Below are 144,179 nucleotides of genomic sequence, written 5' to 3'. Positions count from 1 at the left end.
TGAATATGGAATCGGAACATTCAAAACATCTTCCAATGCAGGGGTGTCAAACTAATTTTTGTCGCGAGCCGCATAGTTTCCTTCGGAGGGCATTATGACCATCAACAAACTGATGAATTAAGTTTGAAACTAGTAAAAACTGTTCAAATATTTTTAAAAGATCATTGGTAACAAAAATTCTATTTTTGAAAAGCGAAGACAATTTGTAACTTTAGTATTGCCACGTGAAGTTGATGTACAATTTGTCTTTGTGTCATGGAAGGAATGGAGCTGGGGGACCAAATGCAGCTTGGACCAGGGTTTATTGAAGGAACTCAAAAGACAAAACTATACATGCTAGCGACGTGAATAACTGAACAGAAAGACAAGATAAAGACAAGATAAAGAGAAGAAAGACGATGACAGAGGAGAACAATCCGACAGGGAGTGACACGCAGACAGGACTTAAATACATGACAGGTAACGGCGATTACAGGAGGGGAGGGGCGAGCACACAGACACGCAAACCAAAACTATGACATTAAAACAAGGAAACAAAATGTGACAGATCTTGAAGGCCACATAAAATGATATGGCTAGCCCTATCTGGCCCCCGAGCCTTGAGTTTAACACCTATGCTCTAATAGCTATGACTTTAAAATACAACTAACTTACCAGAGAGAGAAAGAAAAAAAAACATCATAAAATCTACATCTTCCATTATTCATTTTCTCATGTGCTTAGTTTTGTAATTTGCTTCTAGTAAAGTTTACAATCCAGTATTAATTCCCTCAGGTATTGCCTTCATGACCTGCATCAGCCTGGATCGCTATCTGGCTGTGGTACACCCTCAGCGGCTGCACTGCCCGCGTCGGGTCAAGATGGTCCGCCGGATCTGTTGCTTGGTTTGGGCTCTAGTGTCCGCTCAGGTTGCTCCTCTGCTGTTCCGCAACATGCTGCAGCATCACGATGGCAGACGGACCTGCATGGAGTACTTCAACCTCAATAGCTCCCGGTGGATGCCGTATTTCCTGATCTTGGGATGTGTCATCTCCTTCTGCTGCCCGCTTGCTGCCATCCTGACCTCCTACGTCAGCGTCCACCTGAAGTTGCGGGCGGCAGCCGAGCGGAACCCCGCCTCGAGAAAGAACCAACGAACCAACGTCATCATCCTCCTCATCCTGCTCACCTTCATTGTGTGCTTCAGCCCGTACCACCTCAACGTGATGCAGTTCATGTGCCGAAGTATTCACCATGAGGTCTCGTGTGAGGAGCAGAGGGGCTTTAAGTTGTCTTCCCAAGTAAGACATCAACTGATTGGCCATCTTTTTTCACGCATATAAGATCAGTTTTTCCGATACAAACTCACCACTAGTAATAATAATGATCATCTTGTTACAGATTACTGTCTTGCTCATGAATTTCAACTGCTGCTTGGACCCGATCATCTACTTCTTCGCCATTAAGACCCACAAGGAAATGTTGAGCCTTCTTAAGGGCCGCCTGTGCCCTTCCTCCAACGCTACCTCATCCGAAAGAGCCAAAAGCACCAGCAGCAACAGCTGAGAAATCAACACAGCGTAATCCAGGGGTGTCAAACTCATCTTTTTGGCGGGCCCCATTGTAGTCATAGCTTCTTTCGGAGGGCCAACCCAAATAAATGTATGAGCACCTCATATTCATATATATATATATATCCAGTAAAAGCTACAAAATAAACTGACAAATAACTCGTTTTCAAATCAGACAAGTGAAAACTGGTCAAATATTAAAAAAAAAAAAAGTGAAGACAATTTGCAATTCTAATAATGACACGAATTTGGTGCACAATTTGTCTTCGCGGGGCCACATAAAATAATGTGGAGGGCCATATCTGGCCCCCGTGCCTTGAGTTTGACACCTGTGGCGTAATCCATCAAGCTTTTATCACTACTGTTGTTTTGGTGCAACCTAATATTTGATAAATATTTTTAATACCTTCCCTGTATATTTGGCAGAACACTCTTGTCAAAGACGCTTTTGGTACATTTGTGACAAAATTGAGCCAATTAAATTCAACTCGACAACATCAGTCACCTTCTTTACCTGTTTAAAACACATCACAACCTCAGAACGGAAACACTTTCCTGGAAGAGAGCGTGGGAGGATTTGATGCCACATCCTTATTTAACGTTCCTCTACACCCCTCACACACAAGCGCGTGTGTGTGGAGTACATGTTGGCACAAGTCTAACTTGTGGTTTATATAGTATATACGTATACTTTCTGTAACTCTTATTCATTTTGCTTCTCAAACATCACTGTTTTTGTCTGCTTAATAATATATTTAACTGAAATTCCTGATCCGAACAACCAATGATTTATAAAAGGAAAATCTTGAAAATGATCAGGGGTGCCTAAACTTTTGCATATGACTGCACATGCATATGTAGATAATGCCCTCTATTATTTCTCAACAGACATTTTAGTCCCTGCCATTTGATATTTTGCTGTCCTCCTGTGTCTTCTTGCAGTAAGTGCAAGCTTCTTGCTCGCTGAGCCCGTTAACATCCACCAAAGCGGTAACGCCTCTCTACTGCCAGAGCATGGCATTGTTTCCCCAAATACTGCCTCAAAGTCCAACAGGAACTGCACAATCATGCAGATTCATCCATTCTCTGTACCAATTGTCTTCATAGGGTTGCGGGTGAGCCGGAATCTATCCCAGGCGATTTTGAACTGGTCGCCAGCTAATTGTTGGGCACATACAGACAACAAACATTCGCACTACGATTCACACCGAGGAACAATTCACGAGCCTTCAATGAGTGATGGTTTTTGAAAAAAAAAAAAGAGGAAGCCAAAGAGCCAGTAGAATACTCTCGCACGCACGGGGAGAGCATGCACAGTCGACACAGGAAAGATTCAAACCCCAAAAGTCAAATTTGTCAACTACAATATACTTGCATCACACCATCATACCAACCAAATACCTGTAACATGTCCTACCACTATATTGGAAGAACATTTGCCTCACCATACTATAATAATGGTACAGCGGAACCCCGATTTAACGGACACGGAACCAGGAGCCCCCAGATTCAAATTGTCCAATTGACTTTGTTACCAACCAACCAATAGGTCCTATGACAAACTGCACAAAAGTTTAAACCACCATCAGGAGTGACATCACAGAAAACGTCATCATACCTCAAGAAAACTTTTAAAACAAATCAGGAGAGGATTCAGTTTTTCATTAGATGAAAAAGCATCCTCACATTCAAAGCAGTAGCACCTGCCACACACTGGGCAGGAGCTGTTGATTGACGGTCACACACACATAGCAGCTAGCTGCAAATGAAAAACTCCCGGTGTTCACACCAGCGTACAACTGATGATGCCATTTTATTGAACCACAAACAAGGCACAATGATCAAGAAGGAAGCGTATTTCCCTAGCTGCTGTACTTTTATTATAATAAAGTCAAAGTCTGTTTTATTATCAATTTCTTCACATGCCAAGACACACAAAGAGATCTACTACAAATAGAATAAAAGTTTCTTCAATTGGAATAAATCTGGAAGGATTTAAGATAAATTCCCCCCTGTCATCTGAGAGTTTTGAGGTGCTGTTTTGTTCGAAACAAGGAGCAAGCCACAGTCGCTTCCTGTGCAAATACTGCAATCAACCGCATCTTAAACTAATCAGCTCAGTGTCACGCTTGTCGCTTGTTTATCTGTGCATTGCACTCACTAACGTCAGTCATATGTCGTTAATACTGATAAGTGTCACAATGAGATGAGATTGTGATGAACATTTGCTCTAACTGCATTCAGTCAGGATAAACATGACATACTAACTATATATATATGTATGTATATATATATATATATATATACACACACACACATACACATATACCCACACATACATACATACATACACGCATGTACCGTAATTTTCGGACTATAAGTCGCACCGGAGTATAAGTCGCACCAGCCATACAATGCCCAAAAAAGTGAAAAAAAACATATATATGTATATAAGTCGCTCCTGAGTATAAGTCGCCCCCCCCCACCCAAACTATGAAAAAAAACGCGATTTATAGTCCGAAAATGACGGTATACCACAAAAGACGCATTAAAATGGAGATATTTCAACAGAGGATTTCCTTTGACATGTGTCTCTTTCACAACAGGATGTGCGCCGTCATGATGGGCTGGAGATGCTCGGACGCATGACCTCCCATTCACTTTGTCATCACTAGCATCATAACTTGTTGCATGTTGAAAATCCAAAAAGTGGTGTGAGAACATACTTTTCCTAGGGCATTGTTGTGTAAAAATAGATCAGGCGGCACAGCGGGGCCATGCGCGGCCTGTCAGCGAGGGGTAGGACCGTCGGAGAGGCCCCCAGTGAGTCACAAGCACACGTCTCGGCCATGAGGAAGTCAGAGCGCTTCCTCTGCCTCTCCGCCGGACTTGTTTTGAACAAACGATGGTTGGGGTCATTAACGCAGAAAATACAACCGCGACAATTGTAAGCACTTAAGAAAACAGTCCCTCCCACTTCCCAAACTGTACCATGTCAAATTATCTTGATTTTGGGCCGGATGGCATCATGGTATCCAGAGATTTTTAAGAACAACACCCACTCACACTAAGTATATTTGGTGCACTTACTCAATGTACAAAAAAATAATAAACTCACTGCAAAAAGTGTACCAAAAAAAGTCAAGACTTGACAGACACATTAACACATTTTTGCTCCTCTTATTTATTATGTTATTTGTTGATTTATTATTTATTCACCACTCTTATTTATTCATTGTTTGTGCCTTCTTGTTTTTATTTTTTTGTGTGTTGTTTACTTGTATGTATATTGTGTACTATGTCTCGTCACCGTGGGATAGTGGGAACGTAATTTTGATTTCTTTGTGTGTCTTGGCATGTGAAGAAATTGACAATAAAGCAGACTTTGACTTTGATTATCACTTCAATCATCTCGAGTGATGTTGAGGGAGTATTTGTAGTTCTCAGCAAAAACATGTATACTGTTAAAGTTGGACATCACAAATGACATCCTTTGTGCGTGGTGAATATCAGTTGCAAGGGAAGTGATTCACAGATGTGAAAATCACAGCTAGTAAACAACAGGTCCATACTTGATCAAAAATACAAATTAATGCTTAAAAGCAGTTGAAACGTATCCATATATTGTGTTTTGGTGAAATCTGGTTTTGTTTCAAAATAAAGTGTCTCAATGTGTTTTGTTGCTTGGACTTTCTTGACACTTAACAGTATTGGAACTTTAGATTTGAAAATGATTAGCACAATTTTAAAATGAAAATAGCTTAAGTAACGGATGCCTTGTCGACAGGCAAACATACACACTGCTCCGTCTGACACTTTTAAAGGAAACGTGGAACTGGTAATGTGGAATACAATTTTTTGACTGGGCTACATCATTCGATACATACTGTGCAAAGTCATAGTTTTTTTTTTTCTCTAATCTATAACCTGTAAACTCAAGTACTGTACCATAATCAGTGACTTTTTAAAGGAACAACCTGAAATCAGTTTACTTTTTCAAAGATAACTCATAGAATGAATAGATTTGTTTTGTCTTCGTCTGTGATAAATACACAACATTTAACCTCACAAGTGCAGTTATTTTTGTGATTGTATTTCTTGAGGCATTAAAAATGTGGGGAGAAAATGGATCTTGGTCAATCAAAATATTCAATCTTTGCACATCATTAAAGTGGATTTGAAACTGAAAATTACAGAGAATTTGATTGTTGAGTAGTGATTTGAGTAGCGTGGCACAGATTTGATCCAGCTGTAACCGCAAAGTGCACAAACAAATTGTAATGAACCACTAGTTCTTCACTAACTTGCAGGATTAGTTCTAATTATGGTAAGCACAAGTAAGGATGGAGTTGGAGGGTGGTAGTGAAGTAGTGGATGGGGTGGTGCTGGGTGGGTGTGTGCAACAACAGGATATTTTGTCACCATGGTCACTGGCAGCAAATCAGCATGTCTTGTTTTGTGCATGTGGCGCGCAGGAGGGCCAAGCGAAAGGGAAGCCCTCTCGTTGGGTGCCATGTGCGGTGGAGCCAAAGAAGAAACCGCTCAACTTTGAGGTAAGCTCACTTCTCCTGCTTAGATATTAAATTCTACATAGTCAGTTATGGAAGGTACTATAATGACATTCGTGGTATGACCAAACTTGTTTGATACGTTTTGTGAAAAAAGAACAGATTAACTCGAAGTGCAGTTTCACATCACTTTGGCCAGAAATTTAAAAGTTTGAGAAATAAATGTGATTTGTCAAAAAACATTAAAGGTGTCTTTCACAATTGGAAAGTTAAGATGTTAAGTTGAACTCTTAAAATAAGTTACAATGCTCTGAATGTGCCAGCCAGCACAAAGAAACAGCAAGAATGCAAGCTCACTTCCTCGAGTGCAAGGCAATCTTTGTTTTGCTGCCCCACTGCACCAGGATTCTGCTGCCACGTCAAAGTTTGCTCAATATATATATATATATATATATATATATATATTTTTTATTTTTTATTTTTTTTTCCAATTGAATGAATGAACGTGAAAAAGTAACAAAACCGAATGTATTTCTTATATAAATACATAAAATGAGAAATGATGGATATTGTTTTTATGATAAATTATAACTGCATTCAATTTGGATATACGTTTAACAGTCATCAAATATGCTCTGGACTCACCTAGGTGAATATCTGTGATATCATTTTTAACTTTTACCATTTTTAACACACACTAACATTTTAACACAAATGTATTAGAACACAAAAAATGAAAGCATAAAATGCAGAGAAAAATAAATAAATGTATTGTCTGCATCTTGTATGTGTCTTTAAAAAGCCTGGTGGGGTGGCACGTGACATCGGTGGGTTTTTGAGAGTCTGGGTGTAAGCTGTGGTCCACCACAGGTGTATGGACATTTTGTTTGTGTTTTACTGTTCTTTTTGTGTGCAAAGATAGCTGAAGTGGCTGTGGCTCAGTTTATTACACGCAAGGGAATTTCAGTATGCAAGTATACTGTAAACTCCCCTAAAACAAAAAACAGATTGCCACGATAGAGGGGATTTTCACAATGAACAAGTAGTTACTGTACATTCCATAAAATAATCTGCAATCAACCCGGTGAGCACCAGTGAATTTTGAAAGTGAGGAATCAATGTTTGAATACAAGAGTGCTGAATTCCAAGGCCACTATTAGCTATTTTCACCAAGTACAACATTTCACTAGAATGTCCTCCACCAAAACCTAGAAAACAGATGAACATCTGCCTCTGAGTTCTGAAGTATGGGCTTTGAATCTCTACTTTGGCATTCATGTGTGGAGTTGTTGTTCCATTTTTTATCCGATACTCCAGGTATCCTCCACATTCCAAAAAAATGCTTGGTAGATTTACTGAAGATTCGTATTTGTCCATAAATTGGGAGCGCGACAGGTTGTGTATTTGTGCCCTTTGCTTGACTGGCAACCAGTTCAGGGTGTGCTCTTCTTCTTGCTCAAAGTAATCCCCAGCAACTCTAAGCGGTCCACGAGAAAGGAAGAACGGATATGTGTTGTGTCTTCATATTTGTCGAATTGTTACAGTCCAACGTCTACTGTTATGTCACAAAAATAAACTTTAACGGAAGCAGCTGTAGTCACGGAAAGGAGCAATAATTATGCATACTTCCTCTTTGAAAAAATTCTTTAGATCATGTGGATCCATTTTGTTTTCCAAGACAAAGGGTCAAACACATGACTTTTTATGACCTTTAACAAACACTGTTTTATTCTGTTTCACTTTCAAAGAATCACAACCCCAAGATGGGATCCCCCGCTTCTCCTGTGATGGATGACCACAACGGCTCCACTTGCGATACCCTGTACGCCCACAGGAGCTACGCGCGTGTTTTCATGCCACTCGTCTACTGTGTGGTCTTCCTGGTGGGCCTGCTAGGCAACGCCTTAGCACTGCACGTCATCCGCCCCAACTTGAAAAAGATGAACTCCACCACCTTGTATTCGCTCAACCTGGTGATTTCGGACATCCTCTTCACGCTGTCACTTCCTGTGAGGATCACATATTACGCGCTGGGCTTCCACTGGCCCATGAGTGAGGCTCTGTGCAAAATCTCAGGCCTCATCTTCTACATAAACACCTACGCAGGTGTCAACTTCATGACCTGCCTGAGCATTGACCGCTTCATCGCCGTCGTCCTCCCCCTGCGCTTTTCCCGGCTGCGCAATGTTCGCAACGTGCGCTACATCTGTGTCGCCGTGTGGCTGTTGGTCCTGGTCCAGACCCTCCCGCTTCTCGGTATGCCAATGACCAACGACGAACCGGACGGCTTCATCACCTGTATGGAATACCCGAATTTTGAGAAGGTAGACCACATTGCCACCATCCTAATCGGCGGCGTCTTCCTCGGTTACGTCATCCCCGTAATAACCATCTTGGTGTGCTATTCCATCCTTTGCTCCAAACTCCACTCCACGGCGAAGGCCAACCACTTGACCGAAAAGTCAGGGCGCAGCCGTAAGGCCATTGGTGTCATCTGTTGCGTGTCCCTGGTCTTCGTAGTCTGCTACAGTCCCTATCACATCAACATCCTGCAGTACATGGTCCGAAAACTCGTGTCCAGCCCGGACTGCGCCGACCTCACCGCTTTTCAGGTGTCGCTGCACATCACGGTGTGTCTGATGAACCTCAACGCCTGCTTGGACCCCTTTGTTTACTTCTTCGCCTGCAAAGGTTACAAGAGGAAACTCCTGAAGCTGCTGAAGCTGGATGTCAGCATATCTATCTCTAGCGTTGCCAGAACTTCACCCGAAATCTCTTCCAAGGACATTATTGAAGGCAACAAGATCCCGCTCAGCGGTTCCGCTTTGGGCTCAACCAAAGAGCGTCTGATGGAGAGGAGACCGCAGCTGTACGTGTAAACAAGAATAATGGCGGGATCCGAGCAAAGACTTTTCAGGCCATAGTCGTCCGATATCCACGAGGAGTTTTTAAGGTGTCATCATGGGCAACAGATGTTTTGTGAACAGCTTAGAACTTTGATGGTTTACCTCTCAAGAACATCCCTGTGAAAAGTTGTGCAATGACAGCAACGAGTAAACATTGTAAGAACATCGACCAACTTCAGGCTGTGAACTCTTTGCCAGTATTACCGTATTTTCCGCACTATGAGGCGCACCGGATTATAAGGCGCACCTTCATTGAATGGCCCATTTTAAAACTTTGCCCATATATAAAGATATATACATTTGGCCCGCGGGCCAGACTTTGGACACGCCTGCTGTAGTGGCTAAATATTGGTGCATATATAAGGCGCACCTGATTGTAAGGCGCACTGTTGGCTTTTGAGAAAATTGGAGGTTTTTAGGTGCGCCTTATAGTGGGGAAAATACGGTACTTAATTTTTGAATTTTTACCTGCAACTTCCAGAAGTATGAACATTTAAAACTGTAATTAGCAATTTTCACGTAGTATGATCATATTCACCGCCACACAGTATTAGCTGACCATGTAGTACATTCCATAGCAACAGACTGGAGAAAAATGGTGAAGAAGAGATCAAATGCATTACAGACGTAAAAATCGGAGGATTGACAATCTTGGTGATGGTGATACGTTTTCATTGACAAAGCGGACCGGGGAAAACCTTTGGACATATTTCACGCTCTATATACGACTAGATGGAATATGAAGCCAAGATATGATATAATATTGACGATTTAAAGAGAAAGTTGACACGACAAATGTTTTGAGTATGCGGGATTACTATCGTCTTTCGATAGTTTCGAAGTGAATTTAGTGAGATGTTGCTTTCTAATTGAGAGAGTGGATGTGGTTATCGCGACATAATTTTACTGTAGGTGTTAGCACGCAGCTAGAGCCAAAACACTCTCTTCATGTATATTTGCTATTGTGAATTGAAAAAAAGCCTGTTCAACAACTTTGGAAATAAAGTTATGACAAGCCTGTGTCAGTTGAAGATTTTTGAGCAATTTATAATATGATGTGTTGGTGTTTTTCATTATGTGGGATATTAACATTTTCTTTACAAGCTCTCATAATTGTTATTTTTGCAATCAGAAACTTCCTTGGTTTATTTTAGTCAGAAAATGATCATTGTTCTGGTTTTGAAAGTGATCTAAAAGTATCCACAATGTGTGACAGAAAGGCATGTGAGTCACATGATGATGTTGAATTACCCAACGTTACATCATTCAAGTGTGACTAAATTGTATGTTGGGCATCATCTTTGGGGATTACAAGAGGTATAAAGCCCACACACAAATGATTTGATGTGAATATTTGTGGCTGTCTCTCACTCATAATTGTGTGATAATTTAAGTCAGTCATGAGCAATAAACAAGAGTTGGGAAGCCACAGCTGGGCCCTCCAGGGGCAGTTTTAAAAGTTGCGTGACTCGGTCAAGGTCACATCAGCCATGATGAGTGCTGAGGGATGTCCCAATGTTTTTCCTGTTGGTCTGCACAGGATCTACTCTTTCATCAGCAACCCCGCTTCTCTCCACCCGCTTTGGGGCCAAGGCTAGCTCGAATCATTAATTTAAATAAAGAGTGTTTGTATGCGCTACAATGACGACTGACAACCTTAACCTTACTTAAAGATGCAGGTGAAGGTCCAAACGTTTGGATACTATTTTTTTTCCTGAATATTCTAGCTGATATATATATTTTTTTTGCATACTGAAGTATATGTGTGTGCGTGTACATATATTTAACTTTAAACAAATAAAATACCTACATTTATATAATTTGATTTACTGTATAGTTACATATGAATTTAATTATATAAATTGATAAAGTTAAGATACATATATTTTGAAATGTAACCATTATATTTCAACAAAATAGTTCACTTAATTGTTTGATTTCCTTTTTACGTTTTGTCTCATCATCTCATCATTAGATGCAAAGTATCCCAATTATTACCTATGAATACATACATTTATGCACTTTTAAAAATATAATTTGTCTTCCTTGTAGACGCTATAGTAATACATATTTTAAAATGCAACCATGTTTTTGCTGGTTGCGTTGCAGTAATTACACTGAGCCTTTAGAGAGCAGTATATACTAGAGGATGGAGGGAATTTCACCCATGCATGTCATTTGGTTGATTGTTGTGGCTTGTGTTAGTCAAAGTAATCATCTTTTAGAATAAAAGAAAAAGTGGAATAATGGAAATAGTAGTAGATTGATAAACAGCAATTTATTTGTGGAGTGGAATACTTAGTAAAAGAAGACAACATGACAAGTATCAAGGGGAAAAAAAAAAAAAAAAAAGAGCTGACAGGTTGTTGTCATAACAACATATTGCTGTGAACACAAAGCACCATCTGCTTGGGACCTTTTTAAAACTCATTGAGGGGAGAAGTCGATAGATAATTAGGAATTAGATTGAGGAGCTCCCATATAAATAACAAGGATGATGAAAGTACGTTGGCATTTAAATGAAGCTGGAGCATCAAAACAAGCTGTGTGCAGAACATCTGTGTGGCCACCGTTCCGAATTTAACTCACATTTTAGGGAAAAGCACAAACATTATCAGGGGTCCCCATTTTTTCTTGCGCGGTACACCACTTTAATGTCATATTCTGATGAACGGCATATAAGCAAATCAAAAGAAATGATTGAGTATCTGATTGACCATTTGTTATAGTATTAAAGATAATAAAAAATATTTTGTGGAAAAGAAAACATTTTCCAGTTTTCGTTGCATTAGTTTACTGTGCTTTAGTAAAACCTTACTGGTTGAAGCCTTCCAAATGGCCACGATTATCCCCCATTGTGAAAATGTTTCTTAGAGCCATCCATCCATTATCCAAACAGCTTTAGGCAATTGCCTACGGGCAATTTGGAGTGCTCATTCAGCCTAACGTTAATGTTTTTGGAACGTGGGAGGAAACTGGAGTACCCGGAGAAAACCCACACAAGCACATGCAAATTCCGGTGAAAGGTCGGTGCCGGATTCGAACCAACAACCTCTGCACGTGGACGTGCTAACCAGTCGACCACCATGCTTCTTAGATGAATATCTAAATTTTATTGCAAGTTACAAACATGACCAGAGAGGTAAACCGTTCATATTCTAAAGAAATTTAAAAAATCTATTTGAGTAAATAGTCCAAGAACATTAACAGGTGGAGCTTATTGATACTCCAGTCTTTATTTGGCCTCCATTGCCCATCTCTACTCTCAATTACAATGTGCATTAAACGGGCTGACCTTGAAGTTTCACCTCAGGTAGACTCTGTGCATTCATTAAGTTGCCACTGTGCAAAAAGAAAAAAACAAAACATTTTGTAGCACCGGCTTGAAGTGTCTATTACAGCCGTCTTATTTCTTGTTTATATGGCAACTGCCTGAACATCCTGTTTTTAATTACTTCTCTGCTGCAGCAGATGCTTCTCGCCGGCAACCTGCTGCGGATGACTCCCCCGAGAGCTAATAGGCTGTGACAGACCCCACTTTTCCAATCAATAACTCGCCCTAAATCTGCCAAGGCTCTGCCTGCCAAACACAGCGCCCCTGCTTCTTATGGCGCATCATTTTCTTTAAAGGGGAGCAATTGCGGATGGCGACAACAGACACCGCAGAGGGAGAAAGTACACGCAGAGGATGTGACATCACTAAACTAGCGCTTCCTTATATTGACTGCTGGATGCTCAGTGGTGCAACAGAGCATTTGGGTGATTGTTGTGGTAAGCTGCAGCTTTTTGTGATCATTTGTGGCATTTATTATTCTTTATAAGATCTAGTACTTGGTGTTTTTTTTTTTTTAATTAATTGAATTGAATTTTTGACCCACAATTCTAATATCTTTTGGGCTTTGCAATGGTGTGTTACCTCATATATCTGTCAGCGCACAGTACAGAAGATAGTAGCAGCGATGCCATCACATGATTTCTTATGAAGGCCCGGTCTACAAAGAAACAATGTCACTTCCACATTTTGCACCACCACACTACTTTTATTTGAGTTATTTATTCTTTTTAACTTGTACAGTATGCAGACAAGAAAATATTTTTGTAGATTTATCATAAGAATATACACGTCTTCTCACTGTCATTACTTTGTTCTATATTTAAGCGTGAATGATGCACTGTTTCGATGTGAGGTGGAAGATTTTTTTTTTTTTTCTATTTAAATGACTTTCAGTTTTATGTGGAGTTCCACAGCAAGACATCTTCCTGTATTTTGTGGGCAGAAACCCCCACTTCATTATACAGCGACATAGAGAAGTAACTTTTTATACGTGTGCGTGCGTGTATTTATACACACTACCGTTCAAAAGTTTGGGGTCACAAAATTGTTTGGGTGACCCCAAACTTTTGAACGGTAGTGTATACATTTATTTAGATAATTCTTTACAGATTATATATATAATTTTCTGTGTAAAAAATCTTATAATACATATGTATACTTATATTCATAGATTATATATATAATCTTATACAAATATAAGATATAATTTATAATATTTAATTCATAATATTTTATTATAATAATATTTACACTACCGTTCAAAAGTTTGGGGTCACCCAAACAATTTTGTGACCCCAAACTTTTGAACGGTAGTGTCTATATATATATATTTGATCATTTACACGTGTCATGAATAAGTGGGGCAGGGCGACCAAATGCAGCTTGGACCAGGGTCTATTGGAGGGAAGGGAAGTGGGCAAGAAAAGAGACAGAGACTTACGGACAGCAGACAGGCAAACAGAAGTCCACTCGGACGCGGAACAGAATCTGACCGTGAGCCTCCACACAAGACCAGGACAGGAACACTAGGCCCAGACACAGATCGGAGACAACAGTAGACACCAACAAGGAGGAACACACATGCAGGGTTTAAATACATGAGGGAACAGGTGACAGATATTACGGTAATGGAGGGGTGCGGCTGAGGGAAGTCGCCGGCCGAGCGTGCTCTGGCACGGACGGGCGTGACAACATGTCCATTTGTTTTTTTCTCGATATTTTTTGGGGTCAGGTTGACATGATCCGGACGTCGTGGCCAACTGGCTGAGCTTTACCAAAACTCATTGCAAATATTTTAAGCTAGATAAACTCAATACATTACATATTAGGGATGTTACAATTCACTCAAGCCTGAAATTTGATTTTCAGTTTGCGATTTCGATTCATTTTTTGGGGATGAAATCAATGACTCATTTCATAACCAAAAGATGTTTTTATATTAACAAACGCATTTTGTCCTTATTAAAACAGTAACCTTTTTCCTTTTATTGTATTTGACATGTTATTTCCCTATCAAATATTAAAATCAAGTTCGAACCCTTTGGACTTTTTATCCATTATGTAGTTTTGATCTGACCAAAAAAGAAACTGCATTTTCTTTTTTATTCTTATTGGAATGAAATTACAAACAAAAAAGCTATGAGTCACTTTTTAATTAGTCAATTGAATATAGGGAGTATTTATGATTGTTTTGTGTTTATTTTTCACTGTAGAATACACTCTTCAGTATGACACTGCTTCCAAACTCTTCCCAGGCGTGGCTTTTGGTTGAGCACCGTACATTAGGCCTGGTCATCTACAGCTTCATTTTCCTCATTGGACTCGTCGTCAACACGACAGCTTTGTGGGTGTTTGTCTTGACCACCAAGAGGCGAAGCTCCGTAAACATCTACATGATAAACATTGCACTAGTGGACCTGACTTTCATCCTGATGCTCCCCTTTCGCATGGTCTACCTCCAATGGGACTTCTGGCCCTTCGCCGACTTCTTCTGCCGTGTCTGCGCCACTCTCAATATCTTCTACCCATGTATCGCTCTGTGGCTTTTTGCTCTGATCAGCGCCGATCGCTACGCAGCCATCGTGCAACCCAAGCACAGTAAGGAGCTAAGGAACGTCACCAAGACAGTAGTGGCGTGCCTCGGGGCCTGGCTCATGACCTTGGGCGGCACCGCATCCTTGCTCTTCTCAGATGACGATCCCGATGTCATTGGCAACTTCACCACCTGCCTCAAAATGGTAGATTTTGTCTACCTGCACCACAACGATCCGGTCAATTTCACGCGAATGGCATTTTTCTTTCTTTTGCCTATCTGCATTATGATAGGCTGTTACGTAGTCATCGTGTACAAACTGATCTGCGGGAACGCTTCCAAACTCAAACCCAAAGTGAAACGGAAGTCCATCCGCATCATCATCACGCTAATCGTGCAGATTCTGGTGTGTTTTGTGCCGTTTCACGTATGCTTGCTGCTCCATTTAGTAGGGCTGGACAAAGATGAGGCATTCAGGACGTGGGCCGTGGTTTCTACGTTCCTCATGAACACGAGCACTGTTTGGGACATCATTCTCTACTATATTGTCTCCAAGCAGTTCCAGGATAGGGTTTTTAGTGTGATCCTGTACCGTAACTACCTGCGAAGCGTCCGCAGAAAGAGCATGCGCACAGGGAGCATGCAATCTATGAGCAACGTGACGAGCGCCATGCTTTGAAACAACAATGAAATACGAAATGTGAATTTTCAAACAAGTCAGCAAGATTCAGCACTTCTGCTGCACAGTTCTGAGTTTCAATGAAGACTCTAGATCACAGGTGTCAAACTCAAGGCCCAGGGGCCAGATACGGCCCGCCACATCATTTTATTGGGTTTCCCCAATTTAAATCAGTGAATTATGGGCACAATTTCCAGTTTGAACCTGAATTGACATTTTACTTTATTTACATAATAACAGTTACAAACTGTTCAGAAACATTACCTGACTAAAAGCTTGTGTCCGTCATACATGAAATTATACCTGATTTTTTTGTGACACTCTAATGGTTGTTGTGATGCAAGCACAAAGTTCAATACGCTTTGTGGGCTTTCAGTCCACAAAATGAAAGGTGACCTTTTCAAAATAAATAAATTCATTTTTCTGGTTTCTTATCTGTGGGTAGGCTCTGGAAAGTGTACCATTTCTCACACCTGCACCCGGGGTGCATGTTCAACATAAATAATCTTTGTTGACACAGGTTCAACTTTTTTGTTACAACCACCAACAGTGCAAAAACTTCCCAAACTGTGCACATCTTTGAATACTATGGATATTAAATTGTTTTGTAATGTAAACTTTTTTTTTTTTGTTAAAAAAAAAAAAAAAGGTTGACTTTTTTTTTTTAATTAACTTAACAAACTACCTCATAAAAACTTTGATCTTACATTTTGGACAATTTCGATTTAAATTTGACAATAATTAAGTGATATGAAATTGGTCATTGTCACAGCAAGATTTATGTAGTAAATATAATAGCCAGGTGATGGCAGCACAGCACAGATAGTTGTACATCAAGACAAAGAAAACTTTCTTCATATCCAATTGGAAAAAGTGGAAGGGTTGATGTATGTATTTATTTTACTACGACAAATGGAGGTTGTTAACCTCTACGGCCATCACAACAATGCTGCAGCAAGCATGTTATTGATTGCATGTTAAATGATTCAGACGCTCAAAGTGCATTTACAGTAACATCATCAGGAGAGGTCAGTGAGGCTAAGAGACAACGACATGAGAACTGCCAACTGGATTGGATGCTTTTCATGTGGGAATGCAATCATTGTGCTCCTTGTAGGTGAAGGGAAGAAGTGGTTGCATCGCAGGTAAAAAAAGAACAATGAAAAAAAAAATCTCTATCCACCAATTTTCACGTTTTGTTGTATAGTATTCATCCAATCAATTTTGAATATTGCGAGTGTACCAAAAAAGCACCCATTCTGATTCAAATTTCTTTTTTTTAAACCTGATTTGGAGGTAAGTGGTTTAGAATGCTTTCACAAACTAAATGGGTCACGGGTGAGCTGGAGCCTTTCCCAGTTGACTGGTCGACAATCGCATGCCGGTTACGACATACAATATTTCAAAACAAGCTGGCCAGTTTCTGTCAAAGGAGTGGCCTTATCTTATAGCTCCATGTTGGTTTAAAAAGACATCACACTCATAATTTCTGAGCAAGTGTCAAAGATTGGAATATTGTTTTCAATCAGGGATCACCAAAGTGGTGCCAGTGGGGATCTTGGCCCTCACAAGGACCACATGAGTAACCCATGGGCCTATTATAAAAATAGCTCACCAGAAATGGGACAGTGTGATTTCCTAGGAATGTGGTAATGATTTCAAAATGTCAACATTGACAGAGATTTATAGAAATAAAGTGTTACATGTTGATTTATGTCCTCATTATTGAGAAATCACATGATCAGTGACTATTTGTCATTCTCAATAACGTAAAATAATAATAAAAATAATAACATTAAAGTTATCAAATTATTTGAGCAAATTTATTACCTTGAGAAGTAATCAATATTCAAAGAAACTCTCAGCTTCAAAGAGGTTGCTGTTATCTTAAATCAGAGAAAGAATTCCTTCACTTGTTAGGTGAGGACACACGAGATCTATAAACGTGTATTTTAATTTTCGTGATCATTTGTGATACATTTCCAAAACAAACATACAATAGCAAACTAATAAGATAACCACTGTGAAGTCACTTCAAGTGGGTTTCCAAAATATCCATTCTGGTAGATTTACATTGTTTAATAAAAAGGAAGCCTACAAGCCATTCATCTTTAACACAAAGAATTCAGGGAAGTGCGGCCAATCACAACATGTGATGATAGGTTTACTGCCTGATGAATGACATGCAGATTTATTACCAAGTGGTCAAAGGTAACATGAAACATCTGAGGATCGTCTATCTGTCCCACCTGCTCGGCATCAACCCTGAAAGCTGTGATGAATGAGCCCAAGCACTCTTTCTTTTTCCATGGCAAATCCTCAAAATGATTATCAAACGTTGACACCATGCAGATGCAACAAAGCTTGACAATTGAGTTCCACTTATGGTGGACGTGTCTACCAAATTTCATGTCAAGTCATGTGATTAATATTGGGAGTCAACTTCTATCTTTCTAAGGTGTGCAAACGTTGAGGTTCACCGAAAGGCAATTCAATCGTCGGAATAATAATGAACACAACACCTTCCGCGAAGGAGGGGAAAGGGCACGTCAAGAGCAGAGTTATTGCATTTATACGTTTCTGCGAGTAAGGTGCACCTAAAATGTTTTTGTCTCACTCAATCAAGCTGACCTTGTGGCATTTTATGGCAAGTCTTAAATCTTCACTACTATGCCCCCCCGGCTGGAAGTAATGACCAAAACTCAAAATCTTACCAATTTAGCCTCACCAATCTGTTTCGAATGCTCACGGTGCCATATGTACATTCACAGGGGATAGGGATTGAGTCAAATTCACAAATAATTGAATGCATCTCCAGAATTTGGTGACTTTTGGAGTATTGAGCCCAAAAAGAATTTCAAGAATAATATCAAAGCAATTTCAGAAGTCCCGGGGCCCTAAAATGGCCATGCAGCTTGCAGGAACTGGCATTTTAAAACAATTAATTTTCCTGTCAAATGGTTGTGATAAATTATCCGGAAGCTTTAGCCACTGTAATTCTAAATCTTCCTCAACAAGTCCCTTTGTTGTCAAGAAATTAATGGAAACAAGATTGTCTTTCATGAGAGCTGATCTGACAAACACGACAGCCAGCTGCTTTCTCATACATGCCTAAAAACACTCAACGTTAAGATGAAAAAAAAAAAAAAAAAACACAGGCAGAATACTTGTATTTTTTTCTTCTTTCCTACCACTCGTGTGGAGAAAACAAATCAGGCGACGAGCGCGCTCGGCCATCTGTTTTGTTATTTGATATGTGTGAATACGCGTTGTAATGACTTTGTTTGCGAATCAGCGCACGAGAGCTCTCTCGACGTGGCGGAGTGTTCAAAGCTAATCATATAATTGGAGACAATAGTCGATGACAAATGGAGACGCTCCAGGCCGCCAGCTGGGGAAGTGGATTTGTAATCATTGTCAAATCATATCGTTGTTGTTTTTGTGTGTGTGCGTACGCATGTGAAGACGACTTAATAGAGTGTACCGTGATGATCGCAGACGGAGCATTTGTTTCCCAAATGTCGGCAAGCTTATGTGTATATTCATTAAATGTGTTTTCTTTCTTTTAACATGCTCATACATACAGTAGTGCTTGGTTAGGCATGAAGAGTAGTCGGGATAATGTGGAAGGAGTCCCTAAGGTCCCTGTAAAGTCACTGTTGACTTGTCTGCTGAATGTTTGAAACCATGACCTATTGAAAAAAAGATGCAATTTTGTCTAGCAACTTTTTTGATGCTCACACAAGTTTAAGATGCAAACATGTATGATGGCTGGAATACATCCCTCCAAATCGTTTTGGGGCTTTCCACACCATGAAAATAGGCAGGTCGCGAGTTAACAGGTGCCGGGCTCCTCTTAGGCGATGGACGGGCAGCTGGGAGTAAATAACGGCGATTTTTTATATACCGTATTTTCCGCACTATGAGGCGCACCGGATTATAAGGCGCACCTTCAATGAATGGCTCATTTTAAAACTTTGTCCATATATAAGGCACACCGGATTATAAGGCGCATAGAATAAATAACTCAACGTTGCTCAAACGTTAATGCGATCACAATATAGTAACACTCGAAACAGTGAAAACAATAACAACATATCAATAACTCAACGCAAACGTTAATATCACACAACACACAAAATAAACACGTAAAGCTTACTTTAATAAGTTAGTTCTCATCCACGAATCCATATTGGTCCATATATAAGGCGCACTTTTGAGAAAATTTGAGGTTTTTAGGTGCGCCTTATAGTGCGGAAAATACGGTATATATTTTTATTTCTACTTTCTATAAAAGCCAGCCTATGTACGTATATGTACATTTTATTGTATTGTATTGCATTGAACATGGCACATGAAAAGTGAGCTCATACTGTAGACAGGGTCTCGTTCTAAAGTCTGAGACTTGCTTGGTCTACTGTACAAACATTTAGCAAGAACAGCTGCCAGCATTTACATACTTTAGCTTTCCTCTCCGGGCACTTTAATACACTCTAGCGCTCCCCTGGTAAACTTTACAATGTTGAAGGATGCTTGTCGACTGCCATCGGAAATGAGAGGCACATGTGGCGCCCACCCCCCGCCCCAGTTTTCGCTGGCCAGGAACCCCCGTCAGTGCGATGCTGTGCTTCGTGATGAGACTAATGGATTCCTTTTGTTGAACAAAACGATGTTAAGCGCAAGATGTATTGTGGCCACGTGCACTAGATAAACAATAATATCTCGGGGCGCAGCGGGAAATGTCAGGGGCGCTTCGCTGGGGCAATCTTTTACTTTCTGCTCCCCGCCGCCGCCGATGTTGCTTTTTGTCGTCTCCATTAAAAGGACATAATGTAGCGACGGAGTTTCAAATGTTGCTAAAGTGACTCCAATTGACCCCGACGAGGAGGAGCCAACGTCCTTGATTACTGCTGTGCGTCTATTTTATCTGATTGTACACATCGTTCACATTTGCTGCCAAACACCATTAGCACATATAAATAATGTAAGGCCCATCCCCCTTCTTGCTTTTATTTTTTCCTACTCAGCTAAGTGCCTGCATAGGAACCTTGGCCTCCACTTGTCACTCTTCTCCATAGATTAGTATAAGATTTATTTTAATGCTGTAAAGCACCATGTTCTTGAACGTGCAAGAGATCTTTTTTAATTGTATCAAGTGAGATGAAAGTGGGGGTCCACGTCAGGTCTTGTTAATATTTAATCTAGTCAAACTTCAGTTTCAGAATGTGCAAGGAGGCAAGGAATGCCGCCGTACGTCGAGATCATGAAGAAGAGCTCGTCATTACACCCAAGTTGTCTCTTTTACCGATTCATTATTAAGCCTTTTTGACCATTTAACATTAGCATTCTTTTCACTTGAGGCAAATAAATCATAGACTATGTTCTTGTGGACCAGTAGTATTACCGTATTTTCGGGACTATAAGGCGCACCTAAAAACCTAACATTTTCTCAAAAGCCAACAGTGCACCTTATAGTCTCTTATATATGGACCAAATTCCTAAATTTAAACTGGCCCGAAGCATTGTGTCATGAAATCAATCATATGTGGCTCGCTGAAGATCATGAATCCTGAATCAAAAGGACTTTGGATCATTATTTTGTGATTATAAAGTAATTTGTTGCGTCTGAAGTTGAAATAAAAAAGATAAAATGGAGAATGATTTGATTTGGATTAAAAATCTGACATGATGCATTGAAGGTGCGCCTTATAGTCCGGTGCGCCTTATATAAGGACAACGTTTTAAAATGGGCCATTTATTGAAGGTGCGCCTTATAGTTCGGAAAATACGGTATAGTAGTCTTCCACCCAAGGACGTACTAGGACCAAATTCGAATCGAAGACTTTTCTTTACATGTGTCTGTGCATAGACATTGGAAAGTGAGCGCCTTGGGAGAGGTTGGGTGTGTTTCACTCGCTCAGTTCTCCCCTCAGTGTGCGCATCACGTCTCCGCTCCCCGAGCTCAATTACTGAATTGAGACTAACAGAGGAAACTTGATCATGTCGTACAGATGTCTTCACTGCTGCACAAAGAGAGACGACGTGTGCTCTCATTTAATGTGACACGCCATGCGCTATACATTTGAAAGAATTGTCCGACTTTAATACCACCAGATGTTTTGTCCGATGGAATAAAGAAATGCTTCTCTCAAGAAGACACCTCTATTTTCACAATCACAAGAAAGTGGATAAATGCTGAGCTACACAGTACCTACTGATAGACATGAACTGTTTCGTGGTAGCTATACAGAATATGACTTTCTTGCAAAGTATAAAAGATGATCTGCTACTTAACCCAGCTAACCCTTCAACCTGGTGCAACCAACCTTAAAAGACCTTTTTACTCTTTAGATTCTACACGTGCAGTCACTCAGTCATGTTGGAAATGACTTTCTACCATGCTTAAAAACAATGACAAAAGAATACAAAGCAGTCCCAGAGCCGTTTAGCTCCATCATAGTAAATATTGTGAACAAGGCAGGCAGCTCTATAAAGTGCTGTGGGCATCACTGGGCACAGCCGTCATTAGCGTGTAAAACCCCAATAAGACCACACGTAAATGCATCGTATCCATGTTTGCGTGCGTTCACAACACAAACACTCTCTCACCGACAATGGTGGCGTTTTGCTTTAATACGATTACGCTTTTTTCGTCTCAGCCGAAGCCAAGTGCTGTTTCGCCTGGAGAACGCGTCTCGTCTTCATCGTGTTCCACAAATGCTGCCTCTTTTGCGGAGAGCTCACAACCGTGGCTCATGCCCAACTTTACATGGCTGAAAGGTAAGCATGCACACACACGCACACACACACAACAGCAGCAGCAGGCGTGTTCATGCACTTGCAACAAGAGGGAATACAAAAGCGCAGCTCTCATCCCTGCCATATAAAGTGATGTTTTGTGTTTAGTTGAGTGTGTGTGTGAAGCCTACATGTGTGTTGTTTGCTTTTTGCTTCTCCATTAAGAGAGCTGTAAAGGAGAGGGAACAGATGGCGGCGGGCCCGCTCTGTCCTGCATCTCCTCGCGCAACCCCCGCCGTACTTCCCGCGCGTCCATTAATCTTCCCGCTCACCGCACAACTTTATTAAAACAACTCAAGAGAGAGGGCCAACAACGAGCGGCGCAGCTGTCAGGAACACCGTGCAAAACCATTCGTCCACACCGTGACGACGAGTCCTACATGTTTAGCTTTTACGTGTGCGGAGGAGACAATAGATGCTTCGGGAATCAATTTGTTCCTCTTTTACTCCTTGTGGCTAATGCTAAATGCTAACAAAAAAAACACAATGTTACATTTTTATATATACCGTAATTTTCGGACTATAAGTCGCTCCGGAGTATAAGTCGCACCAGCCATAAAATGCCCAAAAAAGTGAAAAAAAGACAAACATATATGTATATAAGTCGCCCCCCCCACCCAAACTATGAAAAAAACCCACGACTTATAGTCCGAAAATTACGGTACATCTGTGTCTATCTATCTATCTATCTATCTATCTATCTATCTATCTATCTATCTATCTATCTATCTATCTATCTATCTATCTATCTATCTATCTATCTATCTATCTATCTATCTATCTATCTATCTATCTATCTATCTATCTATCTATCTATCTATCTATCTATCTATCTATCTATCTATCTATCTATCTATCTATCTATCTATCTATCTATCTATCTATCTATCTATCTATCTATCTATCTATCTATCTATCTATCTATCTATCTATCTATCTATCTATCTATCTATCTATCCATCTATCTATCCATCTATCCATCTATCCATCTATACATATGATTTTTTTTGTTGATCATGCCATACATAATAAAATCAAAAATGCTTCCACCAGCATGCTTCTTTGTAAAGTGTTCTTTTGCATCCCACTTGCATTGGGGACATTTCAAGTGTGTTTTTGCGCAATGTAATGTTTTGCTATGTAAGATTTCTGTCTGAGCAAAGTCATAACACATAATATATGAAGATGGGTGGTTGTTAAGCAGCCACTACCTGCCAAAAATCCTTGCAGCTCCTTCAGTGTTGCTGCCAGCCTCTTGGCACGCCCTGACCACTTTTCTTCTTGTCCTTTCAATTTTCTACGCTTGTACAGTTACTGTTGTTGCATATTTTCTCCACTTGATGAAGACTCTGTTGTGTGACATACAGTATAATGCCTTAGAATTTCATTTGAATCATTTCTTCTGATTGATACCTTTGAACAGTGTCATCCCTCTGATACTGTGTAAGTTTTCTGCAGGACCATGGCTTTTGTTGTAAGATGTGACGACCAAAAAAATCAGGAAAAGCCTATTTGAACATCTGAACTTTAATGGGGCGTTAATCAGAGGCCTTCAAATTGTGGCAGGTGTTAACAGAGTTTGAATGTTAATTCCTTAACAAAACATCCCCAATTATCAGTGGGTGCGCACAATTTTAATTTGACTTCCCCTTCCCCTCATGTTTTTGTTTTCTTCAATTGAGTTCTACTAATTATTGGGTCACATTAATGAAAAAAAAATCTATATGATTCATTAAGGTCACGAAAATGTGACAGTTGAACAGGGGTGTATACACTTTTGGATGGATGGATTCTTAAAAATATTTCACACACATATATACGTATATATATCAAATCGACGATATACCATTTACCGTAATTTTCGGACTATAAGTCGCGGTTTTTTTTCATAGTTTGGGTGGGGGGGGCGACTTATACTCAGGAGCGACTTATATACATATATATGTTTTTTTTTCACTTTTTTGGGCATTTTATGGCTGGTGCGACTTATACTCCGGTGCGACTTATTGTCCGAAAATTACGGTACTCAACATAAAGCTCTGTAGAAATGTACTAATCATAAACAGCACCTAGTAGCTGTATTGAAAAGTACCAAATGAATCCTTTAGGTTAACTGTACACTTGATTATAACAAAGTAGACAAATCGCAAATGGTCTTACTGTCTCACTGACAGCCCGTTGATATTAAGGACACATTATGCCGGAATATTCCCTCAGTTGTTGACGCACTTATTAGAGAGCGTAATGGAGATGTTCGAGGGTTCCGATCACAAAAGGAGGAGTCGCGTCAATGATATAGACAGAAAAAAAAGGATTCTCTCGAGAGCAAGCGAAGAAGACGAGAAAGACGCGGCCGTCTCCATTTCCGCAGAGTTAAAAGGTGGCCCCTGTACAAATGAAACTCAATTTCACGCCACATTATCCCTCCCTGTTCTCTTGCCTGCCTTTCATTTTCATTAAGACCAGAGACAATCATAAATTAATAATTACTGCCGAATGTCTAAGCGCAGGCCACAGTGCTCCAACCATCACCCCCCCCCCACCCTGGCGGACCCCCTTCGCCTCCTCCCGCACTCGTCGGCTCCATGTTCATGCTTGCAAAATGTTAATTTAGGTAATGTGGCCGTGGCCCTTGTCAGATGAAAGTGTTTTGTACCTCGCCTAATACATAATGGTCCATCTGATTAGATGACACCGGGCCTATCAGACCGTCCTAATGTGCACACGTGCAACCTCACCGCCTCCACATTAATAGCGTTGAACAGAGAATTACCTCTTGTGAGGCTAAAGCGTGGATTATAAATGAAACATGGGGATCTTTTAAAGCCTGAAACAAACGTGGCGTTTTAATAGTCATGTAAACAAAATATTTTCTTTGTCATTGTATATGTAGAACTAATTGGGTGGTAGGCTTTGAAATTTACATGTGGTATAAGTGTTACGTCAAAACCATGCTAGCCGATATTAAATACAATATTTAACTCATGAAAGCATTTCAAATGTATATTACTTTAATTTAATGATTGTTAGTTTTTATTGTTTTGACAAATGAGTTAATTGTAAGTTTTTAAATCTAATTGTAATTTTATGATTTACTTTTTCATTTCTAATTTTGTTTTAGATATATTTTTCCCTCTGATTCCTCTTCTGTCAAATTTAGTATTATATTTAAAAAAAAATTAAAACACTGCATAATATTTTAACCTATCCGTTATTTTTTGTTATTTGTTTTTACTTATTTTCTCAATATTATTATTACTACGACTACTGCAGAACAATAATACTAAAGGATACCGGTATAGAAATGTATTTGACCACAGATATCTTGCCTGAAATTTGGAAAGACCAAAACAGATAAATACGATCTTTAGGATTTACTCAATTGTAATTTGTAATGTTGCACATGATCAAAATGTGTTTAACAGTTTCTTTCTTTGAGGACGAGAGGAAAACATCATATCATTCCAAACATTTTAATCTTGTGCAACCCCCTGAAACTTGTTTTTTTTCCCAGTGCGTCGTGTCAATCACCTGATCATCGTGGTGATGCAAATCCATTCAAACCGATTGGGATCTTGCCTTGGTCGCAGCAAATCAACCGTGAAAGTTTTTAGGAAATCCGATGACTTACTGCAGCTTTATTTTATGCCATGTCATAACACTTCAAAGATCTAAAGTGGACATTTTCCCAATTTAGCATCGTCTTCTAGGTGAAGCTCAACTTTGCTAGAAATTGGATAAAAACTGTTGGGACAATTTTGCCTTTTAAGGACCCCAAGAAACGGTCACAAAATTGTGTTGTCACACAAGGTGACATGGATGTAGATGATGTCTCAATGAGAAAACCAAATAAACAATGGGTTGCATGCTTTGAATATGCAATGAGTTGCATGTCCCTAAAAACTAAAAAAAAAAAGGAACAAAAATGCACATTTGGTATTTAAAGTGTTTGTGCCTCGTGGTCAAATTTGGAGCGAGTCGCGTTATTACAAAATGTGCACTGATATGAAACATGTAGCTGCGGGGCCCCCTGAGTGCATTCACCACGTAGAGAGAAATAAATATAATATCACAGCACACAGGACGTGAGTACAAAAAGCAAGTGAAGCACTGAGTCATTAAATGGATGACTTTTTTTTCACTTGGGGGGGGGGGGGGTCATTCATGACTGACCGCCCGTTGTGTGTCATATTGCTCTTTCAAGGTTGGTTGAAACTTAAACCTTATTTTGCTTCAAAAAAAATAAGAAGGTTGAACTAGTGCAGTCCTTGAATGTGAACAATGCACCGTTGAATTATGCAACAATCAGTCAATTATTCATTCGGGCGGCTGTGTTAAAGCCGTGTTTTAAAAAGCATGCAAAATGGGAATGGGCCCCAGCATGCTGCGTCGACACTTTTCACTCAGAAATGCTTACAGGAGAAATTTGTCTCTCCATGTCGATTTTATATTTCGTGTGCATTTTAAGAGCGGGGAACTGTCCCCGTGGACTTTGAATAATTAGTCATGATGAGAAACATAGTCATTGGGAAAACAAATACAACAAAAGGGGATGTAAAATAACACTGGCCAAAAGGAAAAAAAAAAAGCATAATCGGCTTTTTTTGTGGTCAATTAATATCTTTTTCATGCTGATTTAAAAATGTCTATTTTTTTCCTGCACGTCAGATTTTTTTTTTGTATATTCCCTTTTTCTTGTTTTTAAGTTTGACCTTTGAAAGCCTGCAAAATACAGATTTGACCATGTGTTGAAATTGATAGCTATGATGTTCTAGAAGAAAATTCCACCTGTTGCTAAACCCTTAAGTCATAGATATTACGAAATATCGTACTATAGTACAGATTAAAGTTATTATATTACTATTATTTTTAATTTTGTTAAGCACATGTGCATGAAATGCCATTAATAAAGCCGCCTTTTCGTGCCAATGCTGACACAAGTCATTACAATTAATACTTGAATAGAAAAACACAGAGCGTGAATCAACTTTGAAATGTCGTATATCAGGAACCTTGTAGTTTGATGCGGCTTTTACCAATTCAAATGAAACAGAACCGTACCTACGATGAGCGTATGAAACGTGGGTGATGCATTTTGGCCAATCAGCGTCATACACTTGAAAGAACACAGGGAATAATTTATTTACAGTCAGCTTGGTCACACCCTCATTGACATACCGTGTGGGTCGCCAATTAGCCTAAAAAAAACACAGACGGAAGTCAAAGGTGCGCATCTCTGAAACACTCCGAAAGGATAAAGGATCATTTGTATACATTTTCTTTCACTGCTATACATAGAACAATATGCTCAGTTATTTTCTACAGCACAGCATACCTGTATTTTTTTTTTCTTTTAAAACAACCTTCCCACCCTCTCCCACCCCGTACATACATAGAAAAAAGAGAGGGCGCACCCCCTTTCTCACGCTCACATGGTTTTATTGTCAACATTATTGGAAGTACAATGAAGAGATGATTTTGAGAGGGAGAAACAAGAAGCTATATAAGTTATCAGTGATAAAACACACACACGGGTAGCTTCTTTGTCTGATTGGAACACATACGCTCAAAAGTGACATCGGGTTATTTCTATAAGAATATACACACATGTTTGAAAGTCTTTCAGGGACAAAAGTTCACTTTTTTTTTATCCATTGGGATACCAGGAAAGTCATGGGGGGGAAAGGTCTGCACAGACATTGACGGACTGTTCTTGAGTTTCATATTTCTCTTTTTAAAAATGAGAAAGGAAAAAAAGGTGCAGATTTTGAGGACTCAAAATCATCCAAAATGTACAGCAAAATTCCAAGAAATATCACCTCTGTTACAAAGATTACGGTACGAGCGTACAAGAGGAAAAGTCTCCAATTTGAAACTTTTTTTTTTCGTGTGGTGGTGAGGAAAACCCTACGTTTGTTCAGCACAATATAGGATTTATTATTAAATATCATAATTCCGGGACAAACATTTACATCATGCCTGCATGCTTTCTCAACAAAGTGGCAGCTATTGGAAAGATTGATGGCTCAGGAATACAACAGAAAACAAACCCCCAAAAAAGAGAAGTTTATATAAACGGTGGTATTGTTTGTCTATTAGTTCTACTGCATGACATTATATATACACACATATCATATCAATCTGCTCCAGTTGTCCTATGACTGTTAGCATCGTATGTACAACAATGGTAGAAAGGAAACTTGATTGTATTCTGTAGTCATCTAAGAAAAAGCATTTTCATCTGGATATTTTTTTTCACCATTTTTCCCGACTTCGCTGTCTCAAAATTCAAATTTGAAATATAAAAACAGGCGAATTCATGTCACTGGTATTAAAAACAGCGGTTGGATGAGTTGGTGCCAACGTTTGACTGTGCTCAACATCTATGACCCGAAGCTGCTTTTATTCCCGGTCGAATCTAGCTCAAATCCCCGGTTTAAAAAAAAACTTGGTCTTATTCTACATTCAGACACACCTTCCTCCAGAATTCCCTTCAAGCAGCAGCTCCACGTTGTCCCAAAAATGAAATCACTCAGGAAATGGACTCTGGAGAATCTTTTCGATCCTTTGTTTCCATTTTTTTTAATTGCCCTTTTCCCACCAAGTTTCCTTAGCTCTTAGTACATCACTGCGGTTTTCAGGAAGAGTCTTCCATCTGCAACACAAAGATGCCACCGGTGATGAAGGATGAGATGGGTCACAGACTTCAACACTCTCCAAATCTCCAGTGTAGCAGTTTTCAAACTTTTTACACTTAAAATCATCTACGTAAAAATTTAGTCCCGTGTTCACTGGCAACAGACAAGAGGGTAGAAAAAAAAAAAAAGAAGAAAAGACAAAAAACAGAAAAAAAGAAAAAAACATATATATATAGATATAGATATAATATATTATAAATATATAATAATAATAACGATCATAATAACTTTTGTTATTTGTGTTGCATCCACCATAGACAAGGATCTGCACCCAAATTGACACGTGCAGTTTGACTGCTTGGTGATGAAGTTCTGCCTCCAGAGGCGAAAACATCCGATAGTTACCTTCAGACAGCGCTAACCTAACGCACTTTGTCCATTTCCTACGAGAACGTGCTCATCTCGGAAATGTCGCGGCGGTAAAAGCGTCTGTCAGGAGGCATGTCAGATGTTTATTACCTTTCCTCTGGCGGAGCAGCGCTACGTTAATGCCTTTAAAGTGACGTCCGACTCTACGGCGGCGCGGCTAAATAATTCAATACTCAAGACAAAACGCCTACAAAGACATTTAGCGACGTCGGATGTTAGACTTGACGGAGGACATGACAACAAAGTCATATAGGAGCTTCAAATTATCTTTAAATTAGAAAATAAATTTTTACTGTATACCAATATGTTATTTGACAAGAGTTTCAGTTAGATTCAGATTACAGGCGTAATTCTCGTGGTAAATATTAGCTTATTTGCTAATGTCTGCACAAATATTGAAAAATCACATGACAATTTGTTCTTACGAAATAGCCTCATTAAAACGCGTTAAAACTTTGGTATTTCTACGTTCAAATTGAGATTGAAAAAAAAGTTCATTAAAAAGAATACATATTTCATTAGACGCTAAATAAAACAAAGGGATTTTTTTCGGCCTCTCTCAGCATTAAAAAAATCCGTTGAAAGATTAATTAATACATGTAAATTATGCAAATTATGCCCGTGCAAATATTTTATGAAGACAATTAAGGGATTCATTAATTACAGCCGTTTTTTTCCCTCCCTATTGTTTGCTTCAGTGAGATTCATTCATTTAATTTTTAATTTCACTTGAACTGTTTTGATGTTGAATCTCGTAACAACAACAATGACGGCACCAACATAAAAATAATTTTGGAGATGGCAAACAGCGAAAATATTCATGACGGTGTTGGTGGTGGGGCTGCCCCACCTGCCAAAAGAGCCTTGCTCCCTCTTGGAAGCCATTCAAAACACAGCAAAAAGCAATTATTAAACACCGACTGTGTTCATATTGCAGAATTAAAGAAGTGTGACAAAAGACAAATAGAAATAATTAGTTTGCTAAAAATTACGCACTCATTACCCCCCTGCTCCCACCTCCTTGAATCCCTGAGTTAGGAGAATATACCAACACATTCACTCTGCTGATACGTCGCTCTCCCCCTTCCTCTTTATTTAGTTATTTATTTTCCTCTATGTAATTTATCAACCTCATTTTTCTTTTTTGTTTGCCATTGGAGGTTAATTATACAGCCCGGCTGGCAGAGTAGACCGCAGGAGGAGACACGGCTGGGAGACAAATGGTTCTAATTGAACACAAAGCACAAAAATGATCCATTTTATTTAGTTATTTATTTGCAATGGAACCTGACTTTACTGTGCAAGTGATTTTTTTTATTTTTGCATGCGTATTTTTTTTTTTGAAAAATTTTGAAGAAATTCACATATAAGTTGCTCCTCAGTATTAGTCGCCCCCCACCCAAACTATGAAAAAAAAGGGACTTATAGTCTGAAAATTACGGTATTTGCTGTTTTTATGGTAATTTTGAAATGTCACAAAAGAATGCCCTGTCTAATAGAAAAATGGAAAGGAAGTAGTTGAAATGACAGAAATCTTGACTGAGAGACAGCTATGTATTTTAGGGAGGAGAGTTCATCAATTTAAGTTTAATCTAAAAATTGAAAGTGATCTGGTTGGTCAGCACAAAACAAGAAACATAATTTGTATAATATAAATTGAATAACATAATGGTTGAAAGCATAATGGCTAATAACTATACATAAAAAAGGAAACATTTGAAATAGTTTTGATTTATCTTGGTTTTATTATTCCGTCTGAACACTTACTGCACAGTTGAAGCAAGTTGATTTGATGATATTTTTTTAAAGAAAAAATGCTTTGAGATGAGAACTTACTTCAGCTTAAGACAGTTTACAAATTTGCTATAAGGTTCTATAATGAATTTTGGATGTATGCGTTACCTTTGCATTTAACGCGTAAATCCTGACATCAAACAATGAATGAATGACATTTCATTAAAAGAGGAGTCGTGGTTTCTTTCCATTGTGTTTGCCCTTTTCACAAATCAAACTTTTTGTTCTGCGGAGACGAACAATTTGCACGTCAAATTCCGATTAAAGGTGCACCCCCGCGCCCCGAGGCATCTTAAAGCGACTTGTCTTCGGCGTGATAATTGAGGATGTTTTAGCGTGGTGCTTTGTGTGTGCGTAAACACAGATAGCAGACGGCCCACTGAGGTTATCACCGGTGTGCGCCCTTCCCCCCCCCAAAAAAAAAAAAAAAACACCCGACCCTCCTTTTCGGCCCCGGAGGCGAACAAACAAACAAAGCATTAAAAATGCACAAGGCTTATTCATAAAATGGATTGATTTGGCCTCTTTTATTGCTACCAAAGGGGAGATTCCGACGCTTTTGGTGGTTTTATGACTCATTAGTATTTCCTGAGCGGTAAACATACGCGTCTGCTTCTGCAAAGAAAGCGAACACACACACAAGCGCCGTTTGGTGCTTTTGACTGCATGGAGATGCTTTTACCCTTGGTGGAGGTGAAAGGGTTAGGTGTTTGTTTTGGGTCTCACTATTTGTATTTGTTAGTTGTTGGGCCTTATACCAGCCCAAACTACAAAATTTACAGCGAGAACAAATCCTGATAGCGACCTTTTAGCACAAAACATGAAGACACGATGTATAGATTTCGCTCTGTGGTTTTGTTTGTTGGATGTTGCAGTACACAAGCAAAGAAGTAATTCGAATTAGGTGCAAATTTGAATATTTGTTGTTTGGTGATGCACAACGGAATTGTTTTTCTTTAACAGCAATACTATTCAAATGCTTAAGTTGCATGAACCAGAAACTAGCCTGGTAACCAAACAAACAAACAAACAAACAATGTAAATGTTCATTCGCCCCTATGCAAAATGAAACTGGTAGTGTCTATCCCAAACCTCTTGCGGTTTCTGTTTTTGTTGATTCACTCATGATGGATTTCTTAACCCCACATCAGAATGCAAATGATGGATTTAAAGTCTCAAGATCATTCTCCTCGAACCCGGGAGAAGTATCCTGGCTATCGTATTGACAAATTGTTACAGGGATTTCTCTTCTATATTTGCAATTTGAGTTATAATGGAATACAAACGGTAGAGTTCTTTCCATCTGATCTTAGTTATTCTCCACGAATGAAGGATTAACCTGCTAACTAACGTACAACAAACAGAAATGAGAAGTGGCTTTTTTTTTTTTCATTTCTGTCCGCATTTTAAATGACCTCACAATGCTAGTGAGGTCAAGAATTGAAGTGGTACTCTTTTGCGCTAATGTTATTCTTATTTTAGTTCATCGTTGCGGTGAAAAACATTAAAGTAACGCCAGGATGTAAAAGTGCTTTGTTCAGTTCTATTGAGGGCTATTGTGTTATTCCCCCAAAAGCCTACGTTGTCTCTAAAGGGAAGCAATGATCTTGACCCAGTACGGTGGCCCAGATGGTGAACAGCGATGGCCCGACGGCGGGCACTCTAAATGTGTGTGTGTGTGTGTGTGAAAGTGGAAAAAGAAGAAGAAAAAGAAAGAGATTTATAGTCTCATCTGAGCCCTTGTACCTTGTATTGTCCTTTCAGCATCTGTTCTTCCGCTGCTGCGGTCGCTCTCCATCTCAGGGGTCAGAGCGTCTGCGGCAGAAAAGAGATCAACGCCGTTAAACATCCTGCCTGCCTGCGTCCGGCCGCCGCAATGTCAGCAGTGCCGGCGCATCGCTCACGCGGAACGAGCAGCGGCGCCTCGGAGCCTTGCGGGCGAACGCGAGACATACTTTTGCTATAATAATCTGTTGCTCCGAGTCACTCTACCTTAAAACAACAGCTACAAAAGCGTTTACGATAAAGCCTGAAAGAGTCAAACAAAGACATGCTGGTCTTCAATTAGTCACCAGATGCGTCATCCAATTAAACGCCTCCTTCAAATTGACACCTCTATTTTTTTACACCAGTGGGAAAAAAACCTCGCTAGAGTAATTATGAGTTGCGGCAAATGTCCTCTTTCAGAATTTAATCAGTTTTTTTTTATTCAGTTACTGACCATTGAGGGAGCGCATGCTGTCGGCAGGCGAGGGCTGCTTGAAAGTCTGCTCCGCCTGCTCTCTCCTCTTGGATTCGTACTCCAGAGCTTCTTGCAGTTTCCTCTTGGCCTTCTTCTCCTTCTTCAGACGCTTCTGGATTATTGCTAAAGGGGGGGGGGGGCACACTGGCATTAAATACGCTCTTGAATGTATTGTCCAATATAAATGGAATATTTCTCCATCTAAGTAATAAATCAAATGTATATTAAAGTGTATTTCTACATATGTCCACAAGAGTTGGAATGGTTCAGGCACGCACACACAGATTTGCTTACCTCTGTTCTTCTGCTCCATGGCCAGCTGCTTTTCCAGAGTCTCACGGAGTTCCCGTTCTCGGAACAGCTCCATCTTGAGCTCTGTCTTCTCCAGCTGAACCTGCTTCTCTTGAGCCCGCGCGTTGTCGATGGCCACCTTCAGCAGGCCCTGCAAACGTGCACATTATATAATACATAACAGATTTACGTATATGCAATGTTTTACCGCAATCTTTTTTAATATCGTATTGTTTTTAAACCAGTTCCCTCAATTTCATTAAATTAATTTAGTTATTATGTAAAATGTACATTTAATTTTCAGTCCTACTAGATTCTACTTAGAATAAGTGCTATTGTAAATAGATGGATGGATGGATGGATGGATGGATGGATGGATGGATGGATGGATGGATGGATGGGCAGCATGACAAATTCTACCTGTATGTTGGTGAGGAGGGTCTCTATTGATGACAGGCCGTCCGGGAAGAGGAAAGGCGAGGGGAAGCCAGGAGGCAGAGTCGGTCCAGCCAACGACAACCGCTCGTAGCTGTCTCTCGCGGTTGGCGTGCACATCAGGTTATCATCTGGAAACAAAGTTAAACTTGATTAAGTATTCATCCACCCATCCATTTTCTGTGTCTCACTAGTAAAAAAGCAACTACAGCAGAACATATAAAGAGGAAAGCCCGTGAGGTGGTCCGATTTTGTTTGATCATCGAACTTCCACTGTCCTAATAGAAGTTTCCTCCTCTCCTCTCGTCACCTGGAGTCTAATAAACACATTGCAGTGGCCCCTGTGAGATTCCTTTGTATTGCTTTTCCTCAACATTCCAGCGTGGGGGCTAAACACTATCAAGATGGACATAAATCCCAGCTTCCCCCATTTAAGAGATGTCATGTGTATAACAAAATCACAAACAGGCTCGCCCGCCTTGACCCCCGTGAGGCTCGCGCTTCTTTTGTGCTGGCACGCATACGACTGTCTGTCAAACCGGTAATGACATCATCCTCGTCTCATCGCGAAACACGGGGATATAACCGACCCATCTGCCGTATAGCCTCGTAAGGAGGATGGAGAGGGTGGGGAGGAAAAGACGGCCATGTTATCTTTGTCCGCCTTAAATGGAGAAGATTTTCAAGGCATAATTGATTATGAACTTATTGACAATGTATTATTATTGTTGTTTGTAAGAATACTTATTTGTTTATTATTTAAATAGTATTATTTATTCAATAGGCACACAAGAAACCATACATACAATTCTAGAAATCATGTAAAAATGATTTTATTGTTACTAAGCAAGTGCAAAAAAACGGTTACCGTAATTTTCAGTCGCGTTTTTTTTCATAGTTTGGGTGGGGGGGCGACTTATACCCAGGAGCGACTTATATACATATATGTTTTTTCACTTTTGTGGGCATTTTATGGCTGGTGCGACTTATACTCCGGTGCGACTTATAGTCCGAAAATCACGGTACATTATCAATAACGTCAGTTTTATGGCTACTAATATGGGTCAAAACTTAAATGAAAAAAATCAGTATCCTTGTCTTGGATACTATGGAAAAAACATTAGCATTGTGAAATTCATTACCTGTAAGTTTTCTTTTTTGTTTACATTTGGGTCAGTGTACTTTTTATGTCTCATTTTTATGTCATTTCATTTTTTTTTATCACTTTTTGTCAATGTATTCATTTAATAAATATATTATTGCTATCAATATTATCTTTGAAATTGTGGAATTGTTGAGTCTTCAAGCAAAATGGCATTACTCTACTGCAACCAGCAGAGGTGCTGTTGATTCAGTCTCAGTGAGTTCAAGGATTTTAAAATTGGAAGAGATCCAAATCAAGATAGTTCAGTCTTGGTGAAAATGTACGCTCGCTGAGTGCCACTCTAGATTGGAATGTGGACTTCGGTGTTCGTTTGTGATTGTGTGGAGGAAGAACAGTGCACAAACTGCCTTCCCTCCCCCCCTCCCCACCCTCGCTCCATCCCTTACCAATCCCCCCCCCCCCTCCCATCAACATTCAAGCGATGCCAGCCAAGAGCCAGGAACAGCTGGTGCTACATTAATTAGTTTAAAGTATTTATTTCGCCCATCCTCAGAGCAGATTGAGCAAAAGCATTGGAGATTATTTCGAGCATCTGCAAAATGCCCTGGAAACATGTCGGGCGCCAAAAAAAGGAGCGTTAGGATTCACAGTTTGGGCTTGTAATTTGGATTTTGAGTCCACCTTTCCTGTGGAGAAGGCGGTGAATGTCCGTGGAGGAAATAAACAACCTTTCTGCTTTTATTCGAGAAGATGGAGTGTGTATCTGTGTGATTAATTAGAATGGGTGTTTGCCTAATGGATTAAATGTGTTTATAATGCGACTTTGTAGGAATAATGGAGTTCTAATTTTTAAATTAAATATATAAAAAAGGTTTTAAGTTCTTATTCTGTATTATTTGCCTTAAGGATGAGTCAGACTTTACTAAGTATTGTAGTTTTTTGTACAATGGCTGCGTCCAAACACTGAATTCGTCGGCCACATCACGTAACTTCTGGTGTCGAAATTCTCGCCCCCCTCCAATCTAGCCTTCAAATCGGGCCTTCGTTTCCATGGAGACGGGCCCTGACACTTTCGTAGCCTACATTGCTTCTTCTACGCTCGATTCCGCTCGTTTGTGAACGCCAACAGCACGGCGGTACGTTCCGTTAAGTCCCTCCCCCCTGTCTGACACTGGCTGCTGATTGGCTGTTTGAGAAAATTCAAGAGCGAGTGACAGATTCTGCAATTCTGTTTCCACTCCCAGTGGAAACAGGCATGGCTGAGGTCAAATGAACTGAGGGCCTGTCCAAATTTGCAACTATTTATGCAGCCTGGATATTGTTTGGGTTTCCAAAAGTGGACACATCTGGAAAAGCGAGGACTTTTCGTCCTTTTAAGTAATGATTTCCTCCTTGTGCAATATGTGAAATAAACATCTTTTAAAGCAAGATGAAAGCCCCATTTCATCTCCATAAAACACCTAATGAAAGATCAAAACACCGCAAGTTGGCGGGCGTTCAGGTTGATATCGTCGTCGCCCAGCTCCGATAAAATCACCATGTCAACGAGGGACGTTAGCAGACCTCTGGGAGAGCGGGCTTTGTAATTGATTCGTACCGGTGGCACTTTGTCGTCCTTATTCCGAGCTGGCATTAATCATAAATCATCGCTTTAACAAACTTGGGCGTCAGGCTTCCGCCGGCACCCTCAGCTCGACACAATGTTGGATCACAGAGAATATTTGATGGCTTTGTTGCGACGGGGAAACAACCTGTCACGCTGTGGGAAAAGCAAACCGCGTTTTGCTCGACAGACTCCGACGAGCGTACAAGCGCTTCTTGTCAGATAACATTTCCACCATGAGACGAGTTGAAGGAAGAGGGGAAAAAAGGCAAATCAAATGTAATGAAATCAAAACATGAAATGGCCTAATGGAATTTGAACGTATCTGAACCCAGCAGATCCACATCTTCTTCTATTCAGCACACTTCTTGGATGTAAACCCTGGCATGCGCTGGCGTGTTTATTCCTCACAATCGCTTCACGAACTTAATTACAGCGAGCCGTCGGAACGGAGTGCTCTGCTTCCAGGTGATATTTCTGCAGGGCTGGCGAGGCTGCCAACAGCAGCTGTGACGGCGGCGGCGGTGTCCAGGCCCGACGCTGTGAAATACCGCCTGCAAAAACGGGGCCGGTCACCCCGACGCCCCCCACTCCTCCTCCCCGTTCCTGTCACCAATAACATTTCACGCACAACTGTTTCGTCGGATAATAAGAGCCGCAAATAAAAACGGGGACGGTGTAAATACAATGCATTGTGAATGAAACACCATAATTTAAATACCTCCACCGCAGCCTCCATAACTCCCTCCTTTCTCCATCTTCCTGCTTTGAATAGCTGCATAGGGAGTGCTTGACAGCGTGCAAGCAGTGATGAATTACCTATCCAGTTAATTTTCTCACTCCTCCACTGTTGTGCTGCTAAAACACTAGGCCAGGCATTCACTTGGCTATAAATACATACCAAAAAAATATAATAAATATATAAATGTGAATCACTTGGAGGAGGGCTATAGACTCGTGTCCAATTTACATGTGATTATATTTGTGCGGCAAGCAAGAACTTGGACCTTAAATTAAAACAATATGAAACCCCCCAAAATTACAGGCTATTCCTTATGATTATAAAAATAAATACAAAATATGTGAAGTTGCTTTTATGAAATGATATGTTGGAGGATTTGTGATGTGAGAGGCAAATGAATAAAATAAATAAAATCATATAAAATGTGACCAGATTTATTGTACATACATCGCAAATCTAATTTAGTTGGTCATGTTACTAGAATATATTTTTGCTGTGATTGAAGCCTTTCAAATAATAATAACAACACCAAGACCACCAATAATAGTAATAATAATAGTTATTATTATTATTATTGTTATTATTATACAAAGGAAAGTATGTGTGAAGGTATGCGTACAGGTTATTAAAGCTAAAATGTTGCATAAAATATATATTTAAAAAAAAAAAATCATATAAAAAGTAAAAAAATCTCAAAGTTGTACATAGGCCTATTTATTGCACCTTTCAAAATACAAAATAAAAAACATGTTTATGTGATTACATTTGTGTATTATGTAGCACTTGGAACTTGGGACTATAAATATAACAAATGAACAAAATAGATAAATCATAGGCTACATGTGCATTTTTGCTATGTAAGCAAGCAAAAATATGCATTAAAGTGGCCTAATTTTTTTTTTCATTGTGACAGAAACACACTGCAATCTGTGGCAAAGCCAGAGGAGGAAAACCTTGGGAAATTTAGCCGCAATCTCGGGATAAATAGCTGTAATTGACCTTGGGAGTTGAAAATGTGCCATATGTTTCTGGTTCCTGTGTTTGAAAGCGACTCCCTCAGGACATTGCTGAAGCGGGGAGAGGGAGGTGAGGAGGAAAGACAGACAAAGAAAGAGGGGGGGGGTGGAGGAGGATAGTTAAAAAGACAGAGGAGATGGATGCGTAGATGGCGACGGCACAAGAACAGAATGATTGAAATAGTGACAAGAGCAAGAGAGGGAGATAGGGCAAAGGTACACTGGGCTGGGCCAGTCAGAATGATATATTGACAGGTGAAGCTTTTGTCCTTGCGAGTGCCGCTCCTCCCAGCAGGAGATGCTTAAAAAAAAAAAAAAAAAAAAAAAGCAGCCGCATGTCAGCACGGACTCCTCACTGCACAATTACATTGGATTTGCCTAGCCCCAGAACCTCCTCCTTCAAATGGACCAGTTATGACCTCTCGGACAGCCATTAGAGGCTAAAGCGGCGCTGATTCCACCTGCACTTAAAAGCAATGGATTTGGAAAATCTTGTCAAGGGGAATCATGTGTCTGCCGCTGCAAGTGCAAGCGATGCAGGCAGGAAAGAAGAGTTGCGTGCAATTTGAGCACTTAAAAAAAAAAAAAACACGAGACTTGCTTATCTTGCAATTGCTGTCTGTACTTGAAAGCGTCTTTCAGGCTAAGTAGACTCAACTGGATGGCCTGTCTAAAAGGATGGATATGAGCAACAATATTAATCAAAGCAAACATGCTCGTCTGTGTATTTCGCTCTACTCACTATCGACAACTTACAGATAGAATTTCTGTCCATCCGTTTTCAACACCGGGTTGCCGGAGCTGAACTGATGATATTTTAGTCCATCTAGGTGCCCAGAAAGAACCCAGACTGGTCCCTGAGCTGAAAAAGTTCTGCTTCACTTGCAAAGTGAACAAAGTAAACATGCTGATAGATGTATGCAAAAAAAAAAAAAAGGCAACCACAGTCATTAAACACACACATACATGCACACAAACACACACAACTAATGTGGTCTCATCACATTGAAGCTAATTTCCTTTTCATCACGGAGAGAGGAAAATGAGAGTTTGCTTCATCCCTGCTGGGGGACAAAGTCAAGGGCCCCCGGTCGGGATTGGGCTCGATTAACAGGTAACATTTGGCACTCGCTCTCTTATCGCAGCGTGAAAATCAAAACGCGGTGTTTTTTTGTTTTTTTTTTCACCCCCCCTCTCCCGTGGCTTCGAGATGAAATCGCTTGGTGCACAAAGCCATTTAGAGAGCGGGAGGAGAGAAGGTGAGCGGGATAATCAGGCTGGCCACTGGGCCGTGTTTTCCTAAATGCTCTCCAAAACATTACTGTGCACAGGCATTAAATTAGCGGCGGCCCACCTTAAAATGTTGACATTTAACGTGACTTTTTGGAGAGTGACACCCTCATATTTTTCTCGTTGGATATCATTAAATCTCAACTGCCCTATGGCCGTGCCTTTCCATTAATAACCCATTCCGACTGTTGCCTCCTCCCTCCTTCTCTCTCTCTCTCGCTGGCTCGCCACATTGTTAAAGTGACAACTCCATTGCTTTTGCTTTAATAATAAATTGAATCATATTCTCAAAGCCACATGAAGACAGAGAAACAGATGGACCTAATAAATCCTTTAGTGACAAGTTACAAAAGATGCTAAGAGGGAGCTCACCTAAGTCATGTTTATCACCACACACTAGCATTTTGAAAAACTTAGAGTTGGTTTGTATGTTTTTGCGAGCGAAATACTTTAACGTTACTGTTTACCGCAGCGTATTCTTAAATTAAATCCTCTCTCTCCTCGCTATGCTCTTTGTTTTTAAATAATTTTTAAAAAAATTTTTATTCTTGATTTTTTTATGCGTTCTATTCTGTATTTTTTTCTCCTTTTTTATGCTTTTTTTTTAAAAATAATTTTCATGTAAAGAACATCGAGTTGCCTTGTGTATGAAATACGCTATATAAATAAAACTGCCTTGCCTAATGTTGCTTTGCACATTTTTCTAAGGTTGAACACTAAGTGGACTTTTTCAGCGACTGTCGAGAGTGTGCTGCACGCCCAACTTTTGCAAAATCATGTCTCCAAGCCGTTTTTATAACAGTATTGGTGTCGATATGGACTCAGCATCAAAGAGATGTACTCAACCATTCTCGCTGTTAATTTACATGCATGCATAAAGCGCATTATTGCGTTAAGTGGCGGGAGAAGGCCCAATTAGAATCAACTTAAAGAATCTAATCATGCATGAACACCGCCGTACAGACAACGATCCACCCTTGTGTTCCGCCGTGTATATGAGGTGTGGCGCTACTAATAAGAGCAGATTATGAGCTACAAATTGAACTTTAGTGGCGTGCGTTTAAAGACGGAGGACACAAGCGTGTTTCATCATTCGCTCAGTCAGAACTAAACAGCAAAGACGTGCGAGACAGCGGAAGAGGGAAGGTAACGAGGGATCTGCGTCGACTTCCAACTGGGAGGAAGATATCTTGTCTTTTTATGCGGCCCGTGTCATATTTATTGCATAAAGGTCAGAGTGTTCATTTGTTCAAAGTCAGCATTTTGCCTCCCTCCTATCCGCCGTGTAATAAATGCAGGGGGCTGTGTCATTATCGGACCTACGAGGATTTCAGGCTCGGCCGACTGTGACGACTGCATAAAAGCGCGCGGGACTTTTAGTTCCCGCCTTTTCCGACGAGCTCTTAAAGCCAGCTTCGATAAAAGGTGGCCCTTTTTGTGGAGGGAAGTTAGCAAAAAGGTTTTCACTGCGATCCGTAACTGTCTGCAAGATAACACTACAAAAGGAACTAAGAATTACAGTGGAACATCTGAGGTCGCGTTAACAACAACATTCCAGCCTTTATTGAAGCAGTGATTTGGATTGCGGCCCGCTGTTTATTGACACAAGAATCCCGGAGATTAAAATTGATTGGCCAGTTTGCCTGACTCATTCCCATTTCCGAGGGGGATCATTTGTACTGTATATGCCGCTAATCTCTGCGTGACCCACTAATCATCCAGCCATTTATTCCTCACTCTTTGTTTACTTTGCCTTTTGTTTGCCATTTATGAATTCATTAGAGCGCCTCCTCACGCGGCTTAACGTGGAAGGTGACTGGGGAGTCCTGTGTGTACCCGATAGCGCCGTCAGAATACAACCAACATAAACGGCAATTACACGTTGCTAATAATTAAGCATTCGGACTAAATAAACAAACAAATGAAAGAGAAAATCCATAATTGTTAGTTTTTTTTTATCAAAGTAGTATTAGTGGTTCTGGAGTTAGGAGGTTACAACGACCTATTTGGAAGAAACTCTGTTGCGCAATAACTTTGCTTTTATAACTGAGAGCTATCCCCCCTGTTTTTCAAGTTTCAAAATCATCCACTCCCCCGCTCTATAGTTAGAAGTAGAGGTGTCAAAAATCGGTTAGCGGACAAAAAAAATCGATTATCAAATCGATCGCCTTGCATTTGAATGATCGAGTAATTAACGAGAGACAATGTTTTAACAAGAGTTCATAATTTTCTAATTTGTCCAAATCTAATTTCAGACTCTCCAAATGATTTAACTGATTTTGCTCATCCTTCAAGAAAGCATACGGATTCATCTTTTGCGTTTAATGAAAGCAAGATCTTTGCAAACATACATTTGCACTTTGTAAAACAAACTTTCCCTGCCATTTCTGATTTGCTGCAGTTTTTCGTTTGTTTCAGCAAAAGAGCAAAGTTCCTTTGAGCCTACCCAAACACATGAGATATCATTAGAAAGGCCAGGATGTCCACTGCTGAGCACTTAGGGTAGCTCAAATGAGTCAAAAGCTATATATACTGAAATCAAACTTTGACACAAATGAATAGACTGCGTCTCAGGAGTGCTGTTTGACTTTCAAGGGTCTACCCATGAAAAATTGTGGTGAACTTAATCGGCATGTTTTGATCAATGTGAACAAGAGAAGCAAATCCCTCATAATTGTCTTTTTTTTTTTTTAGCGGAACAAGTCTTAAAAGTGGACATATAGCCTCGCAATAACTGTTTTATCTTCAACATGTCTTTGCCGAGTTTCGGCGTCCACTGGGAGCAGCTCCGCTGGCACTAATCTATCCTTGTACTCGACTTGGCTTGCTTTTTAACGACGATGATGAACAAAAAGAAGAAGCAGAAGAAGAAGAAGAAGCGGAGACTTGAAAAGGACTGGCTTAGAACAACACTTTGCAAAGACGGATGCAAATCCATTAGTCGTTTCACAGTTATAAAAATACTTAAGGGGCCCTTTTAATCGTGGCAACGTGTTAAACGCGCGGAAATCTGTTTTGATAACATTATTCATAACACCGGCTTTGCTCGTGTGAATTAATAACACTTCATTTTCAGACGCTCAAGAAAAGCTGGCACGGTATTTGCAGCTAAAGAGATTAATTTTCAAACACCTAATTGACAGACTGGGGTTATACAGGATAAGCAACACACTCTATATAAGGCAGCAGCTGCAAAGTCAAGGTGACTGGAATACTGAGGAAAAAGGCTTTCATGGGAAAAAAAAAAAAAGCAGAATAGAGAGCAGAAAGGGAGGGAGTGAAGAAAATTAGTCCTGAAGCACTTTTCCACCACCCGCCCCCTATTCTTCCTCTCTTTATTAGGAATGATTTACTTTCATGGTGGAAGGATATAAAAGCTCGAGTATAGCCGCGTAATTATCGCTGAGTGAAAATTTAGAGGTTTGACTCACAACGTCCTCAAGTCGGCTATCGAGCAGACCGCCAGACGATAAGAGAGGCCGCCGCGCTGCGCTCCCGGCATCGCATTGCCGGCGTTTTTTACGAGCGCTGCCAACGAGGAGCTCCGCTCGCGAGTCTGTAAACAGGACGGGAGCGCTGCGAACGAGCACGGCCGCTCGCTGTTTACCTTGGCAAGCCATGGCCTCAGCGTGTCGGCGGCATCCCTTAATTACTGTTTACATGCAAATATTAAATTATACAAAAAAGACCCCCTCCCTTGCATGAACGTCTCCAAAAGTACAGAAATACATATTCAGGGTCAACCTTATCTGTCCGAAACAGTCGCCACAGCCAAGATATGTATTGTTTTGAATCACAAATTTTTCCGCATTGTACATAATCTTCATAATTGCTTAATGCTGTTGTCCAAGGGCGTCGGGATGGGAACGTGCTGCTGCGATCTGCATAATAGCAGATGCTCAGATATGTAAAACTCACCTTGTGTGCTCTCAGGGAGCAAGGATAGCAAAAAGAATAATAACACAAAAAAAGCTTGTTAAAAACACTTTGGTGCAATTCCCTCGAGAAGTTAAAGTGGACGTCAAGTCCAAAAGTTTGTTCACAATATGTTCAACGTAGCCTCACCAGTCAAAACACTGCTTTGATAAATATTGCGTATGCAAAATATTAAGTAGCAAAATCATCTGTTTTCATCCATGTCAGGGGGCGGCCATGTTGCCACTTGCAGTCGACTGCAAATGACATCACATTTTGTTGTCCGTGGACCTATATAATATAATGTATATATATATATAATATGTCACCGTGGGATAGTAGGAAACGCAATTTCGATCTCTTTGTGTGTCTTGACGTGAAGAAATTGACAGACTTTGACTTTGATACCTAGGTGCTTAGGTAACGACCAATCACGGGTCACTTGTTGAAAATTCGACATTGCACTATAAATCAACAAATCACGGGAAAGATTTTCTCATTTGCCTAAAACATGCATGTTAGAATGGTCAAAGACTAAATTGTTCTTGGAATTTGGATTCTGTATACCCAGAATTTTAGATCCACTTGCATAATCTAATTTGATTCCATATAGAACTTTTGATCCTGTTTTGTTTGATTGTATATTTATGTGTAGTGTGATTATTTTTGCCTATGTAGTCCCGATTCTTTTCCTATATGGGCGTTTGAGCAAAAAAAAAAAAAAAAGAAAATATGTTACGACACTCTGACATTGATGCTATGCCTATCGTTAAAAGTTTGACGTGTCCAGCTCCTTCTCTTCATTTACGCTGACTTTAATGCTGCGTGTTGTGTCGGTTCCTCTCAGTGTCCTTGGCGCTCGCAACTTCAAACGGGGTGCTGACTACCTGACTTTTTTTTTTTCGGTCGAAGGAGGCGAGATCATTAGCCATCAGAGCCCCTGAAATGTGACTTGGCAGACAATAACGCTTTGTGATCAAACAACTTGTCAGTGCGTGCCGTTGAAATGAAAGTGTGCAGAAAAAAATAATTCAATAGAGGATCAATCAAATTTCTTCTTGCACCATGTGAGCAGGAATGCTGATAGTGCAAGAGTGGGGACGCGGGAGTTCATTTGGATATTTGTTCTCCGCTCATGAATGTTCCATCGCGTGACACCATCTCCTCACTAATCACATTTCACTCAGGTGGGTGGTGGTGAGGGGATGCTTTTAAGGACGTTGAAAAGAGAGAGGTTCTTTTTAATCTTTGAAATGCCTCAAAAGTGACAGAATGCTCTCTCCTGCCAAGACAGAGAGCGTCGGATGGGGAGATAAATATGCTGTGGTCAGCTAAGTGTATCTAGTGAGCAGAGAGGCAAATTTAATAATGCATTATCATTCACTGGCGAAGGTGAAATCTGCCTGTCCATCAGGACGCTCGGCCCTGTTTCATGTTACCCTTCAGTGCAAATGAACAAGTGCTTTACTCAGCCAGAGCAGAGATGCACACGAGGCAGTGCAGAGAGGCCTCGCTAAATATGGAACGTAAAAAAAAAACAGGTCGGCAATCAAAGGAATCATCGGTGAGTCGGAAGATGAACGATCAAGCGCCTCCATTTGGAATTGGAAGTTGTTTGTGCACCTTTGGTGATCTTAAGCCTTTTTTCTCACTGGGCAGATTTTGGACTGGTGCTTTCACACTTGCAGGTTTTGTTTTAATGGACATCTGTAAACACAGTAAATGAACTCTGGTCTAAGACTTACTGCAAGACACACTTCAGTGTTGCTTCTAACGCACTCTAGTGTGACTTAATGTGGAATTAGTTGAGAGCACCTTAGTAAGCCATGACTTCTTTTGGTATGACTAGCAACAGGTGGATAAACAGATTCATTGTACCTTCTGCCGTCTAATAGGGGCGCCTTTCTTTTGCCTGTCACTATATAACGCTGGCATAGATAAATGGACAAAGACGTATTTGCAATTAATTTCACAAACCAGAAATGATGTTCACAACCGCTTTTGTCCATATGGCGTCAGTCACTTCTGTCGGGAAACATTCTATTTTTTTGTTACAGTTTCCCAAACACAAAATCAACCCATACATTTAACCACTCAAAAAAATATATTTTTTTGCACAAAGTTGAGCAAAGCATACGTACATATTTTTGTTATCATATAGTAGGTTATGTTTCTAAAACCCAAACATACTTCAGATATTGTTGTGTAACCATCACACAATCAGTTTTGTATCTCAAAACACATTAGGCAAACCTTTATCTGCCTCAATCTAAGCAACACACTCATATTAACCATTAAATAATGGTACACTATTTTTAGCTTGTTATTATAGCCTAGCCCTGTGGTGACTAAACCAAAAAAAAAAAAAACTGACATTTCAGCAACTCTTGAAGATGGGTGTAACTTATTGTTGGCAAAACACTGCCCCCCCCCCCCCCCTCCCCTCCGCCACATGGAATTTACACGTATGGTTCGAAGTATATGCATATGGCTGGCATTTCAAACACACTCTCCCAAAGAAATGAAATGATGTCAAGCCGTTTGATGTCCAGAGTGGGTTTTACAGCCAAAGGCTTTCAAATGTCCCCCCTTGTTTGCCGAGGCTACCTGCTGTTTTCACAAGACAGAGGCTCTTCTCGTTTGAAGCTGTTCAATTAGTCACATGTGAGAACTTTATACTTTAAACAATAAACATCATCTAATCTCACTATCCTTTTTTTTTTTTTCATCCAGAATTTTTTGGGGGCCCAAAGACAGAAAAAAACAACAACAACCTAGGACCATCTGGCTTGTCTGCGCTAGGTGACAACATCGGAAAAAGGCTTGACAACAAACAGCCTTTGTCCTGCCACTAGATGACATAGCAACATCTTTTTGGGACTCTTATTTAAATGGGGACGTTTCTCTGGCGTTCCCGCTGCGCACGAAATTAATTGAGCGCTCGGCCAGGATCGTAAAGATCAAACAAGTGGGGGCGATATCATTAAACTATCGGAATGCTATCTCTAAACAAACCAACGTGACAAACGGGGCCCTAATTAAAAAGCTGGCCATAAACAAAGCCTCCTGAACAATGGTTTATTTTATTCATCTAACGCATCGTGTAATATCGTTACAGTTCACTATATCTATCATTAATTTTATTCCCTTCACTTACAGCTTTTATTGGAATTACTTTGGTTATTAGTTAGTTCTTAATGTATCGGCCGGTGGTGGCGACCATCTCTCTTATCTCGCTGCATAAACCTGTGCATGTTATTCAAATTGCCTCATTTATTATGATAGCTTCCTCATGTAAATTGTGCTGACTGCTCGCCCTTGTGCAGTCCTCATTAGACTAATGAAAACCTTCAAACGAAAAAACTAAACAAGCTGCCAAATAAAAGGTTCCGGGGTTATTATGAAAATTACAACTGTGCGAGCGGCGAGGAGCTCTCTTCATTAATTCATGCTCAGCAAATTGCTAACTAATTTGGTTGCACTCCTCTGCATTAATGGGTTATTTCATGAAAAAGTAGAAAAATAAATGTTTTTTTTTTTTTACCCCATAGTGCAAGACCTCAGAAGAGAGCAGAATCCTAATAAAGTCTGGCGACATATCGGGAATTGATAACGCAGAGTGTGTAAAATGCGTGAGGGTCACCTGGTTGGAATTGCTCTTGGACTGTTAGCCCCCATTCGTCTGTCTTTTATAGATCCCTTGTGTCCATTTTCTGGCCACATCTAAACTCTGTTAACTTTGACTATAACCTTGACCCGAGACTATACTGGGACACATCTTTAGGTCACAACTTAATAGAGGTGTGTATTGAGTTTGCACAAAAGCGAGAAACAATGTTTGATTAAAATAACTTTTCTTATTATTTTTTTAATGCAGAACTAGTATTTTTTTTGGTATTTATAAAATCTACACATTGAAGCAAGTTTTAGGGTTATATTATGATTATTAATCTAATCACAGTTTTTATTATTACATTGTTTTTAAAATGCCCATAGCCAATAAAAAAACATTTATCACATTGCCCAATATGGTTTATAACATTATCATTATTATTATTACTATCATTGTTGATGTTGTTGTTTTGTTATTCTATTTGATAAAATGTTTTTAATCATTTTGTTGAAATGGTAATGATCAATGAAAAGAGTTTCAATTGGAGAGAAAAATGTTTTTTCAGCTGCTTTTATCCTTTCGATCTTTGTTCTAAACGTGCTACTATCTAAATGTGCTATATCATTGCATATACTGTATCGTTAAGAAAGCTGCACATTATTTTATTTGTGTCTTACTGGTAGTAGACAAAGTTGGACATTAAAAAAAAGAATAATAGCATGTCATCTGTTATGTCTTCCAAGATTTATCCCATTGCTGGATTAAGAGGATCTGTCGAAAATACACACACATTACACACACACTTTTGGTGACCCATAAATTGTGTTCATGATCCTGCTAATTATTCCGATGCACTGCTTCACAGGCCGCGAGTGAAGGGCTAATAGTGATTTTCATGTCAGACTATTCAACAGGGAGCAAAGTGGATCCCGGTGATGATTTCCACAGTGGTTCTCGTATCATTATCACCTCGCCCCACCCCGCTTCACCCTGAGCACAGCATCACAACCTACACTGCTCCCTTTAAACCAATGGAGAATACTACAAATCTATTATTTGATTCACTTTCTATGACTATAGACCATTTTCCTTTTTTTTTTCATTTCATAATGAAAAATCTTGACAGCAATTAATAAAACTATTCAAGCCTGTACGATATGACCGTGCTACATCTCTTGAACATATCCACTCCCATGTGTGAAGCAAATGGGAATTTGTGGTAATATCGATGAATTTGAATTTAGTAACACAATAGGAGACCTCCACCTCCTAATTTGGATCAGCAATATACAGTAAATGGTGCACCTTCGTCGATACTCACGTCCTATTTTAAATAGAAGTTTAAACCTTGAGATGGATGAATTATTCAGTGACAAATTCACCTTTTGCACCATTATCCCGACTTTCATCACACTGCTAAAAAGTTCAATGAGAATTGGTTGCCATATTTTGGCAAATAGTGGCCAGCAGTGTTTAAATACTCAACTACAAATATTACCAGGATGTTCAATTTGATCTCAAGTAGAAAACATCATTTTAAATAAGAAGGATTCAAACAAACATGTAACAATTCTTCAATGCATATGAGAGATTGCTTCTGGCGTTGCTGTTTTGGTAATTATAGTTACTAGACATTTTTTCACTGATGAGAAACAAGGAGGTTTTTATTTGTTTTAAATCGATGATGTGATAATTATAAACTGATAATTGAGACAGAATCAATGGAGCCAATCTTTGAGGTGTGTAGCAATATCTCCCCAAAAATTCCACAAAAAGACAGAAAACTAATTACCTTGCATGTAACGTTTTATAATGACTTGGAGATGAAACCCTTTTTTCACATCACCTTTCACTTTTTTTTTTGGATTAATTTTCTGACCTTTAATTCTTCTTTAACAAGCTCTGTTATCTGAAAACATTTTGACCTTTCACACCTTGCAGCCCAGCAATTAGCTTGAGGCAGTACCTTTGTGTATTACATTTCCTCAAATAGTGGCCCCTACCCTAATAGACAGCTTCTCAATTGATTCACAGCAATAAATGGCTGCTTCAACTATAAGAAAAAAAAAACTTTCTTCAACATCGTTGTTTACACAATTGTTCAGCGTATTTGTTGCAAACCAAAACAGCAGCACCTCAGAAATTAAACTGTGGAGACTTACCACAAGTTGGAAAATGACGTCCCTGCAGTATTAAGGTTTGATCATAGGTGTGTATGTTTAATGATAACATCCCAGTACACTCTTATGTGACCACTTGACAATGTGGTGTACAACTAATCTGCATTCCTTTAAATTTTTATTGAATGAATCAATGTAATCCAAAAATAATGACAAAAAACAGACTTACCTTTTTCTGCATGCATCCTCTTTGCTTCATGGCTCATGTCATGGGCCAGGTCTCCCTCTTTCGGCCCAGGCGGGATGTTGGGGGACAGACCCAGCAGGGCTTGGTTCATAGACAGGCCGTTGTGGTGTGGCGCTGTGGACAGTAAAGTTGCCGGGCGGCTATGAGGACCCGCTTTAAAAAAAGCGCAATGTTGAACCACGAGTTGGCGAGGAGACATACGTATCCTATCTGAAGAACTTTCCGTGTAGGCGGGCGAGCTCGACACGCTGCTGCTGCGGTGAGACGACGGGTGACTGCCGGGCCTTCGGTGGTCCTCCAAGGACGGGGCAGGGGATGGACTGTCCTGCATGCGCTCCTGCAAACCCTGCAGTGACAACACACAGCCCTAAAATAAATACAGTATATCCATTAGCTTTCATTAGGAATGATCAAACACGTTTTTTAACTTTTAACATAAAGAGGTTAGCTATTTTTTTTACATTGCATACAAATTAACTAACATGGAGTTAAAATTCACTAAATATAGTTCATATTTAGCTCATTTGATGCCAGCCATTTTCAAAGCAGATTTCCCACATAGCACACAACCACTTCAGAGCTTTTCTTCTGGTTTTTTGACACCCACAGAATATTGTGTTCCGTGATGATATAAACAGCAAACATACTAAAAGATGGACTTTTTCACCAGAAAAACTGCTTTTTTTCATTTTTGTGGTGATGTATATTTTGTCAAATCAGGGCAGATATTTCAAATAAACCTCTTATATGTAAATAATAACTTACCTTAATGACAGAGGTGACCATTCTGGAAGGCAGGCTCTGGCCCTGCGCCGCAGCAGCCATGTTGGCGATGGTGCTGAGGTGGTTCATCTGGCTCATGGCCATGGTGACGGAAGCCGGCGGCAGACTGACGGGGATCAGCGGGTGAGGCATCATCATGAAGGGCAGTTCCAGGCCTGCCATGATGTGAAGAAGAGGTCGTTGGTTACTCAACGATGCGTATCACGGGTTTAATATTCACGAGGGGGAAAACGGAATTTGCCGAGAGATATTTCCTGATGCTGTTAATTCTGTAATTCCCCACCCCTGAAATACTCCTTAAAAAGTCCAATAACATTTAAGTTGGAGCAATTGAATAATTCTCCATGTTAACATAATAGACATCAATGTTTTACTATGCGTTAATAATAGAGAAGGAACGCAATAATAATAAAGAAAATGGGGGATAAAAACTATCCACAGTCGTTCACACACCAAAGTTTACACAGCAATAAAAAGGAATCAATTATTCTCTGATGAATAAAAAATATGGGAATATTATGGAAATGGCCTTAATATTTAAATATAAAAACGGCACTAAAAACAAAGGAAATGTTGAAAGCCGCCACGACTAGTTAAGTACACTAATGACAAACCCGACGAAGGTTAATTATAGCAGCCCATCAGTCGGCATAATGAAGGAATTTCACTACCTCTTAGATCTATACACATTGCGGCTTCAGACGTATCTTTTAAATTATTCAATTGCAGTCCGCCGATGGATGCCTAATTGGGGGAAATTGAAGACGTTTAAACGGCAAAGAGCGCGGAATAATAAAGATACCACGGGGGGTTCGTAGTTAGCAGTGCGCCGCGCTTCTTTCATGAAAACATGGCAACTTTTACAAGGGCACAGTTAGGTATCTCCGTACCCCCCAGACCACCCACCCCTCCCTATCGTCCGTCCGTACTTCTCTCGACTTTGAACGTCTGAGGATCAAACGGGACTGTGAATAGTTTGTTCTCGTTCCTGCGCAACTCGCTTTAAAGACAACCTCATAGACACTCGGATACTGATTGAGCTTTTTTTGTTGTTGATTTTTTTCCGCCCTTTTTCTTTCTCTCTCACTTGGCAGACGGGTTCAAGGTAATAATAAAAAAAAGCTGATGTGCAAAAAAACAAACAAAAAAACTCTGACAAAACATCAGTCGCTTAAGGGCAAGGAGATCGGCATGGCGACAACTCTAAAGAGAAGGACACTGGTTGGAAATGAAAGGGCTCTTTTTTCCAAAAGCAAGCATTGATTTCCATAAGAAAGATGCCTCGGTGGAGAATATTCCCAAACAATATAAAGGATTAAAGCAAGCACCTTGTATCAGCGCTCGGACTGAATCAATTACCGCTCAGCAGGCAAAGCTTAATTCAAACAAATAAACAAAAAAAGGAAGGTCTGATTGCGGAGCTGCTTAATGTAGGACATCATGGAGAGGGTCTTGGCAACCCATCAGCCATTCAAGGCTCCTCAAGGGCCTCTCAGGTAGGATGCATTACACTCAGGGCCAAATGCGTCCTCCCTTTCCAAATACATGGAGAGCTCGCCACCACTTGTCCTTGAGGCCAAATACATCACCTCTGTTCAAGGTATTAGTGTCGCTTTCAGCGACTGCCCAGCACCTTTCATGTCTGCCTTGTCCAAAACTGCCCACCCACACCCAAAAAGCCCATTGAAAGGAGGGAAGGGGAATCTGCTACGGGCCAACAAAGTCTTGCTTGCTTCGGTTTGTTGCTGATTGAGAGGATACAGGTGATAGATAGGTGAGATACGATTTTTTGTTTGTTGATTGATATGTAATAATGTTACGTGACACATGTCTGGTCGTGACAGCCCCTTGAATGGAGTTTCTATTTCCATAATTTGCAGTGAAACTTTTTTTTTCAAATTGCAGGTTGAAAAGGGTTCAACCTTAGAGGTGCCACAGTGTAAGCGGTGATTAAGTGTCTGCTTTCTTCAAGTAAAGTAGTATTTTTTTCCTCATTAAATAATCATAAAAAATAGGAAATTTGAGAATCTGTTTCTGTCAGACTAGCTAAGCAGAGGCAGGAATCATCAGAATCAATTACTTGCATGGGTATAGTAGGAGTAAAGTTCAGTGCTGTCGGCATATTCAATTGTTTTCATTTGTTTTCATTTTAGGGGCATGGAAATGTCGAGCTGTCCCACTTTGCAGCTTCCTTTATTTTTGCCTGCGCATGGTCAAGTGACACACACTGCTTCCTGTTGATTACCCGAGACAAACAATCATCTGGACAGCCGGTGGGGGGAAAAAGATGGAATACACGGCTGAGGAAATTAATATATGATGTTTTTCTCCCACATAAATACAAAATAATACCTAGTTAGTCGAGGTCTGCCCACTATTAGGTAAAATGCATAATTTATTTTCTGTAATTTCCGGTGCGCTAGCAACTGTAGAGAGCAGGAAAGTCGCCAATCGACACCCTATAAAAAAAAAAATCCAGCAAGATCTTATAGGAGCTGATAACCTTAATCACCTCTAGTAGTGGCTTGGGTGAAAACTAAAAAAGTTGCATACTGCAGTTTTAACTTCCAACTCATCGCAACATTTTATATCCATTCGTCAGCTGTATAATAATACAGTCTGCTACTAAATTATTGCAATACACATTGCTATTGCAATTTCCAACATAAAAGTTTAGAAGTGATGAAGAAGCGAATTCCCGCTATGCGTAAACAAAGCGTTTGGAGTCATTTACCGGAAGTGAGCCTGAGGGAGCCTCAAAGGTGAACATTGATGTGTCGTCATTAAAACAACAAATCACTTAATACCGACAAACAGCTAAGCTATTATGCTCACGCCCGGCTAAGCAAAGATCGGAATCGGCGGGGACGAACAGAGTGAATTAAAACAGCCCTCAGTGAGAGTGCAATTACCGTAAAGGGCTTGTTATGGCAAATTTCAAATTGCATGTTGTCAAAAAAAATCCAAACAAAAGATAGAACGTTTTAAAATGATTAAACAGAGCTGTTGGCTACGCGGTGGACAGAAATGATAACCCGCCACCATCAATCTTAATCTAAACAGGAAGTCTGCCTTTCGAATATATGAGAACAAGGAAAGCGGAAGCCTTTTACTCTTCTAACTTTGTTGCAGGCAGATTTCCCCTGACAAAAATTAAACTAGATCCTACTTGGCACTTTATTATCTCTTCAATGGAATGATTTATTGTTTGTGGAGCCGAGGAAGCGCAAAGAGAGAAGGGGGAGATTACATTTCCAGGCAAAGCTCTAGTCTGATCGTGTTTTCCGAGGAATAAAAGGGGGAAAAAAAGGTTCCCGACAAACAATAATGTCAGCTGTAATTGATCAGAGGTCGCCGGCTGGGCCCACAGTAACGGCGGACTATTTAAGCGACAATCTGCCCCGACGCTTTTCAGACGCTGGCTAATGAAGCTGTCTGTCTTGGGCTATTTACCTTCTCTTAACTGGACGGCAGGAGATGTACTGTAAGAGACAGCACCGGAGAGGATCTGTGAAATAGGGCCCACACACGCCTGAGGAATGTCTAATTGGTTGGCGCCGCTCGAGCTCGGGATCTGGCGCTAATTAAATGCCTTGTTTAAAGCCTATCTGTCTTTGTTTGGAACGTCTGAACAATGCATCCTAGACAAACATTCCTGGTGGTTATCCTTTGAGTTTGATTTCAATTGGACGAGACAAAGGGCCGACTTGTTTGACCACTAAGCCGTTTGGTTGTTCCGAGTCGAGACGCTTCTTCCGTCTCTCTGATCCTGTCAAACTCAATAGGAACATTCCACTATGCTGGCGGAATGGACTGAGTCACCGCTCAATCCCAGTCTGACTTTAATTGAGCGCATCAAAGTTGGAGTCTTGCAAAAAATGCTGAGATGCCGGTGAACACCATCAGTCTTTTTTGAAGTTATATCAAGAATTTGATGAAAAAGATGTCATTTTTGAAAAATGATGGTCACTCTAATTAGTGTGGGCATATTAATTGAAGACTCTAAACAATCCATACGTCTGAATGGTTGTTTGTCTGTTTGCTTTGCCCTGCCACTGGCTGGCTACCAGTCCAGGAAAGCAGGGGCCGGGATCAAATCCCGCACCTCTTAATTGTTAGGCGTAGTTGTAATAATATATAATAAATGATGTAGTCATATAAATTTTTGAATACAAGTTCCTAATATATTTGACTCCAAACAAAAGAACATTCAAAAATAATTGTAGACATTGTGACAACATTCTGTATCTTCATTAATGACAAAAAACAAATCACACAACTGCTCTAAAATAACTGCAGAAATCGAACACGTCAATTAGCTTCTATAAAAAAATAGTTGACGTGAAACCATATTTCTTGATATATAAGTAACTACACGAAAAATAGCTGTCCGACTTATTTATTTTATATAGTGCTGCAAAGTTCAGACATCACACAGAGTCACAAGTTTAGAGCTGATGGCAGGCGAATTTCCCAGAAGCCCATTCACGCTCTCTCCTGAAGGGCGTAAACAAGGCAGTCTTCATTTAAGTGAACTTGTAAAATGCCCCCATGTTGTATTCTGGCAACAAAGGTGAGCTATGAACAGCCTTTGTTGTGGTCATAGCAAGCATTTGCGCGGCCCTAAGAGGAAATGAATACTGGGACGTTTGGCGGTCTCGAGCACTAATCAGCTCTTCATCTTTATTAGAACTGTTCATGGCTCTGAAAAAAAAATGACCGGAGCCATCGTTTTTGGAAGCCTGGCGGACACGACATCAAACGGTGAAAACCTCCATAAAGGTGTTGTGTTGTCTGGAGTTGTGCTACCACTTAGAACGCTTACATTACGCACAGACGCACACACGCAGATGGCGGGTCGAGTCCAAGCAGGCGAGTCCTGGTCCTCATTATAGCGAGAGGAAGGTATCTTGGCTTTGATGTAGCCACCCACAGCCCCACAGTGTCATTGAACGCAGCTCGGAAGAAAAGCTTTTGTGTTGACGCACTTAATGTTGATCATAAAGCAAACATGTTGCCTTTGTTAAATACGTCCTACGTGAGCACACACACACACACACACACGAGGGAACGGATGCCGCCAAGACGACATAAAGCCTCAGATAATAACGCGCTATAGGTGCACGCAAAGACGACCCGACACCAAACACATGCAAACAATATCGTTTACATTCCACAAGCCAGATGGAGACAAACCAAGCTGAAGTGTGTCAACAAGCTGAAAAATATACATTTTACATTAGGATTAAAAACTAGCAATTTGAACAGCACGGTGGTCCACTGGTAAAATATAGTCCTGAAAAATACATAAAATATTACCTTAAAATTTACATATACTTGTATGTTGATGATAAAGAACACAAAAAATATTTATTTTTTTAAAGCTGCAAAAAATGAATTGCAGTGGCTGGCTTTCTGCTTGAAAACAGTCGAGTAGCTGCAACGAACAGAGTTACACGAAAGGTCTGCAAGAAAAACAGCGAATTGCAGCAAAGTGGAGACTGTATATTAATTAGAGCAGCGTTCCGAGCTAGAGCAAAGCGGTCGACTAACTTTTGTATGAAATGATGAATCTATGACTTTTAATGTGTGTGGTATCAACTTCAGCTACTCAAACTAAAGTACAGTACATATTGGGAACCCAAAATTGTATTTGGGAAAGGATGGTTAATACAAACAACCCCCCTCCCCAAAATACAAAAAAAGATTCAATATGTTTTAGTTTTACATTTTAAAAGGAAATTAATTGAATGCACTATTTGGCTGCACACCACAGAGGCACTGTGGACACCCTCAACTCGTTTGCTGTCTAAAGAAAACCAAAATGACTTCAGCGATGATAAGCGGAGTTACAACCTCGGCAAATCTGTGCTATGTGATATTCTGCGCAATATGACATTGAAACCTGGTTCAGAACAGAGCTATTCGCCCAGCCCATCAAAAATAATACTTAAAAAGCAGTTAATTGGTCATTAGTTGATCAAACAGTTAATTGATCAGTCAGAGGTCCGTCCCGAGTTCAACCAATTAAACTTCAAGCATTTTCAAGCACAGGGATGTTAGCAAGGCGCGATAAGAAAGAAAATATCTCAGATTTGATGAGCTACAGAATAATTGCTTTCCTCGGAGAGGCAGCGGAGTGTAACATGTGGTCGAAATTATCAGCCAGACAGAGGTGTTTGTCCTTTAAGTGTATCGGGCTAACTTTTATGGGATCATTTAAAATCCCGGCGCTCTAATGGCATGCATTCTTGAAAGGGGAAATAGAAAGATCCATCATCTATGTGACAGAGGGGAGAGGAAAAAAAGTTCTTCCTATCTTTGAGTAGGAAATGCAAAACACGTTTTGGCCTTCCAGCGCAAGCCACTCGTTCGTGCTGTCTGTCTGGCTCTTTGCTGGAAATGTTAATGAATGTTTATTGACCATAATCTTTTTTTTTTCTAGGTGAAAATGTTGACCAGACTGAAGGTGTTGTGGTTTACTTGAGCGAATTCAATGCAGGCAATGTGGATTCAATTCCTACTCAAAAAAGTTTAATTTGTTTTTTTACTGTTGAGTGTGAAATTATATTTATTATACTGTGTGCACCCTGGCCGTTTTTTTTTTCCCACAATTATGCGGATTATCTCATGTTTCTATTCATCCGTGTTCTGGAAAAAATGGTATTGTTTCGACGCGAGAAATCTTTGAGGGAAAAGAATGTGCAAGACACATTTTTGTTCTGCCTTGAAGCGCTTTTCTTGTCTGGCTCTTAGCTGCAAATGTTAATGAACAGGGCTCCATAATCGTGCCATATGTTCGCATGTGGCAAATCTCATTACAGTAAATGACCTTTACCAGGCAATGCCAACATCCCAGCGTTTGATAACGCAGAGCGTAGGAGACAATGGCGGCTCTGGTTAGCGTCTTCACGCTCCGACAGCAAAACGAGCGGCTCCTCTAATTTGGGCCCATTTTTTATATTTGCGTCACGTCACTTCTGATAAATTTGCCACATCAGGGGGAAAAAAGAGAGTCTGCGATAAGCGACAATGGCATGAAGAGTGCCGTGGACAAGAGTGCAGAGCAGGGCGTAGATATTAGCAGCAGCTGTTACTGCAGCGGCTGCAATATATTCAAGGCCAATCAATAAAGCTCCAGCAGTGACACCCAAGCAGACAGAGGAATCATTTTCATCTGATACTTAGCAAAGGCTCCCCCCTTTTAAAAAGATTGCTTTCAGTCAATGACAAGCCGTTGTCATTTGACTAAGGCTCCCCAAATGAAATAAATCGACGAGCGTTATCAATCACGGCCCACTCCGCTGTCATATCGGACGGCCAGGAAAATGGACGCCGAGGGTTGAACGGTGGTTAGGGTTTCATGTGGTCATCTGGTGGATAGGAAGTTTTTAATTCCATAAATTAGTATTGCGAAGACACGGTTTATGAGTGAATGATGTGGTGTAAGCTTTACTAAGCCAACACAACCAAAACAAACTGCCAGGAGTTATGTTTCATGGCATCTAACAATTGAAAGTGTATACCTCAACATGTTTTGTTGTTTTATTCCTGAACGGGATTTGTGTTTTAAAGCACTTTCTGAAGATGGATGGGATTATCTCCTTTTTATGACAGACAATACATTTGCTATGCATCGTAATAAAGTTACTCATTATGGTCAGTTATAATCCAAAAATTGCAACATTTTAAAATGTGGAGTTTTTAGCCCCACAAAGAAAATCTAATACAAATAAAGTACTAGTGAGATGCAGGGTATCCTTGGTGTATGACGGTCCCAAAATTCTAAGATTGTATGCATATTCTAACAATCATATCTGCTGTAATTTGAATTTTACTGCCATGTTAGCGTAGATTTGAACCAATTGGTCTTATGTTGCAATTCTTTTGTAAACAAACTACAACTTGGGCCTGCTTTTAGTTGACAAATCATGTGCTACTAGTCATGCTTTCCTGACATAGCCTGATTGACAACAACAATCAAACTTGAATGTAGCAGGACTAAAATATGAATCTTGTTTTTTTGTTGTTATACTACTTATACCACTCCAATCCTAACATGACTGATCAATGACACATCCATCCCAAACGACTAACCTATCGTGACTAACAACTACGTGTGGTAAATCAAAACTCAAGAAAATGCATTGACCATTAAATGTTACGATAAAACTAACAGGCATGTTTTCTTGGATATTTTTAGAATATTTTTTTTAGTAGCACTTTTGACACTTTAGTAAATGTAAACAGTAAAATTGTCTATGTGTCACTTTAAAATAGCGTCCATGGAATAGTCAATTAAAATAAGCACTTAATTTTAACTGGGGACCTGCTATGTAAATGCAGCCTAATTGTCTCCTGCAGTTGGTATACACAAATGAATTTAAAAAAAACTGACCAGTGGAGTTGTCACCCATCATCAACATTAAAGCTCATTCTTCATTAATTGGATAGATTAAATTGGAGCGCCAGGACGTGGGGGCGATGCGTCTACGCTTCTGTCCAACCCCTCCCTGCCCCTCCTCACTCTTCTTCTCTGTCAGCTCGAATTTAGCGACGCAAGGGGCTGACCTTTGCAAAGTGAAGAGATCAACACAATCTGAAAAGACAATGTCACTTGGTGTAAATGTGATACGCGCAATAAACGACATTCAACCTTTCGGCGGTGATTCGCAGGTTTCCAGGCTGTAATGCAGAGTGTGATTACGTGGCGATGTAAAGCAGTTTATGCGGTAGAAATGGTGACACTTTCACGCTGGGACATCATTGACGCAGTTAATGCTTAGTTGGGAACATTGGCATGTCGGCGCAATCTTTTTTAAATTTTAAATCTGGATTCTCCTTTTGGTATGAATACAGCATAACCATTAAAAGATGAAGACTGACATTTGAAATCTAATATCTTTTATGTGCCTCTATTAATTTAGACGGCATTGTGATGAATATTGTGCTTGTGGATTACAAATTAAGCAGAAACATCTACCCGTCTTCATCCATCTCAGAGGACGGCCATTTTGCCTCTTGCGGTCAACTGAAAATGAAATCGTTTCTACACATCATATAACGCATCATTAAAAAAATGCGTTAATGGGGTCCTCGATTAATGACGGTAGTGTATCGCTAACCTATCACAGCAGCGAAGTCATAATTACAATAAATATTTTCATGAAAAAAATCAAACAAATGAAAAACACGGTGGTAACTGAGCATGCCTCATTTTGTCGTGTGATGACTTTTTCTGAATCTTCTGCATCAACTAGTCAATTGAAAAACCTTAATGGAGACCTCTATGTATAGAACACATAATTGAGGACTGCATAATCCGAATATGCTTTGCGTAATGCATATTAACGTCATGATTGGAAGAGACTTCAGATGCATTTCAAAGATCCCAGCTTTTATTTGTGTGGATTGCAGGATATAATATTTAAAAATTGCTCTGCACAGGTGTCTAATGTGACTCCATTCCTTAAACAAACATTCCCATACTCATCTTTTTTTGCAACTCTGCCTCCAACTCTGTTCAATATGCATCATGATGAAAATAACGTTTAATCAATCCCCCGTGTTAATGTAATTTCTGCAGTTGCGTCGCAGCGTTTGTGTTTTTTTTTTTGTTTTTTTTGCAGGCAACTCCCCATTTCTCCGTCATGCATATTCAACGACGATGGATGCTGGAGGAATTGGAACGAGGACATTAAACTTCATTAAGGAGGAGAAATGATTATCAGATTTATCTGTTGAGATGTCTATTAAAACGTGTGACTTATCTGTCACCTGGCTCCCACGAGGCTCACCAGCCTAATGGAGAGATGGCGAGGGCCTCAATCCGTAAGAAAGAGACAGACAGACAGAGAGAGAGAGAGAAAAGAGAGCAAGCTCTTTGCTCATCTTGTCTTCACTTGACAACACCTTGCCAACCTTCTGTTCCTGAACCTTTTAAACGGCTTCTCCCAGCACCACAACACAAAACAGTGCTGTAATGCATAAATCAGACAATAATGTCCCCCCCCCCCAACACACACACACACAACCACTCTGCGAAGGAGCTCTTGTTCATGAATCGAATTCCATTCAGCCCATGGCTAAAACCTCACTCGCTCTCGAGAGCTTCCCTGCGACAAAAGGCTCCCACAAGAGAGCTGCGCAAGAAGATGGATGAAGTTGCCCCCAGACACTCATATCAGGTCAGCATGCGCTTTATCCCCTAATGGTTAAGGTTACGATAGAGTAGAGATGGGGGTAGATACCAGATATTAGCCTGAGGGCCATCGTTCTGTCTAGCAGGAACAACAAGAAAGTGCTCGCCACCGTCCGCTATCCATGTGGTGGCCCACATTCGCAGAGCAGCCACCAGTTTCCCGCAGCAGCAAGCAGGTTGGAGCCGCTTCGGATGTGTCCTTCCACCCGGAGAGCGTTATTATTAGAAAGGACATAAACAGACTAATTAAATCGCAGTAGTGGAGCCGAGGCTGACAGCTGGCGCAGAGTGTGACCAAACCGATTGCTGTCAAGAGTGCGGGCGCGGCATCGCTGCATGTGGCCTCGTCTGTGGACAGGCACAACATCGTGCCGCAATGCCACTACTCATACATGAATATAGTCTCAAATTTAGTGTTTTTTTTTTTTTTTTACTTTTTTTTTTTTTTTTTTTAGATTTACTTTTTTTACATTTTTTTATTAGATTTCTTATTAAATTAAAAACACTTTTCCTTGCCATAACTCATTGCATTGCTGTATATCAGTGCTTCTCAATTATTTTCTGTTACGCCCCCCCCTAGCAAGAAGAAAACTATTCGCGCCCCCCTCCCCACCGTGACTATCCTAACTTGTCTTGTAAGTCGTAAAATGTTGCACTGTCGCAAACGTGACAGAAGTAACAATGAGAGCGCCACTGCCCCCTGCTGTAGTAAACGCGCAATTACACTTTATTCTAGTACTGCCAAAAAAAAAAGCCTGTTCCCCAGGGTCACACGCGCCCCCCCAGGAATAGCACCGCGCCCCCCAAGGGGGGCGCGCCCCACTATTTGAGAAGCACTGCTGTATATATATATATATATATATATATATATATATATATATATATCATAAAAAATCATCTATTTTCGAAGACAGGTGCCCAAAAAAAAAAAAATATATATATATATATATATATATATATATATATATATATATATATATATATATATATATATATATATATATATATATATATATATATATATATATATATATATATATGGTTTTTTTTTTGGGCACCTGTCTTCGAAAATAGATGATTTTTTTTAACTAGCAAGGCTAACAATATCATTAAAATGTAGCAATATTTTAGTTGGAGATCAAAAATGATTGGCAATACTTAAAATGCTGGCCAGAGGATTTGATTTCATTGTAGAATTGGTCTAAAAACAAGATACTTGTCTTCCTGTTTTCCCAGGAGGTAATGATGAATCACTTCACTGTCTGAGTCTCTGAGAGAGTCTCCAGTATGAGTCTCCCAGTGCTCCGTCTGATCCACACATTTCTTCACGCACTGGAGCCATGATAATTGTTTGATAGAGGTCTTGATGGTTTAGTTTTGTCATCTCTACCTCTTGCCATCACAGGTTGTGATGCTGTGTAACACTTTTAAATGCTTTGCGCGGCTACCAAGAAGCATTTGCAAACATACTCAGTTTTAACTTAATCCCTTTCGTGCAATTAGTTGATCGAATATTTGAGTTGCTTTTTTTTTTCAAATTGCATTTCATCTTTAAATCATATTCAATTTGTATTACTGTAAAAAAATCTGTGATCTTTCCACGTGATACTAAAGGGAGCTCGAGGTACACTCACAATCCATTTGTCATAATTCATACGCTAATGACTAATTTAGTCGCTCAATTAAGACGAGCGGGAATCAAACAGACCTATAATATTAGTCCTTTATTGATGACTGAGAATAGGAATCCAGATTGTCAGCACTTAGTTTATCAAAATAAAGCTTGTTTGTGAGTTTGCTTTCTTCTGCAAAACATAATGGCAGACATTTTGGCAGCCAACGGAAATGACATAATTTATTTTTTCATCAGGTGTTTGCCTTCACTTGGAAGAGATTATGGACACTTGCATTCTGTAGGCCAGTAATACCAAAACAGTGTGTCACCGCCCAACACGTATCTTGCATGAAAAATCCAATTTCACTAAATTGGTCTGAAAACTATTTCTAACAAATAATTTGTTCATCTAACTTATAACAGCGACATTTTGTAACAGGCAGAATCATTGAATGATCCCACTAGACGACATACGCTACAAAATTTTCCCTTGTATCCACTTTTTGTGTCATCAGATCTTTTTGTCATGTAAAATGAGTGTTGCTCCAACGTTGGCCATAATAAAGAGGGCTGAGAAGATTTTCATCAGATAACAATGTGATTTACACATATGTGCATTCATAAACACTGCTATCCTAGCATCTCATTTAGCATTTGGACGTAAATTGACTGGCTGATGTGATCCAAAGTGCTATCCAGCAGAGCGGTAAACATTCAGGTAATTAGCGCTCTCTCTCTACGCTCGCTCTGGGCGTCTCTTTGGCGTCACCAAGCACGGACCCCATATCGGGAGGGGGGCCCCGTTATGCATTGATCTTGCAAATTTAAGGCTAACTGCCCCAGATTGCCTCGTCTTCATGTACCTTCTGGATGAGCGGTGCGCGCTAGACTACGTGCTGTTTGTGGGCCGAACGCAATGACTCAGGCCTCGCTGTGCACCTTCAATAATTAATGATTCTCCTTAAAGCACCGTTCTATCTGTGACCGCAGACATGATGATGATGAGAAAATATGGTTTTAACAAGTCAATAATGGCAACGACAACAAGAATAACCTAATCAATGCGGCTGCAGTGTTTGCAAACTTGAATGATAAACGCCGATAATTGATCCCTTACATTTCTCTTTCGCGTGATGCCATTTGTTATCGACCGGCCAAGGATAATGGGAACTTTCTAGTTTAGATTTAGCATGACTTCTGCCCTCCCCACCAGCCTTCCATTCCTTTATGCTCTGTCTTCATCCTTTCAATATGAAATTTGCAAGCTGTAGCGTCAGCTTAACCAAAAAGGATTAAGTCCCAAACCCAACAGAGAACACAGATAATGCTCAGTAATTGGTAAAAAATGAAGATGAATGGGACAGCTAGATAAGGACCAATTAGCTGCTGGGAGTGTACAGCTGTGGTCTCCTCACAGAGCGCTCTCAGGGGCCAGAGCCCCCCTTTTCTCGTGCACACACACACACACACACACACCCAGACAAATGCGCTAACATGCAAGCATGAGGGTGGGGCTGCCAGAAATTAGCCTGATGACCCTGGAACGGAGAGAATGATGCTTCTTCCTTGTCTTGCCATTTTCCCCTTAAACTGACACACAGGCAACATTCCAGGTACGTGGACAACGCCAAGTGAGCAGGTGGTGATTCGGGATTTCGAAGTAGGCTACCATGTCTACCCGACGGCGGAACTAAGGTTGAACAAATCTGACAATGGTCGAATTAAGAACGAAATAATCTTACAGGAAGTAATGACAATTTGATGAAGGGTCAAACTGTGGTTGTCATAAAACCAACATGTGATGTTTCCAAGAATGTTTTAAAAGCAAATTTTCATAAAGAATAAACACAATGATCATTATTGGCAACTTGTTCGACTATATTGTACCGCGCATTGAGGTTCAGCGACGATATGTACCGTAATAGTGCCACTTAATGTCCTATGGTGTTATTCTTTCCATCTTTTGGGATCATCGAGTACACACAAAGAGCTGAATTTAAAGCACAGAAGCATAGAAAATTGACAGATTCCAAATTGTACCACTTCAGAGGCATTCAAATGACCAACTTAAAAGATCTCCTTGAGTCCACATATCAGATTCCTTATTTTCATCCATTCACAACAGTAGTTACGGTGTTTTTCCACAAATTACCCTGTTTTCTGATTAGTTAAACAGTCTGCTATATGTTTTTTTGCCTTTTTTTCCCCAGATTGCATTGACATGGAATGAAATGTGTGAAGTTAAATAACTGTCACTTCTCCAACCTGGTTGGGTTGAAAACAAGTCTCACTATTTAACAATAACAATGATGCTGACATCATCTACTGTATTAATCTGATTGTCTGATTATTAACACAAGTGCAACAATCTTCCTTTTAGCTGGGTTCTATGAAAAAAGCAAACGGTCGATCTTCTATGTCAGCTCTGATGCAGGTATTTTGCTGGGCCGTTGTTTAAAAGACTCAAGGGCTTATAGCATCAGTGAGAGTCCACAAATATGTTTTGATGTGGTCAATCATTTTTCGTAAAATTCCACCCGTGTGGAGGGACATTTGTTTGAGCCTGGCATGCGCAAGAAAATGGTTTTGCACAGTATGTATGGTCACCGCCTGAGTCTCCACTGCTCCGAAGTAGATTAGGAAGTGGTGCATTTTAGCAGTCTTGTCCTCTCTTGTGTTTCTTTGGTTGGTGGCATCATCTGGCTGACGACAGTCAGAATTCCCATATCTAATTACGAGCGGGATTTCAGCTCCATTAGAGCTGCGTGGTGACGAGTTGGACGAGTAGAGTGGCAAGCACCCGGTGGCCAATGAGAAGGGTGGAAGTGGGGAGCGGAGTTAGGGGGTAAAAGACGGATGGATGGATGTTGATAAAATAATAAAGGAGGAGAGATTGAACATTGTTATCTTTACCTCCCGCTTCTATTTCTGAGAAACACTTTATTTTCCTTCCACGCTAGAGAAGAAAGAAAAAAAACAATTCCTTCTCATGGAATTGGCAGGTGTTTGTTAGTGGGCAGCGGACAGTATTTTCTCTCCCAGTAATGAAGGTTGTGGCTGGGGTCAGTGCACAGAGGAGGGCTGGGGAGGGTGGTGGGTGGTGGGGGCTGTTTATCCCCCTCAAGGCCCAGCGCCACACGTGTTTTGCTTGGTCTGTGATCTGTAATTGTGGCATTTCCTGAGAGGCGCAGGAACAATCCAGTGTGCTCGGAGAGGGCTGCTCCTAACAGGCAACCCCCATTCGTTCCCGTAAAAAAAACACTCTTCTCATTTCTTTGTCTCTCATCACATATTCCCATCATTCAAAACTATTTCCCCTCTTGCTCAGGATGTTTGCATTCTTTGGTTTAAGAGTGGAACCGGCTGTTTTTCCTTTTCTTATAATTAATAACATTGATGCAAGCAGGAAGCTAATTGAGATGAATATTTAATGCAATGAGAAACATTAGGCTGTTGAATTTACATCAACACAAAGACAGCGACCGCCGATCCAACTCTACAAATGGAACAGAGTGTCCTTCACAGACTGGCTCGGCTTTCAGCCGCCTCACACAAACACTCGGAGGAGCCACCTGTAGCGAAGAGGTTCGGGATTTAATATAGCCATGTAGTCCAATTATATCAAAGTCATGGTTGGTCACATATACTTGTATATATATCCTGCCTCAAAGATTTTGTAAGGAGGTAGCGTGAGAGGTAGGCAGGGTAAAGATAGGTAGGTATATATAAGGGGTACAGGTAGACTAGGGCATGTAGAGTAGGTATGCTGGAGTTGGTCGGTGGGGAATTGGGGTTTTATACCTTTAGTTACCTTAAAGGTACTTTAGGTAGGATAGATGGGTCGGGTTTGTAGGGATGGTAGTAAAGTAGAGTGGGAAGTACGGAGGTGGGAAGTACATAGTTAAGTTGGGGAGGGTAAAAAAGGGTGGTAGGTGGGGTAAGCACAGCAGGAAGGTCAGAAGGTAGATACTATAGGTTGGAGGGTAAGGACATGATAGGAGGGGGGAAGGTACGTAGGTAGGTAGGTAGATTAGAAAGCGCTGGGAAGATGGACGGTACATATGTAGGTAGGTATGCGTGTGTGACGATCATTGGGACTTTAACTTTTAATTAGACCTTTTCAAATAGTTGCTGAATTGTTATCACACAAGTTGGTATTTAGGTGGATTTAATAATGGTATTAAATATAATCCAAGGGTAGAGACGGATGAAGAAGCGATGCAATAACTCTGCGGCGTATTATCAGGATGACTCCTGCTGGCCACCCCTGTCACAGGCGAGTGCTTGATATAAACACGAGATTGCTGCGACACCCGGTAATCAATACGAGGATGGTTTTCAGTAGCAAACATCATTTGTCTCCGAGACCATTTCTTTGACCAAACGAAGCATTAATTCAAATCATAAATCTGAGCTGATTTAAATCCGCACAGAGTGAGTGAGAGCAGGGGCGAGATGAGGAGGAGGTGGGCGCTCGGGGGTTGTAGAGTGGCCCTGTCGAGCTAATGATTTATTTTCTACATTTCTGCGAGCGAGAGATTTGTCCATACTCACTGACAGGTCACCTTCAAACGCCACTGGCAGACTGTTCATCACCATGCAGACGAGCATGGTCTCATCGCGTCGGGTAAATATTAAAGGAAAAAGAATCCAATTGATTGTGGATGAGGCCGAGAGGCGTCACCGCCATATATTTCACTCACAAGCTAATGCCGGACGCACCTGAGAGCCCCTACCGCCCTTCGCCGGCTAGAATTACGATTCTAGTGCAGTGTGGCCGGGCTCAAGGTTACCATTTAAATTGTAAAAAGATAAAAGAGTTTCTTATTAGCTCCATTGCCGTAGCCTTGCTGTTGGTGCTCACATTTATCTTTATTTCCGTGACCTCGCGCGCTCCTATTCTCTTCCGTCTTTCTTTTTTTTTACACACTCCATTCTCTCAGAGCGATGACCTCACGCTTTATGCATTCCGCATTGTTAAAATCGGCTTTGAGAACACATCCTGTTTTCGTGCGCGGTGTCAAGTGTTACCGGTGAAATGTATTCAGGAGTCGCAGTAAGTGAATCCAAAAGCTTCCATTTAGCAGCCAAAGCTACAGGGAATACATTTGGTTAATAATTTGGAACGGGCTGGTGGATCTGCTCTATTATCGTTCTCTTTAATACACTAAGTGCTTCTGTGTGATATCATGAAAATCCTTCTGCATTTTAGGGCTAATAATTAATTGGAATGGCGCATAGCGAAAGGAGAGAAGAAAAAAACCCAAAGCTCTCACAGCAATTCAATTAGGCCTTGTTAAAAGGCTGATAGCTTTGGGAAATTGTGTTCACAGATTCACTTAGCCTTTAAGAGTGTTGTGTTTTTTTTTCTCACCTTCAACACAACAATCTCATGTGTCAGGTGAGGAAAACAAGACGGATCCTGAAAAAGCTTTTCAGCGAGCTCAAATGAATTAATGTTAGTAGTTCACTTCTAATAATAAAAATGACAATATTTCTAAATTGGATACATTTTCAGTGGGTTTGGGTTTGGAAGAAAATCAGACACGATTTCAGTCTACAAAAAAAGGGCAGTCGAAGTTGTCATTATCTATTTTGAAAACTAAGTTGAAAAATAACCTTTCAGTTATTGTCTGTTGGTTACCTGGTGAGCAAAAAATACAATCCTCCAAAAATATACCGTCATATTTGTTTTTAGCTACCATTAGTTAAGAAGTATTGCGCTTTAAAATGCAAAGCTTGCAAATATATTGAATATTTTTGTTTTTGGTCAAGATTATTATGTTAATTGTTGTTCCTGAGAATGACTGTATTTATAACAGTTCAGGATATGCGTCCTCACCGACGCTGGAGCTCAGGTCTCCATTCTCACCGTCGGCCCCGTGATGGTGGTTGGCGTTGGCATGGTAGCCGCCCATGGCCTCCAACTTGATCTTCTTGACCTTCATGGCCTCTGCGATGGCCGCGTTGGCAGCTGCCGCCGCTGCCGCCGTCAAACCTTGAAGAGGGAAATGAGGAAGCACATACTGCTTAGCTTCAGAGTGCCACAAGTCCGCCAGGGGACGCAAAAAACCTGCTTGAGCAAATGAATGAAAAAAAGTGCACTTGTGAAAGAGTAGAACAATGAATAATTTTATACCCCATAGGGACTAAGCATGTACGTGCTTTTTCATGAGGTGACACACGATATCTTCACAGCAGGCTGTCATGATGATAGTATCATATGATTATGATGAAGGCTACACCCACCCCATGGTGCCTCGCCCTCTATAATGAAATATTTGTGAGATCAAGGGAAAAGGATGCACGTGATGTAAGCATTTTTTGTTTATTTTGTTACAATTTAAATTTATGAGTTATAATACGTCAATCACAGATCTCCTATAACCGGGTGTGGACTAGTGAATGGAGCATCAGCCAGCAGTCATCTGGGCCCAAATGTGACACTTTCTTCCAATCCCCCTAAGAGAAGAGCCCATAATTTAAAGGCGGTGGACCACTGGTTCATCTTTATTGTATAAACGGGAAAGAATATAATCAGAATATAGCACTGAAACGTTCCTGCCCCTTTCTTGGAGTCGTCAGGGTGCACAACTCTTGGATGTGGAGCGAGCAATGCAATGTGGGAATAAAATGGAGATTGTGGAAGTTGCATGAAATTAAAGATTCTCGTCTTGGATGCTGAAATATGTCCAGAAATGATGCTGCAATATCCGGTACAGTAACAGCATTGCACCAGCAACAGCAGGTGTGAACTGGAAAGTCAATCTGTCGATAAGCAGGTTGTAACATTCGAATATAAAAAGTGACTATGAAGTGATGGAACTACCATCCGCATGTCTTGAGCAATATTGCACACACATATATTGTAGTTGAGAGGATTTGTCACAGATTTAATCAATTTCAGTCTTCATCAGAAAAAAAATCCTTCCAAATATAAAAAATATGGAGTTGGCCCAACATCACCAGCGTTTCCAGTGCACAAGATAATTTTGGGTGCCTAAATATAGATTTTTCGAGACAACTCTTCCAATTTTTAAACATAGACATGCCTAGACCTTCAAAAAATGGATTGGATATTATCTAGTATATGCGGGATAATAGACACACATATGGCGAGTGCACTGCAGAGATCATAAAGCATCCGGTTTGTCATTGCGTCACTTTCGGGGCTTCTGGTTGTATCAAACGTGACTTGAAATCTTTATTCATGAGCCTGTTGTCTTCAGCAGTGGGGACAAATAGTGTTAAAGCTCTTACGGGCCTGCGTGTACAGTACGTACGTTCTCGGGAGAGTCCCCAGATTCTCTGCGCCAACAACATCAAAGATGCACAATTGGGAAAAGACAAAAAATATATATAAAAGGAAAGCGGCTATTAGTGGAATCACTCCGATCCACCATAGAGTATATCACCTGCCCTTTAACTGCTTATACTTGATATGCAGCTTTGTCTTTGCATTTATCTCCGATTTGTGTCACCCTTAGCAGTGGCTTTTAGCACACATGGGAAGGGGTGGGACTCAAACGTGTGAGCCCGGCAGAAGACCCTCTCCTTCCCAGCTGATAGGCAGATGGTGAGAGTCATTCTGCGCATATAATTCCGAAGCTTGTTTGCATCTTAAAATACATCGGGACCATATTGACGCACTGTATACATCATGTCACCGATGGCCCTCTCGTTTGCGGGCGGCTGTTCCATATGCAAAAGGAGTCAGATGGAAGAAAAGTCACAGGCCCATAAGAAGGTGATACTTGTGCACATAATGAATGTCGCCTCTGCCTGGCCTGAAGGTCAACCTTCATTTGTGTATAATAGCCAAGAGTCAACTGTTTCCCAAATGAGACGTATGCAGAACAGACTGCAGAGTAAATATTGAAATCACCTCCGGGGCTGTTTGTGTGATAAATTCACCGCACAAATCAGGTGCAGAGTACACCTCGCCGTGCCCCCACCCGTAGCTTTGGATGTGGTTTATTGCGCTACAGCCTTTCCGTCCTTAACATTTGTGAGTTTTGCCGAGGATCTTTTAATTGCTGTTTGTTTAGTGCTTGTTTGGTTTACTAAGACGGCAAGCGGCAACAAACATTTCCTCACCCGTGTCCATCAAAGCTTGTGGAAGTCGGGTGAAGCAAGTGAATATGTATACGGTATGTTTGGGGGAGACCTGAAACCTGAGATCTCACTTTCTAGAATGAACTACACCAATGGAGGATACACAGTTCAAATTTGGATGAATCATCTTGGACAAGTTTGTATTTGCACGAGGCCTCGAAATTGTCCAAAAAAAAAAAATAAAAATACAAATGTCAAACAGTTCATAGGTCAGATGACTTAATTATTACAGGAGTTAGAGTTTTTAGCAAAGAAAGCAAAAAACATTCCACCAATGAGGTACAGTATAATAGTCTAAATTTGAACGTTTGCTTTAGAATAGAATAGAATGGATCTTTCTTGTCATTGTCACACATGTACAACGAAATTTAAAAAGTGCCAACCGATCAGTGCATGAATAAAAAAGAAATAGAATAAATAGAATAAAAGATAAAAAAAATACAAGCTAAAAACCCACAGAAGAACATACACAGACAATCATTTTCTTTTAGCGGCATTCAATGTGACTACCGCTGTAGGGTAAAAACTGTTGGCGACAGTTGTCTCTCTGTTTGGAATTCATGACCCAAATTTGGTAGCAATCTGACAAATCAAACTAATTTGTTTTTGTTTGAGGTCTGCAATGGCTAATGTCATCTAAATATGAAACAGCTTTCTATTATTTTTGGGCACATATTGCTATGTTTTGTGCTTCCTGCCATGATACAATTATGAAAATAGTTGTGGATTAATTGGATAATCGATCAGTTTTCAATTCATTTATTTATTTTGACACCTCGAGATTATACTATTCAGAAATGCGTTGTACTTTTGGTGACGTTGCAACATCAGAAAATGCATTAATCTATAAAAACAAATCTGAAACTACAAAGAAGTCCTTGTAAAAGAAACTATGGATCAGATATTTCTGATTGGCGGGCAAACAACCACTGTGACTTTGGCTAAACGATTTGCTGCATAATTCTCTAGTCTTTCTTCTAGTAATTGTTTCATTCCAACAGATCAATTGTCAAATCTTCAGAACCCGCGGCCTGACGCGGCAGACGTAATGAGGAAGACAGGGAAGTCCATTAAGCCGCAGGAAGTCAACGTCAACGTTCCACTCGGTTACTAATCTGCATTCATTACCATGCAAACAAAACAATGCCGCCTCGTATAGTCTCCCAAAGTCACCTTTAGATTCAGACACTGGTATAGACACAGGTACGAATCATCGGGAGCGCAAAAGCAAACAAAAAAAGCAGAACCCGTCAAAGAATTAATGGGGACTAGCGTGGCGGTGTCACACGGGGAGCACCAAACAGCAAATAACAGAGACAAGGTCTGACGGTAGCCCTTGGAGCAGCTGTCATATTAAATAATAATGAAGGATCTATTAATATGCAAAGGAAGCAGCAGCCGACTGGCTTAACGCTGTCATGCCTCCGCATATTGTCAGGATCTTCATCATTAATTAACATGCTAGCTGCCCCATACCTGCGCCAATGTCAGAACATTCTTACGACAAACACCCCGATGCCTGTGCCCTCCGCAACTAACTCGCATAATTGAATTAAAATCAGATTATCTTTGCACGACTGCATAAAAGACAGATTCGTCTTTTTAACAGAATGAAAGTTTTGGCTTTGTTAAAGAGCGCACCACGGGCACAAATTAAACACCGGGTTACGCCTGCGTGCGGCAGCACAATCATGACACCGACCCCGGGTACGCTCTTTGGTGTGCTGCGCCGATATGAACTGAGCTGCATCGCATCACGTTACGTTTGGTATCAGTTACAGTGCTTGCTAAACTTATGACAAGATGGCAAAGGAGAGGAGTAGCTGTGAGGCTGTGCAACAAGCAATGCAAAGATACAACGCTAAAGTAAAAGCAGGCCCGTAGGTAGCCGATAGGATTGGTGCACAAGAGGTTCTGTTTTTTTAGATTCTATTTCTTTTGTCTGGTTATGTCTTTTGTGTGTTTGTCCTCTACTCATTATTGTCGTCTGAATCTTGTGTTTCTCGTTGTGTTTTCAGTTTAATTGTATTTAGTGGTTTTCTTTATCGATTTATTGTATCTGGTTTTGCTTTACTGAGCTCCTGCAGTGCTGTGTTTTTTTTGTTTCCGTGTTACCATGATTTTAGTGTTTACATTTTTACTGAATCATAAATGCCTTTTTGTTTTTACATTACCGTATTTTCTGCACTATAAGGCGCACCTAAAAACCTCAAATTCTCTCAAAAGCCGACAGTGCACCTTATAATCAGGTGCGCCTTATAAATATTTGAGCCACTAATATTGAGGTACGACAGCAGGCATGTCCAAAGTCCGGCTCGTGGGCCAAAGGTATATATCTTATATATGGACAAAGTTTTAAAATGGGCCATTCATTGAAGGTGCGCCTTATAATCCGGTGCGGCTTATAGTGCGGAAAATACGGTAACTTCTTTTTTTATTTGCACACCCACCTTGTTTTCTTGCATTGAGGTCTGCAACCTCAATATATTAAAACCTCGACATATTAAAATACAGGACTTGAGATCATTCACTTCAATGGACCCGACGAGGTGTGCAACATCTTTATCACAAGCTTCGCTATTTCCTCCACAGGTACCGCATATGAAATTGCAAATATGGTTACTTTTATACTCGTATGACAGATAAGACACTAAATTATTACTTAAAACACTGCCTATATGGATAATAAAGGTTTTAAGACAGGGCATCTGCAGGTTTAAAGAAGTCTCATTAAATGTTTTAAGGCAACTTCCATCAAATTTAAGACCTCTCCTTCACTAAATTTGACCATAATGACGGAAGGAAATGGACTTCACATTATATCACAGAAACTGGTAACTACAAATTTGTCGAGAACTTTCCTTGATTTACAAAAGCAAGTTTAGTCACAATGTTTTCAGGGTTCAAGTGTCTTGTTATTATCATTTCGTTAGTTTTTCCTTAAGATCAAGAGACGTTGAGAATAATTGTCAATTTTGCACAAACCCTTTGAGACTTGTGATTTAGGGCTATAGAAATAAACTTGACTTGACTATCCATGAAGTAGTGTTTCTCTGTTTGCAGGTAGGATGTATGCTGTCGGTGGCATTCATTTCTCTAATGGTAAACTCCGTTCCTCTTGCACATAAATGAATTACACTGAAGCTTCTGCTGCTCAAGTGGTGGCCATACTGTGAGTAGAGGTCCTCTCTCCACTTTAGAGGAGATGTCATTCACGTGTGGTGTCAGGCCATGGCAAATAATCCCATTTGGAAGGTTGGGAATGTTGGCTTGGGGGTGGGAACAATCTGTCTGTAATGCATCAGCCACCTGAAAAACTCTTGAGCACGTGCATACAGTTACACGTGTATTTTCACACACACACAGGTACAGTTTTTCCTTAAATGGGAAGATAAGCATATTAGGATGTCCTCTCTTCTAAATGTAAGCAGTGTCAAGGGCACACATACATATGTTAACAATGTGTTCCAACATGCTTATTGCGGCTCTTGTTAGCGTGCGAAGTAAACTTGCACAACAGCGTAGGCGTTGATTTTAATCCGACGCGATTTGTGCATTTAGCGGCAGCAAAAATACAACATTTGCAGATGAATGAGTCATAAACACCACAGTGGATTGGGGCTTGTTTGGAAAAAAAAGTATAAAACAGATTTGACAAATTTGTGCTATGGTGCTTTAGGTACAATTGGCTATTAGTGTACATGGCACCATGGTGACGTTTCTAACAATTTAGAAAAATCCTGCTTGAGCAGGTTTTATAAGACTAAATTAAAACATTATTGCAACATTTAAGACATTAAAGTTATATTGACCATTTCATTATGTTTGTAAACAACAGGCGGCAGAATATTAACTAACACCGACCTAAACTGAAACTAGGGATGGGCGGTAGGGACGGTATATTTAATATAAGGTATGAATTTGCCCAAAGGTAGAAATTTGGAACTGACTGTCCTATCATGGTAATTCTTGTTGTGTTTCTTATTATTCTTATTATTATTTCAGTATGTCTTTCTATCTGCTTTCACATTTTAGAGGGGTGAACACATGTTCACGTTTATCAAAATTCAAAAAGCCTAAAACCAGGACAGGTTAGGCTCATCTGTAACAGAAATAAAAATATGGGCATCTATGTCAATACTCGCATCTATTAAAGCTTTGTTGAAAGTAAGGTATAACTCGTTATTCAGTGACAATACCTAGCCGATAAGTAAATGTTGCTTGGCATAGTCACACATTTATCAATCAAAGCAGCAGAAGACAAACTAGCTCGATACAATAACTAGTATACTAATATTGCATAGCATGGGCAGATTACTGCTGTCGTTCATCTTGTGTTTTTCAAAACTTTCTCAGCAGTCTCTTGACGGTCATTAGTAACAAAAAAAAAAACGTAATAACGCTTTGCTCGGAAATTCTGCGTAAATAGCGTCCTTGGTGAAGCTGTCACCACCCCTGAAGAACACACGGGGGCGCTAGCTGAAGCGATAAGATGTGACATGATAACTATTTGACACACTATCTCACCGCCACCATTTCGCCATCCATCAGGATTCTCTGGACGTGACAGCGACATCAATTAGCCGCCTACTTAGATACTAACTTATGTGTGGTCAATTATATCCAATTAGGTGACTGTCAAAATCGGTAACTTCCCCTGACATTTAACGCCTAATGCTATCATCAAAACGGTTCAATTATAAAAGCAGCAAGCGAAGGGTAGGAAAAGTTGCATCCAATCACAGTTAGGAAAGACTGCGTGACGGTTATGAGAACAGCGAAAACCTCAATTACTTTATCGGCGGCCTCTGAATACCCCGACTAAATGTCAAGATCAGAGCGTCCCTTTGCTTTAAAGGGGGATGATATCAAAAGGCTTCTGTGTTGCTTCTCTGTTCCACGATATAACATGACTTCTTTCTCATCATTGTCCTCCTCCGCACTTTCTACAGATAGCCGCCGACCTCGCCCTATGCGTTCAAAGCAAGTGATTGTGGTGAATGTGCTTCATATTAGGTTTCAAACACCTCACAGACAATTTTTTGCCTCCAGGATGAAAAAAAAATACCCCACATTTGGTATAATATTACAGCAAAGACATAACTACTGGTCTGTTAAAGCAACAATGTGTTGTAATTTAATCGGAACACTTTTGTCGAGTACATACCCTTTATTAAATAAAACCATAAAATTACAAATGACCAATTTTACTTTGTTTTTAACATAATGTGGCCCAGATTGGTCATTGTTAGGGCATTGAATCTTTCACGCCTGGACTGCTCAGCTTGAAAATATTTCACCTCTCATCCACTTCATCACTTCATGGCAACATGGCAAACAGACCGAGCAGTCCTGTTGCAATCGATACGATTCCCTGAGAATTCCAACAGTTGCTGCAGCTCCTGTATATTTTGCTTTTTTTGGATTTATTCCAGCATTCCAAAAGACTCGTCATTAAAGTTGAGAAAATGTTTTCTTCATTTTACAGTGGTTTACAGGTAATTTCTTATTCCTGAAGGGGTTTGAGTGTGATTTTAAATTTGACATTTCACTCAAGTGTATGGGGAGGACCCTGGAAGTTTACGGACATGGCCGTAGAAAACTAGCAATATTGTTTTCTGTGTATTATGCATGGAGTACTTCGGTAAATATCATTTAAGTGAACACTGATAACAGTATAACACTGTTAGACGTGTCAAGAAGGAGAGCACAACAATATGCAAATGAGAGCACTTAAAGTTCCCAACATCAAAGTAGTCACAATGAAGCCCGCCACAAATAGAACAAAAGCGTTTGTCGCAATAAGACTCGGCCTGAGGGGGCATGAGGGCCTGAACGCTTGCTGTTGATTCTTGTGGCGATAAGCTTGCTTTAGCGTCAACCGGTGCCTATGTACATATTGCAGTGGAGTGGATTTAATCGTGCTAATTAGAATACACTCCAGGCAACAAATGCAACATCTACCGGAATAATCTGAGAGAAAAGATCTCCACTTCAATTTATTCAACCTTCCCTTTGTTCTTGTTTTTTTTTCTAGAGGGGCTTAAGTAGACGATCTGTTTTTGGTTAACAAGTGATCGGCGGGCGCCTGGTGGCGGAGGGTGTCACTTTGGACCCATTGCCATTTCGAGGATGAGCTGCAGGGAGCCCTTGAGCGCGGAATACAGTGATACCTCCAAGTCCTAACGCTCCTACCGCCATCATATGTATGCATGATCACCACAAAACTCATGTCACCCAGAATTAAAGGATTGTGCATGTCCTGTATTTAGTATGTATGTGCACTGATGGACACATGACACACTTGGTCCCGTAATACCATGAGAGTCAAAAATAGTTTGTAAAATATCGATGGAATTAAATAAATGGGCCCTTTTTGAGACTTTACTGTGGAAATGCTTCTTTTGGATTAAATTTCACAACAAACCAAAGAAAAACCCAATTTAGGTCTCATGATTTGCACTGAGGTAGCATGAAATTGAAGAGGCATATTATATTTTAGTCAAAATTTAAAATGTGAGTGGCGTTGAGCATTTAAGTTCATCTGTGCTGTATGAAGAGCAAAGACGTCAATTTCTATCTTGGCTTCTTAGTTGTCAGCCAATTAATTTTCCACATTTTGTCATTTTGTGATCAAAACGTTGTGATGTTTTATGCCTCGTGCATGCCAATTTGTTCTTCACAGTCTTAGTTAAGACGTCTTTAATTCAAAAAGAGCAAAATTATGATGAGTGAAAACGCTTACTCCTACCATCTTTTCTTCTCACGTACGTTTTCTTCTCACCCCCCTAATAATGAATTGTCTAAGAAGAAAAAGAAGAGTGCAAGAAGCAGCACTCAAGAGTGAAGTGGGGTATTCATGTAAACCATGTTCGAGGAAGAATTTATAATGTGACAGTTTGGACTTTAGAACGAATTATTCCACATATAATTTATGTAATTGGTATATTTTACTTGACTAAGACAAGTCAACTGTTTGGACTTTAGAACAAATTATTCAAAATATAATCTATGTAATTGGTATATTTTGCTTGACCAAGACTAGCCTACCTGTGGGTGGCATCATGCCAGGGGACATGAGACCGGGGACCGTGTGGGGCATGATGTGTGAGTTCTCGGGCGATGTCACACTCTGGGTCCTCTTCGGGGGCCGTCCGGGTCTGGAGCTGAAAGGAAACACAAGAGGCAGACGTATGAGAGAGTCCGGGGTAGGCAGTGAAGGCGGCAGCGGTGATGGTGGAGGGAAGGGGGGGCGGGGGGTTGGACAGCGACGGCCGCTGTTAACATTTGGAACGTTCCACAACGAGCTAACACGCATTGTAAATAAATTCTCTTTCAAGGACAGTTGCTTTCTGCAGCTCAACATAATAGACTTCCATAACTAATTAGATTACACGCTGAATTCATTTCCTTTTATTGAAGATCAACCACTTTTTGATGCATAATTCATATCCCGTACCTCGTTACCTGTTTCTGCGCATTAATATCCCCCGCACTATTTGAATTGCCTCGTTTGCATATGCTAAAATCCTCAGCCCACGTCAGTCTGGAAATTACGCATTAACTTGTTATAATTATTGCAGTCAGGCCGCTATTGATTTATGAGACTTTTAAAAACCAAATATGTGTAGTTGCAGTAATGAATGATATTTTAAGCTTCTTCAGGAAATTAAAAGCCAATGGCTGCCTTAGGAAATGTTCCGCTTGCTTGATTTAATGCATGCCATCGCTGGAAGGTGCTGTGACAGAGTGATTCAGACCTGTTGGACCACTCCGATGGGGGGGGGGGTTTATTACAGCGAGCGAGGGGCACAGATCCAGCCGTGATAAATGACCCAGTCACCTGACTGAGAGGGGGGAAAAGGGCCTTGGAAGCAGATAGCACACCGACTTTCCACGTCTTACTCATTGGCGTGTTAATACAGCTCCGAGTTGCAATCAATACCTACTTTGCTGGCTTATACTTACAAAAAGAAGCCTACAGGGTGACAAAAACATATTATAAGGGGGCAAAGAGTCCATAAAGGTATACTCCGATGTCGCTACTGAAGATGAATTATGGCCAACTTGACACCGATGACATATTGGCGTCATAAATTATTGAGCATACAATAGTCTGAGCGTTATCAGGCTACTAAATCCAATCCAAAATGAGCAGGGGTTCGTGTTTAAAATATTTCAAAGATCACTCAAAACCAGAGCAACATGGTGTTCATTTCAGAAAGACAAATCAAGGCCAGAAATCAAACTGTGGGATGGTGTTGGCCGACACGTTTTTTCTGTTAATAAGACAGCAACAGTCAAATGTGATGTGCTCTGTTCCACTAGAAACCACAATTACATTTCCACAGAGATAAATGTTTGTTCTTGTGCTAATGAGAAAATTAGAAAACAACAAGATAGGAAAGGCACTCCAACAAAATATTTGACTATTCACTCAGACTTGTTTTGTGGTAAGGATTGGGGCAATGAGGGAAGGGAGTTATGCTGTTGTCACTTCGGTATTTGCCTATCGTAACGTTTGCATTTATTTGAGGTTTGTTGTGAGAGCTCTAAGGCATGGGTGTCAAACTCAAGGCCCGCGGGCCAGATATAGCCCGCCACATCATTTTATGTGGCCCGTGAAGACAAATTGTGCATCAAATTGATATGTGGTGACCAACAGAAAGACTTTCTACCAGGAACTTGCACCTATAAGGAAGGGGAGGAAGTTGACATGTTTCTGGGTGCAAAGGGATTTTAGATATGAACAGATAAAAGACTCACTGCTGCTTGTTGTGTAAACAGTTCGCTTTTGTGTGGAGGGTAAATGGGACATAACTCGTCTTTGTGTCCTCGTCATAACTACCGTATTTTCCGCCCTATAAGGCGCACCTAAAAACCTAAAATTTTCTCAAAAACCAACAGTGCGCCTTATAGTCCGGTGCGCCTTATATATGGACCAAATTCCTAAATTTAAACTGGCCAGAATAATTGTGTCATGAAATCAATCATAAGTGGCCCACTGAAGACTATGAATCATCAATCAAAAAGACTATGGATCATTATTTTATGATTATAAAGTAATTTGTTCTGTCTGAAGTTGAAATAAAAAAGATAAAATGGAGAATGATTTGATTTGGATTAGAAATCTGACATGATGCATTAATGGTGCGCCTTATAGTCCGGTGCGCCTTATATAAGGATAAAGTTTTAAAATGGGCCATTCATTGAAGGTGCGCCTTATAGTCCGGTGCGCCTTATAGGCCGGAAAATACGGTAATAAGTTCGGTTTGCAAAGAAAATCAACAGATTTGAACGACAGTTAATGATCGATAGGTGGAAACGTACCCTTTGAGCAAGATCTTTTCCAAAACGAATATTCAGAGAGTTTAAGAATAAAGGTTCAATATTTTAGCCTATGTTGAGAACAGAAGTACTAACAACATTTGAAAACTAGTAATGCAATAAAGCTTGTGTGGTGCACGGAAAAAAATCTCGTCTTCTTCCCTCAAATCTGTTTAGGTGACGATGTGCTTTTTTTTTTTTCCTCCTAAACACTTGTGGCTGAATTCCGGGCCCTCATCAGCCAATGTGGTCGTTTGCCTTACAGCCCATCTCATTGCATTTCCCACAGGCAGCATCCGCAGCAAACGGCCTTAATAGTGGGGTTTATTCAGCCGTGTCTTGTGAGGTTTACTTACCTCGCTGCTTGCTAATAGAGTGCGCTCGCTCGTTCTGTCTGTCTGAATGTGCTGACTCTCACGGAGCGGCTCGAGGGGACTAAAAGCCGACCCTCGTCGAACCCTTTGAAGGGGGCGGGAAAAAAAATATACAAGCGAGCGGAGTGGCGAGGGAGCCAAAGTGAGAGGAGGGCAGCGAGCGAGTAGAGGGTGGGAGGGGGACAAGTGCCCGCTCAACCTGGGAATGTCTGGAAATGTAATTCCTATTTCTATATATGCCTCTTTGATCGGAGGAGAGGGAGCGATCGCGTACAGTTTTGCTGTCATCACTTTCACTCGTACTCTGGCTGAATTATTTATGAAAGACCTCAATGGAGGCTACGTGACGGCTAAAAGGCTTTTCGCCCACAATACAAAAAGCAAAAAAGGCTTCTCGAATGGACAAAAAAAGTGATGTTAAAGGATGCGGACTCCAGTTGAAAAAAACTGTAAGGGAAAAGTGGTTTGTCAGCTTGTATGCACAAATGAAAGTAGCACAAATGTACTTGGTAACACAGCATCTGCACATCTGTGACGGTCAAGCTAACTAACACAGAGAGGAACTCAACCTGGCCTCCAACAATAAAAGCGCCAGGCTATTCATCAAGCAGCAGATGCTGACTTCCCTAAATAGCCTGGCATAGAAATGGGCTCCAAACTAGGCCATTATTGCAAAATACGTGCATGGCTGAGGTTTTCATAAAAAAAAAAATAATCAAAGAATAGACTGAGACCAGAAATGCAAAATGTGTAAACTATCCCTTCAACCAGTTTACGCTGTTGGTTGATCATGGATGCGTTGTTCTTGATTGCTATTGCAATTGTCTGGGCCAGTTTAGCACATAAAGTTGCATGAAATATAAATTGCAGGACCGGTCAGAAAATAAGATCCATCTTTGACTGTTTTACAGCTCCTTTATCATTTTCATCTGGTATAAATTGTGTGCGGAAATAGAGAAAATATTTAAAACTGGGAGGTGACTTGTAAAACAAATGATTCAAGGCTTTATTTACATTTGAGCTGCAAAGGATATTTGAGGGCCTCACATCTCTGCTGGCTTCAATTAAGCAACCCAAATAGGCCCCGGCAGCAAATATGCGATGTATCTATTTCTTTGTTTTGCTGCAGTCGCCAAAAGAAAATAACGATGAACTTTCCCTGAACCGGACCCCCTTTAATGGCACGGCCTTGTGTTGACCCAGCAGAGTCGCCGGCAACCCGATACTCGCCAACACACTACGCCGCAGCGGGCAATCGGATTACACGGGGCCCAACACGAGTCCGATTTCAAGGCCTCGACGCAATAAAAGCCCCGATAATTGCATTCACGTTCTCACCCCGGTTTTCAGGAAGTGATAGGCGAAGAATATCGCAAAAGGGGACGGAAACGGCGACTGGGATCTCATTACGCAGAACGCCGCTAATGCAGTGATTACGATCGCTTATAAATCAATCGATAATGTTGAGCCCAAGTGAGCGTGCCGCCTTTACTGGATTTTGTTACACACATCTGCTGCTCTCCCGTCTTTCGGAATCCAACCCGATTATGTCAACAGAGATGGTAATATTATTTTCCGGCGGTTCTGATTGAGCCATTAACCTTTTATCTGGGCTTTTGTTTGACGTGCCTAAAAGGTAGGCATGAAGATATTTATTCCATTTCCGCTGCTTGCTCGGCCGACAAACAAACGAGTGAATCATTCCGTGTGTAAACAAAAGGCCTGTGCAGGTCTCCGCCAATCAGACCTTATAAAATATTAACCCAATGTCATTGCCCTTTGAAAATCTCTCACCTAGAATTCCCTAATTGTTCCTTTTCTTTATCTCTCCACAGCAGAGAGTAAATAAATTAACAAAATAGCTTTTATCGCCCCGAGTAACCTTTTAACTGAAGGATTATCTGGGGTTTATTTTTCATTTCTCCACCAGCGATAGCGGAGCGTGCACCCATTGATTAGTTCGCCAGGGTGGTGACCAGCCGTGAAAACAAGGTCTTATTGATAAAACAAAGCGCCTCCTTACCGTTTTTTCAAAGTGCCGGGTCAGGCAGAAACAGACGCTTCGGACCGTCAGGGACCAAAATATGCTGACTTTTATATTTTTTATGTATTTGGTCAGGTCAAACAGTTTAAAAACTCCCCTGGGGTGGGGAGACGCTGTTTGGAGGACTTACTATCAATAGAAAATTCAATAATGCATTGTTGGACAGAATAAATCAACTCCAAATTAAATATTTCATGCAAGCTAGCATCTGTATTTTTAGAGAAAACTATTTAACAGGATATGGACCATTTGGGAAATATCAAGCACTTTTACCAACACCAAGATAAAGTATAGCGTTTTGAAGTTTTAAATTCAAAACACAATTCGCAATTCTCACATGGGAATGGATGAAGAATGAAACATTGTTTCAGTCAAGTAAGCATTACAAAGCGACTCGTTAAAAGGAACATTATGAGTTAGATACTGCCCGAGCATAGCAAGAGGTGTATTCTACCAGACTTGTCGCCGGGTTTGAGTTTTTGAAGGGGGACATAAAATGAAGGATCTTTAAAACGATTACCCTTGAGACAACACTTGCTCAATATTTTAAATGATCTTCTGTATTTTATTTGTGCAGCGTTGCCCCACGTAGTCAGATATCGTCAAGCCAGAATTATCAATCATAAAGTATTTATTTACATTTTTAAGGAGCCCCATTGTCCCATTTGTATCATTTTTCTTTATCATATTTAGCTACCGAATATGTTACTTTATTCAGAACAAATCAGTTATTTATTTTATATGTTTATTATATCCATATTACCATATTTTCCGGCCTATAAGGCGCACCGGACTATAAGGCGCACCTTCAATGAATGGCCCATTTTAAAACTTTATCCTTATATAAGGCGCACCGGACTATAAGGCGCACCATTAATGCATCATGTCAGATTTGTAATCATTCTCCATTTTATCTTTTTTATTCCAACTTCAGATGCAACAAATGACTTTCTAATCACAAAATAATGATCCATAGTCTTTTTGATTCATGAATCATAGTCTTCAGCGGGCCACTTATGATTGATTTCATGACACAATACTTCGGGCCAGTTTGAATTTAGGAATTTGGTCCATATATAAGGCGCGCCGGACTATAAGGCGCACTGTTGGTTTTTGAGAAAATTTTAGGTTTTTAGGTGCGCCTTATAGGGCGGAAAATACGGTATATCTATTAATCCAGTCGATTAGCTAATATATGACACTAAGATAAAGATTATAGTCTAGTTAGGGTAAAGACTACAAGTTCTGTTCACTGCGCAGTGGATACAATCTTGTCCGCAAACACAAAAGTACAGATAACATCGGGTGGCCATGCAAACTAACACACCAGGAACTGAGAAGCGTTTTGTGAATCATTTACAAGTTACCATGCGGAAACCATTTCCTCTTCCAAACAAATTGTCGCTTCAAAAGACCCAAATAGTGAAAGGAGTCCGTGTTCTTTCATGCAACTTTTGACATTTTTCTTTGGATCTTCCCAAGTGATTTACTATCTTGACTTTTCCGTCACCCCTGTGAGACAAAAAGACTAAATTGTTGCAAACTGTTAAGTAAAAAAGGCAATAAGTATGCATTAAATATTTCCTTCAACATAGAGAGAAGAAAAAAAGGGATGATTTATATTTCCTGCTGACCTTGGCAGTCTATTGCTTGTGATGATCGTAATCTCGCAGTCACACCGTGATACATGGGAATATATTCGCTCATCCATCTTTTTCATGCAGCCATCTATCCCCGCGCCTCATCTTGTATCTGCACTCGCGTTCAACTTATTCTCGGATTATCTCCATCAGCTTCCCCTTGCACCTGTCAAACAGACGTCTGGCGCAGGTAGCCACATGGACCTTATCTTATCAAGATTGTGGACGAGTGGGCGAGGGCGGGGTGCAGTTTTTATTTATTAGCGATGGGAAAGAACAGCTGCATCCGCCTTGCAAACTGTGAAGCTCTTTTTGCGGAACAATATATGGCAGATCAAATAGTGAGGAATCAACCAGAGATGGACGGGGGTGGATAGTGCTAGCAGAAAATCAGTCCCTACTTAAACTACCGTCTGGTGCCTGATCCCTCTGTGGGCTGTGGGTTGGGATCAGGAGTCGCAAAGGGACTGGTCACTTCCCAGTGCTTTTCTTTGGCTTGATTGGAACTGTCAGCTCAAATGTCGGCGGCCAACCTCAAGTCTGTTAAGCACATTCTTACGTAAAATAGACCCAATATCTGGCCACGTCGGAATTGGATCAGGGCTGTTATCCGTACCCAGGGAGCCACACGGGATTGTGTAGTCAAAACTTTCACTATTAAACGATTAAATAAATCCATCACTCAAAGCCGTCACTGAATGACGGAATATTTCCTCTGGCAAAAAGATGCATCTAAAAAAAATTGTTTTCTCTACCTTTTTTTATAACTCTGTTAAAAGCCCTTTTTTTCTAACAAGCCGTAAAAATCATTCAGTTTCGACAAGAAATTTCTTCTCATTTGAATCGGTAGTTCCCAAAGAAGTTTTTCAGTGATTGCACTGTAAGAAGTTCCAAAATATCTCACGTGTACCATCTCACTTTTCTGTACTGTAGAGTTTCGGTGAGGACTGCAGTCGTGCAGTTTAGTTTAATTCAGTATTTTATTTTATTGTTTGCCATTTACTTTGTAAGGAGTTCCAATATTTTGGATGTTTAGTTTGTTAGAATAGGGGCTGGAGTAAAGGTTCAGTATTGCCAAATTTTTTCATCGTTCCTGAACTGTCCCGCTGACCGAGTGTCCCTTAATGAGACTGTTAACAAAACCTTTTTACGTCCTCCAAGTGGAATTCTTTTTCAAACGTACAGAAAAGTTATTAAATCGACGCCTGATCGTACTCCCCCAATCTTTTGGGAGGGGACTTTCTCATAATCACATTCCATTAGAGCTGTTTGAAGTCTCTCAGCTGTGAAATTCAATCTACAAAACATCTAAAACACCATAAATTGCTGATTATAAGGCGCGCTTCATTAATGGCAAAAAAGAAGATTTTTCATAATTGCCGCAGCCGCTGCCGTAACTACAGAGTAAGAGTGTTTAGTATCACATCAACAGGCCGCGATAATGAGTAAGCAGGCTTCGCACATCACGAGAACTGACGAGGAAAGCCTAATTGGTTGACTTTTCCATGCCTAATGGATGATTCTCTTAATTAAAAAGATACTGTAGCAAATGTTGGGAATCAGATAGCGCTTAAAGTAAATGCAGTTAATCAAATGTACGCCAGTGCACAGTTCCAGGAAAGTCCCAAATGAGATCGGTTGATATGATTGGCTTCAGTATTTATTATTAAGCGCCTTTGGTTAACAAAACAGACCAGGTCTTATCTTCAAACTGCGAGGAAATTTCCCTTTTTTTTCATGAACTGTGATGCATATGAAACAAGTCTTCAAAACAAGGCTTTAAAAACTTACCCAGTCAGGGTGCCTTTGAGGATATTTAATTAAAATCTAATCCTGCATTCATTAAGGCTCACATAAATTAAGCTGTCATTCATAAGATTTATGGATTCTCATTTGCATATTGCATACAATTCATCAATTACTCAAGTATGAAAGGAGCGCATTTCCCTTGGAGCTGCCTGCTAGCCTGCCAACATTTGAAATGAGAGAAAGAGCACGACTGTCAGGCATTCACGGCAAACTTTTTTTTTCCCCCCCGCACAATGTCTGCCGTGCTGATTAATCTCATTTCCTCGGCATCCCTTACAAGAAGCGTACACAGCGCGGCTACACTTTTCAACTTTTTCAATTATTTCTCCTGTCCTTTCCGAAGAACTCTGAAAGCAGGACACGGGCTACTCATGCAGACTGGAGGCTACTTGTGTCTTTATGTATAAAACATGTCCTTTTTGCCAGCGTAATCATAAATTAGAGAACGAGGGGCGGATGGAGAGGATATGTCGTAATTTTATTACAAATCCCATCAGGCAAATATTCTGTGTGCTATAACAGCATATTTCCCGTAATGTTTCGGGGGATACATCCGGAAGGCATTTTGACAGAGGGAACAAAGACGGTAGCAGGTGCGTGTATGTGGGGGGCGGGTCTATACGTGGTGGGAAATTCTAGGTACGCTCAAGCAGATTCTGACTTAACACTAACTGTGGAGTACTTCATTGAGTTGAGGTTTCAATACGTGAAATGGGTTCAAAAACATCAACTCCACATGTATGTAAAAGCAGAATCATTTATGAAATACTCACTTTCGGAACTTTTAAAAAAAAATTCAATGAATGGCCAAATCAGATTTTAAAACAAACAAAAGGTACACCATCTTGGATATAGAGCTTGGGAGCCGAGCACTCCTGAAAGCTTCCATCCTGAGAGACGGAGCAGCAAAACAAAAGCGCGGGGGAGCACCTTAGTGCTAAACACATAAAAAGTCCTTATTTGGATGCGAGGCTATGGGAATCGCAGCAAGGAGCAAGTGCTTAAAGCGAGCCGAGCGTGAACGAATGCGAGATAAAAGGTCAGGCGCAAAAAACAAACAGGCCACTCGCCAGGATGAATGGAATTAATTGACTCATTAATATGCATGGCTAATAAAGCTGGAAATCCTAAAACAAAAATCATTGTCAAGCATTTCCTTTTAATGGCTCTTATTTTCAGCTTGAGAAGAGCGAGTCTACAGGGCGTATCAATCTTTAAGGGGGGGGGGGGTGTTTTGGAGGGGGGCGTCACTCGGAGTCACCTCGCTGTTGTACGCTCATGTCCTCCCCGGCAGACAAAGGCGGAGTTGTTCTGCTGCGGGGATTAATTGAGAATTAATCCCGCTTTCTGGCAGCGGAGCAGACCGGCAGTTAGGAGTGAAAGTCATCCTGAAGGGTAGTTAATTGGTTCTCCCCGTAGCAAGAAGCTTTGGAGAACAGAAATCTGCATTCTGCATTTTCATTCACGCTCCCCCGTCGTTATTGTTTGAAATTGTCGTAGGGAGTGACTTCTGATGGAGTCAACAGTTAAAGGCTTTCACTTTTATCTCTGGCAGTAGGGCGGCAGTTAACAAACGTGATGGAACTTCAGCGTCCAGGGACTCGAAATTCAAGCTAAAAGGATAAAAGTCATTAGGAAATGAAGTTTTTAGATGTAGCTGTGACTCTTGATAGGACCATAGCTATAGTGGCATAGATTAAGAGCATTCCTCACGGTAACTGATCTGATCCCAAAAGATACAGCTGCTCTGAGAGTACAAACTAAACATACACAAAGTTTGCTTGTGTCGAAAACAAAAATATTTGGGAACAAAATTCCACATGAGAGATTTTCCAGCTGTTGATAAATTAACGTTTAGTACTTCTACATAATCCTGACAATGTTGCAACAATCTAGAAGAAAAGACCATAAAGTGCAAAAAAGTGTATTGAAAATTAAATAAGATATTTATTACAAATATATTATGATAAAGTTTAAGTGGGAGAAAGTTGATTTATTTGGGTGGGGGTTCTCTCTGGCTTCCTAACTATACCCAAAACATGTTTAGTAGATTTATTGAAAATAAATTGCCCAGTCATTTACAACCTGGCCTTTGCTTACACGTCAAAACAGAATTTTTATTATTGACTTTTAACTTTTTTTTTTTTTTTTTTTTTACAAAGCTGTAGTCACCCAAAATATGGTTGAGCAATTAAAGCAAGATTTGAAATTTATCTCTTGGCTAAACCATTATAAATTTTATAGATCAATAAATAAATATATATCATGGCTTGTGTAATGGCCTCAAGACAAACATGCAATTTCCAGATGAGTGTACAGTGATTTAACAAAACAGCATATTGACTTGAGAATTTTGTACGATGTTGCACAAAAGTTAATGTGTTAGTATAATTTAGCTTTGCGGTTACGGAATTATATATTTATATATAAACTGTTACTGAGCCATGAACATAAAATGGAGGCAATCCTTCCGAAATTCCCTCCAGAATGTTTCCTCATGAGAGGTTTCGAGAGGGCAACAGCAGCCACACACAAACTCAAGTTGAAGCTAAACAGGAAGACCGTGGTGATTAGCATTAATTGCACTGAGGATTGAGATCCTGTGTGAAACAGTCAACAAAAATTATCTTCTGTTTATTTCCGTTTTTTCCCCCCTCTGCTCTCACTCTGATTTTCCCAATAATTAATGAAAAGTAAATACAGAGGAGGAGTCCAAAAGCAATCCAAGGGAGGGAAAAGAAATGTTTACACAAACTTGAGTGTTCTCTAAGTTTTGTATACATGCAAAAGGGTTAGGGGATGGGGTTTGTTTTTTGCAGGAGGACCCCCCCTCACCGTCCCTCACTGCTGGGGGAGTGTTTATTCTCCGACCGTAGCCCTGATCAATTTGGCCAGCTGTGCTTTAAATACAATAATAAGAGCCTGGAAGAGGCATGCATGGAAGGAGAGGGAACTTCTGAGAGGACACCCCCCCCCCCCCTGCCTCCTTCTTCCTCTCTTTTAGTTCAAAGCCTGTGCATTCCCAGACGAGCATTTGTAGCCAGTTAAAGACAAATCAAAGCGCCTCCTCCGCAAGACACGGAAGACTTGGATTCCGTCTGTGTACATGTGTGTGATCTTTTTTGCGGAAGACTGCTTGAGCAAAGAACAGGAAATAACAGGCGCTCCAAATCCCGACTGGAGGGGCGGCGCTGAGCTGAACTTTTAATGTCGGATTCACTAAAACTGTTATCGACTAGCTGTCAGACAAATATCTCTATTTGGGGGAGCTACGGCATTCCTTCACACTTAGAAATTCTCTTCACAGGACTCAATGTAAGCAATCACAAGTTCCAACATTGAAACATTGTAGTATTCGTGCCAGGCCAGATGTCATATTCTTTTTTTATGATGGGTGCATTGCCAAAGTCAGTGGATATCAAAATTCTACACTAACCTGTTGAAAGGGATTCCTGATAGAAAATATAAGAGCTACAAATTATTTTGAAACTCCTGTCAAAGTCAGTAATCACGAGCCGTTTAACTACAAATAAACTGTTCTAGTAGGCCTTTCCTGACTATTTTGTTAAGAAGAAGCCTGAACTTTTGTGCTAACACTGATTTATAGTTCAAACTGTTCAAAAGTCCCTCCACCCTTGACCTTGGCCCTAGTTTTAATTGGGAAAAAAAAATAGTCCCCGAAGCATTATGCTTCCACCACTATGTTTAATTGTAGGTACAGTGATGGGCAACCTTTTGAAATTAAAAGTTTAATCTGGGTTTCATCATTTGTGTTTGGAATATTGTACAGTCCGATGACATTAGTACATATTGCTACTTTCTATGTAATAGAATTTAACTATAAAGATATTTTGTATTTGAGTTTTATTTCATGCATTATTTTACGGACCGACATAACAAAAATGGAGATTTCTGCTTTCGATTTGACAGCAATGACATGCAAATAAAGTCCGATACTTTGTGCGTTTATACAAGAATGTACGTGCTTGGTGTATTTATCCTAAAAGAAAGTAATGCCCTTGTTGAGATAAAAAAAAAAAAATCACATAACTTGGAGACACCTGCGTTGCAATTTCTGAATGGATAAAATCGAACTCATTAAAAAGTTGCTTTTTATTTGACAGCAACTACGGTGTATGCAAATTGAGAGTGGGGCACTAGTGCATTGTTAGTTTATATCCCTTTATGTAAGAGTTGCACTTTATTGCATTGCTGCGATCTTATGGCGTTCCCAGAGCTGACGCAGCTTTCACCGTCCCTCCTACCGTACTGAATTGCTTCGCTGTGCAAATATCGGATTCCCTAAAATCCCCACGTGTGTGACAATTGTTCTCGACTAGCCTGTCACACCTAGCGCAAATAACTCCATTGGGGTGATCTACTGCATTCCTCAAGACTTCAGGTATTCTCTTTACGAAAAGAAAAAAAAAAAACTCAATTTCGGAATGGCAGAAGAGCAAATAGGCCTACTCAGCAGCGTAAAAGCGCAGCCCGCCGGTGTCCTCTGACGTGGCGATATAATTCTTAATGTACACCCCGACGCCACATAAATCTTCCCTCTCTAGAATTCCTCGTGATGAATTGTTTGCTACATCTCGCAGACTAAAACCCTTCAACCTCTTCAAAGCCGGGTTTCTAATAACGTGCAGGTGCTTCTGCGAGGTGACAGCATGATGAATATCACAACAGACAGCTCCAATATGGGACAATTTTATCAGATCGATATCTCTCTCTGCAATATCAGAGGAAAGGAGCTGATATTAGTGCACAAAGTGTATTACAGATAGGCTACATTTCTCCTTCCCCTGCACTCCCGATGAACCTGCGCTATATTTCATCCATGTCGACTGGCGCTTTACACACTCGCAAACTAATCATAGCACGAGAGCATCTGTTTAAGAATTATCCATATGTGTGTGTGTGTGTGTGTGAGAGAGAGACACAGCCATAAGCGCATTCAACGTGGGAACGGTCTTGAAAATAAACTGAGAATCGCAAGCGTGGAGGATACAGACGATTATTCCTGGTGAGAACAAAATGTTTTGTCACGTTCTAATAAAAGACGGCGCTTTGAGGCAGATGTTCCCATGCAACCGAAACGTTACGTGGATTAGAAATGTCACTGCTCTTGTTGATTACCAATGTCTTTGAGGTACACGGAAAAACTTCAAATGGACAACATGGCATTTTTGTTGAGTGGCAATAAGGCAAATAACCATATCTGGCAGGCAACAATATTTTATTTTAATATTTGACTTGTGAAAATGTTCATTGACACACATTAACTGTTAATCACATTAACAGTTTGATAATTTTTATTTGTTATGCGTATTTGGACTAAAAATGGGGGATTGTGCTTTTCATTGTATTTTGGGATGAATTAAAAAAATCACCATTCCCCGCTATTCGCCGGGATCCACTGCAGATATATTTTGTTAATAACCGTAATGTGGCTCAAACTACTTATTTTGAAAGATAATTAATGAGATAGGAAATGTCAAAATCATCAACATTAAAACATCTATAATGAAAAACCTAGGGCCATGTTGCCTACTAGTTTTCAAACTGTCCAATCTGTAGCCTTTGAATACGAAATCAAATGTGTTTCGGAATTACACTATGTTTACAGAGGCCCCGTGATTCCCTTGACTGTGCGGTTATGATACGGCAACATCATTTGTAGGAGTCCTGAGGTGCAACATGACGGAAAAATCACTCATGCAATACATCTCAAGGCAACTCGTGATAAACATTAGAATTAATTGTGTATATTTAGTCACATATTGAACCGTCAAATCTGTTTCGACTGACTCACGTGCCCGTTTGTTAGTTTGATGAATGAGATGTGTTTCAACTAGTTATTATAAACGGTATGCAAATGTCTGCATGCAAGTGTCATTAGAGGTCTGAGTTTAATTTGGAGCAAATTGCAGCGCCGGGGATCCATCACAAACATTTATTGAACCTCGGATGAATAAATCAATCACCAACTCTCTCCTACAAATGAACCGACACGTTTCTCTTTGTCCAATGTGGCGGTCAGGTAATGTGAGTCGCAGGAAATGCAAGGCGACACCTTCCAATGGGCCGTTGACGGAGAGACTCCCAAGTCTAGACGTCACTGAAATGCTTAATATAGGCCCTTTCTCTGCGGAGGGCTGCGGCTGAGGGCCCCTCTGCTGTCAGCTGCAATCGGTCCTTTTGGTGAGTGCTCAAGGTTCGTTAAGGACTATTAATGGAACATACAATCCCTTGTGCGGGGAACTTGTCAGTGTTTCATTAGAAGCTGATAAACATATAATACGTACGTGTCAAACACTGTGTGTGTGTGTGTGAAGGAGGAGGTGAAGCGGGATTTGGAATTGCCTTACGGCCAATCGTTTGGTGGAGCGAAATTTGCGCTTGTGGTCCACTTTCGCGATTGTAAAAGTTACAAGTAGTTAAACGTTTGCATTAACACGTTGAAACGACGAGATCTACAAAGCTAATGTTGTCATTATAATGTTGCACCACAAGATGGCAGTATAATTGTGACGTTTTATAAGAGTAGTTTTTACATCTTGGGGTGGTTGGCCGATAATCGTAAACGTAAATGTAGTGCAGTGTAATTGCTAAAAAAAAACAAAAAAAAAACGTTAAACGTTAGCTGAGCTGGCTGTCCTGCGGCACTTTGCTGCCTCTCACAAGTCAATGTTGAATTTATGACAGACTAACGTACGTGGGTGTAGACTCGCAATTGTATTGTATTGTTGGGTGTCCTGGGTTTGGTAAGGATAAATCACAAGTCATTAAGATATTCAGGCTCAAGTTGTGTTTCATGCCTTTACGGCGATGGTGATTTCCTCGCCACTAAATTACAGGAAACAACGCAACTGTTCTTTGAAGAGATTGCAGAAAAACACTGCAACGTTCATTAGATGTCAAGAAAAGTTTGCCGGGGTCAACGTGTAGCAAGGGAAGTTGTAGCCAATCATCTATTGTTCACTTACAGCAGTTGGGCCCGAACGTACAAGAAAAGAAATGCGTCCTATTCAATTAAAGTTATTTCCCAGCACTATAGAAGAAACAGACCCACAGCTGGGACTCTGGGTCGAGTTCACAAAGTCCTTTTGATCATTTGGCTGCAGTTTGAGAGTAGTTTGGATTCCCGGGGAGTACGCGGCTGAGCCAATCTTATTATGATAATTGGGATACATCAACTTCACATGCCGCTAATGGAGCGAGATGGCGCTGATCAAGAGCACATCTTCTACTGTTGAAAGCGGACGCTACGCGATACGTCCTGGTCGCCTTCCCAGTAGGCAGAGCTCTTCAAATATGGCGCTGGGAGCAACGGTTGGCTTTGAAGAAAAGCGGTCAAGTTACGTCTACGTCTTCCCGCGAGCGTCTAATTGCTGACCGTGACCGTTAATCAAGTTAATCATTTTTTCTTTCTTTTATGCGCACTCTCTTCAAGCCGCGGAAAATATCACAGGTCCGATAATTAAAAATGTGTCAGGTGAAAGTCCAACGCTCTCTCTCGCGCTGTATGTTCTCACATTGGCCGCTTTGTTGGTCCTATTAACCTCCTCGCCGCCGGCCTCGCCTTTAAATGAAATCCGTAGCCCTTTACACGCTAAATTAAAACTGCCCTCCCTCCAGCGCTTTTAATTATTCTTCTTGGTCTTCTTCCGGAGAAACTTTTGTCTTTCCTCCCGCTCTCGCTCTTTTCCACTCCCACTCGCCGGCTAGCCAGGCCTGTCACGCTCTACTCCTCCCACCCCCCTTTTTTTTTGCTCTCTATTCTTTCCCTTTTCTCTCTTTCTGCAGGTCTGTTTAATTCTCACCTTGTGCTGCCCTTGTCATCAAGCCGCTCAAGCACAAAGCCAGGAGCAAGGGAGTGTTTACTCATTTCCCCACTACATTACCCTTCCTATTAATCACGCCATGGAAACTTCTGGACGCTGAAACATTTACGCGGCCCCTGTCCCCCCACCTAGACTGGCAGGGGCCAACTTTAAATAAAGCATAGATGGATTCATCCTGCGCGAGATATCAAATATTTTTGCGCGTAGAATTTGGTTCAAATAAAAATTTCATATTGAAATTTGGCCCGTACTTGAGATGCCCACATGGGCCAAAAATGCCTATAATCTTTTTTTTTTACTATGAATTTATTTTAACTATATAACTTTGTTTTCCCCATCATATAATTTTATTTTATATAACAAAATAATATCTGTATATTTTATATATATTTGATTGTACAATTATAAAAGAATGACTGTGAAATTATTCTTTTTTTTGTCCATATGTTTATATACTATAAGGAAGAACTTGGCAGGAGTTGCCCTGAAGGATACATGTGAAATTTAATTAACACAGCAACAAGCACCCCTTTTCTTTTCTCTCATGCCCTAATTCCCACATTCCTGCTTGAAACTGCCGCATTCCCGGCGATTAGGCTCACCCGCCTTTGCCGTAAATTTGCCGCTGTATATGTGTGGGAAAGGCTGTAAAAAAAAAAAAAAAAAAAAAGGTTTTCCTTAAATATTAGAAAGAGATGTTTGAGGAGATGGATGGCCGTGGGCTAGTGGGCAGACTGGATTTTAGTGGGCACGGGGTGGGGTAGGGTGGAAGGGGTTCGGGAGGGGGTGCTCTCGTTTGGGGAAACACATGCTAGTTCTTAATGAGGCTGTATGAACATAAGCGACATTATCATTAGCGACCCGTTGGTGGATTTTACTTCCGTTTTTCACCACCCTCCCAATTAAAGTTGCACTGGTTGTCCGTAGGCGATACGGCTGTATATACGGCAAAGAGAAAGGCGACCCAAAATATTTGAAATGCAAATCCACGAGCAATGTAAATAGTTTGGAGAGAGTTTAGCCTGTGAACAATGCTCCCCTTATGTGACAAATGCAACAGAAGCAGCCTGGACGGGACCGCTGGTGTCGGCAGGGGTAGGGGGGTAGGGGGGGGGGGGGGGCGGCTGGCAGGAGGGAGGGATGATCCAACACAATGTGGCCCTTCTCCTGAAGCAACTTGTTATCAGGCACAGCCCCCACCGCCCGACCCCATTCAATCTGCATTTAAATACATTTCAGTCCACTCGCTCATTTGCATTCATTTCTGCCATTATATTTGAAAATGGCCAAATGTCTGCCCACCACAATGTTGGAGCCCATCACCGGGATGAAGGGGGGGGTGGCGGAGTTGGGGTGGCGGAGGGGCGAGCGCCCACACCTGATGCCAATTTAGTCCTGCTTGGATCTTTTCAACTCTCTTCGCCATCCTCATCAATTGGATGTGCTTGTGCTGACAAAATTGTTTTGCTCATTGTGTGTTTTTTATTCTTCTTCTCTCCATCACCCCTTTTCCCTCCCTCCCTCCCTTTTTTGCTGTGTCTCCGTTCCCTCAGTCCGTCTGTCGCTGTCTGTTTGGGAGCCATGGGAAAAGCAGAGGCAAATGATTCTCAGTGGCTTCTGATTTCCACTATTTGTTCAGCATTAGGCCCCACTTATCTCGCAAAAAAAAAAACGCAAAAGCAACACGCGGAGAGAAAGTGACAGACTCGCTGTGCCTATTGTAAAGCGCAGAGATGTGCATTGAAACGCGGGGCCCCCTTTTTTTTCCTCTACTGCCGCCCCCTCCTTCGATCTATCGCTCGCTATCTGGCCGCATACTCGCGCACATACGCCTCAGTCAATTACCGCTGCTAATCTGCGACGGGAGGGTAAATATTTCATTACCTTTTCCAAATAAACACTTGCTCTGAGGAGCCCCTCAAGTGTCATCTATCCTAAGGAAGGTGCCTCTGACAAGTGGCTCCAGTTTTTCACTGATTGTTTGTTGGCTTGTTTGTAGGAGAGTGGCTCTGGGCAAACCGTATTCCGCAAAACGAGTTGAAGCCTTTATTTTTCGAAAAGTGAGCTGTACGGTCCAGTGATGGATCGACGTGATTTTTCAAAGCTGATGATTAGTAGCCAAGGAGGGGTGATAACTGATATTTGGAGCATTTACTGTAAAGGGGAAAACATTGGAGTAGAATTTCTTTTATTATTATTTATTATTAAAAAGCGGATGATGTAAAGCCAGGGAGACCACAGTGAAGAAGAGTGGGTGTCTTTTCCACACTTGAATTTTAACATCAATAAGGCTTTGAGTGAAGCTGTGAAACAATTTGGATGGTTTTGTCTTGGGGGAGCTCTGCACTCCAGTCTTATTCATTTCACCAACAAATGCTACTACCGTAATTTCCGGACTATAAGTCGCGTTTTTTTTTTCATAGTTTGGGTGGGGGGACGACTTATACTCATGAGCGACTTATGTACATATATATGGTTTTTTTTTCACTTTTTTGGGCATTTTATGGCTGGTGCGACTTATACTCCGGTGCGACTTATAGTTCGAAAATTACGGTATTCACTTTACATTCACCATCGTTAGCACTAACAAGTGGAACAGCACTGAAAACGTAGCTCTTTTGGCGCGCTCTTCCCCCGTGACATTCGAACTTAAGCGTCGTTGTGTGATAAAATAATGCACGGAGCAAGCGAGAGGGGAGGGAGGTGGCGGCAGGAGGCAAAGAGGACTGGTGGGGGGTTGACAGAGAGATCCCAGAGTCTACTGCTCATTAATCACTGCAGCGTCTTTGACCTTTCATTTGCCAAGGGCGCAAAGAGAGGAGGAGGCGGAAAAAGAGGAGGAGGGCGGCCGCTAAAAGCTGTCTGTTTTTTATAAAAAATAAAATAAATAAAGCGGTGCAATGACCACGAGGCGGAGATACACTCTCCGGTCACCACAACACCTTCTTAATGAAGAGTGAAATTAATCAGCTTCACGGACTGTTGGGTGGATCCGACACTTCCTGGCCCTGGAGGAGGTATCAGATGCTGCGCTCCGCTGGCCAAGCCCGATAAACACCGACAGGCTACCCCCCCCTCTCATTGGTTTACACATGTTATTAAAAGAATGACAAAGATCCTTTCACATCAGCCCAGCCTCTGGGAAGACGGTGCGGGAAACGGCACGGGGGTGCGACTTTAGCGTCAAGTGTATTTTTAGCGTGCCCAGGATTGCTGGTGGCTTTGTGGTGAGAAATAAGTGTGTGCCCTGTCTTTGTGAGTTTCTGTGTGTGTGCACTAACGTGGGAATGTCAGTAAGATGTCAGAATTATTACCTAGAATAGCAATGAGTAGGAGGACCTCCGCCAAGACCCAAAAATCCTAATTTGGATCAGCACCAAATTGCTCACACGTTTGAAGGAGGAGGGTTTCTTTGAAATGTCTATTTTTTGTAACATTTGGGCCTTCCCACTCCATGTAAACTGGAAAGGGACTTCTGGAAAACATGTGGAGGTGTTTTCTCTTCTTTAAGCGACATTACAATCATGTGTTTTATCTAGATTTTTATTTTTATTTATTATATTGTATTAATGAATCACTGTAATTATTTTTTTACTAAAAAGTCAACAATACAATGTCTTCTTTAAGCGACATCACAATCTTGTGTTTTATCTAAAAGTAATCTGTTGCATCAATAGATCTACTATGTCTTTTTAAAAAAAAAAACTACTTCTAAAATTAGGCACCCATCATCAGCATAAACCTACAATTAAGATACACACATTTCACTAACTAAATAAAAAATATGATAAATGCAGTGATGAAAAATCTTGTCATTAGGATGCATACAATTTTCACTGACTTAATAACTTAAAGGTGAAACTTGCAAATAAGGTTAAGCCATTACCGAATTTGCAACTGAATGCAGATACGCAACAAATTTTAATGACCTCCCTCTCACAACCTCATTAAAATTTGTTGACAGTGGTTGCATAGTCGTCATAATTTTACTTTTGATTGACCAAACGGCGCCTACCACCAGGCAAATGTGTTTTAATAAGGGGAAAAAAAAGTTTAAACAACGTGCACGGCATTTTTTGTTTTCAATTCTTTCCATGTGGATTCTTGCATAAATATTGCTGTTTTTCCATTGCATTATTTCCTGAGATTGAAAAAAAAAACATGATCTTGCATGATTCCCACCAAAATTGGCATTTGTTGCATAATGCTGCTAATTAACAAACAAAGAAACAAACAAACAGTGATAAAACGATAACGTCCTGTGTAGCAGTAACACCTTGATAAAAGAAGTGATGACACCGACACTCAAATGATGCAAAGCAAGGTTAGAGCGCAGCATCAACTAGTTATTAATATACGTTTCATCATTTTTTTTTTCATATCTTTCAACCCCGACTGATGTTCAAGGTTAATCTAATCAGCCTGAACACGCGTGTGAAGAGCCTGCTCCACTTTTAATTGGCTATTTTTACAGCCTCAGCACCACTGTCAGTCCAAACCAAGAGGGGATATCACACAACAAGTGTGACATGTGGAACGTCTGGGGGGGATGAGTTATAAATATGTGACAAAAATATGTGCATTATTAACGCTATTATTTCGCCGTGACTGCGGGGGCCAAGTCTGGAGATTTCTAATCATTAAAATTCCAAATGACAGATGTGTGAGCGGTCAAAGCCGGGAATCCTGTTTGGAGAATTTGAAAGGTTGATTCAACACGTTGTCGCCTTTCAGCGCCTGATTCGTACACGCGGGAGATTACATTGTGTCTAAGACTTCCTGGATCTAATTACGCCATTGATGATATGGATCGAGACTTTGAAAATGTTCTCCTCTTCAGTGTCCTTTTATATCGGAACAAATGTTCCATTTGGCGGACCGGTGCTATTTGGAGATGAAGGGCTTATTAATGGCGTGCCTGTTTCCTGCTAAGAGATCCAGTGGGAATTACACCCTGCGCACCGTGTTGTTATTTGTCCTCAAAAGGAATGACGGCCACTCTAGAGCTGCTGCTTTAAATATCAGACCTATTTGAGGTTCGGGAAGGACGAGAGGTTCCGATAAGGGCGGAGAAAGTTTGGACTACAACCGGTCCGGAGTGGAAAACACCACCTACTCAAGCTTGACATCTGCACAAAAACAAAAATAATCTGCTGTCAGCGGAATGTTCAGCGACTCCTATCACCCGCGCCGCGATAAAAGACCCACTATGCGAGCAGGGGAGGGAGGGCTGCGTTTCAGTGGATCGGAATGCATGCTAATTGCCGTCGGAGCTATGCGGCCAGCCTTATGATTCTTGCTGTTGCGCTGCAGAAAAAAAAAACAAAAAGATAAAAAAAAAACAAAGATTAATGAAGAGTGTTGAATGGCTGTAATGCGGGACCATACATTTCATTACAGAGGTCAGCAATACTGCCGCTCTGCATTAATGCCATGTGGTGAAATGTTCACCACAGTAAAAGGTTTTCTTACTGGATGTTATATGTTGTTGTAAATGTGATTAAAAAGGGATTTACAAAAAGGTATGGGGAAAAACACCAGTGGAAAATTAAGTACATTGGGGTTCTCAAATGCTCTGGTTTGTTATGTAGAGCCAGTGCTTGTATTTTCATTTTTTTAATTTGACTCATTTTATGGGAGTGGAGGCTCAAGCTGGAGAACGTAGACTATGAGACTGCAGCAGCCAGAGCTAATGGAAAGTAATAACGAAAGCTAATGCCAGCATGTGTGCTGATTTTTGGCATTCCTCGCCAGGTATCATGGGGGATCTGTTTGACCAATGCACAAAAAGCGTTGGTTTAACCATATGCCATTGTCACACTTGGAACCCTGGTCGTAGAATGAATACCTGGTTAACAGTTATATTTGCACTAGATCTGCACCGAGGTGTTTGCAATCCATGCCATTTTGCCGACAACTGGCGGCTCTGAGAAAGGAAGGGCTGCACCACTGTGGGAGTGGTCACGGTTGAGTCAATCAAGGCCAACTCAAGTGACTGCACCCCCCACCATAGTTGTGCCACCAATACACATGATTTCAAAGAATATAAATATATAACAAGTTTGGATGAACTTTCTAAATTGGATCTCTAAGGATGCTGCGCTGTCACGCCCAGCTCATTGGAGGCAGGTTTGTCAGATTGGAAAACACGAGCTGCGAGCCTTGCCCTTGTTGGAAAATCAGGATCTGATGGCATTTGCACTCGCTCCAAATGAGCTTTCTACAAAAATGTCTTTGTCTTTCAGAACATTTTTCATAATAATATTTTAAAACAAAAATAAATACAAGCCACAAAAATAATACGTAAATATATCAAATATTTGCTCATCTGTACCCTAACTGTATATGACATATTAAACAAATGAAATTATGAATATTAGACAAAGAATAATAAAAAAATAAACATACAATCCAGTGTGTCAGAACAATGTGACTTTCTAAACAGGAGCAAAGCTGCCTATTTAAATAATTGATAGTTTCTGATTAAATGTGGCAGTTTGGAGATAATGAATTCTTTATAGTGCGCCTGGAGCAAGTCGCCAGCTTTGGCCCTGCATGACAGCTTTATGGGGCATCTCTTTTTTTTTTTGTTCCCAAATTCAGAAAGTTTAACCTATGTGGATCAATCCTTAAAAGAGTTTAATAAATTAAAGTGCAGGGGGCTCCCTCCCCTTTCCCCTCCGTGAGCAGAAAAAGCTGATGAGACAGGTTTAGTTTAATCTCAGGCAATAGAAGTCATTAACCATTCTCCCAGGAATTAAAATATAGCTTGCCCTTTTCTTCTCTCACTTATCATTAGCATCACTTTAATCTCCCCGCGTTTCACACTGCTATTTTAATCATTACTTACTGCCTTTTGACAAGTGAAGAACACGCTCGGGCAATATCCTGATTTTAGCTGACAAAATGTAGGACATCATTTAAAAATACCAAAATTTCCTTTCCCCCCCTTTTTTTCTTTTTTTTTTTTTTAAACTGTCTATTTCTGTCAAAGAAAAGGACGAGCGGCGTGGACGACATTTGAAGGGTAACAAAATGTGGAATACAGGGTTATTTTAATGAATGCAGCGCTTCACATAATGCTCTATGTGGGTCATGCAGGGTATTGGAGGGGGGGGCGGGGGCGAGTATTTGTACGCCCTTGAATCAATGATCATTTGCAACATAAACCTCCCATCACCAGAGCAGAATATAAATAAAGTATTATGGCCGACCGCTCAGCGACAATGACAGATGTAGGGCGAGCCATTTCTTCAACTTTTGTGTCTTTATTGTTACTATTGTTGAACAATGCCAGTGGATCTGGAGCATGATTAATTTGGATATGATAAAAAACATGGCCTAAAGCTGATAGTGTATTTCAGTTGCAAAATGTGCACTCAGGGGCTTCCCAATGTGAGTTTGTTTGTGAATAAAAGGAGAACTCAACATTATTTAACAAGCATTACTTTTGACGAGCTCTGTAATTCCCCCGATTTGCTGTTTATTTGCCGTGTCAGTGCAAATAAAGGCATTTTGAGTCATTACATTTCATTTCCACCATTTAACAGTAATCCATCTAAGCCAGCGAGCGCTTCGGCAACCCCTGAAAATAGGCGAAATTGAACTAATCTGCTTTTCCCCTTGTCGCCTTCTTTTTTTTTTTTAAACACGGTGCCAAGATTAGAAGCATTAGCAAAGAAAAGAAACCTCAAGTCTTTTAGATTAGTGTTCAAATGACTTCATACGTTAATAGAATTGCGGAGTTCGGTGAGAAACAACAAAAAGAAAAAATATTGCTGACGAGGGAACAATTCAATCAAACTTCTTTTTTTTTTTTTTTACCTGAATCCAAAACATGAAATTATAATGTGCTGTGTGTATGCCATTGGACATCCTGCAACTTTTTTATTTTCATTTTTTTCCCGCAAGGGTTCAGAAAATATTCTCTATTCATTTACAGTTTTGAAGTGCAATTAAAACCCACTGATATTGAATATTGGAAAAAATGATCAGACCTTGGTCCAAATTGAAAAAGGAAAGCAAATACATTCTGTTAACAATTTTTTTTTTTTTTTTTATGGCGAATATTTGATCAATTTTGTTAATTCTACAAAGGACAATCGTAGAGTCAAAACATCAGAGCAAGGGTGGACAGTTTTTGGGTCTAATAGTCACAAAAGCACACACATGGACTAGCCAATAGTATAGATTTGTGAAAATATATTATTACCCAATTGGTTTTGGCCTGACTTCAGCAATATGACTCAATCTGAATCACAAAAGTTTCTAGACAACTTAAAAAAATAAGCTGATTTGTTTTAACAATGTAACTCTAACATGTGTAACTCCCACAATTAGGACACACTAAAGACGGCTTATAATTTGTCGAGCTAATGCAACACTTCAGCCAAGACTCGATCCAGGAACTCTTCTGATGAATAAAAACAGTGTTCCTCCCCTGTCTTCTATGTTTTGCTCTCTTTTTTTTAATCAATAGCGCTCCCTCCTAAAGAGTTGAACGCAGTTTATGAAGAGAGAAATCCCCTCCTCTTACATCAAAACGCGGCTCCACCAGCTCACTTGTGATGTGTGTCCAAGTGCAGAGGGCGAGCTAAAGTGATGCTTCAAAGACGAGCGCAATCAAAGACGTGCAGCTGTTAAAACAATCTTTTTTTTGCTTGCTCATTGTCTTCCCCGGCGTACTCCTCGCATATAATCCCCCTTCGCAAAATGAAAGGAAGCAGAATCAAATAAGTTGCATTCAATCATTCCAAGTGGGAGGCTTCGGTGTCATGCAACACTAAAAGATTTACGACTATTTACAGCGCCCGCCGCGCTACAATAAGCCGCTATCGCCGCCGCAGGAACAACTCGCGCCATCCTCTTAAACATGCCAAACCATGGGAAATACGCTGAGGCATTTTGACGCCGAGTTATGGCGGGCTACATTTTATATTTGATGTTCGTCGAGGATCATCCGCCGTCCTCCGCAAGGGCAAGTTGTGGCGTCGTTAAACACTTCCCTATACCGCTGAACTTGTCATGCAAAAGCCAGAGGAACATTTTCTTTAACACCGGCTTTTTCTTTAATCGGATTCGAATGTACGTCGAGATAGAGCTGTCAATCAGCGCTCAGCTAAATTATATACCTTGACTCCATTCGGTGCAAGTCAATCAAATCTGGGGATGGAGATGCTGCTGTGGTGGTTATTTAAATTGCAGATGTTCCAAAACCCAATTTTAGCATCATTACCATAGTTCAATAGTACCTGTTGCTCTCAAGGAACATGATGTGGAATGTTGGAAGCCACAAGTTTATGCAAGAAACAAAGTATTGTACACTAAATCTGAGAAAAACATTGTGAAATGAGATTTTTGTTCATCTTTAGGAATTACTGAATCAGTTTGTCCTATAATATTTATTAGAGTATTACTCCAAAACAGATTATTTTTTTTTAATTTGCAGGGAGGTTAGGGTACAGACAGATATAAATAAAATGTGCAGATTGAGAATGAATAATATGTCAAGATGATTTGTGTTAATATCACTCCTAAATTGTGAAAATAAGGAAACAGGAAACAGATCTAATTCTTACCTTCACCAAGATGCTAACATGAGATCCATCTCCCATTTTTGTTACGTGCAAAAAATCCTTAACAAATACCAAGTTAATCTTTTGTTCAGGGGTTGGGTATGGCCCAAGAAAAGACGTATAGAAATCACACAATAAAATCAAATTTGATATACTGTCGAGGAGACTAAGTTGATCCATTGAAATACTGTCAACACAATTTTGCTTTATAAAAAGTTTTCAATTTTTCTGGATCAGTAAAATAAAAATAAAAAGCATCCTTAAGAGGGATACTTACAATGCATATTTTATTATGATTTCCCTCTCAATTGAGTTAAATATTTACTAAATGTTTTTTAAAGTGCTAAGAAGCAAAAAAGATAACTCACCTGCACATCAGAAGAGCAGAACAGGAACAGCAACAGCACATGCAAAAGAGGAAACAAAAGAGAGCCTTAGGACATCGATAAAAGTTTTTTGTTTTTTTTCCCCCAAAGTCTATGAAATTACTTTTTTGAGGCGCGCAAACCAATACAATTGATCTGCAGAATAAAGACAATTGCTTTTTATTTCAATTTTTTAGGTACACATTGCCAAGAAAGACATTCTGTCAGGCATCCATAAAAAAAAAATGAACAGCGCGACAGACAATATGTGCAGCCTGAGCTGGTAAAACGTTTTCATTTGGACTGTTTGCAAACATGACACAAGCTGAACATTTGCCAGGCGCTCTTAGCGTCCATATTTCCGACGAGAAAGGAGCTGACTCGATGGTAGGTGGCGGGTATCTTGGAGACAAAATGCCAAGAATGACATTATTATTTCCATATATGCCACACGGCAAGCAGATCTTTTCAAAATAAGGGTGTTTGCTTGTGTGTGAGCGCGTTTGACCTGCTCCATCTGGAGGACTGCAACACTGGGCTGTCACACAATGGTGGAGACGAAAGCCCGCTGAAGGATAACAAATGACTTCATGGCAAAGCAGACATTGAAATTCTTTCACTATGTGGCATTAAAAACAACTGAACAAATAGAGATAAGACGCTGGCGAGGATTTGAAATGAGATTTTTTTTTTCCCCTCTCCCTTCCTGTGTAAAAGCTAAAGCAAACAAACTGAGCTTATTGCTTCAGATTAATTTACAGTGGACACATTCCCCACGTGTAAACACACTGTTCTCTGCTAAACGCCGTACCGTTTAGGACCGTCATCAAAACCCAGCACCGTGTTGTGAGATAAAGTCAAACGAGCAGACATTTAAAAATATACCTGTCTAAGAGGTCGTTTCCACACGGGTCGCCATAGCAAACACTGATAAGACAATTAGGCTGTTATATTTTGACTGTGGCCGCCAAACATCATCATTGACATTGGCCAGCAACCAGGATACGTACACTCTAACAAGCACTCTATTTATTTTCACTACCAATTGATTACTTGATTGTTGCTGGGCTTTCTGTACTACCAACAGGGAAGGTTATGGAATAACTTCTGTTGTCATGATTAAAAGACTATAGAGCAAAACTGCAACTGCAATTTATTCTGATTTTGAAACAACTGCCATTGTGAAACTATAATTAAATATATAGATCTAGGAAGGATAAAATGGGTATTTTTTTTTCCTCGTAGCTTTGAATAGTATCACTTGAACAGGTCTCTTCTAAAATATTTTACTAAAAAGTAAATAAACGCATGCATCCTCCTTGCTGATATCGTATCTGATTGATATTGGTATGGGAGCAGTACTTGAATCTACAATTTATTGAGACAATTGAGACAATTTATAATAATCAGGCCACTTAGACAAGAGCATGCATCGAGAAAGGGCGCCCACTTGGATTCCTGTTCCTGCACAGGTCTACACCAACAATAATTTGAGCCAAAACTGGCAACCGTTTTTATTGCAACTAATTTCCTCTTCCTTGGGCCTGAACGTAATTGATCAATAAGCCATAAAATTAACAGGCAGTTAAAATGCGAAGGCATGTACAGGAACAGGGTCACATATTGGGTTCGGTCACAAATTCAGAGACTTCAGTGTTGCTTTCTAGCTCAGGGGTCACCTCTCTTTTACAACTGAGATCTACTCATCGGGTATTGATAAATGCAGAGGGCTACCCGTTTGATACATATTTCAGAAATACCAAATTTGATCAAATTACCTTGGGTCATATGTTATGAGGAATAATTTGTTACATTAATCTAGATAGAGACGGATCATGTTAATGATGTGACAAGGTAGGAAACAAATATCAATATGCAACATTATTTCTTTAAATCTTTCCAAGTGTTTTGAAATTATTACTTTGACAACATTCCGGGGAAATTGTAATGTCGCCGTCACAGATGAGCTTTTTTCTTTTTTTAAAACAGAACCACACACAACTCACGTTGCTCTTGGGAGACTACCTATTAGCAGTGAAACTAATACCTTTGGTTGGTTTCTTCAGAGCGGAAAAAAACAACTGGCCAGTGACATTGCATATAAATTGCCTCACAAAGGACCAGTGACGTTTGTGTAAATATTACGAAATAATTGGATGTTGCCGCGTCACCTTTGCTGTGATGCTCCTGTAGTAAGTCAATTTTATGCAGCCGCCGTCTGATTGACAGCGGGCACGGACACGCCCTTCACTAAATTCATCACACGACCTCAACTGCCTAACAATCCGGTGGCGACGTGAACAAAAGCCTATTCCAAATAAATTCCCACTGTATTTGTGCTGGGATTTGATTTAGTGGCCTGTGGGGAGGCACCATTTGGTAGCGCGAGAAGAGGCGGGAGGATGTAGGTGGTGTCTGACAGTGTTTGTGTGTGTATGAGGGGGCTGGGTACCAGGGGAGCAGGATGGGTAGAGTTGGGGTGGTGGTGGCGGTGGTGCTCATGTGCCAGAAGTGTTTATTGTGTCATGGTGATTTATTGAGTGAGCTTCATTTCACTGAATGTTCTCAGATATTTATTTCCCTAAAGGCCCCCACAAAGATATGAACAGGCCTGCATCCACATATGTCATCATTGCCCATTTTACAGCGTCAGGAGATTTCTCTCCAACTAACGGGAGGGAGGTGTTGCTGTGAAGAGTGGGAGTGGGGACTACAACAGCTCGTGGCGATCGGGGGATCGCTCCATCAAAAAAGCCGAGAAACAATAGTACCTCAGCAAGATCGCAAAATGGCATTTCGGAATACTGCCCACACTTTGCTGCCACAGATGCACTTACTTATTGCGAATAGTAAATTCAAAGCGATACTCAGCAAATTTGGTGCTTGGCTTGCATAACTCTAAAGTTGGATATACGCAAAATTCAAAGACAGTGTTAAGAAGAAGAAAAAAACACAGCCATCATAATCAGGCCTTTTCCTAACGTGGAAATAAAGGATAATAGGCGATTGCAAACCTTTTTCAGGGGGCAATAATTGTTAACAATTTTACGAATAGTACCGTATTTTCCGCATCATAAGCCGCTTCGGGTTAAAAGGGGCAGACTCAATTCCGGGGGCTTTTCTGGATTTAATCTACACATAGGACGCACCGCATTAAAGGGCGCATGCATGCCATGACTTGCAGTAAAAAAAAAAAAAAAAAAAACGTCACAAGAGCAAGTCAGTCAGTTACGTTGTACTTTATTTTACTATTTAATTATGTACTGTATTGTACTCACATTGTTAATTGATATTACTACGCAAATCAATCATAATCCTCATCTTTTTCAACGGGTCTACATATTACGGAAGCCACACAAAACTTTACACATTTTGGAATTCGGTCCACACAAAAGGCGAACCTTATTATAAGGCGCACCTTTGTTTTTTGAGAAAATTAAAGGCTTTTAAGTGCGCATTATGGTGCGGAAAATACGGTAAAGGTTCATGCATGGTAAGACTTTTTTTTAATTAAAACAAATTAAGTCTAAACCCCATCAGGAAACAATATGATATATAATGTCACGAGTTAACAGAGGATGGCATTTAGATATGATGTCGTATTGCGATATAACTGAAGGCTACTAAAAACTGAAATTTAAAGCCTCGCAGAAAGTGCAAATGATTAAAGTTATCATAACAGCTGCCTCCCACTGACAACATGCTCACATTTGACAGCAGCAAACGGCTGTCATCAACACAATCCCCATCACTGACATTCTCTTGTGCTCGGGCTCAGCCAAAAGTCCCATCACATGCTTGAAAGATGTGCTGTTGGAGCCGCTCGAGGCCGAGGAGGGGCTCGTATCCATCTTCGTAACGCCGTTGGAGGATGAGGAAGAGCAGGAGGAAGACGAGGGAGGCAGCATGTCAATGAGCCTAGCCCGTGTCACTGAGCAGCACACACAAGAGCCATCTGGAGAATCAAAAGACTCCAACCATCTGGCCGCCTCAGCCACTTTCTACCCCCACTGAATAAGAATGGACCAGACACCGCTTTACGATAACACTGCCGGCCTTTCATGGACAAAATGCAATTTAGGTTAAAACATTGCTTTTGATCTTTAGATGTTTTCTTGTTAATCAATATACGAGCAATATGGCCACAGTTTTACATATAAGAATAACAATAATTGCAGAACAATAAAAAAAAAAAAGAGATTTATGGTGTGGCTGAAACCGCCAGGACTGGTGTTACAAAAGGCGTACTTCAAACCCAAACTACAAATTAGCAGTTTTCTCCTTAGCCATTCAGTTTTTTCGGGGGTTACAAACATATTCTCTTAGTCTTTCTTGAAAAGTCATGAATGGTGATCGGTCCGCAAAGATCCGGTGGCCTTTGTGTCATTCAATGCTCTGAGCATCCGACAGTTCCTGGCCGAAGAAGAACTGGAGCAACATCTCGACTCACCAGATCGAGCTCAATGTGATTTTTACTTTTTTTCCCAAACTTAAGGGGAACGTGTGTCTGTGATTGGCCAATCTGCTTTTTTAAAATATTTCCATTAACAATGCAGTAATAAATGAAATAAAAGAAAATAATAAAAAAGGCTTGGGTGAACTAAGCACTTATTGACACACTTTTTGTGTGTTCATTTTCTCCATTTTGTTCATTAATTTCCGAACGTGTCTAAATTCCACTATGTGGCGTAGACTGCTGACAAGGAGCAAACTGTCATCTTGACCCTCATCATTGCTCTCGGCCGGGCAGGAAATGAAGCAACATTCATGCACATCCAAATTAGCCGGTTAAGCAAATCTCGGCCCTAATTTGAATGGGACCGGTTAAGGCGGCGTTAAACGCTCGCCGCTTTTATACGCTGACCCCCGGTGTGCACCTCTCCTTTTGGGGTCATATCATCATTACCATAGTGCAAGCTCAGAGACTTGCATTTCTGTGCGCTTTAATTAATGTGTGTTTATAGAGGGGTGGGGGGTGCTTTTAATGAAACATGGCTACGTCTGTCTCGGGGGTCTCCCAGAGACAGCTCGGCTATTGTGCAGGCTGTAAACACTTAATTGATCTGTGGAGCATATTTGACTGTCCGGATTGGGACCCTTTCCTGATTACTTTTTAACTTCAGCAGAATGTAGCCAGTGTCTGGGGTCTGTTTACTGGTTTTTAAAAGTGCACACACACGCTCAAAAAGGTCAGGAAAAAGTGTGTGGCGGGATAAAAACACAGTGGCCAGGTCCTTCACTCGTGTGTGTGAGCAGTGGTGCCAATGACAGGGGCCACGGCCTCCTCCACTCGAGGGAGCTCCAATGAAAAAGAAGCATTTCCTCTAACATACTATGGGTCACCAAAACAATTCGCTTGGAGAGTGCTGGCAAATGCCGGAAAAAAGCTGCCGGGTATCACAGGAAGATGCGAAATAGCATTTAAAAATGTAGTACGATTCCTCCTAGCGTGGCATTGTTGTATAATTAATACGTTTGCTGTGTGTTCTGCATCGGAAGGAACTAATTTCATTTCTCACGCTTCAGCGACTTTGTGATTACTTTTAATGGAGAACACACAGAATGATTCACTACTTCATTACCCGGCAACGCAAGCTAAACACGTAACCTTGTGGCTCACGTCACTTAAATGTCTACATCTAAACACTATGCCGTTTAAATATACGCTATTAAGTCAGTAAAAGTTTCTTTTGGATTTGTTGGAACTACTAAGATTGAAGATTTTTGCTTCCGAATTTGATCAGGTTGAACAGGGAATTTTCTTAGGCTAAAATGTAATTAAAAATAAGATGTATTTGGTTGAACTGTACTCATTATGACACATTCATTTGCAGTACAAATTATTCTTACATCAAACATTTCCTGGAGATTCGAAACTTATAATATATCACAATCTTGCACGTCAAGTAATATGGACAAAAATAAGTCAACACACAAAAGTGCAAATAAACAACTCTAACCAAGCCTAGATTTCAATGTAATGCAATAAAGGTGCATAATAGAGTATTTTTGTCCACTTCAGCACCTTTCCATGAGCAACAAACCCAGGAAATATCTTTTGTACTTCCTGAAGAGGCAAATTTGCAATCAATTGCACTTAAGTGATGGAAAATCACACAATGAACTCCATTAAAAACCCTTTAATCCAGATGGAGGTTTGACCGTATCTCGAGGCGCTTTTAAAGACGTCGCACTTCCCATGAGCCACTTTGGCATTTCTTGCAACTCCAAAAAAATATCTCGCTCGAGGCTGTTCGGCTTTTGTTTCAGCGTAACAGATGGACAGCGTGTGCTCAAATTGAGTTTTCCTTTATAATTGCATTCATAATTCATCTGCCCTGCAGATTTTGGATTGAAATACATGTTTGACGTGCGTCCTTTTACCTTTCCTGCCTATTTTTTTTTTCCCTCCATAACGCACTAGAGCAGGATAAAAGGACTCAAGTGAGTGTGGTGTTCATTAGAGCCGCAATCTGCCCTCCAGGGTGAACATGTTCAATAGGTGACATTGTCTCTCTTTCAATATACACTTAAACTGCGCAAGATTGCAAGTGCAAAGCTGCGCGGCGGCCTACCCAAGTTCAATGTTCCGATCATTGGGATCGGCGTGGAGTAGGCGAGCGCCATGTAATCAAATATCCCTGCGTTAGATTAAGTCGCTCACAAGGACATGAATATTCAGGGACTACACTGCGTTGCATTCAGGTACATCTCACAGAGGAGAAAAAGCCCACTTGAGTTCTTTATTCCTGGTTTCCACACATGGCATGTTCAAGTGGCTCTTCTCCTTCCCTAAGTACTGAGCTTCTATTCTTTCCATGCAAACATGGTTCATGATACAACTAACTAAAAGTCCCTTTTGACAACACGCCACTGGGTTTTCCTAGGTTTGTATTGGCGCATCAAATTACCAATTTGGTGGGAATGTTCGCGAATGGAAGCAACTTTCCCCATTAAAATAGATGGAATAGAATTAATCTGTTCTAGCCCCAGAACTATTTTGGGTGTAACGGTGCGCCCAGGTTGAAACGTATCTTTTGTTCCAATGTTCAGAAAGCAATGTTCATGAACTTTCCAGTAACCAAAGGGTCAGCACTTTGAAACTGGGCTCACCGATCTCCAAGTGTCCTAGGGCAAAGCACTAAACGAGGTTGACTAATCATTGACTGATTAATTTGACGTATCATTGTTAAATTATTGTGTAATATTTTTGTGATTCACTCTAAAAAATCTACTCTAGACTCGTCGGGACATTGTTACTTTGGTTACTTACTGTTTCTTTTGAGCCAACTGTTATGTCATGTTAGTTTTTGCATCATCCCATCACTTCTTTTCCAGCTTCATTCCACACCACTGCTGCTTCTCACTAGCGGTGTTAAAGATTATATGCTTGTCTCCACTCTTTATCGTAGCCTCTGCCACCCTCTAATTGATGCACCCCTGCCAATTTACACTTGAGCCCCAGCGCTGACCCCCATTAACTACCTGGCCTCACTGTGCCGCGTTCCGGGAGGTTCCTCCAGCTCTAATCAACTCCTTTTTAGAATGCTGCTAAACACATTTTCATTCCCAGCCAATGAGCCACTTCACATGCCCTGACCGCTAACTTTTTCTCTTTTCTTTTCTGGATAAGGATAAGATGAGCAGCTCATCACTTTCAAGCCTTGCGGTCGTTCGCCGACCGTGAATCTTTATTTATTTTCAGATTAGCGTCCTAGTAACACTGCACCAGCCACATGTCACTGCCTGTTTGGTGCTCGTCCTAGATCTTGAGTATTTTGAGGAATGTCCGCCCTGTTCTCTGTTGTATCCCATCCCTCAAGTGAGTCCACTTTGGGGCTGAAAATTAATGAGGGCTGTTGTAGGGGAGTTGTGTTCTTCAGGAACGTGTTTTCTATCCGATAGAACTCTTGATGGACACAACACAAGATATGATGTGACGACAGCTTCAGTCAGAATTGTTTCCAAATTTAAAAAAAAAAAATGATGTGGGTGTGACTGGTTGCTCATCTCTCCATGTGCCCTGCAACTGGCAGGCTGTGGGTCTGACTTTCCCCCAATGTCAGGTAGAATAGGCTTGATGGAAATACAACCTACATGGGCAGGGATACTTTTTTTTCTGTCTCTACATTGCAGCTTTTCGCCTATTGCAGGGGGGTCTGCAAAGCATTCCCCGGAAAATAAAAGGGGTTTTGCTGCAGAGAGGTCAAGATCACTCACTGCACTGCATTTCTCCACCGCAATGACTTTGATGACGCAGAAATCTACATGGAGCAGTACACAAGCACGTATAAATATAGAGCAGGGAGACAGATACAGATATACAGCGCCGAGGTGTCAGAAAGCGCTGTGGCGGCCACGATAAGAGGCTGACAATGATCCTGTGCAGCTATTAGGCTTCAATAGCCAGCCAATACAAACAGTTGTTGCGCCAAGCCATTGTCACTCTGTGGATTTACAGTGAAGTCCAAAGAATATAGCCCGCTGAGCTTTTGTACGACGTTTCCTGAGCTTATTGGCCACATTGTTTGGCTGTTTAAAAAATTGCAGCATTAATAAAGAAGAATAAACACACAGTGACGATGTCCTTGGTGTAACGAGCATGTCTAATTAAAAATCACGTTTCCGCCACAAAACTAAAAAAAAAAACGAGCCATCTTAAAACAAACCCCCGGTCGTGAATTTCTGGATAAACACGGCAATATGCACACACATGGCGTGGTGTTAATTAAAAGACTTGGTAGACACAGCATCAATCTTGAAAAAATAAATAAATAATAAAAATCGGGAATTAAATTGCTATCGTGGCACAGAGAGCAGTTGAGGGCTCCCTCAGGGGTATTCATGAAACAGACTTTTATACAGGAGCCATCAGATCCCCCTCTAGGCAGGAGGGGGGTGCGAGGGAAGAAAGAGGCCAGCAGCGGGATGTCATGTGTGGGACGGCGGCGTCGCTGACCTCTCATTTCATACTTTAATAAAGTCGCACCCAGGTGTCCTTGATGCCTTCCAGTTGCCCGTGGGGCAGTGGGGAAAAAAAGAATTAAACATGAAAAAAATTCTCAAAGCCTTCCCCTGCTTTGTATTGTACATCCATCAGGGGTTTAGGAGTGCTACGAATACCGCTGACCACTTAATCAAACAGCCTGAAATCCATAGCCAGTAATAATAAGTGTAGATAATGTATTTCTGGGCTTCACTGTACAAACCAGTGCCATTGACAAAGTTATAAAATCATGAGAATTAATTAATTCATCATATCATAAGAAGAAAACCATACAAGAATAAACTGAATTGATGAGAAAAGGTATAATGCGAGGAAATTAAAAAAATTCAAGGAGATGTAATGATAAAAGAAAATCTATTTTTCTTTGGGGAAAAAAAATTGAGAAAATGTTTGAGAAAAAATTGTCAAGCTGTATTTTTTCCAGAAGAATTTATCATTTGATGACATTGCGAGAAAAAAGTCAGTTGTTCCTGTTAAGTGGATCTAAAAGTAAAAATCTTCAGGAGAAAACTAAAGAATAAAGTGCTAAATGTGACAAACAAATCAAGTTTCTTTCTTGTTTTTTTTTAAATGATAAGAAGTCAAACTTTCTCACTATGGAATAAACTATAGGACATAGCTGACATCAAGATCTTCAGACCGAAAACTAATTTAGTGAATCAACAGCACCTCTCCTGGTCGCAGCCAAGTAGCGCACACAATTTTACCGCTATTGCTTTAAGAATTGTTATGCCATGAATAAAAGCTATATGTTCAACCCTAGCCCTTCTAAGTAAATATTAATTCAAAGTAGGCAGTTTAAGACAAAAAAACAACTTAATATTGATAAATTGAAATACCAGGTACTCTCGAAGGTTTAAACAGGTAATGAAGAGTGTGCTCATTGGGAAACGTGGTGATTTCCTCACTCGCTAGCTCAACTTATGCAACAGCAAGCAGCCGTTGCATCAATAGTACATGTACGCCTTCATGATTTACTATCGAGCACGGTTTGGTCACAGGAAATTGGAACAGCGCTGACTTGCCTTTGAATTGTGGGCCGAGGCCGTTTACTGTTGAACAGTGAGGCAGATTATCAGGCAGCAGATTTGGAGATGCAGGCTGCGCTGCGCACAATATGTTATCACAACACGGCCAGCGCCCAGACAGCTGCTATCTGTCATAAACTCGGCCTATTGTTGGCCACACTTCCCCCTGCGACATGTGACCTCATCGAGATGAGCCGACGCCGAGCAAATACGGAGCAGAATGGTGTCATTTTTAATAAAGCTGTTTTATGGACTCCGGTCAACAGAGCCGCGGGAGAGAGCGCTTCAAACTTGTGCAAATGATACGACGACGACGACGACGGTGGCGGCGGCGGTTTCATAACTTCCTGCGCTCAGACGAGCCTGTGGCAAGTCTGCAGGCAGGGCAAAGTTAGAGAGGAAGAAGAAGGGAAAAAAAACATAACCTCAGCCTTATCAAGATTCTACAGACATTCCTTTAATTAGTTTTAAAAATGTCTTGTTTAGATAATGTCAAGCAATTGACAATTCGGTCCCAAGCGGAACAAGAAGGAAACTAGGGAGGGTGGAATGGAGGGAAATGCTGGAGAGAAATTGGTTGATGACAAAGATTGCATATTCCCTTTTATTTAATGGGTTATATTTTGGGGGGCAAGCATCAACTACATTAGCAGACAGAGCTAGCTGATAAACACAGAATCCTCACAAGGCAAAAGCAGATGCGCAAAAAACATTTGGTGGGACACAGGAGAAGGGGTGAGTTTTTTTGCTCCACCTCCATTTCAGACATTTAAATTTTACTAGGATAGAAGAGACATTAAATATAAGTAAGTTGTTTTAAAATTCTGTCCTAGAACATCATGAACCTTCCCACCAACTGTGGCCTTTGAAATAAAGGCAAAGCAAACAACAGCTAATGGTTGCACAATACGGACTTTTGCGCAATATAAAACAACAGCGAGTATTGTGTTTGTTTGGAACTCGTAGTAGGACATGAGTGTGTTGTCACAGTGGTGATGGAAAAATAATTAGCGCTGCTGGGGAAAACGTTTCCTCTCTTTTTCAGTCATCCCAGACGTGGCGGACCTCGACCTCAAAACAATGTCGATCAAAGCGCAGACACATCTGGAGCCACAAAGAAAGAAGGAAAACAGCCTTTTCCGGAAACAAACATGGCCAGATCTATTTATAATCAGTGCTGAGATGTGCACTTAAGATTAGCCATGCTGAGTGAATATCAAAAGCATTTTAGCGAGATACTGTAGCCTACCTGCATGGTTGCCCTGGAACCACTACCACCTGTTTTGCTTTCATCCACAATCTCAACAACCACATTTAACAAATTCTCTACCTTTTGTGCCCGTGTCGCCCTTTTTATCATCTTGCGCACCTTTTCTGGGTGGCAGGTGTTGAGTGGTCCCCCCCCCTCCCCCCTTCCCTTACTGCAATCCATCCCCTTATGCTTCTACTCTCTTAACTTTGTGTCTCCGGCAGCTGGCGAGAGGGAGGGAGGAGGCTTCAACAGCTGCACAAAAGGGTGGAAAAACATTGCACAAGGTAAACACATCCAATCCCCTCAGGGTTGTCAAACTCTGTAGGCACCCTTCTCGGAACCAAGCCCCCCCACATCCCAAACTATGATGTTTTTCCAGAGAAGGAAAACCGTTACAGTCAAGTGTCCTGTTTAATGGACTCGCTGGCTTTGTGTAACATTCAGGTTAGATAACATGCCTCTTCCAAATGGAAATGATGTTAGAGGTAAGATGAGTATGCTTAGTCCCCACACCCCGCAGCATCAAAATAAATGAGATCATCTCTAGGGCTTTTTGTTTTACCCTGGCAAGGTTAGGCCAGCCTCATTCTGAATTTCCTGAGGGCGGGGGAAAAAAACGATCCCGTACAGATAAATCACTAACACAGATCAAAAGACAAATCTGTGGCAAAGACAAAAGATGCTGAATGTCTGAGAACAATGGAAAGGACTAATGGGAACGTATCAGAGGAGCTGGCCGCTTTAACCAAGGTTTGCACGCTAGGTCAAACAGAAAAATGGAGAAAAATATATATAGTATACATATATTTAACTTTAAGTTTTGTCCAGATTTTAGTACTGCAAGAACCTGCGTGACTTCAAGTAAAATCATGTCCCAGCTCTGCAGAACTTCACATCACCCATGGCAACGTCCTACTTAGATTTGCAGGTTCCCCAGCGAAAATCACAACACGTCATTGAGGATTATTAGGGCTAACAGTTTTTGCGGCAGTAGCTACTTCAACTTATTACTTGGGGTCATTTACCCCCCGCGACGCCTTTCCCGAGCAACACTGAGATGGGTGGCCGGTCTGAAAAGGAAAAAAGAAATGGCATCTCAACAAGAACTCCTTGTCTTTCACACAATGCAGAACTACAATATATCAGCCCACCGTAAAATCTGCTGATCTTACAGAATTATGTCCCGCTCAAACATCGGGCTTTATTCAAAAAGCACGCAAGGCCAAGAGGGTCAAAGGATTTACCTAATCGATTTGGTTAGTACTCCATCCAGGTGTCACAAGGAAGATTAGCATTAAAATATAAACCTTAGCTGTGTCGAGACCCCTGTGAAAGTGAGCCGCACTCAAGTGGCTGTCTGCAGTCCAAAATGGAGAGACCTGATACTGCTGTCCCAGGCGAGAGCAAGGGTGGAGTGGAATTGATGGGGGGGTTGTTCAAGGTCAGTGCCACAACAAAGACGGGAAGTTCAACATAAAACTCCTTTCAATTCGCATAGTTTCCGCAACATTGGCATTTCTGAGTCTTTACAGTTGGATATATTCGCCTGTGCCATTTTAGTGTCTCCTTGTGTGATACCCTTAACACTTGTCAGACAATTGCGTTCAACACAACGGGATAGAAGATATGAATCCAAGGCTAAACTTCATGGCTATATTTCTTCCGGAAAGTTTTGTAGGTTCAATCGCCACCTTTAAGTGTACAAGTGTCATTCACATAGCTCTCGTACAGACTCCAGGATATTCACCGGTCGACTTTAACACCCTCAAATCAATATTGGTACCTTTTACACAACTGCCATTTCACCTTTTATGTCCCTCTGAAAGTACCTTGGAAGGCTGGAAATTCATAGGTCAACTTGACCCCCTAATACAGATCTTTCACACAGAGGCTGTCCCGCCGCTGATACTACCTCAGAAAGCAATGAATTTGCCAGTCACCTTTAACCTCCCATTCAGTTTTTACCTTTCACAATCCCGTCATCCGAACTGTGATACCAACTTGGGAGCCTTGACAAATGCAGACTGACTTCAAGAAATCCTCATTCCATGCCATGATCAAACTGTCTCTTACACTTCTGATATTACCACAAAGTATGGGAAATTTGTAGGTCAGGTTTGACTCCGCCTTTCTGGGTCAAACCCTTCAGACGGATGCAGTTCTACTTATAATACTGCAGACTTCAGCAATAAACCCAGGTCGGGGAAATTTGTAGTTTGGATTCAACTCCCAATTCTCCCGTCTGATACGAGCTCAAAATGTAAAGTTCACTTCTTCTCCGATTTAGTGTCAGTACCTTTAAGGCCACCTTGCTTATGTTATGATGTGATGCCTCTGGTACTACCTCAAACATCAAGACATTTAGAGGTCGATTTTAATACACCCATTCTGCCTTGATCCATTACACACAGAAAAGCTTTTATAGGCAGCGAAAAAGGAGCTACAGATTCCTGATCCAGTCATTCTTTCAAGCCTCTCTTTCGCCAACAACACTACTAATAGAGAGAGAGCTGGAACCCGGAGCTGGCAGAGACACCTGCGACATATTTTCTCCCGCACACCTCCTCCTCCTCTTCTTCGCCATTCATTCCCCTTCCCCCCACGACATTAAAGTCCTTCACAGAAATCAGAATTTAATAAATCACCCCAGAGCTTGACAGAGTTTATCTCCGGGGGTCGCCTCTGCTGCGCAGACACTCGGCGGCAGACAAAGCCTGGCACGATAAGATGTGAAATTAAATACAGTTAGTACTTTGAGACAAAAGGCGATAGAGTGTCACGGCTAGCTTTGAGCGGCATAAACGGCCGGCCTGCTTACACAAACGCCTCAGAGACCGAGAGGTGATTCATTTCAGGTTCCCCCCCACATTTAGCCTCATTTGCATCATCCACTGTCAACATATCGCCTCTCCCAAATACATTCAAGAGCTTTTATTAGGGCGTCCAAGAGATGACATCCTTTTTTTTTGCAATATTATTAATCACCAGGGCTCTACTCCAACGCAGAGCCATCTCCATCACGGATCAAACGCTATCTGCCCGTGTTTCCTTTCAGTCAGCAGACATGCCTGACACCAGCCATCAGCGCAGCTAAAGGAGACTTATGAGAGCGCGTCGGGTCTCCGACGACCTTACAAATGCGCTACATGAGCGTTTAATACCGGCGGGGGTATAAATGTGAGGATTTGTTCAGCGCTAGTCGGATCTGTCAGAGCAAACCTCGGGCAGCGCAGCACAGGAGCACAGACGAGAGAGATGGAGCGAGAGGCCCGCTGCTGTAAAAATAATAGAACAATGAAACGGCTGCCCTGGTGTTATGAAGAAGATTGCTTTTAACGAGTAATATTGTTTTCAATTAACTGTGCTCTCGTCAGGAGATGGACGACCTCCCTTGACGTTGCCCCAACATGGTAGTTAGGAGAACGCACTGTCAGGTATTCGAGAATTTGCAGCTCCTTTAATAGTAGTAGTGAGCCACAATTATATCACAATAAATGGTGTCGTTATCTACAGTACAGTACGGAAACGTGGCGGCAAGAGGGAGAGACTAACGGATGAGATTTTATATTCAATATTAACGTCACATTTCGTCTGAATGTAGGTTTTTTTTCCTCTACTAAAGATATATTTATAAATATAAATACATTATTTGAAAACAGGGAGCATGGACACATGAATGAAACTCAGTCCAACTGCAGGTAAACGAGAGCTCAGGATTTCACGACATGGGAAATGTGGTCGACTTCAGTCATAACACCGCCGATTTTTGTCCTTATGGCGCCACCATAATCAACGAAAACTGAAAAGTTCCCTATATAGCTCTTAAATTTGTCAATCAATATAAAATACACTCGTATGATTGTTCAAATGCGTTCAGACAAACTATATGATATTTTACTGCAGCTACTGCACAAGATATATATATTCTATCAATAATCAGACGATGAGTCTCTTATGTTTAATAACCTTAACCTTAATCCGTTCAACAATTCCTAACACGACTGACCCGCGGCCCACCCTTGGAACATTGTGACCTGCGGGTGAAGCCTAATCTCTTCCGACTGTGTCCTTCCCCGCTGACCAGACGGCTGTCATCCACAGCCATCGCTGTTCCTGCGACTGATGTCTTCCTGCTGAGCCAACAGTGCCAGGGAACTGTCAACAGGCCGGGCCCCAGCAGGGACTCCAACTGAGCTTCTCGAAGGTTCCGCAGGCAATGACACTCCAACGTTCTCCTGTGGAATGTGGAGAAGAATGGCAGGAATGCAGGGTGCCATCATGCATCCTGATAACATTCCGCATCCAAGAGCATGATTACTTTCCCACTGCAGTCAGCCAGTCCATGGATGGCATTGCATTGAAGGCCTTTTGTAAGAATGCATTTTTAAAATTTAATCTTCAACTCAGTGTCGAGAAGTCTTACTTATGCAAACAGTTTATTGTTTGCTGTTCATTACAACAAACTGGTTCCCAAGTTGTTTTCAAGCAATAACCGATATTTCTCCACCAGAGTGAAGTAATAAAAAAAACGGAGCCAGTAAGGTATTGTCAGGCGTCACGTCGAGGCAAGAAGAACAACAGCAGCTGCACTTTGAGCTGGTGATATTGAATGGGACCAATATTTAAAAACACAAATAAAAAATGAAAACACTCAGTGAGCTGTTGTCGAAGTGGACATAACTCGCACAACCAGACTCACTCACCAGGTAGCCAGAACACAATAGATCGGTTTGCGTTCAGTCCATACGGCAGGCGTCAGAAACAATTCGTGTAGTTTTCAGGAGACCCCTTCTTCTGCCATGTCATGGACGATTAGGGCACTTCTCACGTGCACCACCTTGAAGGAAATTAAAGGAGCCGCTTCCATTGGCAGTGAATCAAATCGACTGTGTTCACACCCACAGCAGCGCAAATGCCCCTTTTTTAAAGACTATGCCACGCTTCACAGACCTGAGAAAATACCCAATGTTAATCAAGCACAAGTCACACTGGCCACTAAAATGGAGCCGGTTATCGATATGTTTTCTCCAATTTTGCTTGTAAATTAGTCAGAAATGTCTCTAACATCATCTAAATAACAATAACATGCGCTAACAAGCTAATTAGCCTTCTTTCAATCTTTAAGCATTTATTTGCGTGACTAATTTACTTATTTTGTATGAGTAAAATGTGAAGAAATTGCAATTCTGCCACTTTCCACAGCTTGTCTTGATCCTGCCACTACTTCTGTCTTGTTAAACAACCTTCTGTATGTGGCCTGCAACAACAGGAACAGGAAATGGCACAGCTGTCGATGTCAACACAAATAGTGAATATTTACAAACGCTCAAACACGCCGGAGAGCTTAGTGGTGGATGAACACAAGCACATTCGCACCGACTCCACCTCTGCTGTGAGCATCAGATAAGAGAAGAAATAATAGAAAACGGACTGTATCCGCCACTGCGTAACATAAACTTTGTTTGATGTGAGCAGTTCATTCTTTTTATTGTTCCTGTGTTCAAATAACGGGTGATTTTTTTTCCTTCCCAGAGCAAATAAACGGCACAAAGGAGGGTTTGATGTCCGAAATGTGATCTGTATTTCTTTGTATTGTCTCCACTTCCTAGCGTGGCTTCTTGAAAGGTCAGCAGGGGGAGAGAGAGAGAAAAAAAGGCCATTTGATAACTATAGAAGGACCTTTTGGCTTTTATTACACCGTCTTTCATGTGCTTTAAAACAAAGCGTGGCATGCTCTTGGAAAAGTAATTGATCACCTCCATCTTCATTAAAACTAGCTTCAAAGCAAGGTCAACGAGCAGACATCCCGAAGAGGGATTGTTGGTTTGGGGCTAAGTAGAAGTAAGAATATTGTGTTGTTTGTCCGATGACACCAATCGTTAATGGTCAGAATTTCAAAATAATAAAAATCTCTTTGCTAATCGATATTTTGCATGGACTTTTTTAAAAATGCATAAGGGGAAATTCAAAATTGCCATAAGCGTGACATTGATTACTGACAATATAAATACTTGATCCAGTTGTAACAGACTTGTCTCATATAGGACAAATAATAGTATATGTAATAGTATATACATGTAATGTATATTAAATGACTCTGTTGTGTAACTGGTGAAGGGGAAAATAATCAATGAGGAAATATATAATCAAGTCTCCCAAAATCTTATAATAACAATAAAGTCAAAGCTGTCAAAATTTTCCCCAAATGTAACATCAGACAATATTGATTGATAATGTATTGTATGACATGATGTGCTACAGATAGTGCCACACTCTTTTTTTTTTCCAATTATAACCACCACAACTTCAACTCTACTTTTCTGACAGTAACCTTGGGAGACACTTAAGACCCACTAGCCTGCGAAAAATGTTTTTGATATGCTTGTGTCATTTAATCATCGGCGTTCTGCCACCAAGACTGCGTGGGACAATTTTGCAGGATATTAACTCCCGGCTAAAGCCCGCCTTGTATCATTTGCCGGGCCCAGTCAAGCGGCATTCCCAGGAGGTATCTTGCTCTCCTCGACACTCGTAAGTGATCCAAGCTCGACTGGGCACGATACACAGGTAGAATGAGCCATAAAGGGATAAAGGAATGAGGCAATGGCAGATTTAAATGAAGTCTTTCACTGACCAGCCACCATTGTGAAAAAAATGTGTATTTGTGATTTGGGTGATGAAACAAACACAATGATTCTGTAATGAATTAAGTTCAAATAACCAAGGAAAATCCAGAGGAACATCAAACAAAAGCCACATGGGATCCAAAAGTAATGGGAATTTGACCAAATTAGCTTTATTAACTGCAAAAAAAAAAGGTTGATGATCATCTCATCAGTTTCCTGAGTTCTCCGTGGTTTGTATTCACTTCAGATAGCAGCTGTGTTGCTGTAGCTCAACTTCTCATAGCTGACGTTGTATTTTAATTTTTTATTTATGTATTTATATTTTTAGACAGCAAACTAGTGAAACGCAAATCAACAGTGCCTCTACTGCAAAGTAGTGTATTTTTTTATGCAGTTGACAATCATTTTAAAACAATCAACTGAATTCCATTAATCAATTTATCCCCAAAATTTGAAAATGATTTACTACAACTACTTAGTTCATTAGTCCGTGTGCCAGTGATGCATAGTTACAATTTGTCGAATATGTGCCTTGGCTCAATAACTGTTGGCTAATACTGAATTAATCGAAATATCAATCATCATGGTCATCCCTACAACCAGCCAAATTTTGGCTGGTGTAATGAAACGACTCCATCACAATTTTTTTTCAATATTTCAATAGAAAAAGAATTTCAATACAGGGTCCAAACGGTGCATGACCCTCAGACTGAACGTCTCGCACAAACATACGCACGCTATACAATGCACACAATAAAGCAAAGGCAAGTAATGAAAAAGCTACACAAAGAAGTAGGTCAGCCTCTCATAATTGTCAATCATGCAATAAATGTGTGAGCACCACAAATGAATACAGCATTGGGAAAGAGACAAAGCATATTGGCATGCTATGTCAGCTTGACTCAATTCATCCTGCTTTTCACACAAGACCATTCACATGTGAACTTCTCTCTCGCTCTCTCTCACTTTCACACTACCTCGCCCGCTCACGCGCTGCAAATGTGTGAGCCGCGCCAGGGTTAATGTATGTGGACGCGTCGTCCCAGCCCAGGGCCACGTTATTACCATGAGCCGTGTTTATTTCCATAGAGGAGTCATATTATTTGCCTCACCGCAATGGAATGACCACAAAAAGTTACTTTTCTGCCGCTAGAAGCTTGAAAGCAGCCGTGTGGACGCAACTTGATGTTTTGGAGATGAGATGCACATGATAGAAGGTTGTCAAAAGTATTAGGAGACATGCCCATTACAAATTACAGATGGGGGAAAATAAATATCCACCCCAAATACATCCAAGCATGCCTCTTACAGACCTTGCTGGGACTATTGGAATAGAAAAGGACCATCAAACAAATTGTTCCCACAAAATCAGAAGCATACAATTATCCCTATTATAAGCTCGTGTAGAGCAAAAATAGCCAAGCCTTGCCACAAATACCAAAAAAAAAACCTTTTTGAAATTGCTAATTATCAGCTGATTGAATTGGACCCCAACAGTGAGCCTTTGACGCATGCGAACGTACATACTCTTTTTTTTTTTTTTTAATCAACACTGATTGAATAAATCAACCAATCCTAAATCATTAGATTAATCATCCTCCTAATTATTTTTCAAGGTAATGGGAGATTGAAATGATATGAAACTGTTTTGGGATCATAATTTGTGGGATATTTACAATACAGCTAAAATTAGCAATTATTTATTTTTGAATCGGCAAAAATCTCTTTTTTTTCAATTTTTTCTTTACACAGGATAAGAAAACAAAGAAAAAAAGGGAATGCAAATATGCAATTGCATCTATGAGGAAGCTATTCCGCACTTTGTGTAAATTGTGATTTAACTATCGGGCTTATTTACACAACAACTGCTACTGCTACATTTCTCAATCCACGACTTGGCAACTCAGCTGCGTAAAAATCCCCCATCTACAAGTGGCGACAAAAGTCTTTCAGTAAGACAACGCCAAATCAGTATAATGTCAAAGCCCAAGGGTAAGCAGAGCTGCAGTGTTAGTGTTATTAGATAACAGATTATTCTTAGCTTTCTGAGGGAATGCTTTAATTCGCAAATTGCTCTTTGAACACTTCCTGTTCAGAGGCTACGTTCACACTGCAGTTCAATTCCAAACAGTCTGAACTGAACATTTCCGATTGTTTCAAATCCGACTCGGGCCACTTTCATATGTGGTCTTAGATCGGATGAGCCGATGTTTTGCAGTGCAACAGCAGCCTGAACAGCCAGGTCAAATATATCCGACCTAGACGTCATCATACGTTCCTGACCCCAAATCCAAATGTTACAACTGAATGTTAAGTACGATGACATTCTTTATCGTTTTATTTGTGTATTTTGATGGAAGAATATCAGCGGGTGGTTTGATTTACCAGGCGTCCTTTTCTGGTCCACCAGAACACTGGAATGAGGTGATTGAAGTTAACAATTCGGCAGTTTTCAAAAGTTAACGTACAACCCAAATGGTTTAGAAGCTGTTATTTTTGGGTAACGTCGTTTCATGTTTTCGCTTTAAACAGTGACCATTTTAAAGTGAACACGACTTTTTGCTGCACTCCTGGCAGTCGTCCCCAAACGTAGTCGCTTTTTGACACCTGCGAAGGTTATGAGTTGGCTATCAATAACAACAGGTCAACGGATTTTCATCCAACACTGTCACTCCTCTTCTTTCCGCGTCTCGCATCTTCTGTCCAGCCGGATTAACCGTTGGACTCTTTTTATTGGCCACACCGCTCTTGTTTGTCCCCCTCACCGACTCAAATGTCAGCATCTCCCTGACGTTTCCTCAAAATCGCCCGCGCCGCCACTTTGCTGCGGCGCCCAGCTATTATTACCTTCCTCTTAAAGAGTGACAGGCGGTGTCCTCGGAGACAAGCGCTGCGTCAAGCCAAGGTGCTGTCGGGCCAATGAGATGGCGAGAGGTAGACCTCGGTGAACCTAATGTGCTTTGATGCTACAGTCAGGCGTGAACCGCTATAATATATGACTGGAACTATTGATGGACGCCTCTCATTAAAGCAAGTTGAGTTCCACCTGAATTGTTATTCCTGAGCATATCAAAGTCTTTTACTAACTATCGTTTAGTTAGGGTAAGGGTTTAGCCCCAATCCCACTAAGGGGCGAACCATTGCTAGCGTTTTCAAAGGCAGCCAATGTTGCGTGCTCGTCAGGGTTCGCTCAAGGACGCAAATATTCTCCAATCAGAATTTCGCAGAAACATTTCTTATCGCACGAACATTTTTGAACATCTTCTTTCCTAAGCTTTCTCTGCCCCATAAGTAACATACACTATTAAAACCGATGGGTTAAAAATTGGGCTGACCTAGGAAGTTGGGTCAGTTCGACACAAAACAAGTTGGGTTGTTTTTAATCGAAGCAGTTTTAAGGGTGTAGCGTACCGTAAAATCTATCTGCCAATCTTAGCCCAACAACAAAAGAATAGTGAAGACCTGATTCTGAAAGAATGTCTGAATGGGTACAATCTGATGATCCATGTTCACGTCTGGAAACATCAGCCAGCTTGATGGGTCTATATGAGTCATAAATATAAATCCTCTCTTGATGAATTAATTTGATGAATACGATCTGAAACATTTTCAATTCCAACATAATGCACCAAAGTTGGTCAACATTCCAAAGTTATTCCCTTAGAGGTTTTAATACCATGGTTGTGCTTTTCAATAAAACCTTAAACAGTACAATACCCGTGTTGAAAATCAAAGCAATGTCTCATCTGCTGACTCAACTCAGCAATGTGAGATTTAATCCAACACAACACACACGGGCACACACATACCAGTGACTGCATCGAGTGTTTGTCTGCTTCAGACTTCCCGTCAAACGGAGTTAAGGTCATTTTTCTTTGGTTGGTCATCACAAGGTATTGACTGAGGGTGAAAGCTTTTGAAGCAGCGTGAAGAATGAGCCGCTAGTCTCGAGTGTCATTAGCTCGGGGGGCCTTTCTCAGCTAGCGCCAGGTAAAGATTAGATAACAATCGGGTCTTTTTTGTTTTTTTCAATACAAGATCCCGCATTGTGCTCTTCAACTGAAGAAGACGACGCAGCAGGAAAAGTATATTTAAAAAAAATCATAGCCAATTGTTGGCTGTTGGCACAATGCTCTGCATTTTACTCAGGTGCACTCCTCGAATACATTTGCTCTTACTTTTTCACTTGTGACAAGTTGAAGTGAGGCCTCTTTTTTCGGCATGAAAGTCCGAGGAAATGGGTTGCATTATCCCAACTTGTTTATGCACATTTTAAAAGGGTTTACAAATTTTGACTAAGCACTATATGGATAAATAGATACTTCCTCCACACAGGAAGGCTAGAGCTTGAATCAAACCTTGCACCTCCAAAATGTGAAGCGGACAAACTAATCAGCGCGCCACCGTGCCGCCTGCTTTAAGAATAGAAAATTAATAAAAAAAATATTTCATGCAATTTGAAGATTTTTGCAATAATTTTCAACGTTTTTTTTTTTTTTTTTTTTAAATGTAAAACATTTTAGATTTAAAAGAAATTAAAACAGCTAGATTGAGATGTATTGGTCTTTCTTCCAAATTATATGTCATTGGTTTGGGGGGGAAATTTCTGTAGCAAAAGTACTAGTAGTATCAGTACTTGGTATCGGCATCGGTGACTACTGAAGAATTCAGTACTCAGAATTGGTATCTAATTGAAAACAAATTGATTTCGACAAGGAAGAGAAACATGCGTAATTATTTTTACCTAAACAAAGAACTAAGACACCTTTCTACATTTTGTATGGCGCTAAGGAGTAGCTCCTTCATATTGCAAAATCTTCCACAGGCTGTTTTGTGAGATTCTTGCAGTACTAAGCTGACATTATTAAGCTGAGCTGCTTGTTTGGAGTAGAAAAGCTGAAGAAAGCGTAACTCTTGAGGAACAACATCTGTGTGTTTATGCAGGAGAAGATTCATCCCCAATAGCGGCTGTGAAAGAAAGAAAACAAGTGGAGGAAATTTGTGGAAATCCATCTGAGATGGCCTCCCTGATGGATTCCTTTTCTGTCAGCTCAAACGAGAATGAAGCCGGGAAAATTAACTTCCCGATACGGCCACGCTGAATTAGACAGTAAAGAGGAAGGGGGGCAGTGTGAGAGCAAACGAGACACTTTTTAAGGATTCCATCCTTGTCATTTTCAATTTTCTGCTCTTTTGGACATGCTTGTATTCAGACTCCCCAACATCTCCTCGCTATATCAATCCTAATTAGACAATCTGGGCCCGCCAAGGATGGGAAGCAGCTTATTGCATAATTTAATCATAATACTCAGTGATACATATTTCCAAATGCATTTGTACAATTATCGTTTCATCCTTGGGGCAAAAAAAACATTAATATGATTAGGCAATGCTTTCCAAAAGGGGAAAATACTCTTTTTTTTTTTTTTTTAACTCCAGCTTTAGGGCTATATGAAAAATTAATTAATTTCAGAGGAAAATCAATTTCTCCATGTGACCATATTAGACGGGCCGACCTAGGACCCGTCTTCTTCTTGCCTTTCCTCCAATCAGGAAAATTCTCTCTGCAGCTTCTAACTTGTCAGTAGCGTTTAGTGTTCTCTCATGTGCTAATACAGCGCAATGGTGAGGAGGAGGAGGAGGATGGTGAAGGAGGAGGGTACTTGATGTGAAAACTTGTTTTATATGATTCAATGACTGCTGTTAATAATCATCACGTGTTTTTTCAACTGAGCTTTGTGCTCTAAAACAATAGATCTAATTACAATATCAAATTTTACATCGCTAATGAAGATCTAACGTTACACGAAAAAAACACTTCTAGGTTGTAACAGGAAAAGGAGACAAAATCAGAAATTTGAGAGAGAGGAAAAAATGAGCATTAATAAGTTAAGAGAATGTTTGGAACTTTTTTATGATGTAATAAGAATAAACTTATACAATTATGAGAAATATAATCTTACTGAATGAAATTGAAATGTTTCAAGAATAAGGTTGTATTATTTGAGGAAGTTCAAAGTGTTACGTGAGAAAACTTGCATTGTAATGAAAAACAAAGTAACATGAGACCAGAGGTCAATTTTTAGATAAGTTGGTTAGTATAATGTTGCGGACAAAGGCACAGATTTACAAGATATGTAAAAAGAAAAAAATTACTAAGCTTGATTAAGAATTCTTTGTCAACTTCCCATAGTATCTTTTTTTTTCCCCCTCAATATGTTTCTAAAACTCTTGATACAAATAAGACCAAGCTGGAGTAGGCAAATGAAGCAAATGCAGATCTTAGCCATGCAAATAGCCTCCAAAGCCCACAAACGTCGTAAAGACGACGGCAAACAAAGCCTCTCTTAACAAGTCCAATCTGCAGCCTCTTACTCAAAACAATGTCGGGATTTTGAGGGAATGCTTTTTTTTTTTTTTTTGCGCTTGTTCCAACTGGATGATGTCAAGTTATAAAGCCCTTCTGATTTTTTCAAGGAGACTATTTGCATCGGGTGGGGGCGCACCTTGCCGCCATCTGCCACCTGCACAGTTGACTTGACATCTATGGTACTGTACCTAATCAAATTTAGCAGAGCTCCACCGATGGATTAAAGAAAAAAAAATACAGCCCACTCCTGTTTAAACTGTCTCAAAAAAACAAGGCACAATTTGACTTTCAAGGAAGTGCTTGAATAGATTTGGATTTGAAACAGCTTTGTGTACCATTATCCCCCCCCCCCCCCCCCCCCCCTCTATTTCTAATCAGGCATCTGTCACTCTTGTTTTTGAAGTTATTATCGCCTGGGATCCCTCTTGGATGTGGTTGCTGGGTGACGGGTATCTCAGCACCACTATAACCGGGTCTGAAACATTTGAATGGAATCTAGAAATCTCCCTGAGCACCTGTAAACCACATTGGCGCCTTGTAAGAAAACAAATAGAGCTCGACAACGATGGAGAAAGGGTGTGTGTGTGTGGGGGGGGGGGGGGGGGGTGTCAGTGGTAAGTGGGGCTGGCACCCTCGGTGGCAGATCACACTGAGCGCTATGCAAAACAATTACCGTCATTTCCAGATGTGTGAGTGTAGTCTGAAACACACTTGAAATGTGCAGAGGAGCACGGTGACAGGCTGCCAGGCTGAAGGTGCAGATGATGTGCTTTTGTTCGAAAGATGTAGCAAGTGTTTTTAAAAAGGATCAGCCCCTTTAAAACTTGTAATAGTTGGGTAAGTTATGTGCAAATGCAAACTTTAAAAATACTGTTTTGATGTGATTTGGTTCTATTTTTAAGATTGGGGTTTTTTTCTGTATCTGGTCAAAATCTAGAAAAAGTTGGGAATCAAAAAACTGGAAAAAATTTATGTATGTATGTATTTTTTATTGTTCATGTATGTTGCTAATGTTTGGAGGAAACCAAACCAAAGGGGTTAGGACAATATGAGAAGTTGGCAATTAGTGATAATAAAAATAAATTAACGTTAAAATAAAGTCCAATCAAATAAAAATGTCAATGATGTGCATTTGCTGAAAAGGGGGTTTGGTTGAGTGAAAAAAAAGTGCATTCGGGAAGGCTGACACACATTGACATTTTTTAATCTGATACTTAAGATCAGGGGGTCACCAACCCCACAGGCACCAGTTAGCCCCCAAGGACCACATAAGCAGCCCGCAGGCTTTGTTCTAAAAATAGCTTACCAGTGATGGGGGAAACTGTGTTGCCAAGTTTTAGGGAAAATTTATAGAAATGTATCTGTCAAATCATTGTTGATAATGTCTGAGGTCCATGAAATTGACCAATGCTTTCATATACATACATGAATGAATTGTTAAAAATAACATCTAATCAAAAGTTATTTGACCAAATGAGTTTTTCAGAAGTTCGTATGAAATAGCTAGCACTTCAGTTTATCAGTACCAATGAAGTGGCTTATATAATATAAGAAATATATATTGAAACAAATTGACATATTTGGACTTTTTTAGAATAAATCTATAAAATTAGCCCCTAAGAAATGAGATATCCTTTTATTATGCCAGGATAGTTGTAACAATATTCAAACTAATATTTTGGTCAGTAAAGTTATGTAAAGAACTGCAAATTGAAAAGATAGAATATCAGAATGCCAGTAATATACTCTTAACAATTATGACATGCACATGTGCATTAAAAAAAAGTAATATGAAGAAAAAAAAATATTTTGACAAAACAAAAAGCATTTCAAACAAAAGTATAAGATCTCAGATGTTATTTTAAAAGATAGTCAAAAATAAAATTAGGTGGAAAATAATGTTCTAATTTTGAGTAAATCTGCTATGTCAAAGGTGACTCGTGGGAAGTGGAGTGGATTTAAGGGGCTCCTTCCCAGTTGTAGATGCTGTCCGGGGTGCTTAACCTTCAGTGGAGTGAGGTGCGACCATGATTGTCAATTAACTGCAACATTCTCAGCAAACAGAACACCAATGGCATATATTTAGACCAGCAAACAGGCTCACTTCTCCGCCGCCACCACCTCCTATGTTATAATAACCTTTCAGAGAGTTCAAGTGTCACACAGCAATAAGAACCTTTTTCCATCCCACCGCGGGGAAAATGAAAGGAAAACAAGTAGCTGGAACAGAGGGGGGGCTCCTGGAAGGTTGCTCGTAATGTAAGGGAGATTACTGAACCTAGATCCGTGTGTGTGTGTGTGTGTGTGTGGGGGGGGGGGGGGGGGGGGGGAAGGCTCAGGAGAACCCTTAAGAAAATGAAGGGGTCAACAATGACTATGTTCCAAAAGACTAACAAGAATGTCAAAGTACAAAAACACAGTGCACCCCTAAAAGGCACATGGTGCAAAACCACAATAAAGCCTGTCACAAAATAAAAAACATAAGTGACTTCATTGCCGAAATATTTTGCATTAGCATTGAATTATACGAACCTTATTTGCTCATGGCCGCGAGCATTTATTTACTAAACTTCAGAGAGTAACGGGTACGTTTACTCAATGGAAGGCAGGCTTTAGTTGTAATACTACATTATCCCCTTTTTCAAAAAGTCTGGTCAGACTCACTCAACCTAGAACGTCAGCTTTACAGATACCAGGCGACGGTGTGTGTTGTTGTGGAGATGTTTACGGTGCCACCTGGTGGTAGCAGAAAAAAAACAATCGTCATCAATAATTTGTCCATAGGAGGAAGTGAATGAATATTTGGAGTGAGCTGCTGTATGCAGTAGGGGTCAATATAATAGGATTGTAAAGTAGACTATCACTGTGATTGTTTTCCCTTCAATATTCCAATTACGAATTAATACGAGATTATTTCTTAAAATTCTCTTGTGTATTTTTTAACAAACACAAAGATTATTTGTATTACTTTAAATGATATCAGCTATATTCTGGTTTTATAGGTTAGGCTTAAGCTAAAATAAAGGCAAAACATGAATTCCTACGAGACAGTTTATCTATTTCAATTAGACCTCAAGTTGCCTCATCCTGAAACAGAAACCAATTCAGTAGCTTCCTTGTCATCTTGATCGCAAGATTAAAAATCTCCATCAATGAAAACAAAATCTTTTTTTTTTTTTTTTTTAAACACTTTTTGCTGTGTCTAAGTTAAAAGCAAAAGATGAGGACAGAAGGTGCATTCCTGTTATTAACTTTTGGACATTTACAACGTCATAAAAACTGCAACATGCTCAACAAAGTGAGTTGTATAAATCCAAATTATTTCTAAAAGAGACAAGCAGTGATGGCACAATGTTGAACTGTGTTTTAGCACAATAGACAACCGGGGGGTGAACAGAAGGGGGGGGGGCTTAATAGCCGCCTGTGAAATAGTGCGACCCCATTGTACACGATACACAAGTATTATTCACCTCATTGTTGCGTAAATAAAGAAGAGCAGCAACTGATGGGGGGGGGGGAAACCATTTCCAGAGGGTACTTTTTTATCTGACGGGTGGGAAAAAAGGGGTGGGGGGCGGGCAACCTGTTTACACAAACTGACCGTCTTGTCAGCGACAGTTCAATCACACACTAACACACCCGCACAGGCACACACATTGCACACAAATAAAATGATTGTAAGCAACAGAAGCCTTTTATCCAGCAGATGCCTCTCGCACGTGATGTAATTCTGCAAATGGGACGGGCGGCCGGACGAACGCTCAAGCGGACGGGCAGGCCTCTTCTTGACTGATTGATTTGGAGCCCAGCACCGACCCGCAGGACCTGGCGGCTTTCACAGACAATTACAGTGCTGTGTCCGTGTGCCCCGTAATAGCTCGGCACTTTAGCGTCATTAAAGCGGCGCGAGGCACTGCATTATCCTTTAACCCCCCACACCAATCCAGCAAAATGACACACGCAAGCATACACCTACCCCGTTGACATGAAGAGAAGTATGAATATGGGAGCAAACAGGAAGCCCATGACACACGTGTGTCAAGATTTGCCCAAAGTTCACTCATGTCTAATAAGTGATAAGGGACGAAAAACCTTGGCAACCAAAGGAACTAGACAGAAATAGATTTGAAGACCTAATTTCAACCAGAAATGCATGCTGGTAGATGACCACAACATACCCTGAGGCTTTCGGCCAATTTTTGTTTTAATTATTTTATTTGCGTCTTGCTGTATATTGAAAGGCATTAAATGCATCTGCAATTTTTGAATAAAAAAAATATAGAAAACAAATACAAAAAAAAAAAAAGCTCAAAGCATCCCACCCTCTTATGCACATACATAACATATTATAATAAACATTTTTAACTGACATATTTGTCTGTACATTCTTTTATTTATAAAATCTGAAAAGGCACCTCAACTTAACATTATATAAATGCTTTCACTCAGTGACAAAAAAAATGTGTGGTAATATAATTGATCTCAGCAGTAGTCAATATTTTTTTAAGATGACCAAGTGTCTCAAAGTGTTTACGACTATTCCGCCACTTTCCCATCATATTTGCATTTCTTCTTTGTAGCCGTGGATACGGTTGGGAGGTGGGATCGATATGGAATCAATCACAGTGACAGGTGAGACGGTCAGTCTGACCGCCATGTGTGTGTGAGAGAGACTGGAATAATCAACTATTGATCCGGGGCTTTTAATCACGCCATATTAAAACATATGGCGGTCCAAAAATCTTCCGATTTGCTAATATGGAGTGATGTATTAATTCCCTCCCTCGTGCATGTGTGTGTGTGTGTGTGTGTGTGTGTCACTGTGCCTCTGTGGTGAGCTTTTCTACAAATGGAGGCTGTTTAATTGAGGATCGTTAATCTCCCATCATAATTCCTGGCATGTGCACTCAGTACATTTGTAATCATTATTATGGAGTGGACTGGCAGTCAGTAAAATATATATATATACGTATATTAAAAATTTCCTTTTAAAATAGGATGTGTATCACTGGGAAAAAAAATATATTTTCTATTTACCATAATTGAATGCATGAGTGAAATGATTTGATAACTCATTTTGGCTGATGTAGCTCATCCATAAGGACTTGGACTTTGGAGCTGTTGGGTCACGATTGAAGACCTGCTACGGCCAAACTGTTAAAATAGTAACTAATTGTTGGAGAGTTGCGGGCCTGCTTTCTGGCTAATGCAAAATAGCCCTTGAGCAAGGCACTGTCCTCACACCCCCAGAAGTTTGTGTCCTTTCCATGATTGTAGATTGCCAAACAAAATATAGAAACATCACAATGTTGAGGGATTATAATCTGGATGATAAATGAAAAGCAAATTAATTAATCTGTGAAGTGAATAGTAGGGGATTGGGACGTTGGGACTAAACTTTTTTCTAACCCTCCCTGGAAGTCCAAACTTTAACGCACGCTTCAAACACACTTTTGCACTCGGCAGCTTTTTAGAACCTTCGTGCGCGTAAAACGCGAGAAAACACGCACCAAAGCTGAATCCCGTGCGCTTTACGCGCAAGGAGCGCGGAACACACACACACCACTTCTTTCACTTACCTGGCATTGGTGCAGTCATTATAGAGGGTCTCGAAGTCCTTCCTGGAGATGAGCTTGCATCGATTGACGCCCGGCTGGATGGCGCCGAGCCCGCGGAGGATTCGGACCTGCTCCACGTTGCACACGACCGGCGTGATCTCCAGCCTCTTGAGCTTAGTGTAGACGGTGTGCAGGCCCCCCACCAGGTGCTTGAGGAACAGGTCGAAAGCTTGGGGAAGGCAGATAAGCTCGCAGCCGTCCACGGTGAACGAGGCCACCTTGGCCCCGCGCAGCTCCACCATCTTACACTCGTTGTTTTGCGGGATGTTCTCCACGGGCGACGGCGTGGAGTAGACGGGTTTGCCGGCCCCCGAGATGCCCACCGGGCTGCCAGCGGCCAGCAGCTCCGAGCGGAAGAGCGTCTGCGCTGCTCCGACCGCGGTCTGCAGGGGAGGCAGCGAGGAGGAGGAGGACGGAGACGGAGAGGAGGTGGTCGACGGCGGAGACGCACTGATGCCGGTGCTGCTGGAGATCGCGGCCGGGGGCGGAGGAGGCGGCGGCGGAGGGACCAGGGAAGCCGGCGGGAGGAGAGCAGCCGGGACGGCGGCCATGGTCACCTTGCAGCGCTTCGAGGAGAAGGTGCGGGGTGGGGGGGTTATGGAAAAGTCGCTGAAGTTCAAAGTGCGCGAGCCAGCTTGGCCGAATAAAAGAAATCCACCAGAGGGTTTTTTTTTTTTGGTGCGCGTTTGGAGCTCCTCAGATAAGTTGCGTGGAAGTTGGGGCACCAAAAAAGAAGAACAAGAAGAGAGAGGCGTGAGTAGTGCGTGATGGGGGTAGAAAGGAGGAGGAGGAGGAGGGGGGCAGGACAATGATCAAAGATAGGAGGAGGAATGACAGCAGGAAAATGAGCTGAAAAGTGAAGCTCGGCTCGCTGGATGACTTGTTGTTGTCACACGGTGCGCGAGGGGGTGGAGCTTGGGGACAGTGCAACAAAAAGTCTTTAGAAAAGAACGCGCACGCACGCACACACTGCACCCACAACGCATGTCCGCTCCATTCGTGAATATGAAACCTTTGTTTCCAAACCAACTTCGGAAGTCACAACAACCTTTATCTTATCGATTCGTTTTTTAAAGTTTTTGAACGAGATCGGAATTGCTCACTCACTTAAAAGTTAAAAAAGAAGTCTTTTTACGCTCAATACATGCTCATTCCTATTGTGAATACATTCAATTCGCACGTTTTGTCCGCGCGCGCGCCCTCACGCACACGCATAGTCCTATTATGAATATTAAAGATGTATAAAACATTTGCGTAATGTCTGGTGTTTCTATGAAAGACGCAACTTTTTTTTTTTACTTATAGTATTTTGTACAACCGCGGAGTCCATTAGAAATTAAATCGAAAGAGTCTTCAAGTCCTAAAGTACAGCATGCATTAGAGTTTTGTTGTGTCAAATATTGTGTCACAAAAGGAAGTTCACACTGAACACCCATTCACACTTAAGCACGCACACTCCATGCATGCAAGCATGCCTCCTCTGCTGATGAATTGATGTATGCTTTTAAACCACTGGATGAAAAGTTTGCCAAACAACCAGAATCATATTGCTTTCTACTCGAGCCACAACTTTTTTTTTTTAAATCTCTTGACACATATAGCCTACAGTAGACCAGCTAGGGTTCCTCACTTGAAACAAAAAAAATGGAGTTAAGGTCCAGAACATTGTACAGCATGGGTAGGCAACTCCGGTCCTCGAGGGACAAGATCCTGCATGTTTTCTACATCTCCCTGTTGTAACAATGCCTGATTCAAATGGTCAGGTAATTACCAAGGTCTGCAGAAGATGGATAACAATCCTGATCATTTGACTAAGGTGTGTTGCAACAGGGAGACAGAAAACATGCAGGACACCAGCACTCAAGGACCGGAGTTACCGACCCATGAAGTACATTATAATTCAGTATGTTGTCAGCAAATGGCACCCACATGCACTTTCAACACATTTTTGCCATGACTAGTCTATGACTAGATTTTTAAACAAGTGTATGAAACATTTGCTTAATGTTTTTGTTAAGATCATCATTCCTTAAAAATTAATATGAAAATGACACACTGAACACCCACACATGCTTTAAACACTTTGGCGCATGCATGGACACACACCACACACACACACATACACAAGCACACACAATGCCTGTGTGCTTGTAACGTTTGCATAATGTTTCCATTGAATCCAAACCACCAGAACCACTGTGGTTTCTACTGAAGCCACAACAACCTTTTACTCATTTTTAGCATGATTATAAAGCTTACAGCATGGCCAACAAATAAAAGTTAAGAAGGTAAAGTCTTTCAGATAAGGTACAAACTACCATATATATATGTACGTATATGCATATATGCATGCATGCATGCATGTAAGTATGTATGTTTGTATACATGTACGTATGTGTATATGCATGTAGGTAGGGAGGGAGGGAGGGATGGAAGGGGGTGAGAGAGAGAGAGAGAGAGAGAGAGAGAGAGAGAGAGAGAGAGAGAGAGAGAGAGAGAGAGAGAGAGAGAGAGAGAGAGAGAGAGAGAGAGAGAGAGAGAGAGAGAGAGAGAGACAGAGACAGAGAGACAGAGAGACAGAGACAGAGAGACAGAGAGACAGAGAGAATGATTTAACCTGCCTTTTCTTCACCATTATATTTGAACGTGCTACATGATTTGTTTACACTCTCTTCGTCACCGCTTGCATGCCTTGCGCACAGACACTTGCCAAGCTGTTAAGAACAAACCATTTGATTGTCCAAGAGGAGTTATTCCTGTTGTGGCTTTTATTCTGAAATTCTCATAACTGTTTCACCCATTCCCAAATACAAAAGAAGGATTATAATCTCGTCATCTCCCATCTTCTTCTAAGTAGTGAACATTAAAATTTACTTTATTGTGATACTCAGATTGATACTCAGATAGTCAGCTGATATAGGTTTCAGCTCACCTGCAACTCGAATGAGGCTGAACGATCTAGAAAATGTCTTAGGATAAGCTTTCTGTTTATATTGACATACGTTGCCTTATAAGGACAGGAATTAATGTTGTTCCAGACTGTTAGAAGAACAAAGATTCCCATATCACTATCCACTGGTCAGAGTGCACACTGCTGATTGCAGAAATGGCCAGTTGCCCCAATGCCATCTGCCGGTGTTGTCAACCTTGCCTGCATATGCTCTACTCGGTGCCGTATCCTAATCATGATTACAAATACAATTCTATTATTAGGACACTAAAACACCCCACCATGTGCCAACATTAAATTGCTTATCACACCCTTCAACGCAAATATATTACATTAAACTTCATATACTATTATGTGCTTAAATTTCTCTTTTAATTGCCTTTTACAGCATGCTCGTACATTGCTATTCCCACTGGGAGGAAAGAGTGCATTCCAATCCAAAACAATACATATGCTGTGATACTCGGTTGTATCGGAGGGCTTTAAGGAGAAGCAGTTGTATCATTTCAAAATTATCATTCAAGAAAAGAGGCAGGCTGTAGTGTAAAAATCAATAGCTGCTTAAAATTCATTGCGGTGGCAATCCATTTGCCCTTTATGTTGCTAACCTTTCACTTAAATATGCGCCGTATTAAGATTTCATTACATACAATGAATGTCACAACAGTTTGCAAGTATTGTTTGCGCAGGTTAACGGCAATGCACTACTCGTAATGGTCAGAGGGAAAAATATATATGTTTCACATTTTATGGGAATCGGGTGGGATAATATATGAGCCTGGTATGTGGCTGGGGGTGAGGTAAGTATTAAACAACGGGATGTTTCAATCTTTGGTGTCTTTCAACAAAGTGGGTGGGCTGCCATATATGACCCCACTTATGATAACAGAGGAAAACAATTTATCTACACCACAGAGTTTGTAAAAAACACAAAAAGGCAAAGACCAAAGAAATATATGAGTCAATGTTGCATGTGAAGTGTGCATGTAGATCAAGAAATTTGGCCGCGCATCAGCTGTGGGCCTGCGAAGCCCTTTGTGACTCACGTAGGTCTATAGAAATACTAACTTGGTTTGACTCATCACTTTCCCAGCCTTCTCTGCCACACATTTTTGCAGTCCTGGAAAGATTTTTCTAGGATCCTCAACAGCTCAATGGACCGCAGATGGGAGGATCCCCTTCCAAGACGACCAAACTGCAATGGATGCAGAGCGGCTAAATATTCACACAATATGAAACAAAACAGAATAAGCAAATGTCCATAATCAAATGAATAGCTGCAGGTAGGCGCCACATTGTCGTCCACGTCTTCAAAATTCGTCACACTGCACGAGTTTAGAACCTCATTGAACGTGAATAAACAGCACCTCTGCTGGTTACAACCAAATAGTGCACTATAATTTGCCTCATTTGCTTCTTTGAATAGAATAGAATAGAATAGAATAGAATAGAATAGAATAGAATAGAATAGAATAGAATAGAATAGAATAGAATAGAATAGAATAGAATAGAATAGAATAGAATAGAATGCCTTTTTTGTCATTGTACAACTGGTAAACAATGAAGTTAGGAAGATGAAAAAATGGACCTAAACAGTTAAAAAATATATAATAGAAATATAATTGAAATTAAAAAAAAACTTTCCAATTTTCTACTTGTACTCATGGGCTTGGTCCAACTAATCTGTTTCTGTATTTTATATGAAATTAGTTGTGTTGTCTATATACTGAACACATTCTTTGGTTATCACCACAAAGAAAAAGCAAAACACACTTATAGAATGAATTCTTTTGAGATGAAGAATTCCAGAAAACACTGATCAAATTACTAATTGTATGTGATGGACGACAAACAAACTATTCTTTTAAATACTTTTTAAAGAATTGCGCAGATGTGGCAGAGGTTGTGTGAAACAAATGAGTTTGTCATAATTGCAATCAGCGTGTATGATGTATGGCATGAGGCAGGCGTTTGAAAACCTACGTTGCATATGATCAATGGGACGGTATATTGTTTCTTGTTATAATTTATTCAGGCCGCAACGCTTTGATAAAACAATGTTGAAAAGCAATTTAAATAGAATTCATTTAAATGTCAATTCTCGTGCTTAAGACTTTTCTATAATTGGCTATTTAATTAAAATAATTTTCATAGTCATTAATACGGGCCGGGCGACTTGTAGCGTGCTGACGTGTTTTAATTACATGGTATTAACAAAATTGATATGCTTTAGAAAGCATGGTGAATAAGAAATAATTAGAGCAATCATGCATCATCCTCTTATGGACATTAAGTGTAGCACAATATAATTGATGAACTTGCACGGGGGGGAGAAGAAAGAAACGAGAGAGATAAATAACTTTAATTGTGCAGCTGTACTGTGCTCGCAACAAAGAATTGTATTATGTTTCATGGCTAATTCATAATCTGCGGCATCACTTAGCTCTCCTTTAACCTACGATTACATGACATTTGAAAGCGGCGGCGATACGGTGCACTCGTCGCAAACGTCCTCTTGCCTCGTCCGAATAAATCTGGCCGGGAACGAGGGAGAGCGTCGCCGCGCGCTTTGGGATCATTGAGATGCTCGGAATAAAGCGACTATTGATCATGAATATTTGTTTTCTTCAAGGTCACAACGCCTTGAACTCATCTATTCTCGGGCAGCAGCTAACACAAACATGCCAAGCCAGAGGTCAAGGAGACACTACGCTGGAACAGATGTGTTTTTATGTTAAGAAAACGTTGTGATTACTTATTTAGGATAAACAAATCAGCCACTATCCGAACCAAACAACAACGTCTGCTGCTCATCAAAGATCCACATCAAAACTTTTATGTGCACTCCTGTGTGTTTTGTATATTTACAAACTTCAAGCTAAATGATCTTGTATGACAAAAATATGTACGCCTGCTAGCTATTAAATGCATCAAAGTAAGAAGGAAAGAGTTTGAATTTAAGACAAAAAAAGACAGCATCCATACAGGCGCACTTTTAATTTTTGACAAAAATGAAAGGATCTTAAGTGCACCTTATGGTCCAAAAAATACAGTACGTTCAATGAAAATATCTGAGAACATGTATAGACTAGAGAACTCTATTCGATAGGAATTGTGGATGTTGCATTAAACTGTTTTTTCAGATTTTTGGGGGATGTCCAGCGCTAATTGTCCCTTCATACAGTTATCTAGTTGGTATTGCCCACACCCTGAGAAGAACAGCATTTTAAAGAACAGCGAGGTGTCATTGTAAATTTCCAAGCGAGGAAATGAGGCGACATGAGATTGTCGCCAGTTTGCCAAGCCGAGAGGGACGCTGGAAGCCTGCTAGGTCGCGAGCTAGCCGGTGTCAAGCACCTTTTGTCTCAGCAGGGAAACCTCACTATGATCAGTGGGACTTTTATTCGCTGTTTTAAGTGGATATACCGTATTTTCCGCACTATAAGGTGCACCAGATTATAAAGCGCACCTTCAATGAATGGCCCATTTTAAAACTTTGTCCATATATAAGGCGCACCGTATTATAAGGCGCACCTTCAATGACTGGCCCATTTTAAAACTTTGTCCATATATAAGATATGTACATTTGGCCCGCGGGCCGGACTTTGGACACGCCTGCTGTAGTGGCTCAATATTGGTCCATATATAAGGCGCACCTGATTATAAGGCGCACTTTATATATTAAAGCTTCTTTTCACCTGTCCACTGAGGGACAAAGATTTGTGCCGATGGTGAATTATGGGAAATGAAGGATGTTGTATAGCTAATTCTCTTATTTCTCTGGTAACAATTCAATCACCCAAGGAAACCGTGTTTTCACATTTAAAAGGCACACTTATCGAGTGTTGCTGTTGTAAATAAGACTAATTTAAGAGCACCCTCTGCCAGCACTTGAGGCAAGTGTTAACATACAACACTTAACACGCTGCCGCACACAAAAGTATGTCAAATAACAGCTTCCCCACCAAATTCTAAAATGAAGCCAACATCATTTGCTCTCACTCTCACTTCATTTGACGCCACACCGCTCACAAAACACAAGCGAAAGAAGGAACGAGAGATTTGCAGATCTCTAAATTGCCGGTGCGCCAACCTGTATAAACAGCTGTAATTACCGACCCATTGACGGCATCGAGGCGCTGCGCTGTGCTCGTTCTGGCAACAGCCGCAGTGATTAAAATGAATCCTCATCGACTTCTCCATTAAAGCGCTGGCGGCGGCGATCCCATGACCTTTGCGCATTGATTGGACATAACAATCACAATTCAATTGTAATGCAAAGAGAACATTTGTTATAATGTACACCAAACGCATGAGTCATTTCCTGCACGCTAATCAATGGAGTGACTTGCTGTGATGCACGAAGAAGGAGAGCATGTTTGCAGCCCTTTTAATTCCTACTTGATGGAAGACAATCATGTGGCTATGGGCACTCTGTTGATGGAAAAAACAGAAACCCTTCTTTCCGTACGCTGGAAACTAAACACAAATGGAGGCTTGATTTGGTTCAAGCGTAAACCAAACAACGATATTGTTTATTACGATAAACAATAATGATCAGATTGTTTAAGGATCAGTTTGATGCTTAAAAAGACAGGCAGTGAAATTGTTTTAGAAAATGACAACCTATAGAATTTCAGGGTTGAATGTGATGCAGTCCAAAATTTGGGTGCACCTAGTTTGGGCACAAACCTTGCACAACGTAAATCTAGAGCCCTTGAAATGAGTGAACTCAGACAATCTGGGGTGGTCCAATCACTTGACGTGTTATTCTGACAAGTCACAATTCTGTGCCAGTCAGGAAAGGACAAATTTGCAACCTCCACCCAGAGAAGCTGATGATTAGCGAAACACGCTAACGACTTGCTGCGTCTTTAGCATGAAAAGGCATTGATAGGCATAAAAATGTTTTACAGTCCCTCTTTAAAAGCCACACTCGATGGCGTCTTTCAAAAAGTCTTCTTATGAAGAGTGCATGCCAATGATGTCCTTAAGGGATTTTCTTTTTAGAATCAGGAGATTATAGTTTACACGGACATTAAACAGATTAAACTGGGCTGCTCTCTCAAGGCAGCTTATCTAATGGAGAAAATGTGCTATGCTAATTGAGAAATTCCGATGGTAAAATTATATTCAAAGTTGTCTCTTGCTCGGGCTCTCTCTCTCAATCTCTTTTACTTTGCTGGAGGATTTGGCGCAATGAAATCAAAGACGTCAACTCCAAGGAGGTAGTGAGGGAGGGGTGTTGTTTGCTAAGCTAAAAGGTAATTGTCTGTGAAAACTTCATCGATGACAGATTCAATTCCATTTGGCAAATGTTTAATAAACGCTCTACAAACAGCACCAAGGCCTATCTGGGAAAACAAAGGGAAACTTTAATTGCTTTCATCATCGTTGACGCGGCCGGCGGTTGCCCTTAAAAAATAGCAGTTAACAGAAACTGTCCCGAGCAGGAAATTGAACCGCATTTGGCAGAACGATGCGTAATTAAGATAGCACATCCTGAGCAGGGAGGCAAACTTGTTGTGGCTAGGAACGACATTCCGAGCCTATTCAATTAACAGGACGGACGCAAAGGAAAACAAGCAGCCTATTACGTATCGCTCGCTTTTAATCAGATCCAGAGCAATCGTATCGCCTTTTGAAAATCCCTGAGCACAAACATGTTAATTAACAGATAGGCGGGTGGAAAGATGTATTTTTCATTAGCGGGTGAAATAATGTTTAACATCAAGGAGGGGAGGAAAAAAAAGAATCAAGTGCAGTTAAAACTAGACGCTAGTGTAGATTCCCTGCCAGCAATTTTATGTAAAAGCTCATTACTGTGTTCAGAGCTGCACCTTTAATCTGCACTAAAAGGAAATAATGCGTTTCCTGTTTTATTTACCAGCCATACTTAACAAGTGTTCCTGTACAATTAGAAGTGTTAAGAGGGATCTGGGAAACAAAAGGACTTTGAAGGTGGGAAAGTGCTGACATTATTTCTCAAGGGGGATACTCAAAAGAATTGAAAGAAAAAAAAATCCTGCTGTCCCACGACCCTCATGAGGAAAAGCGGTCCGGATAATGAATGGATCCCAATGTGTTTTAGAAAATTGGTCATGTTAAGAAAACACTGCGAAAACAAGTACGGTTCGTACCGTTAGTTTTTGCAGCATGGACTGGTTGCCAGCCAATCTCAGGGGACACAGACAAACAGGAGCACATGGAGGAAGCCCAGGCAGGTACGGGGAGAACATGCAAACTCGACACAGGAAGGTCGGAGCCAGAATCGAACCATGCACCTGTGAACTGTGAGGCGGACGCGCACACCAGAGCCGCACCGTGGTCCCATATTATTTTTCACAAAAATAAATTGGGGGTAATTATGCAATTTTATTTGTCGGAAATTATTATTATTATTACACATTCAGGCCCAGATTTCACAGTAAATACTGTAAATTTGGTAAATTGAGACAAGATTACAATAGCTTTTATCCTCTTTGTGCAATTTTTTGTTTGATGATGCCGTGAGATTGCCCTTCTGTAAAACAAGGATTAATATAGGTCTAGAAACACTGTTCTACACCACTCAATAGGTCATCAATAGGGTCACAAGTGAAATATAATGACCCCCCTACCCCTGTATTTTGAATTGTATGGACATTTGTCCCCATAGCCACTTTGGATTGAATCAGAAAACGACAAGCGTCACCAAAGTTCTCTACTCATCCCCATTTCAACCTCTAAAAATATTAAAACGATTTTATTTTATGGTCAGACATCTTCCTCTCCACAGGCACGCTCTTCAACTTTATTTCTCAAAGAGGGAAACTCTTAATGTCCATAAAATCCAAACCATTGAGGTGATCACGCTAATGATTTTCAGCAGATGGAGTAGGCATAAGTACAGATGTCCACATTCATTTTGGTGGCGATTGATCACGTTTCTGAAATTAAGCAACCTTAAGCTTTATTTATAGAGTGGAAAAGCCTTGTCCGTAAAATCCAAAATCGAGCGGCTATCTCAGATTTTTAAGAGGTTAAGGTGGCAATTTTCTGGCATTGAGCAATTTATTTTTATTTTATTTTTTTAGACTTATCTTAAGCTTCCTAGACTACCCATTTTTACTTGTTCAAGAATACAATTACAATTTCATCTTCCAAGAATACTTTTGTGGTCCTGTGACATGAAAATTAATTATGAAATACATTTGTAATTTGTTTTTAAATCGGGGTAAACAGAAGAAAGTGCTGATCTGGGCACAAAGAAAAATCTCAAGAAAAAGGAAGAGAGATGTGTTGTAAATGGTTTGTGGAAGAGGAGCAAAATAATGATGGCCTGGCACACATCATAAATCAACCCCGTAAAACATTTCATTGCCATACAACACTAAATTACACACAGATTCTGTTTAAACAATGCAATTTTGCTTCATTCACATTAAACCAATGCCTGTTTTTTACAATCCATAAACAGAGTATCTGCAATAAAAGTTAATAAATGTCAAAATTTGCATTTGCAGAAAGACAAGGAGGATGGAAAAAAAACACCATAGCTACATTTTTTTCTCTGCAAATATCAATCTATGAACCTTTCAACATTTTGTCAGACAAAATGCTAATTGTACCTTTAGGAATTTTAGACGACAAGTGACAAGAAATGAGATGCAATGTCCTTTAGAATGAGGAGGAGAAGCTGGAATACATTAAAGTGCCGCACTTGAAAAAAAAGAAAATAAATTAAATTCTGCGTCGCATTGTCACTGCCATGCACAGACAGGATATGTATCCATTTAATAAGATGACATTTTTTTTTCAGTTTGATCACATGTGATTTAATTGCACTAAAGTTGTAAGAGTGTT

The 144,179-nt window shown here is 40.6% G+C and overlaps 4 protein-coding genes across 6 annotated transcripts in view; 3 read left to right on the top strand and 1 right to left on the bottom strand.

The window, feature by feature from the left end:
- The window catches only part of si:ch211-184m13.4 (uncharacterized protein LOC798560 homolog), a 3,298-nt gene extending 1,248 nt beyond the window's left edge, over positions 1–2,050 (top strand). The window contains exons 2-3 of the mRNA XM_061287849.1: positions 775–1,280; positions 1,381–2,050. Coding sequence (XP_061143833.1) covers positions 775–1,280; positions 1,381–1,545 — 671 coding nt within the window. The 3' untranslated portion in view covers positions 1,546–2,050. The remainder of the gene's footprint in view (positions 1–774; positions 1,281–1,380) is intronic.
- A 3,934-nt stretch (positions 2,051–5,984) lies between these two features.
- gpr183a (G protein-coupled receptor 183a) lies at positions 5,985–9,984 on the top strand. The gene is made up of 2 exons (XM_061287263.1): positions 5,985–6,103; positions 7,807–9,984. Exon 2 carries the CDS (start codon positions 7,822–7,824, stop codon positions 8,935–8,937), a length of 1,116 nt encoding a protein of 371 aa, XP_061143247.1. The 5' UTR covers positions 5,985–6,103; positions 7,807–7,821; the 3' UTR covers positions 8,938–9,984.
- Positions 9,985–12,544: 2,560 nt separating this feature from the next.
- On the top strand, positions 12,545–15,944 carry gpr18 (G protein-coupled receptor 18). Its single transcript, XM_061287264.1, has 2 exons — positions 12,545–12,735; positions 14,512–15,944. The coding sequence occupies exon 2, from the start codon at positions 14,527–14,529 to the stop codon at positions 15,508–15,510; it is 984 nt and encodes a 327-aa protein (XP_061143248.1). The 5' UTR covers positions 12,545–12,735; positions 14,512–14,526; the 3' UTR covers positions 15,511–15,944.
- Positions 15,945–27,425: 11,481 nt separating this feature from the next.
- Positions 27,426–134,287, bottom strand: dachd (dachshund d). Of its 3 annotated transcripts, none has more exons than XM_061287193.1 (11): positions 133,346–134,287; positions 77,553–77,668; positions 68,230–68,385; positions 50,554–50,726; positions 49,990–50,155; positions 49,771–49,902; positions 34,123–34,268; positions 33,706–33,853; positions 33,391–33,534; positions 32,916–32,984; positions 27,426–28,963 (listed from the first exon to the last, which is right to left on the bottom strand). In XM_061287193.1, the coding sequence occupies exons 1-11, from the start codon at positions 133,933–133,935 to the stop codon at positions 28,926–28,928; spliced, it is 1,878 nt and encodes a 625-aa protein (XP_061143177.1). In that variant the 5' UTR covers positions 133,936–134,287; the 3' UTR covers positions 27,426–28,925. The 3 variants fall into 3 exon arrangements, with proteins under 3 accessions (XP_061143177.1, XP_061143178.1, XP_061143179.1); XM_061287194.1 differs by having other exon boundaries at positions 49,990–50,134; XM_061287195.1 differs by having other exon boundaries at positions 68,260–68,385.
- Positions 134,288–144,179: the final 9,892 nt, after the last annotated feature.

Source organism: Syngnathus typhle, linkage group LG9 (genome assembly GCF_033458585.1).
Source record: "Syngnathus typhle isolate RoL2023-S1 ecotype Sweden linkage group LG9, RoL_Styp_1.0, whole genome shotgun sequence".
In the NCBI taxonomy this organism is placed as follows: Eukaryota; Metazoa; Chordata; class Actinopteri; order Syngnathiformes; family Syngnathidae; genus Syngnathus; species Syngnathus typhle.
The sequence above is the reverse complement of the archived record's forward strand: the minus strand, read 5'-3'. Positions and strand labels throughout refer to the sequence as shown.

Bases quoted from the DNA above. Each gene is read 5' to 3' on its own strand.
- dachd (XM_061287193.1), bottom strand. From the start codon at position 133,935: ATGGCCGCCGTCCCGGCTGCTCTCCTCCCGCCGGCTTCCCTGGTCCCT. The intron at 77,669-133,345 runs GTAAGTGAAAGA...GTTTCCTTTCAG, and splicing joins AATGACTGCACCAATGCCAG to CTCCAGACCCGGACGGCCCC. The intron at 50,727-68,229 runs GTGAGGACGCAT...ACATCATGGCAG, and splicing joins AGACCTGAGCTCCAGCGTCG to GCCTGGAACTGCCCTTCATG.
- gpr18 (XM_061287264.1), top strand. From the start codon at position 14,527: ATGACACTGCTTCCAAACTCTTCCCAGGCGTGGCTTTTGGTTGAGCAC.
- gpr183a (XM_061287263.1), top strand. From the start codon at position 7,822: ATGGGATCCCCCGCTTCTCCTGTGATGGATGACCACAACGGCTCCACT.